We start from the raw sequence: 144,179 nt of genomic DNA on the forward strand, positions 1-144,179 counted from the left end.
TTAACAAAATTCAATCTTTCAAAATCATCAATCTCAACTATCTATCATTTTGCTAAAATCTCTTTTGTCATCACCATGTGGCCATTTCATATCATAGTTACCAAATTATCATTTTTGCCATAATGGTCACTAACAAACTCGAATCAACATATTCATGTAGCACTATGTTCATATATTAAGATGTATTTAGAATTTGGGAAAATAATAACAAAACTATCTTGCAACCCAAAAATCCCCAATCAGGTCCCATGAACCCTAATTCTTAATAAAAATCAAAACTAGGTTATGAGAGCTTTACCTTAAGGAAATGGAAGAATAAAAGTAAAGATTCAAGTCACAATTTCTTCCCCTTCTTCTTCCTAATTTTCAGCCACCACCACTACAATCAAACCCTCACTTTTCAATTTCTTAGATGATGGGGATTATTATCATGATTAATCTTTGAAGAATTTCTTGAATTGTCTAAAGAATTAGATATTAGTTAGATTGGAGTGAAGAAACTTGAAGAAGATTTAAGAAAGAATAAGAAGTAGTAGTGGAAGAATGACTAAGGGGAAAAATAGGAGGCCGGCACTCTCCTGTGTAACGCCCATATCAGCTTTTGTTGGTAAATTTTACCCGCTATCCGCTAAAGTTCCAACTAAATTAACCCCATATCAAAAAATAAAATACTAGGAAATTAATTTAATGTCAAAACTACAAAAGAGGTTAATTTATTTATCTTAAAAAATCTTGGGGTGTTACACAATATACCAAAGTATATTGTTCACAGGATAGTTGTAGAAGGGGGGTGAATACAACTTTTCTTGAACTTTACAAACTTTTATACTAAACGTTTTAAGACTCAGATAATGTATTTAAACAAGTAAAGAGCAAGAATCAATAAAACAGTAAAGCAGAAAAATAAGCATTCTTGAACACAGATTGTGGTTTTCAAATGTAATCCTTTATTAAGAAATAATCTTTACAAAGAATTTCAGGGTTGTTGCGGAATGAAGATAGCCTACAGATATCTAAACAACCTTATGAAATGACAAACAACAATCAATAAGTTCTAGCTTAAGAGAATCAGCCCAAGTTGATTTCGTACAGACTAAGCTGTTTGTAAGAGCAGAAAAACTTGTATGAAGAATAATTCTCAGGAATGTCACACATATGCATACAAGGAGTGTAGCTTTTATAGGCAAAAGCTCCTTCTTCTCTTGGTATCCAATTCAGCCATGTATTCTTCTATTGTTGGACGATCAAGGAATAGTCAATCGTGCCTTCATCGTACTTGTTGTTCCCCACGTACAGCTGCACATTCTTCATCATCCAATAAGAATATGGACACGCATATGCATATCTAACCACCAACCTGCATCCTAGGATTCTTCCTGGTCACGTCATTTATCCTTATCTTCAATCCAGGTTGTTATCTTCACTTGATTGTCAGACACAGATTGGGCTATTTGTCAAAGCACCAATCTGCCTAAGTGTTTCCAAGCTGACTGCTAATCTCAAGCTGCCTTCCACTGCCAGCTTGGTCTTCTATCTTCATCCTCCTCTTCGACCTGGATTGAATGCAATAAACTTGTTGATGCAGCTTGAATAACACGAGCTTCCATAATATATTGCATTACAAAGTATGAATCATGATTTGGGTCGATTATAGATCTCAAGCTGTGTCAGCTTAGTCTGACCCAGATCAGATTACAAGAACCAAAAGATTTCTAAGTGTTTATAGGTCAGATTTGTCATCATTGAATTTACATTCATCAATGGGACTCAACAGATTTCTTTCTTAAGATAATGATCTTAAATAAGGTCGGATAACTACTATTTTTTCATAGAATATCTTCTTATCTAATTATGTTCTTTCAAGTTTATGGCCTTCGCTACTATTCTTTGTAAAAAACATCATTCGTATGATCATTCGCAGCGGTATATCATCAGAAAAACAGATTAGCGATCTTTTTTATCATTTTGGTTGGGTGAGACATGGCTTGCAATATCAATTATGTAACTTGGTAATCTGCAATTGACTGGAGTGGTGACTGAGTTTGGATAGATTCTATGTATGGGTGTAAATTTTAGCTAGCTAATATGAGATGCTTAAATTCAAGTTTGTTAACAAAAAAGGGGTTTAATGGTCATGATATAAAATTTATATGATGAAATGGGTAAACATGTGTGTTTAAAAGAAAATGATGAGTGTATTTGTTATTTAAGTTTTTAGTTGGAGATATATGTAACTCATAATAATAAAAACAACAACAACAAATATACTCATTATAATAATGATATTTAAATTAAGTTTTAAGTAAATTTTAATGTAATTTTGTATGGATACCTGACATGTAACACCCAGCTATTTTATCTTAATTTTAAACATGTTGACATCATTTACGTCATACTTTTCATTTTAATAAAACACAATTTTTTTAAGGAAAAAGGATTAACTTCTTTTAATTCCAAAATTATATTACTTTATAAAACAAATGTATAATCATTTATTTTTAAGGAAACGAATGGGCGTCGATATCAAATCAAACGTCTAAGAAATACTTGTACCTCTAATCAAAACCTATAAAACCTATAACTGATACAAGTTTCATTCTCTTCAGGCATGTAAACATCTCAAGCATCTTTGCTCATATTTTACCTACAAAATGGTAAATAACAATGGGGTAAGCTTTACACTTAGTGAGTATATAAACTAGTATTATATAGTTGAAACAAATATAAATCGTTTATTTCTATTCCCATGATACAAATATTTTATCAAACTTTTATACTAATCAACACATAATCGTCTCATTATTGATCATATAAAAGTTGACATAGTAATTTAACCACTAATGTGAACATTAACCTCACCATGGGCCCACGTCTAACTTATCTTGTCATATGACAACGGCTTTTACGGTAGCCCAATCGCTTTCAATAGCTTTCACAATAGCCCAATCGCTTTCAATGGCTAGCCAATCATCACAACGGCTTTAACGATAGTTCAATCGTCACAACGGCTTTAACTAGCAATATCAATCTACTTAATAACTAATAGGTCGATTATGCCATAATTCAAAATATTCATTTTTAATACAATTATATTCTCAACTTGTCGCGTAGATCATATATGACAACTATCAACAAACTATCACTTAAAAGAAATATCCAACATATATTTATTTCACATATATAATAATAGTTCGTATACTCACATTGACCACGACACGTCAATCATGTGTATTTCTACTTCATCGATCCCAACACCCCTCAATTTTAAAAGCAACTCATAGCTTGAGAATTAACATCACTATCTAGACCTCTTGTTTATTTGAATTATAACACCATCTTTAGTTGATGATCGAGTATGGATTTCTTCTTGCTTTTTATCCATTCACTGCCGCTAGCTGCTCTTCCTTTTGTTGACTTAATTGCTTTGTTTTATTTCAAGTTCTTTCTTTTTGATATAGTATATATGCACTAACATATCTATTTGATAATAATAGAATGAAGATGTAATTTATATTTTTATGAATATAATTTAGATAGTAGTATGATAAGTGTAGGCATGTCGCCTATTTCTTTCCGGCTAAAACGATTGAGGTTCTATATCTACATACATACATGCTATAATTAACGTATGATATAGATAGATAGATCGTACGTGTAAGTTTATTTTGTATACATATCTTATAGGTAGTAGACTTACTAATGTAATGAATATTTTAGATTAATGCCACGTACGGAGTAAGTAACATTGGTTTTATATCCATTTTAACTATGTAAGATTTTGTTACATTTATCATTTTATTTATTTTTTTCTAATAATAATGATACAAATAATAATCACTAATACTACTATTACTTATTTAATACTAACAATAACTCCATTAGTGTTTTTTTTTTTTCATTATTATTTATTTATTAAATACTTAGGGTTGTTACATGAAAACACCTTAATATCAATGACAATAACTCGCAAGTTTCACCAATCTGATAACTGAGTGAGACGATCCAAATTTCAGTTGAACAAATAAAATAAAGATAAATGCAAGAAAATTAAATGACTGAAATATATAATGCTAAATAAAGTATCAAATATTAATTTATCTATTAGATTAATTTTGAAAATAAAAAATAAGTATTCACTGTATTATTATTATTATTATTTATTAATTAATTAATTAAAATTATAACATTGCTACTTTTGTGAATTCATTTAAATTTCATTTTTAATTCTGTGAATTAAAAATGAAACTGACACGTCAGCAGGTTACCAGGTCAAATGTTACTTTTTCTGCTAATAAACAAAAGATGCTTTCAAAAAGTAAAGCTTTCAAAGAATATTGTTAATTTCGTAAAATCGATTGTAAAATTTATTTATATTTTATGCAGTTATCCATTTGCATTATCAGTTAATACATCAAGACCAGCCGTGAAGCGTGGAGAAAAAAAGTAGTTTGCATATTAATAAATGAGGAATCACATAATCCATAAATGCTTTATTTGGATGAGAAAAAAGGAACATTATTCATCAACATCATATCATAAAACAAGTAGTTTTCACTCTTTCACGTAATCACATATGATATGTTGGAGGCCCGTGACATAAGCAGACAATCATAAATTGTATGGAAGTTCCACGCGTCACATTTGTAGGAAGAAATAAGTATGTCTTATGATATGAATTGATAATCACATGTTCCAAGATAACTCACGGGTTCAACTAACAAAACTAACCCCACAATACCTCCCAAACCTAACTTCGTTCGACTAAAATTCTTTCAAAACACATTTCACAAAAATTTCTCAATCATTTAAGACCTAAGCTCGAGTCTTATTAAGATGGTAAAGTTTTATCTTAATTAAATATAATGCGTTTAGACAGTTTAGTTGGGGATTTTTCCTCATACAAGGTATTAAGAGTGAGAGATTCTCTGGCGCGGACTCAGCTAGGACAACGTAAGCTAAATCACATTTTTGGTCCTTAAACTTGACACATTTTGTACTTTTAGTTATCAAATTCAAAAAATTAAAATAATATACTAAATTTGCAATTTTTTTCATTTTGGTCACTGATGATATACCCTATACGGACCTTTAACTCCGTACCCAAAGCAGATACGAAGACACCTTCGTACAGGTAAAATTACTTATCTATAAACCCAGAACAAAGCTCAATCTCTGTTCCACATAATCATTCTGGAACTCCTAAGGTAACAAATACCCAATTCCGAGAAAATATATCAAAGATATCGGATATAGATCTTTTCCATGATTATCCGAATAAATTAAACACTTAAGGTTTGAATACCTCGGACACGATCTAGCAAAGAGATCACCATAGATCTTCTAAAAAGATAAAAGATATCCTCAAAAGAGTAAGGGATTTACCCTAATTCTATTACCCTTCTCTCCAAGTTTTCTACCCTCTATATAAATAGAGGAGGAAGCCATACGACACATCATCATATACAATTCTCCCTGAATACATAGCTTATATTCGACCTCCGAATTCACACACAAAACCCTAAACTATCCGAAAAACCTCAAGTCGCACGAAAAGACTTAGGATCAACAAACAATAGGCGTAAAGCGGTCTTCGACCCTTTAACCGGAAGGAAATCGCCAACAAGACACCTCCAAACCCACTCACACCTTTAGTTGAGTCATAGTGTGATTATTTGATCAAACAAATTGGCGCCATCTGTGGGACCTTTGCTCTAAAGTTCGAACTCAGCTACAATCGAAAAAAGCATTATGTCAAACCCCGACTCTCTTCCAGGACGGCACGGGTCGAGCACCATTTGGTGATCAAGATAAAAGCGACAGCGGGATTCTCTCACCGAAGAAACCCGGATCTTCAGAATCACAGGAGAATCATCAACACTCAGAGGACCGGTTGGCAGGCCAATCAACTAGCCAGACAACGATATTAAGCGGAGAAGCAAGTCTAGACATAAAAGGAGGCAACCACATTCAAGCAGAAGGAGGCAATCTCGTGACAAAAAATGAGACCAACCTACACCCATCTGCAAAAGACCTTGGTAAAAAGAAGAAAACCAAGGGCGAGCAAGAAGACGCCACCAGTACATTAAAAAATCCAACGTTAGCCTACCCAATACACCAACCTAACAGAGACCTCTAGCAAGAATGGAAGCAACGGATATTGTACCAACGGCGACATACCAGCATTTATATCCGCCGTTTTATTACGGGGGATACTTTTACCCATACGGAGCCGCGCAAACCCAGTACATGGGAACACCACCGTTCCGAGGGAGTCACCCAGGGAACGTGCAAGTTGCGTTGTATTATCCGTACGACATATTAAACCCACAGTATTTTCAAGCAAGTCCTGTGACCGGAGAAGAAAAAGACAAGGGTAGATATAAAGGATCGGAGCCTAGATACAAGGGTCATGCATACAGTTTATAAGGGACCTTCGCAAGCACAAATACCTGTAAAAATACTAGAGATGCAAGAACTCCCCTGGTATGACGGACCCTTTGATGTTGACATCTTCCTCAGAAAAGTTGACAATTCGGCTCAAACCGAGGTATGGAGCAGCCCAGCGGTTTGCCACGTCATCCTTTATCTCCTGCATAGGAAGAACAGGGAGTGGCTTGAGAGTCTACCCGAAGAAAGCATATATAGTGCTGAAAACTTTAAATCTTAATTGAAAGAAGAATCCGGCTCCCATCTATGGGCGCATGACATAAAACAAGAAGAAGACGAAGGAGCAGAAGATTTTCTGAAATGATACAGAGACAACACTCGAATTCAGGTGCGTATGTCCGAAGAAAGAATATTTGGAGCCATACATGGGCTCCATTCAAAATAATTGATACGACATTTATGCCTCGGTAAGCCAAACAGTCACTCAGTCGTGGTTGAAAATTTCCACATATGGAAAAGTGCAGAAGAAATAGAAGAAAAGGCAATGTCCAAATGAAAAACTATAGTGAAAAAGAAAGGGAAACGAACTAAAACAATGGAGGACGTAATAACAGAAGAGTCCTCCCCCGTATACAGAATCAACAGCTACATAAGAACAATTGCCAACCTACGAAAGAACCCATCGGAAATCTTGTCATCAGAAGAGATAGCCAAAACGTTCGTCAAGCCAGCACCGCTATCCGGAAAAGGAACCAGAAATCTGGATATATTCTGTTGTTTCCACAACGGATACGGTCATAGCACAGATTACTGTAGAAAACTATTAAAACAAATAGATGATGCAGCAAAAGAGAACAAGCTAACACACCTGGTAAAAAGAAGCAGACCTAACTTTGATGAAGCAGAACCAGAAGAGCACTGAAGGAGGATACTGTTGAATACCCTGATCAAGAAAGGACTTCAACATTACCACTTCGGTGGATTGGATGATCAAGGTTCGATGGACCCGGTGCTAATAAAGGTAAAGGTAGTGTGTACCGACGAAACACACAAGTGGACACGGGAAGCGGAAGAGACATCATATATGAGAAAAGTTTCCTCCGATTGCCAAAGAAACTACGAAAAACACTCACACCATTGGACACATAAGTGGTAGGGTTTGCCAGCGAACATGTCCGCCCATTAGGAGAAATATGGCTGGACGCCACTATTGGAGGATTCCCCTGGCGCATAACTTCCAAAATCTTGGCAGTCGTGATAAGAGCAAACTCGCCCTATGACATGCTCCTGGGCAGAGAAGGAATGAGCAAATTCCATATGATAGTGTCCACGATACACGGTTATGTCCAGTATAAATCTCACGGACGAATGCAAACACTGCTCTCTTCATTCACCGCAGATGCAAAGGGAGAGAGCTTCGTACTGCCGTACAAACGCAACAAGAGAATAACTCAAAAAGGGCCCAGAGGAAAGCTGGGAACCACATCAGAAGGATCCTTCGAAGAGGAAATCGCAGAAAGCTCCGGACAAGCGGATGACGCAGAAGTCAGCACAACAAAGACTCCAAAAGGCATTAAGACCGGTTGGAGTATAATTTTCCCTCGGGGTAAGCCAAACTAACGGAGCAAACAGGGTAGCATAAAAGTAGCAGCTAGGAAAAGTACAAAATTTTGTAACTTCCTCCTGCCATGTACTTACAAGCTCCCAAATAAATAAAACGATCGTAATAACATTAATGCGCATAGAAATTCTTAAATATTTGAATTGTTAAGGGGACGCCCATAAGACTTTTCAAAACAATCATGAGGTAAAAAACCTCCATGAGTCTAATGCATAAGTCACTCCCTCTTTATGATTTTAGTACATAAGCATTAGTGCATAAGACATTCTTTTAAGAAAAACATGTTAAATGCCATCACTAGTCATCGCTTCATCATTAGGTCCCCCGATTGGCTCGTTGTGTATTCATCCACCAAGCACTGACGAGGTGGAGCATACCCTTAAACAAACAAAAAGAAAAATGAAGCTTAAACTACCATTCATTCACCAATAATGTGCTCACCATTTTTTAAATATTTCTTTAACCACTTCATTCATTCACCATTTTTTCAATATTGCTTTCATCATTTCGTTCATTCACCTTTTCATTTCCACACTTAAGAAATGTCGAATTTGAACCATGATTCAGGTTTTCAAAACAATATGCTTGCCTTTACGAATGTTTTCAACCCATAATCCTCCAAACCTTTGTCAATCTTATAGATAATGAAGAATCGAAGCTGAAAGATCAACGGGCCAATAATATCAAGAAGTAACATACCTATAAAGTATGTCAGAGCTACAACCGTTTGCACAACTAATTTACCTAGACGGTTTCAAATGCCGGAGGAACGTTTATCCATATCATCAAAGGTATGCATTCTTTTAGAGCTACATGGTTTGTAGGGTGTGCTCAGAAAACCATTAATTGTATGCATTGGTCTATTTGAGAAACAGCGCGGTAGTATGACATGGGTGGTATACACGAGGCGACAAAGCGCATCCCATGATCATGTTTAAAGCAGTTGCTGTAGAAATTGTGTGAACTTTTGTAGACCCAACTAACCGTATGTCTTCGGATCTTTGATCCCGTAGGGTCATACACAATAGAACATCTATAATGTTTAACCATAAAGCTACAAAATGATATTTGATCATTTACACATTTAATTAAATAGTCTTTAATTAAATTATCCGTTTATAAATTAATGCGAGTTAATTAAGGATAAACGGATAAACCGAAAACCATTATTTATAGTAGTCGATTAAAGTTAGTTTTAATTGATTGATAAGTAACTTATCAATTTAAAGTAGTTTAACTCATTAAATGAGTTGACGGGTTGGATAATTAATTAATTAATTAATGATCTAAATTATTTAATACATGGAAAGTTCAGTCCATTCCCCCTAAGGCCTCATGGCCGAAATTCCAGAAGGAAAGGGAGGGAGGGGATCAAAATCACACAGAGAATTGTAAGGGTTTAAGTTTTCAAATCTAATTAGGAAACTATGCCTATATAAACCCCTAGAACTCTCATTAATTTATAGACATTCTTGAAAACCCTAAAAACACACACAAAGGAATTCTCTCCTTTGTGTGGTTCAACATTCACATCCCAAAAGAAACCAAAACCCCAAATTGTTTTAGGTTTAAATTATTTAGGGTTTCAGTTAAACCCTAAATTAGTTTCAATAAAAGGTTTTTCACCTTTTGTGTTTTGGTGAGCTTCGAATTCGACATCCCTAAGAAGGGAATTTGAATTCAACTTTCTACATAGTAGAGAAGTTGAATTCGACCTTAGGGGTAATTGCAAGGGTTTTGTTTAGTTGTGGTCGTAAGCTTAAAGGTGTCTAGTAGATCCTTGGTTGAGGCATTGTTCATGTACCCACTTACGGACGGTTTCTACACTTGGGAATCTCGTTCCAGAATCTTCCACATTATGAAGGATCTTGTCTACCGCAACGAGGTTAGTTTGTATTTATTTAAAGTTACTTATATTACATTGCATGGTGATCCTGGTCTAGGATATTAGAACTATTAAATGTTTCCTAAAATGATACCACATGCTTTTAGTAGTTGCTAATAGTTCGTTAACACAATTCCGTTGCGCGGCATGTTTGAATTTGATTTTTTGTATACCATTTTTAAATATGTCAGTCCCATGCCTTTCTTGGTCAGACCAAACAAAACTACCGGGTCAGTGACCCGACCCATTGAGTGTTAAACAGTTAATGAAATCCTAACAGTTACCTCATATGATTTGTAGTTTCGGCACGCTTACTTTGGTCCTACAGGTTCGAACAACGACATCAACATCCTCAACAAATCAAATTTGTGTGACAAGTTGCTCGAAAATAGGGCTCCTCATGTTCCACTTACGGCTAACGAGCAACAACTTACAAAATCTTGTACATGTCTTATGGATCCCACGACGACGAAGTTCAAGCAATATTAAGATGCAACAATAAAGGATGTCGAACGAGCATTCAGAGTGTTTCGAGGTTGTTGGTCCATCATCTAACAACATGCACGACCATACAAGATAAACAGAATTAATCATATGATGTTGTTAAGTCGAAAACGACCAAGTATAATTTGACTAAGAATAATTTCAGTCTGAGAATGTTCACTGAGCTTCACTTCAGTTCATATCAGCCGCAACTGAAAGCATTCATCCGAAGTCAAAGACTGAAGAAAGAGAACTAGCTTTGATGTGTAGCTCGAAAGATGAATCTACCTGATCAAAGACTAGAGCATCTCAGTCTAAAGTACTTACAACACTTTACACTGATTACAAGGAAGCATTTTTTACTTTACCAACCTTTACCCAGATAATACCATATTGTCTGGAAAAGTACAAGGTTGAGTATTTAAAGGTTGAGAATAAAGGTGAACTGTCACATCAAAGTGACTTTCACATCCATACTTTTCAATTCCTTAAATGCTCTCAACCATAATATGTACGACTAAGTGCACGTCATCATGGATTTTGCCTATAAATAGAAGGCATCTCATCATTTGCAAACTGCTCAAAACTTTGGCATTGCAACTTGTGAGTTATACTCTAAGTAATTCTAACGAGTATTTCCAAGTTTATTAGGTCACTTGTATTTCATGGTTGTATAAATATTACACTTTGGTGTTTATCTTTGTTTCACAACTACCTTTGTATTTTGTTTAACACAGTTAATAAAATACGTTGAAAAGTACATCGTGTTCCTTTGTCACATACTATATATATTACCAATAAACTAAAACAGGATTGTAGCCTTCTTTTTACAACACGTGTAATTATATTTAAGCAACAAGTGTCCTTTTAATCATATTCATTAAAAGAAAAAACTTATTTAATAAATTATGTATTATTATTATAATCTAACCTATCCATATTTAAACTAGGATATCTATAACTTTCTTGAATATGTGTAAAACATTACGATATTTATCAATTGGAATTAGTATAGGATTGCAATTAGTTTATCAATCTATTTAAATTTAATTCTAAATATATATATATATATATATAGGAGAGAGATCAAATAAGAAGGTGCCTTAAGGAGAGAAAGGAGAGAAGGTCTTATGAACCAATCAAAACGTGACATGTGGATTTAAAAAAAACACGGTGGCATTTTTGTAAATAAATCAAACTTTTGACAGTCTGGTTCTGGGTCAGCTTGGGTCTAGGTCAGCTTCGGTTATGATCAGCTTGGTCTGTCAGCTTGGTTGGGTCAGCTTGGTCAGCCTGGGTCAGCTTGGTCAGCCTGGAATCTGGGTCAGCTTGGAATCTACATTTGTGTAGATTATGTGTAGTTTTGTGTCAAGCTGACCCAACCCAAGATAACCAAGCTGACCCAACCTGACCCAGACCCCAAGCAGACCCAACCCAACCCCAAGCTGACCCAAAACCCATAATCTACATTTGTGTTGATTGTGTCAAGCTGACCCAACTCAAGCTAACCAAGCTGACCCAACCTGAACCAGACCCTAAGCTGACCCAACCCAACCCCAAGTTGACCCAACCTGACCAAAACCCATAATCTACATTTGTGTAGATTGTGTCAAGCTGGCCCAACCCAACCTGAACCAGACCCCAACCTGACCCAACCTGACCCCAAGCTGACCCAAAACCCATAATCTACATTTGTGTAGATTGTGTCAAGCTGACCCAACCCAAGCTAACCAAGCTGACCCAACCTGACCCAGACCCCAAGCTGACCCAACCCAACCCCAAGCTGACTCAACTTGACCCCAAGCTGACCCAACCCCAATCTAACCGAACCTGACCCAACTTTTCCAGTTTCTCTCAGAGATGATGATTCATTACATATTGTGGATCGACGTGTTCCCGAGAAAAGAGTAAATGATTGGATAGTACATAGGGAAACGTGGAAACCGAATTTGTATTGGACTCATATCTCAGATAAAGATGCTGCAAAGTACAAGACAATCATCTGGAGTTGGTTTTATGATGATGAATTGAAGTTGTTTGTGCTTAAAAGACCAGAAGGTTGTCAGTACTTAGCATGGTGTGAGAGACATTTCAGAAGTTTGTGTGAAGAAGATTTACATGAGCTTGGAAATAACTGGATTATCAATCCAAGTGATGATGGCTTAGCTGACGTTGTTGGTAAGAATCTTAGAAAAGATTTTTGGTTAAGGAAGAACATGAAAAATTCTAATAAACCACAATTTAAGATTGAGCCAAGATCGAAGAAAAGAGTGGTTAAACCAGATAAAACAGCTGAGTTTGTTCAACATGATATTAAATGCATGATCAAGGTTCCTGCCAAGAAATGGGCACAAGATGTCTTGGACAAGATGGATAATTGGGAAATTGATCGAAATTCTGGTGAAGCCAAAATGTATGCAGATTCAAAGAAGCAGATTTTGTTGAGAAGAGTTTATGATCCGATGCAGCTGGTGAACTTCTCAAGAAATGATCTGAGGAAGTTATACGATACGGAGTGCTCGTTTTTGCCATTTTGGAAGCATGAAGAAAGTAGATATCGTAAGATACTTCAGCTCTGCTTACATGAAGATATTCATGCAAATAGCAAAAGATTGTTGTTTGATGAATGATCAGATTTTGAAGACTAAGAAATTGAAGGTGCTGCTGTCAAGGGGGAGTTTGTTGATGCACGTTGATGTGACAACAGCAACTTAGATTTAATATGTTGTTTAGATTGAGACATTATGTTAATTTATGTCGTATCTATGTATGTAATTGATAGATTATGGACTTTATGTTTTGGTAATGATCGATTACATGTTTTGGAGTTGTATATATATATATATGTGTTATGTATGATGTTTGTTGTGTGATATACAAGTACAAACATAATATGTGTTAGGATTCCTTAAGATGAAACACATAGGAATATAACCAAGTATTACATCTAACGAAGATAAGGTATATCTTCGTTAGAGGCAAACGAAGATAAACTTCGTTTGGTACAAACGAAGATTAACTTCGTTAGATGGGCTGGCAGCTAAGTTCGTAAGAACAAAGCCCAGCAAGCCCAGTTCGACCTGAAACATATATATACGAACGAATACCCTAAGATGATATACACGTTCGACATACAAGTACTCCAGACACCTAAGTTCGTTCTATAGCTTATAGAAACGAAGATAGCACAATACGGCTGATTATTTACTTGATAATTAGCGATATACCAGTTTACTAATCAAACTAGTTATCTCGTGAGGATTCCGCACTCACGACATAATCATAGACGATCTCGAGAGCGATCTATAGCTATCGAGGGACTCACATTTGTTAAATAGCAATTATATACATACACAAAATAAAGCTTAAAAAACCCTTTTTTATAGAATTACTAATGTGATTAGATTATATTACCATTCATCCTAAATACATACAAATGGAATCAATAACAAATGAATTTGTAATCGTACGTACAATTCTAACAAATATAAGGATTTAGTAATATAGAATTTGTAATCATACGTACTAAGTGACGATTTTATTGAAAATAACTAAATAAATAAATAAATAAATAATAATAATATTAATATTAATAATAATAATAATAATAATAACAACAATAATAATAAAGGGTATGTAAGAATTTGTGGATTTGTAATATTTTTGCCAAATTAATGTTGATCAATCTCATAAATATATTGTTTTTCATATACGATATATCCAATTTTATAGTTTTTATATTCTAATTTATACTATATTTTCTATAAAACAGATTGATAACTTTGATTTAGGGAGGATGGCTTAAAAGGCTAGGATTCTTACTATTTTAATATTTATATAGATACCTCTACATCATTATGATTTTTAGTACACCAACATTGGGTTCTTTAATCGACATTCCTTAATAACGAATTGCCATTCGAAATTATAACCAATTGCCATTCAAAACATTAACAGGTGATATACATTTCTTAATTAAATCTACGTGTTCTGTTTATTATTTTAATTATGTGAAAATTTGATTTCCTATAAGTTATTATATTTATATTTATACTTATGATTATGATTTTTATATTTGGACTAACAATTGTTCAATTTTGTGCATGGTAGTTATAATAATGGTATCATACACTAAGCTGTGTTAGACTGTTAGTATGTATTTGTCGTTTATCTATCTATGTTATGTATTCAAACTATTTACCAATAAACTAAAACAAGATTAAAATGTTCTTAAAACAACACGTGACACGTGACGTAATCATTAATCGACAAGTGTCCTTTTAATTTATTTATTTTATTAAATTAGATTTTTTTAATAATATATAGATTCAATTTACTTATTAGACTTAAAATTAAACTCTAATTCTTAACTTATATACAAAACACATTATAAACTTATTTCATTGATCTTCTCATTAATAAATGGCTCTTTTTTCCTTTTCAATTCTTCAATACCTATTACTTATAATAAGTTAATAACATGAAAACTTAAAAGAAATTGAGTTTACGATCCAAAATCACAAGATTATTTGTCGTCATCCTCTATGCTTACAAGTATCGATTTTGATGTGATTTTAAAAATTTATGGTAAATCCAAACTTTAACTACACATATATTATATTTATCCTGTTTATTATAACTTAGTTTCAATCATCGATTTACTTTAACCATAATTTATTTTATACTAGGCATACGCGAATTTTTTTATGATATAATCTATATAGCTACCGTACATCGTACGGGTATTAAAACTAGTATATATATATATATTGTATTTGTATAGTTTCAGTCATTTAGTTTCTTACATTTACTTTCATTATATATATATATATATATTGTATTTGTATAGTTTCAGTCATTTAGTTTCTTACATTTACTTTCATTACTTGTCTAATCCATATCTGAATCATCATATCTGAACTGGTTACTTTACCATGCAATTAGTCATCTTGATGAAGAGTTGTTAGCTACTATTAGTCTCTCACCATTCTTGAGATGAAAGAGTTTCAACACAATTACGGATGGAGGAATTACGGGATAGAGCAACGCACCGTCGATTTTACAATGTATTTGTTTTATTTTAAATTAATGTAATGTTTGTTTCTTTGTATTAATTTTTTTTATTATGAAATGTATTTGGTTTTTTTTTGTTTTTTTTGATTTAATGTAATGCTTAGCCTTATTTTAGTTATGAGTTGCATTTTTTTAAGTTAATGTAACGTTTATGCTATAATAAAATAAAAGTAATAGTTTTTTTTTATAATTTTGTGTCAAAATAAAATGAAATAATAAAAAAGTATAAGATGGGTTTAGGTATAGGTTACAAAAAGGTGTTTTTAGATATGTCTTAGAAAAAAAAAACTGATGTGACAGATAAAAAGTGTTTATGATAGAAAGAGGCCTAACGACCATAAAGTTTAGTTGATGGAGAAACTGTTTTTAAAACATTTTTTCTTTCAAAAAATATTGTGTACTTTCAATTTTTAAGGTTAGCCTAATTTAAACTAGATTATTTTCTCGCGTAATATACGAGCTAGACATATTAAATATTTTATAATTACATAATTAGTAGTTATAAATAGGACATATTGAAACATGATAATATTATTATTCAAGAAAAGTTATATATCAAAGTTATTTAATAAAATATACATGTTCAGTGCTAATGTAATTAATTTAATACACTGATAACAAACAATTTAAAATACTATTTAACTTAAAGTTGAGTCATGTTTACTTATCCAGGTCAAAGTTGAATAGCAAAATTAAAAGTGAAAGTTAGGTGTGGAACCGGTGTATGAAATAATCAAGTGTATATATAATGTATTATTATTTTTAAATTAGTATATTATGAAATAATCTATATCTATACTTTTATATCTATATCTATATCTATCTATATATTTATATCTATACTATATTAATAAACAAACTACCCTCTTCTTTTTTCAACTCTCTACCTTTAAAATACCTAAAATACCCTTAATTTTCAACACATTCCTAACTCACACACTAAATTTACCCAATATATCTCTAAAATATTTCACACTCATATTTATTCAAACTATCTATCTCCTTTATTACATAATTTAAATATTTCAACCTAATATCTATATAATATTCTTAATAAAGTTATTTACAAAATATACATCTTTTAACCATAAAATGACTACACTATCATTTACGTCAATTACTTTTAAATTGATAACCACATCGTTACCACTACCGCACCAGCACCACCCATTATCGTCACTGCCGCCGTATTGCGTGGGTACCCATCTCGTAATAATAATATCCCCAGTTATAGTCATCCATTAATATAGATATAATTTTTATTATTATAATTTAATAGGTATATGACGGTTTCCTAATCACATCCAAATTGCGAAGCACATGTTGAGACTCTTTTAAAACTATTTTTTAAATTTAACTATATTTATTACTCTAGTTTCAATTATATGACTAAAATGTTGTATATCTCTAAATATATATAAAAGAAAAAGCTTAATTAATAATTGAAGAAATATGAACTGTTAAATAAAATTTAACTTTTAGTTAGAGTCATTGGATCATATGATAATTTCATATACTTTATTTAACTTTTTCAGATTTAATTTATTTTAATAAATTTAAATTAATGTTATTTCCTTATTTAAGTTTGTAGACAATTAAAAATTAATTTTTTTAATGATATAATTGTGGAAACTAATATTTTTATATTTTACATCATTTTTTATCTTTAAAATTAATTTTAAATTTTTGTACAAGAAAATTTTCTTTTTTAATATAGGATTTTTTTCATATACGAATAAAATTTGGTTAAAAAGATTTTTGTGTAGAATTTGTATCATGTAACATTTTTATGAAATCAATGTTTTGAAATCCGGACCGGATGTTAATAGATTAGATCTTGAATATTCTTTTGTGTATTATATAATAACTAAATAAAATTTATATAACCAAAAAATACATTTAAAGCCCAACGCATCCATATATTTTACATCAATATATATATATATATATATATAATAGTTAAATTCAATTTTAAAAAGGAAAATCTTTAATAAAATAAAAAGTGGACAAAATATTTGTTTTTTTTACCGAAAAGTGTGACTCATTTGCGAAGATTGAGAGGTCTAGCATATTTGTTTAACCTAGAATACCCTCTTTGAATAAGATTTTGGTTTAAACTTTCACAAAAAAAAACTCAACCTTATCAAAATTCGAATTTGAGACCTGGAGAATAAAACTCTCTAGTAACCCACCTTAAAACATATCCCCCGTCCCATTTCAAATGTCCTAGTTTGACTCTCAGAGTTTTTTTTTCTTTCGACATTAACTCTAAATATTTTTGTTTATATTATTTAATCATTGATGCAAATTATGTCAATAAAAAAAATAAATATAAAACTCAATTTATATTCATATAAATCATATCATGTATTATATAACAAAAATAAAATTATTTACTATTGGAGTTATTAAAAAAACTCCTAAAAATAAAAATATTTAAATTGAAACAGAAAAAATGTATTTGTTTTAGAACGGCGTGTTAGTTGGTTAGTGATTCGAACTCTAGCAGTGACATCCAAGCGGGCAATATGCTAGCGGTTGGAACCCCAAGACACCCCTGGAGACCAAGGGTAACATGACTTGTAAGCGTCTGAAAAAAAAACTGAAAAATGCCAAATGTACATGTACCCCACGCCACACATGGTTGTTCATGACTATTTTAGGCTGTTAGGACTCAATCAGTGAAAGTCGCATCTTCTCGAAGTTCACATTCTTTATTACAACAATATATATACTCTTCACTTGTGCCTCACCAATCACTGCCTCGGAATCCATCCTTATTCTCCAATGCCACTAAAAATGACACAATCATATTTACTTCTCCTATCCATAATCCTCTTCGCTTCCCTTACACTTTCCCTCTCCTCGACACCAAGCCTACCTTTCCACAAAAAGCCCGACAACGAAACCGTCTACAAAGCCTCCAAACAACTTTGTATCGGGTGTACATGGGAATCACTACAATTCTTGTTTGCCCAGAACATGGTTCGGGCAGCCAAGTGGGAACTCCCATTAGGTTGGGATTTCCAACTCCAGAGATACGCCCAATGGTGGGCAGGGCAAAGACAAGGAGATTGTGAGTTGATGCATTCCTTTCCCGAGGACGATTTTAAGTTAGGAGAGAATATATATTGGGGAAGTGGTTCATCATGGTCTCCTGTTGATGCCGTGAATACATGGGCCGGGGAAGAGAAATATTATAGATATGGAAGTAATACTTGTGCGACTGGGCAACAATGTGGGCACTATACACAAATCGTGTGGAAGACCACGCGACGTGTTGGTTGTGCTAGAGTTGTTTGTGACACTGGTGATGTGTTTATGACTTGCAACTATGACCCCGTTGGAAATGTGATCGGCGAACGACCATACTGACTAGCTGATGTAGTATAAGTATTTTGTCAATTTAGACTGGATTAGTAAAAGATATGATCAGTCGCCTTTATGATGTCTGTTACATTGTAGTAGTAATTGTAGCATGTAAAAATTACATATTACTACATAATGAAATAGAATTGAGCCTAGGAATAATTCTATTCTAATACTATATTTCTGTTACATGTTGACTTCTAATTATTTATTTATTTATTTATTTATCTTGAAACTAGAAAGACCAAAACAAAAGAGTGTTATTGTGTTTCGATACTTCTCAAAGAATTTAAAAAGAATCATTCAGTTGAAACAAAGAAAGTAAGTACATCAGACGGGAAGGTGATATTTACATCGAATAATTTGGTTTACATTTTGGCTTTTTCGGTTTGGGTCAAATGAGAAAAAGCAGAATAACATGTGAGCGCAAAAGGCTGCATAATATCGGTATATCGCGTGATTAAGCTGCATAAATAGGTGTTTAAAAGTATACTTTTAAATCTGGACAAAATTGTCATCATATTAATTGTTAAACCATCATGTTCTATATAACTTGAGCTAAGTGAATCTGACCAGGGTAATCCCTTTTACCCAATAAAAAAAGTCAGCAAGCAAGAGATCCTTACATACAGGCATACAACCATATTAATATCCCCAAAATGGTACATTACATACCTTGAGAAGTTCAGGAATTGAACCAAGATGTCAGACTTCCATCTTCTCTTTCACTTGCTAGCTTCTGAATGATAGTTAATCTTGCCCTGTGTTGGAATCAGGTCTAGCAACATCATAAAAGTAGCATAATCAGGCATAAAACCTCGGTTGATTATTTCATCAAGATATACCTCTGCCTCTCCACATTCCTTATTCTTCAAGAATCCTCTTACAATAACAAACCTTCTGGCAAAAAGCCATTCTTATCCATCTTTCTAAACAAATTTTTTAGCTTTATGAAATTAACTTTCTAGGCAAAGCACACGTATCAGCACTGTATGTCTTCTTTTCTAGCTTCAATCCTATTCTCAAGAGTTCAATAAAAACGTCTATTGCCGGATTAGGCTTCCCACATTTGCCAAAACCATCGATCAAAATAGTAATCACTGCATCTTTCATCACTTCCTTGTTTTCAGGCATACCGAAGAAAACAGCTGCATCTGATACATAGATATCTTGGCACATTCCATGGAATAGGATCCTATAAGTAACTATGTATGGAGTCAGACCCTTGATTTGTAACTCATTGAAGAGTACTCTAGCGACTGTGGATCCCCTGATTAAAAAAAAAAAGACCTTGTATTAGCCTATTGTAAGTAACAACATTTGGATTCAAACCCTTATCTTGGATTTCCTGAAAATAAATCATTGCCTCATCGATTTTCTTCTTCTTGCGGTATCCATTTATCAGGCTGTTACAGGTAATTACGTTGGGCAAAAGATCCTTCTCCACCATTCGGTCAAGCACTTTTTTTGCTTCACACGACAACAATATCCGACAAGTAATACCATTATAAGTGATTACATCAGATGTAGACCTCTGCATCTTTTACGGATCCTTTCTTGCAATACGGAATTACTAGAGTTGTAAAGTTATGAACCGTGGAAGAACTCCACTCTCCTCCCTTTCAATCAACATTCTAGCAGCCTCTATCTCTCGACTAAAGTTGCATAGACCATGAATTAAAGAGTTGTAAGTGATAACATCACCAGACACTCCTTATTCCAGTCATATTGGTAAAAAGTCATAATGCATCATCAACCATTTTGTCTTTGCAGAGGCTATCGGTAACTGCATTGTACTGTTCTACCCACGGCTTACACGACGAGCCTTTTTTCACTAAGCTGAGCAATTCACTGGCATAAAAAACCGTATCGTTTAGGACAAGACCATTAATGAGGATGTTATAGGTGGCCAAACTATTGTTTGTTTTTTTTTTGAACGGCATTTTATCCTACTCTTACTCCTAAATTACACGTACGCCTGGAAACCAGGACTCTCGAAAAACCCTATTAATCCACCCCACAATTGTGGGAAGTGGGAAACGAACCCATGTGATCCTCCCAAGGTCAAAGACCTTACCAATGGGCCACCAGCCCCATTGGTGGCTGATAAGGCAAATCCATAACTCAGTTTATTAGTTCATCTGAGATGTTGATTGTATAGATATTAGGACCAATATCCAGCAAATGTATTTGTCTAGAGAGTGAAAGGGCAGTGGAATAATGTTCCTTTCATTTTAACAGCCAAGGAAATTTTAGCTGAGTAAATTGGATGATAGAAGGAAGAGGTCGTCTTTGAAGTATTTCATCAAACAGTTGGAGGGCGTCATCGAGTTTAGCGAGTTTATGAGCACGACAAGAAGAAATGAAATATCTCCTAGCAGACAAGAATCGTTGGGTCGTACTACTGTCGAAGCAGGTCTTGCATAGAGTGATGTTTTGAGTTTTGGTTAACTGAAATCATTAAGATTTAAGAATCCTTTTGGACGGTCTTACACGAGTCGTGTGGTGACCATTGCGACCGGTCTAAAGGGTACATACATGTGACAAAATACTCCAAGTACGAGTAGCGAAAATCTTTGAGAGCTACGGTGAACAAGATTCTAAAAGTTGTAAAACAGATTTACTAGCGTACGATAAAAATTAAGTGATCGGGTCATAAGCCCGATATGTTTAATCAACTCAAATTTAATAGATGAATTTCATCATTTATTTTATTTTTTTTCCGTATTAGTAACATGTAATCTTGTCATATGTTTTGAACTTTTTTTTCTTTGACATGTTTATACTTATAAGTTATATTCGCATCTTTTAGTTTTTAAATCAGATATATTCCTCAACAAAAATGAAATTAAAAATATATTATTCGGTTTATTAGCGACATGAAGATATAAATTGACGTCATCATGGGTGATTTTAAACTTTTTAGTCAATTAAACTCAATCGATCTTGTTTATATTTCTGGCACCCTAGGTAAAACCCAACGTGACGATGTGTCAAACCACACACTACCATCTCAAAAAGTTGTTGTATGAACAATAAAACTATTACGGAAATAATCATACTAAAAACAAGAACATTTTCATAGTCGAACTACCATCCCATGTAATACCAATAACAATGAAGAATAACAAAAAAAAAGGGGTCGAACTATTACGGACCACTTAGCAACCATCTCGTTGTCATAGTCGGGCACTTCAGTGGCGGATGTGAATCATGTGACGTGAGAACACATGCAATTGGGTTGCTCCCAATGATGATCTCGTCACTTACTCATAAGTTTTACCACATCATCACGTCATGTCAGCATTTTAAATTGACACACTTCTGTCAACAATACCTTATTATTTTCTCATCAAATTATTTTTTTTATTTCTTGAATTGTCCAGTGTCGTCTCTCACTCGTCAGTCAACCAACACACAAAACTTCACTAAGCAATCACCGATGAACCAACGCGACCATTCAAACGAGCCTTAGCTTAACCATTAGAAAGGCTCTTGGGGTCTTGGTTTGGTGCAACCATATCTTGAAAAAACAACCACGACCACAACATAGTGACATTCCCATCTCTCATGACTCACCCTTTCGAAACTTGAAACAATTCTTGCCTGCAACAACACAACACAACACAAAACACAACCTGTCAGTGGGAATTATCATCAGCATCGTGGGTCCCATTGCTGCTAATCAAATCTTTTGTTTACTCCCACTTTCATCATCTTTTCTTCCTTAATCATAATCATAATCATAATCATTAACATTTGACAACTCATAAATAATAACGATATTAAGGAAGGTATATATGTTTGGCGTATCATCTACAAAACCACCCCAAATTGTTTTCCCCTTTATTAATTTCAACAACAATAACAATAATATTAATAAAGGGTTTGGATTTAATTCAGGAATGGATTTAATTCCAAAACTCAATAAATGGTTTTTTCTTAGCCAACAACAAAATAATAATAATAATAATAAAGTAATTGATTCAGATATTCTTGTTAATAATAATGGTTTTGATGCTGTATCAGCTGCTAATAAAACTCAGGCTGATCATCTTGTTATTATGGTCAATGGCATCATTGGCAGGTACCATCTTTATATATATATATGTATATATATATGTGTGTGTGTGTGTGTGTGTTAGAATCTTTACTTTGATGATTTGAACTTTGACTTCAGAGTTAATTCTGTGTTATTATTGTTATCTGACTGATTTAGATTAAGAGGGTGTTCCGATTTATAGCTTATTTTCGGCTTTTTTAAAATTTCAAATGACCACATTGCTTTTGGGCTATGAATTCCAGCTTATTGGCTTAAATAATCAATAAAGTCAACTTGATAAGCAGAAAGCAATGTGCTTTTTTGAAATATTGATAACCCCAAAAAATAAGCTAATGCGAACAACCGGTAAGATATGGGTGCTTCTAAGAGATTACTTTAACATCGTAGTTAGTTAATTAGTTAGTTGTGGTTTGTGTGCAGTGCTACAGATTGGGAATATGCTGCTAAGCAATTTGTCAATAAGCTCCCTGATAAAGTTATCGTTCATTGTGAGTTCCGCCCCAAATTTGCTTCCATCTGTTGCATTTCTGCCTTTGTGAATTTCGTATGACAATAACAGCAATGTTCCTTTTTTCTTTAACAAATAAGTAAACGATGAATATGCATTTCCGGTAGTTCTAGTTTATAATGGATGTTGTTCATTTCTTTTTTTAAGTTGATGTACACCTAGTAACAACGTTCGGTTGGACCAATAATTGTATTATATTATATATTTGTAGGGGTTTTTTTCTAATTTTTCGTTCTTATATCTTGAGCAGGCAGTGAGTCCAATTCAGCAACCTTAACTTTTGATGGGGTTGACCGTATGGGTGAAAGGTTGGCCGAAGAGGTAATCTTGTTTCTTTCTTTTATTATCAGCTTTTTTTCCAGCCGGCTGGTAATTTTAATAAATAAATAAGTAAATCATAACATCTGGCAAGGTGCTAGCTGTTGATAGGAGTTAGCATTACAGGTACAATTATAGGACCTCCACTATGGAAACACCATCTACAAAAGTATGAGCACCCTAATAGAAGTACAAAATTCACATGAATTTTGACTCGGGGTTAAAACGCCGTCCATCCCAATTGAATTGTCTGCTTTTAATTTCACACCTATTTCTATTTGACACCTAAAGAAATGAAAGAGAATTCTACTTATGGATCTGGTTCAAAACCAAGTGCTTGTGGGAGAACTATTGATTGTTTCTTGCCTTCTATGTCACCCACTTTACTAGCTTGAAAACTGCATCCAAGGCCTATTTTTGATACAAATTTGCTGCTGTTAAAGCTGCCATGGATTTCAAGCTTTCTATGTCTTGAATCTGCCCACTATCCTAACTCCACCATGCCATAGCTTCTGCCTATGACTCCTAGATACAACATGATCCAAACTTTCTAAACATCCCAATAAATCTAGTTCAACTTCTTTTGTGACAAAAGTTAATTTCGGTGGAAAGAGGATTCAAAAGCAATCTCCATAAAAGTATACTTGACTTCTTTGTGGGATCAATCTGTTTCATTGAGCAGTGAATTAATTAATTGTGGAACATATTCATACATGTCAAAATCTGTGGTTTTATACTGTGTTTATCTTGCTTCTTATTAAATAAATTCTCTTCATAACACAAGTTATTTGGTGCATGGTTCAGGTGGTGGCAGTTACTAAACGTTGGCCTGAGGTGTCCAAGATCTCATTTGTAGCACATTCATTGGGTGGCCTAGTTGCACGATATGCTATTGGGAAACTGTATGAAAACTCTTCTAGTGAAGCTAAAATTGCTGGTTTGCAACCAGTTAATTTCATTACAGTTGCAACTCCACATCTTGGTTCTAGAGGACCTGGGCAGGCAAGCTTAAGTTATGGAGTTAGATTAAAAGTTTTCTACAGTGATTTCCTTTTATGTATATCTCAACTGGTTGTCTTGGATTCTGCAGCTTCCGTTACTTTGTGGTCTTTCTTTTCTTGAAAGAAGTGCATTACAAACTGCACATTGGGTAGCAGGGAGGTCAGGGAAGCATCTTTTTCTGACTGACAATGATGACGGGGAACTTCCGCTACTAATTCGAATGGTTAGCGACTCCAAGGACATTAAGTTCATGTTAGTGAGATGTCTTTTTCTGTGTTTCTCTCTTATTTGCTTGTGTGTTATCTACCTTTTCACTGCTCTGATAATTATCATGTCTGCATATTTGGCTGCAGCTCTGCTTTAGGATCTTTCAAGCGTCGAGTTGCATACGCTAACGCAAACTACGATCGTATCTTTTTTTTTAGTTTTTTTCCTGAGCATCATGTCATTTTCAATTGCTAAAGTAGGTTTATATTATTGGGATATTGCATAATAAGGTAACCAACTATTGTCAAATTTTCAATTTAAGTAATCATTTTTCCCTACATAAAAAAATCAAGTTTCAAAAGTTTAATTTAAGGTAAAGTTAACTGTTACAATAGTAAAAGTTATTACAATTCAGCTGCAATCTCGTCATTACAAGCAACTTCACAGATAAATCGGAATTGTTTTTGAGATATTGAGGTTTTATATCAAGTAATTTGAAGGTTGATGTGTTTTTCTCTTGTCAATAGTTGTTTAAGTGTATTTGCAATCTGCCCCTTTTTTGTTGTCAATTTCGTACCTCTGTTTGACCTTGATTAACTGTCAAGACATGGTTGGATGGGAAACATCTTCTATTCGCCGTCAACATGAACTTCCAAATGTCAGTTTGCTCTCTTTCTGATTATTTTTACTCAAATTAATATACTTTATCTATTATGAATTTGATTACCTTGCATAACCATTCCCCTTTTGTTTCCCTTTTCTAGTCAAATCTTCTTTCAGAGGATAAGAAGTATCCACATATTGTCTATGTACAGCAAGATCAACCAATAGCTGCTGAAGCAGTTCAAAATGAGACGCCTTCTGCAATTTCACCAGAGGAATTTGATGGTATGCAGAAAATTACATATGGCCAGAAATCAATATTTTATAATACATGAGATTCATGTTGATTAAAAGTTATTGTACGTTATTCTGGTTCTGATGGGTATTTTATTCTTTCATCATCTTCATATCTACTACTCATTAGATTGTGTTGTATATTCAGAGGAAATGATCAGAGGTCTTACTCAAAAACCTTGGGAACGTGTGGATGTTAGCTTCCAAAAAAGTACACAACGATACATTGCACATAGTACCATTCAGGCAGGTTTTATACTAATATAAAATAGAAGATCGATCAAAGGGTTATTAGTAAATGGTTACTAATTGCGTTCTACTCTGTTGTAAAACCAGGTGAAGAGCTATTGGTTAAATTCTGATGGCGCGGATGTGGTTCTCCATATGATAGATAACTTCAGTCTATAGCATACTGCAAAAGGTATCCTCTAGTTGGGAAGTCTTAAATTCTTTGTTTCGGAAGTGCTCTTCAATTGTACATTGATCTAGTTTCTTAAATTATGTCACCCTTGGAGTTGGGGATGGCCACAAGTTGTTCCTTTCTCACAACGTAAATAATTTTTGTTTATAAACTGGATATTTATGCTGCTTCGAAACTAATGTATTCAGTCATCGTAAATGATTAATTGAAAATATTTTTGTTGTTTTATTGAGCTTCTGAATTATATGTTTAAGATTTTCAATAATGATGTGCATATAGATAATGAATATATGATCATAAGTTCATCAAGATGAAGATAATTGAATTCTATGACATGTTGCCAATAGCTTGTCACGCCAGTATGTTTTCACCCGTAATATTTTGATGCATTCCATTAATAACATTTTGGAAAAACACGTTTGTTTATTGTTTAATGTTATAAGCTTCGTCTACTTGTCTTCTGATTCTTGGTCATTAAAGTCTTTGTATTCCATTATCTTAAATTCTTATGTTTTCTCTGCAAGAGTTTCCAGCATTCCTTTACCATCACTTCACAATTATCTTCGGTGCAGAAGTAGCCAAATGGTTGGATCAAACATGTTTTTTCATGTCAATAGGGAGTTAATTTGCTGATTGAGGCTGCGATGATGTTTTTTCATGGATCTATACTTCCAAACGAAACTATACTCTATCGTACTTTACAAAGAATATATGTCCTGTATCAAGGCCAGGAGCTAACCACCTAGCTTCTGGCGCAGTGGCCAGCCGGGGTACCTTTTGAGTATTTTGGCGAGAGGGGATGTTGGCTTGGAGGTCATAGGATCGAATCTTGTATTACCTCGGGCATTTACCTCTTTAGCGTAAAATAGACTCCCTTTGGAGGTACCAGCGGTATAAGGCGCCTCAAACCCTGAGCATACTGTCCGTTTGGTGTTTGGATGTCACTGTTCAGCTCGATGGAACGACCTTCCCACCCACCGTTAAAAAAAAAAAAGACCAGGAGCTTGCTGGTGTGCATATATGTGGACTGTACAAACTAATTAAAATTCGGTTAGCCAATAATCTTCCCCACCAAAATCTTCGACAAATTGACGAAATTACTCAAATTTTAACGTTCGACAATTCAAAAGAATTTGATGGAAAGGATTTTTTATTTTCTTCCTTGTCATGTTAGATTAACATAGAAATTCAATTTTCCTTTCCTCTAAATTCCAAGTTTATATACCCTTATTTGGTTAGTTTATATACCCTTATATGGTTTTGCAAGTTCAGTCTCCTAATATGTAGCATATGCTACATTTATTCTTCCTTTTTGTGTCCGCCTATTTGTAACTACACAACACTTTCTTTAGTTAAGGGGATGTATTATTTCTCTTTGTTTAATTGAGAAGTAATGAAATATTTTGGTAGAAAAAGGTAACACAAAAATCTAATTTTGAAAAAAGAAAGTAAATGGCATGTATTAAACGTGACTAAAGATGCATCTTGTGTAGAAAGGGGATGAAACATGAAAATATCAACAGATACAAGAACATGTCTAGGAAAGGCAGTTCACAAAAAAACAAAAAATGTCTAGGAAAGATACAAAAACTCGTGAAAATATCAACTAATTAAGATGCTTAAAAGAAAATGTCTAGGAAAGGCCGTTCTTAAAGAAAAAAACAAAAAATGTCTAGGAAAGATACAAAAACTCGTGAAAATATCAACTAATTAAGATGCTTAAATTCTTGCATCAGAAGTTGGTTAGATATTTCATCACCCATATGGCCATATGGAGTTCGTCTACCTTAACTATTTGTATCTTGCATCGCTGTTTAAGGTCTGTTGCATAGTCTTCAAGGAGCAGCTTTTGAAAAGAGTTTGCATTAATCAATGCACAACTAGGAACCAGATTTTGGGATTTTAAGTCTTAGCAGAAACAATGAAAAAGACATGGCAGCTAAACAGAGGGACAGGACTAAACACTTGACCGCAAGCTTAAGGTTCTTTTTAAAAACACATAAGGCTAAAATAACATTATACCTTCCACCACATAAAAACGTCACACATACAAATACCAACCTACTATAGTTATTAAAGTTCATAAAAGATGAGAGAGCAAACCTAACAAGTCAAAATTTTCAAAAATGGGTTCTTACATCTCTCAGGAAACTTAATAATAAACCAAACATTTAAAGCATAAGAAATTTGGAAACCTGCTGCTGATGAAGAAAACCTGCCCTGGAATACTAATCAGGCAATCATGCCTAGATCAGATCTACCTCACCGTGACAATATCATCAATCTTCAAAATCATACGAACACACTCTGTAGCTAACGTAATGGCACTTGTGCTCACAAGCAACGGTTGCACAACATTCTCTTCCAAAATGTTAGTAATCTGCCCCTTCCTCACATTAATTCCAGCATTAATTTCACCTTGAGCATGCCTGTTACGTAGCTCGGTCACTATAGCAATCGGGTTCAGACCTGCATTCTCAGCCAAAGTATAAGGAATAACTTCAAGAGCCTCAGCAAATGACTTCACACAATAACTCTCCATCCCATGCAACACTTTAGACCATGCACCCAGTTGTCTTGACAGCTCGATCTCTGGTGCACCACCACCGGCAACCAGAAACTTTTTGCTCACAAGGCACCTCACCACACATAAAGCATCATGCAAACTCCTTTCTGCCTCGTCAAGAACCAGCTGGTTAGACCCACGAACAAGAACTGTAGTAGTCCTGCCCATATCTTTGATACCCGAAATCTTAACAATCTTTCCATCTCCAAGTGAAACCTCTTCAACCATATTTGCAAACCCTAGTTTTTCCGCACGAAAATGCTCAACATTAGCAATGGGCAAGCAATTCAACGTCTTGGTAATGAACTCGATATCATCACGTTCCACGTCCTTGACCACTAATATCTTAGCCTTGGCAAGATAATGCAGAGACAAATCAGTAACAGCGTCCCTCAAAATGCTTTTCTGGATTAATAACACGTTACAACCTGTAGCTTTAATCTTTTTTATGATACCCAATATGTAATTCCTCTCCTCCTTCAAAATCCTGTCCATTTGGGTATAATCTGATACGACAATGGACTGCTCAATATCAGTTTTTGGAGGTGATATCTGGAACTGAATAACACCGATTTTTGCATTCTCAACACGAGTAGGCCCACCAGCAGCGTGACTAACCTTCTTATCGAATACCAAACCTTTCACCAACTCTGTATCATCAACAGTTCCTCCTAATTTCTTGACAATCTTAACATCCCTAAGATCCACTATATCCGGTTTGGCTGAATCCACTACGGACAATACAGCGTCGACAGCTAAAGGAGCTAAAAGACTGGAGTACTGTGACACTACCTTGCTGTTAAGAGAAGTGGAAGCAGATTTAATCAAACTCTCACGATCAGAAAGCTCAACAGGAACTGCCATAGCAGTTAGCACATCAATAGATTTAACTTGAACCTTGTGCAAAGAATCCGATACAACAGTAGGGTGAATACCTGCATAATGTATAGATCTGCATGAGTATTGTATCATAAATATACAGTTCACCACAGCAACAAAGATCTGGAAACAGCTCAAGTCTGGCACTTCTCATAAACATATAAGAGTTGACTACAACTTTTTTACCATTTCTGAAATCCCTTTGTTTATCATTTAGTCTAAATTTTCAATTTACCTTTGCCATTTGATGTAAACTCAAATCTTTTACCATTCAATGCAAACTTTCAGTTTCTTTTTTCCCATTTGATGTAACTTCGTGTGTTTGTTTTTTTCTTTGATAAAACATTTTGTATTTCTTCCTTATTAACTTTTCACTCATTTTTACAACTTGATAGACAAATGTTACAAAAAAGCACCTATGTGTTACATACAATGGTAGACAGTAAGATGAATTGTACACAATGTAAAAGATTATGCAAATATGTAACATTTAGGTGGATGGGTGCACTTTAAGGGTAAACTTTTGTTGTGTTTTAGAGCAAACAATTTTTCCTTAGTGGTATTATGTATCTAGTTTTATTTAATACATAAAGCAACTAGTTTTCAACATGATTCCAATTCAACATCTCATTTCTATTCTCCAGAAATGTTAGGAAGCATTAAGTACTGATGGCCTTAAATGTGTCTTCAAAATATATACATGACGTGCGTAAACATTACCTAAATAGCTAAACGGTGACAATCCCTATTGGCATGTGGCAATATTGGGCCGACATAGAGATAATTTAAATTCTAACACAACTCAATTCTAGCACTTCACTATAAAAAACCGAGTTACTGACACCAAAAAGGCACAACATACTTTTAATTACGTTCTAGTTGCACCAAAAAGCAACAAACTTTAGCAAATTTTACGTAGGATGCAAAAAAAAAGTGACATTCAGTTGCCAAAAACGTAAGATATATAATAAAAACATAACAATGTATACAATAGAAAAGAATGAAAATATTGTACGATGAAAACAAGTTTAAAACTTTAAATACATTACATTTCGAAAAACAATTTCCAAGGTAGTAGGATGTAAGTGAACAAACAAACTACACATCTACAATCAACCGTTAAAGAATATATTTTATGTATACTGCATTAGCATCTTCAATTGTATGGATCAAGTGAATTCTAGTATTCTACATGCCTACATCAGAAATAAAACCGTGAATTCACCAGTTATAGGTCAAAAGAAATAATATACACAACATACAATAGCAATAATGTGTAACATCTTTCACCAAAATGTATTCTATGCAATACATATCACACGTCAGAAATTTCTTTTTAAACTTCCATAACTTCACCACCTATTGGTTAATCAGGTCACATGATACATAGATAAGAAAGTTCAGCACTTTAACAAGAAAGCTTTCAAGTCAAATACATACAACAGTAACACTCATAGTTAGATGCATCTTGATATAGTATGACATAAATTAAGATAACTAGCAATCAGCTTCCATCGAAATCAAGCTCTCATATCAAAGTGTTTTTAATTGTAACGAAATAAATATTGTATGTATAATGCGTTAACATCTTCAATTACATGTATCATAATAAGTCGCGAAGTCACCAGTTAAAAGTCTAAAACAAAGTAAATTACATACAATGGCAATGATGTGTACCATCTTTCATAGGTTAAGTGAGTTTTTCAAATGTATCTAAATAAATATACCAGAAAATATATCTATACTATATTATAAAGCAGATTCTCACTCTCTAACATTTTAAGTTTCGACATTTACTTCCCCAAAATGCCCCTTCTATCAATTCTATATTATCAAACACCATTTCTCTCTCCTCAAATCTCAATCAATCATCTTTTTTTCTCTCTCCTCCATAAATCATTTATTATTCCAATACATTCAAAATCTTTTATCTCACAAACCGTACATCGATAAATTATAAAAATTATATGGGTGTTCTTAAAATTTCATGCTCTTTCATTAGAGATGTCATTCGATATACTTTCGACGAATTTTTAAATCCGAGGGCAGAACCCGTACGATTAAGGCATTTGGCTATCGCACTTTATAACCTATCACCCCACCATCTCACCGCCGCAACGCGGGGTACTTACTCTCGTCTACTTTAACACCAATTTACGACAAAAGCATACAATAAAAATAAACAAAAACAATAGCTTCTTTAAAAAATATATATAATAATATAAACTACTTTAACATTTTCAATTATATGTATCCAATCATATTCAACCATATAAGTTGTAACATCATTCTTAGGTTAAGTGTTTTCTATCCGATTTACGACATATATATATATATATAACAGCAATAACCGAAAACAATAGCTTAGTATAGATATACATATACATATAGATATAGATATACTGATCGAAAAAGGAGATACCAGCATGAAGCAAAGGAACGCATTGTTTCAAAAAGGCGCCAGCAATAACAACGACAGTAGTAGTACCATCACCGGCGACGATATCTTGCGATTTCGAGAGTTCGACAAGCATCTTAGCAGCAGGCTGCATGACATCCATTTTGTTAAGAATGGTGGCGCCGTCATTAGTGATAATAACCTCACCAGAAGCAGTGGAAATCATCTTGTCCATTCCTTTAGGACCTAAAGATGTACGGACGGCGTTAGCTACAGATCGGGCGGCGTTTATGTTTGCCATACGGATATCGTCTTTCCGTTTGTTGTCGACGTAGCTTTCGGTTTTTGAGGATGATGATGATGGTAAAGGTGCGGCTGCTGCGGCCATTTTTTTGTTGATTTTTTAAATTTTTGGATTTTCTGATTTGATTTGGGATGGAATGGAATGGAAGGAAATGAAACCCTAATTTGGAGAGGCGAGTGTGATATTTTGATTCTAGAGAGTATGAGTGTGAGACGAGTTTAATATTGTATATTAAGTTTTTACTAAAACGGTCCCTTAACTATACATATATACAATTGTGTATGCGGTTGAAGTCATAGTTGTCAATTCATGCCTTTTAAGTTTTAACTCTTACAAAAAAAAATGAATTTTTTGAGTCGTGACTCAACTCGTAAAAATTATGATGGTAATCTTTTTCTTTTCTAAGAACAACATTTTATTCTATTCCTACTCTAAATTATAGGAAACTATGACTCTCGAAAAATCCTTATTAATCCACTCTCACAAATGTGAGAAATGGGACTCAAACCCAGCTGGATCCTCCCAAGTTCAAAGACCTTACCAATGGGAGTCATGATAGTTTTAAATATTACATAATATTGTATAATTATATATGTGACGTTTTAAAATACAAAATATATGTTGATTATCTATATTTACAAAAAAAGATTACAAATTCGAAAACTTTGAGTCATAAATTTAGAGTTTATCTCCGAAATCAAAATAAAAATAAAAAAAAAAAGTCACCTAACGAGTCGCCTCGATTTTTTATAAATTAACTCAACTAGTAAGATCCAACTCATGACTCGTAATAGTCTAACAATTATGGTTCAAATAACCAAACATGTTTTGTGATTTATTAGTTTTGAATTTTAAGTTTCACCTTATTAGGCTACAGTTAATCAATCCGAGTGATTATCTAAAATAAGTAAGACAATACAAAATTAGAAGAAAAAAAACATATAAGAATAACAAGGTAAAAGGTTAAGTTTGATATAGCATATATCCGCTGTTATTAAAAGATGATAGTTAGAAACAAGCCACAATGAAATACAGGGTTTGACAAACGAAAACACATAGTTCGATATCAAAAAAAGGTACAACACAAACGAAAATACAACACACATAGTTCGATTCCCAAAAACAAAGTACATCATAATGAAATTGGTTACATAATTTGATAACCACAAGACCAATCTATATATATATCTAAAAGTTCTATCATGAGAGTGGGAAATTTTGCCGATTTCTATCGTTTCATTGATGGTACTTATTAGGGTACTTAATGAGGGTTAATTATTTGATAATACCAAATAATTAGTTCATGGTGTTGTATACTTAATAAGGGTTAATTATTTGATATGGTTTTCTTTATTTCATAATTCGTTGATTGTGTTGTTAAAGGCTCAAAGCCCATTCATTTACGTGTTAGTCGTGCCTAACCCAAACAGGCTGCCGATTTTTTTATAAAAAAACCAAAAATCCCTTGATTAAAATTACAAAAAACCCTTTCCTTTTCTCTTTCCTTCATTAAAACAGGCTGCCGATTTGTTAAAAAACAAAATTTGTTTATGGTTTTATTATAAAACTCAATCATCTTAATATAATAATTATAACTTTTGGGTGTTCATAGTCCAGCCGGTTTAGAATGGAAGCCCAAGGGACGTTTGAAGGACAAAGGAGATGTGTTAAGATGTAACATTAAGTAAGGTAATAATGTAATATGAATTTAATGATTTTCTTGTTGAACGCCATCTTCTTATAGTTTTCTTATCACACTCTCTTCTGTTTTTGCATTCGTATTTCACTAACTAGATAGTTTCATATTTGTAAACATAATTTTGTGTAGTGTTGATTTATATTAGTTTAATGAGTTTTTTTTAATGATTAGTTTTACAATTGGGTTGATGTTAATTGTAGGTGAATCTTCATATCGTTATTGATCAGGATTTGTTTACATCATTTTCATGCCACTGTATCATGAATGTATGTATGTATTTTCTTTATCTTCGATCTTATGCTTATCTTTGTAGTTTTAATTTGTGATATTTTTTTCTTTATATCTATTGTTGATTTATTGAGGTAATCTTCGTTTTCTCTTGCCGACTGATTTTGACATATGGTTTCAAGGATAATGAATAAAGGGTATTATGATGGAAGTAGAAGTAACTGCTCAGTGCCGCCTTCCGCGGATTTTGAGCCCCAATACCTCGACGGTGTATGGGGGAGGTTAAGATGTAGGCAGACCTTACCCCTACCAAGGTAGAGAGGTTGCTTCCAGTTTCTACCTAAATGATAGAAAAGGACCTCCGACCTTTGCGTGGGATGAGTTGAACCCTTGACCTCTGTCTCCAGGGGTCAGGGTGTTTACCACTGATCCAAACCACGCTGCTTAAAGGGTATTATGATGGATCAAATAGAAATACAAATCGTCCTCTGTATCTATTTGATATCTAACATTTTCTTTTTTATTTCTCTCGATTATTTTCAGTTTCTCTTAATTACTCTCCTTTCATTCGTTGATTCGTCATCTTTTAATTCACTTTTTTGGAATTTTTGTTGCAGGACATAAAGATTGAATTTATCATAAATCTGAATATCTAAAAACAATATTAAGGTTAGGTTTTTATTAGAATTTTCAAACACACCTTGGTTACCAATTTATCATTTAGTTTCCTGATTCCTATTATTGTTTGTCTTCAGGCTCTTTAAGATGATTATATGGCAATCATGATATAACTTAAAATGTCTAATAAGATTCTAATATCATTAATTAGTCGCACACTCCATTGATTTAGTTTGATGCAATTATTGTTTCTGATTCCGGATAATTGTTCCTTTAGACTAATCGATTTAGAGTTTGAAAATCATTAAGAAAGAGAATTGAACATGTAGGGCGAGCTAGCTATCATATTCGATTAGTTGCTTTGGAGGTTGTGGGTCCCAAGACGTGTTGCAGTTGCTTTACCGGCTTTCAAAGAAAGGCTGGTTTGGTTTGCACCCCAATTGCAGGGCATAATCGACATGATTATCAGGTTTGTCGTGCAATATCGAGCTTTCTTGAAGTGAGGTTGATAGATTTGGTGAAATATGTTCTTTTGTTTCAAATGGCGAAAATGCTTTCCTTCTTGCTCGATGTTCTTTTGTTGCTTGATGGTAATTAATGATTAGCTAAATATCCAACTTTTGGTGGGCTTAATTCACTTCTTCAATTTGCAGCTCCTAAAGCCATAATGATGTGTATATATATATAGTTTTATCTTTTTTCAATATATGTATATATCTGATAATTAAATTACACTATTTTATATTTTACATAGCTTTTTTTTTGTCATAAAGTTCAATGATTTATGGGTTGTGGGTAATTTGTAGGTTGGTGCATTGTTGCTTGATAATGGAGCTAATGTAAATCTAGGAATTATTTTGGTCAGGTAATAATCTTTAATCTTGATGTGGGTTTTTTTTAGGTTAAGCATTGGTTAAATTTTAGCGTTGTTAGTGTAGTTGATATTAGAGCTAAGAAGAATGATTAAGTTGACATTTCTATTGAATCCTTTGTAGTTAACGCGACGCAGAATAAAGTTTAAAATGGTCTAATTTGGTGATATGATGATCAAAATGATTTATTGGGCATCTGGAAAGAATAGTTACATTTGGTTTAGTCATGCTTCAAGTAGGGTGCTAAGTAAGCTTGATTATGAAGCTTGCTGCCTATAAAGTTTTGTCTTACAAACACAAAACGAGTATGTGATGTGTGTTTTGTGCAACTTGAGGCTGGCCAACCATATATAATGGATCGAGTATGCTATGCTTCACAGTTACCATCTCATGACCTTGCTGATTAAAGCACTTAATCATGGCTGAATTTTCATTGGGAGCAGATCTACAAAGCTACCAAGTCAATTCCAGAATATAGCAAGGTATAGTCAAGGTTGATTAATAATTATTTCTAATTTGTTGATTTATGAATGACGAGCTCAGTGTATTGTAATCTATTGGTAGCAATTCGTAAGCTTGAGGTATGATTTGTGTTAGCTTTTTCGTTTTTAATGTTTATCTTTCATGTTACCTTATATGTATTTTTTTTTTTTGGAACAACATATGTATTGCAATATATTAGTACTAAGAAATCCATGATACTCAATGTAATCTAATCAAGTATGCCAAACAATCCCCTTTAGTGTGACACATTTCAGTTTTCATCCCAAATGTTTCAACATATTTTACTGTTTCTTTAAGACTTGCTTTGGTTTTTTGTTATCGGTAGGGAAGTAAGTTTTACTTTGGTCAGTTGTTGTCACAATAATAAGTTTTTGGTGGCTAAAAGTTATACAAGTCTTGATCCTTTTGACCTCCAACAACCGGTGAGTGCAAAAACAGAGCGTTCACCGGACCAACCGTCCAAAAGTTTGAAAACAAAATCATTAATTTCCACTACTATTATCATCAACAACCGTCTCTGAACCCGAAACAACCTCTTCTTCTACCTTTGCCTTCTCAGCTGCATCAACTACCAGACACAGTAATTTTATCTTCCTTTAAGACAACAACTCTTTCCTGAATATACGTACAAAAGCCCTAAAAAAACTACTAGAATAGAGATTATCCGGTACAACTTGCACTAACTCTTCCATCCATTCAATATTATCCGACAATACCACTTCCTCCACATTATGCTCAGACTTCTTACCATCTGTCCATCCAACACACATACGCTCTAAACTCTCTATAATGAACCACCACAAAATACCAACTTTCGGACCCATTAATCAAATATACTTCCCCACTTAACCTTACAAACAACTTTTTAGGTTAACTTGACATTTTTGAAGAATCTGTTTACGAAAAAAAAACCAACCCAACTCAGTACTTATAGGAATACAAACTTAGAGTTAATGCTAACCTTTCACATTCTAAACCGTCATATACTAATGGTGATCATTCAACAATTAATAACATCCAAACGTAGAGTAAATGCTAACCTTTTACATTCTAAACCGTCATATACTAATGGTGATCGCACAGACATTAAACTCGAACTAAACAATAAAAAACCTCAAAATAAGACAATCTTACAAACGTACAAAACAACCCGTGAAGCCCAGCCATGCAACGCACGGGCCTTCACTCTAGTAACATAGATGAGGCTAAAAGTATCTCTTTTCACGTCATTCATTTCTAATTTTTAATGGACGAGAAAAAGTGAATGCATTACATTCACGTCAAGAAATGTGTCTATAACTAGCTTGAATACCTTCATTGGTTTGTGATTATTTTGTGACCTTGATCTAAAACAACTCATATAAGTCTCAACTCAAGAGATAGTACTAACCGAAAAACACCTATATGTTAATGGTGAGATTTCTTTGCAATATAAACACTGAACTGGAGACAACCAGTTAGAGTGAATGTATACCAAGTCCTTGGTTAGATTACTTAACTGGTGACAATAAGTAAATGACAATGCAATAAGTAAATACAATAAAGTAAATATGGTGAGACCAAGTTGTAATTTTCAAATGTATTTTATTTATTGATGTTAAATAAAATACAAGGTTGTTGCGGAACCAAGATAATACATAAATGTAAATATCTTAACAACCTATGAAATACAAAAGATCTATACTTAGAATTCTCTTTCACAATCGAAACACTTAAAGTTGTGAAGTGTTCCCTTTTACGATTGAGAGAATATTGCACAAGTTCACCAAGAATATTGCAAAAGTCTGAATATGCAAAGTTGTATTCTTGTTGTGCAAAGACCTCTATTATAGACAAAGTTGGTATTGGGATTCCAACTTTGTCGTATAGATATGGTTGACAACATTTAAAGAAACTAGTTGAATTTTGAAATGCTTGATAAGGTAAGTCAAGATGTTACTTTATCCAACCTGCTTTATGCACTTTTGCACTTTAATCATAGACAAATGATATTGTCTACTTAAAGTTGCATAAAGCAAAAAGGTCTTCCTTGTAATCAGTGTAAAGCATTGTAAAGGCTTTAAACTGATGCTCTCCAGTTTCTATCTGAATAGAATGTCAACTGGGCTTCGCTGCCATTGTCATTCTCTATATTCCATTTGTTGTCTTCGACTTCAATTGGAACGTCTTCAGGTTTGATCAGATCTTAAATGAAGGAAGTCTTCAGTTGCATTAACTGTACATAGCAACTGGACTTCAATATATTTCTAGACAAATCTTCTGGTCTCCAGATGCGACTGGAGACTGGCCAGTTTCAGTCTAAACTAGTCCTAACAACCCAACTTCCCAAAACTGCAAGATCTTTGGGGTTTTTTGTTTTGTCAAAAGTAGAGGATGACATGTTGCTACGTGTAAGTTTTTTTTTAAAGGAAATTTTTTATTAGGATATTTTTTTATTAGGGTTATAAAGATACTAATTGATTAAATATAGATGGCTCCTTGATTCGCGGTTGGCGGGAACACTATCCCATCCATATGCAAGGTGGGTAAAAGATGGAAATGTTGGGTCATATCAGAAAGGAAGACATATTTTAAGTTTTGACTTTATTTATACTATATTATAAAGCAGATTCCCCATGTCTAATATTTTAAGTTTCAACATTACTTCCCCAAAATGCCCCTTTTATTAATTCTATATTACTAAACACCCTTTCTTTCTTCTCAAATTTCAACCAATCATCTTTTTTTCTCTCTCCTTCATAAATCATTTATTCATCCAATTCATTCAAAATCTTTTATCTCACAAACCGTACATCAATAAATTATAAAAATTATATGGGTTTTCTTAAAATTTCATGCTCTTTCATTAGAGATGTCATTCGATATACTTTCGAAGAATTTTTAAATATGAAGGCGGAACCCGTACGGTTAAGGCATTTGGCTATCACACTTTATGACCTATCACCCCACCATCTCGCCGCCGCAACACGCGGGTACTTACTCTCGTTTTAATTAAAGGGTCAAAAATCTACTCAACTTTATATGTAAAGTTGTCCCTAGCTATAAAAAAATCTCTATCTTATTGAAAGATGATGAAATTATTAAGTAGGAACTATGTACACATAAAAATTTAAGAAACGTGATTGTATTTATTTCATTATTGTACCTTTTCTTAATACTAATATAGTAAATTAGGGTAGAGATTTAAAGAAAAGGTTTTTAAAGAGAGAAGAGAGAAAGTTCATTTTTGTTTTTTTTTTTCTTTTTAACTTGTTTATTTGTTTTTTTTTTCTTCACTTTTTACATTCTTTTCTTTAATTAACTCCATAAAAATTTTTTAAAAAAAGATTAGAAAGGAAAAAATCTTTTAACCGACGTTAGTGAGCTATACATATACGGATACGATACAGGCTTCACTCTTAAGGATATTAATAAGGGGCGGCTAGTATGAGTGATAGATCATAGAGGGTGATAGAGTGATGGGGTGAGCTACCTAACGGACTTCCTTAACCGTCATGGCTCATACTTAAACCGAAAGGCTTTGTCTATAACTTACGAGCTACGCTCTTTAAAAAATATATATTTTTTAAATTTTTTTCAGGGAATTAGTTAATTAAAAAGAGGATGAAAAAAGTGAAAAAAACGAAAACTTAATCTAAAAAACAAACTAAAAAAAATAAAAAAATGAACCTTCTATCTATTTGCTGCTCAAGGTACCTTCTCATGTGATATTTATCCTAATAATTATATATATAAGATATTATGGGAAGGGAGTGATATATCTTCATCTCTCCATCTCCCTCAAGGCCTCATTTTACCAATCAAATTACTACATCTCATTTCAATTCTTTAACCTTCTTTCCAATTTTTTTTAGTGACAAGCATCACTCACAACCTTTTTCAATCTCCATCAACTCTCCCATTTGAAATTTCCATCTCCCTCGACCTTTTTTTTTTCTTCAACCTCTTTCCATCTCTCTGCGAGTTAGGAGCTCCCTACCCAACATTTCCTTCCCATCTTCCTTAAGTGGCGGCTGATCCGCCTTCCATCTCCCCATCTCCCTCCTCAACCCTGTCCACACTCCCTCCTCCTTATGCGAAAAGCATGATAGGTTCTGATAGGTATTGTTATACGGATGATTATCCCTAAATATAGTGAATTGTGTAGGATTATGTGCTAGTATTGCCAATAAAAAATTAGAACCAAGTTGAATGAATGCTAGTATTCAACATTAAAATTACTTGTTAAAGTTCGATTAACTATGTTCAAAGACTTTTATGCAAACATTAAACGTTTTTACTTTTTACTTCAAAAAAGTTATTATCTTGAAACTAGAACTACAACACTAAGGCCCTGTTTGGTTGGTATAGGAATCTTACGAAATTTATAGGAATTGGAATGTTGAATTCCATCGTGAATGTGTTTGGTTGGGAAAATGAAGGAATTGGAATTCAAAACTTTCCAATGAATTCCTTAAAACAAAGAATTTACAAATCGTTCAATAAATCAATGGAAAGTTTACAATTCCTATGGAATTCAATCAATTTGACAAAAAAGCCTCAGTGACAACATATACAAACCTATTTCTTCTTTAGCTTTGTATTGTAATTCTTGGGACGTCCATTGCTGCGCGCCGCCAACCACCTCCAGTTCTCCATGGCAGGCCACCGTCAGCGATTAAAACCGGTCATTACCTCAACTGTCGTTGGACTAGACACAACACCCAAGACACCCACTGTTCGATTACGCCACCAACCGCCACCACCAACTATTCAATTGTGTCACAACCACCGCCACCACCTGTTGGACTATGCCATCAACCCTCACCGTTAACTGTTTGACTACGCCAACAACCACCCGATCCAGTACCGTTGTAAAAGAGATGCTTCAGAAAAATAAATGAAATAAATGGAAAATTATACTTGGTTAGTTGATTTGTTTATGTGTGTGAGAGAATGATTCAGAGAAAGAGATAAAGAAAGAGACGTGAGGACTGAGTGAAAAGAAATGATGACAGGAGATGCTTTTTTCTTGGAATAATTAATAAATGATAAAGTATATTAAAAGGGTAATATGGTGATTTTAACTGATCCACTTTCCAATTTCTTTAACAAAATTCCATTAAATTCGGTCAACCAAACACACTCCATTTTTTCAAACTTTCCAATTCTAATTTCTTTCACAAATTCCAATTTTTTTAAAAACATTCTGCGAACCAAACAGCCCTAAAAGATTTTCTATAACCTATAACCATTTGTAGTCCGTTTTTACTAATCCATTTTTACTAAAGAAGTCATGAAGTAATGATAATGATTGGGATATCTATAGCCATTTCTAATCCGTTTTATCATTAATGTAAAAGGTTCGATCATGAGATGTTTTTTGTTTGTTGGGCCCCTTGGCAGTCTATCGTTTCATATGTTTATCATCATTTATCAATTTATTTATCTTTCAAAAAAAATAAATAAATAAATAAAAAATTATCAATTTAGTTTATCGTACCAACTCGTTGTCCATTTTACGAGTATCATTTTTCTTTTGATTGTAGTTTATTTTTTCAAGCAACCACCACATCACTCGTGAGTCTGCATACTTATCTCAAAAAACATTTATCATAGAATTTGATCAATAATAAATGCATAAAAAGCCAATAAACTTGATCATCTTCTAAACATTACTTATCCAAATTATGCTCTGCTAAATTAAATATAGATATTAAAGTCTAATTATTCAAAACCTTCACACTAATTTCCAAAATCTTTTTATCTGTAAGTCTCCTCTTTTTTCGTTAAGATTGTTAGCATTTTGAATTTCAGTCTATTTTCAAGACTGCATTTAAATACTTAAGGATTTTTCTTTGTCAGTAAATTCTTTTTCAGCTTAACTATGAATTTGGGTATGTGAGATTTTGAGCAGATTGTTAGTGTGATCAGTTTTTAATTTGTTTATTCTAATAATGATAAAACATATTGATTTTTTTTCTTAAAATTTTTTGATCAAAAAGTTGTTATTTTCTTAGATTGAAATATGGGGCTAACCCCAATGGTTGCATTCATCAATCAATTTATTGAAAAGAAAAAAATATGGTGAATATACATATATATTATTCTTTTAGTAGCCTTTTATTTTATATTATATAATTTTGTAAAAAGTTGAAACTTTTTAGTTTTATCTCATTATTTAGCAGGTCTGAATGAGATGATAAATATGAAAGCTGGGAAGTTGTTACTGTTTCTTTTTTGTTTCATTGTGATCTGTAATATTGTGGTGAGGACTTAATATTATATATTTATACTTACAATTACTGTATTTGATTGTATGATCACCTTTTATGCTTCACTATATTCCCTTTACTGAATTTTTAATAATGCTTTAATTTTTTTTTAATAGAAATGTGAACCTCCACCTACTTGTCCTGCTGATGATCTTGGTAGTGATTGTGGTTCGGATTCCGGTGAATGGGAAGGTGAATTTTTCCCTGGTATACCCAAAATTAAATATGAGGTAAAACACTAAAAGTATTAATTGACCTTGTGATTTATAAAGTTTAAGTATTGAGATAAATTAATGCTAATATAATGGTTAATGTTGTTGTATGATCGTGCAGGGACCGACGAGCAAGAATCATCTTGCATACAAATGGTACAATGCCAATGAGGAGATTCTCGGCAAGAGAATGAAGGTTTTTTTGTCGAAAGATTGTATATTTAGGGAACTTTTAAGATCATATGAATGGTTATGTAGCGTTTATTGTTTGTTCATATTAGGATTGGATGCGATTTAGTGTTGCTTTTTGGCACACGTTCCGTGGTACAGGAGGTGACCCTTTTGGTGCGGCTACTAAAATGTGGCCATGGGAAGATGGTACTAATTCATTAGCCATGGCTAAACGAAGAAGTAAGATCAGTTGGATTTTGACCGATAATCAGTACTTATTGTTGGTTAATTGCTTAGGTGAATTGTACTTATTATATTTATTGCAGTGAGGGCGAATTTTGAGTTCCTAGAAAAGCTTGGAGTTGATAGGTGGTGTTTTCACGATAGAGACATCGCTCCGGATGGTAAAACGTTGGAGGTAACTGGACCTATATTACTATATTTGTTGCTTGATTCTCACATGTTTTTAGTTTTATCAAGGTTTTAAATAGTAGTGGTATCTATGATGGATGGTGCAATATCATCACACTCATTGAATACTCTATTATGCTTACAGGAAACTAATGCAAATCTTGATGAAGTTGTAGCTCTTGCGAAAGAACTCCAGGTAATTTCTCATGATAAAATAAAAAAATCACACCCTGTATTTCACTTTATCATTCTGTAGAACTAGCAATTTTGACCATTTAGTTATAAATCGGACAATGCAGTTTATGTTCAATTCCTAACTGGCTGGAAGCATAATATCAAAAGCATTAGATTAGGAAGGAAACACATCATATATGTTTAACGGGTCCCAAGTCGTCCAAAATGCATTATGCCCTCTAGTTCATTTCGATACAATAATTAGTTTTATAGACAAAGGTATTCCTGGTCAACTTGGCCCATTTTGATCTATACCAAGAACTAAACATGTGACTTGCTACCTAACCCGGACGATCCACCCATTTTACTACCTCTGGCATTTATTAATTATTCACTTGCTCTTGGCAGAATGTTTATATCATTTAGTAAAACATCGATTCATTCAAATGCTTCTTATGAACAATTGTTTGTGATTCCGTACTTTTACAATTTATCAGGGAACCAAAATCCGCCCTTTATGGGGTACGGCTCAGCTGTTCCTGCATCCCCGCTATATGCACGGTGGTGCCACCAGGTATAATAACATGTTCCAATGAATCGATGTTTCAACATATAAACTTCATTATAGCTACACATACATTTATATTCACTTGATGTATGATCACAGCCCTGAAATTGGAGTCTATGCATATGCTGCGGCTCAGGTTAAGAAAGCAATAGAGGTTGGTCATAAAATTTTTGAATAAATATATGCAAATGTTCTTTTATAATATGAGCTTTAACATGCTAATTTATACTTAAAAACAGGTTACGCATTATCTCGGGGGTGAAAATTATGTCTTTTGGGGTGGTCGTGAGGGTTATCAGACTCTTCTAAACACTGATATGGAGAGAGAACTTGATCACATGGTAAGATTCCGACAAAAGCAACTTTTTCCAATCTCTATCTTAGTAATGACCTTTAATCATTTAAGCATAAAATAGATATATGAAGTTCAAATGCAATGAGATTCGTAGCATTTTATAGAGGATTTAACATTTCTTATTTGAATTATCATACAATTCTGTTGTTTCACAGGCGCGGTTTTTTGAAGCTGCTGTAGCTTATAAAAAGAAGATTGGATTCCCTGGTAATTTTTTTCTTCATTATTATATCTATGCGGAATATAAGCTACCACTGGTTTTATATGCGAATTACTTGTTTATCTTATCTTATTTACTAGGAACACTTCTTATCGAGCCTAAGCCTCAAGAACCCACAAAACATCAGTAAGATATTACAGTATCTTTTTTTCTTAACAAAGGGACTAGTCCATTTCGTTTTAGTATTCCTTATGAATTCACATATCAATGTTCTCAGGTATGATTGGGATGCTGCCACAGCAGCCAATTTCTTACGGAAGTATGGACTTATAGGTAATCTTTTCTATTAATATAATTATATACACCATCAGAGAAAGTGAAATTTGAAAATGTAAAAATGCTCTGAATGACTTGAAAAGGTTTCAAAGAGTGTGACTAGAATTTTGGCTTAATTAGTGGAAATGTCAAATGTATATAGCAACTCTAGATTACCAAGAAAATCAATTGCAATATCGTTGGTAAATTAGACCCGTTTTAATCGTTTCTTCCTCACTGCAGATGAATTCAAACTGAATATTGAATGCAACCATGCTACTCTATCTGGTCACAGGTGTGTGACATTCTGGTTTTCTTGAAGAACTTTTTTAATGATGATATGTGTTGCATGTTGTTCAAGATTTGTTTTCGTTTATTGTAAATTTACCTTTTTAAAAGAAGTGCAAACAGAATTTTAAAGCATTTTTGGGAAACCTTTTACGTTTTACCAATGGAAAAACCACAATGTTTACTTTACTGACCTCTAAAGTATTTTTATTATACAGTTGTCACCATGAGCTTGAAACTGCTAGAATCAATGGTTTACTGGGTAATATTGATGCCAACACTGGTGACCCTCAAGTAGGTATGATGTTGATATACATGGACCTACTTTGCTTTGGGTATTGCTATGTTTTTATAGTTACTCAAACTTTGACTTTTTTATTGTGATCTATAACAGGTTGGGATACAGATCAGTTTTTGATGGATGTCAATGAGGCTACATTGGTTATGCTCAGTGTCATCAGAAATGTAAGTTAAACTGCATCTGCTCTAGTGAAGAGAGATTAATCCTGCCGTCCAACAAAGTTGAAAAGTGTGGCCTACAAATTATCTAAAAAACTTGTTTGACTTTCGGTGAAATATCTTTATTGATATTCAATAACTGTGGAGGAATTTTTTGCATCTTAATTGATATTCAGTACTACCAATGTAGTTTTACTAATGACAATGAGTAGATAGGTAATGTTAACGTGAAAACATTACTCAAAAGAAGTTTTCACATCCATGACTTCTTTTTTTCTTACAGGGTGGACTTTCACCTGGCGGGTTCAATTTTGATGCCAAATTGTAAGTTGCTTTTCATTGTATAATTTGTTTCTTCCTATTCTCCTGTTTAAATTATATATCCAAACAAAAATTGATGTTATTATGTGATATACAGACGAAGGGAGAGTACTGATGTTGAGGACTTGTTCATCGCTCATATTGCTGGTATGGATACCCTAGCACGTGGTCTCCGTAATGCTGCAAAGTTAATTGAGGTATCTTTTACCCTCTATATTATTGTCGTGTTCTTTTGGTTTTTTCTTTTATCATGGTCGAGTTACGAATATTTTACTTTTGTTGAAGGATGGTTCTTTGGATGAGCTTGTTCGCAAGAGATATCACAGCTTTGATTCAGAACTCGGTGCCCAAATCGAGGTACTCGCTCAATTCCCGTCTGCAATGAATTTTGGTACCATTGTTTGGTTTATTGATTTGGGTTGTTCATGATGTTTTAGGCTGGAAAGGCTGATTTTGAGTTGCTAGAAAAGAAAGCTATGGAATGGGGAGAACCCCATGTTCCGTCTGGCAAACAGGTAAAAATATCATGTTTCTTTAGTGGGTTAAACCATTTTTTAATTAATTTAATATATTTTTGCACTTAACATAGCAATACTATTTGATTTCTACAACGATTTGTAAAAGTTTGTGGTTGGGAACAAGCAACGTTGAATGTTTTGGAATTGTTAACTAGGATGGAGTACTATTTTAAAAAGAAATAAAGAGTGACCATTTATTAATAGCTCACGTTTACCAACTCTTTCCATTTGTGCAGGAACTTGCCGAAATGATTTTCCAATCTGCAATGTAAGTCGAGAGTTTTAAGGTAGAAAGACGTAGTTTTGGTTAGGTCAAGATATGAAGTATTGAAAATAAAGCAGCAGCAGCATGATCGGCTTTCTGTGCAAGATGTCTGTATCTAGTGTCTTTAATGTTGCAAAAGACGTATGCACTGAAGATAGTAATGGTTAATTTGAGATATGTACGTTAGCCTTACGAGTTGTGCAATTGGTATTAATCAACTGTCTAAGTTATCTAATATGTTAATAGACGAGCTGGATTACCAGCCCGTGAGCGGTTGGTTTTTCCGGACTGTATCCAAGAATAAAAGAGCTAATATGGGCATGGTAATAGTTAAGTCACTCTTTTATGGTAGTAACAAATATGACTTTATATCTTTGTTTAAAGTGTAGTAGAAAATGTTACTACCAAATATATGACTTTATCTCTAGTCCCTTATAAAGTAGGGGGAATTGCATATATCCCCAAATATGCATCAATAATTACAAATTTCCTCAATTAAAACTTAAATAGCATATTTACCCACTATTTTCTTTTAAACCATATAATTACCCATTTACATGTATTTCATTAAACTAGCACGGTACCCGCGCTATGCGGCGGTGGTCGTGGCGGCGATGGTGTGATGGTTGGACGACTGTTGGTGGTGGAGTGGCGGTGAGTTGTGTATATAATTGATGTAAAAGGTTAATGGACATATTTTAAATGATAAAGGACTGACAGTGTAATTTAAGAAGATAGTGTATATGAAAGTATTTTAAGGGGTGTTAAGTGAAAATATTCAACATTACCAAAAATAAAAAGGGCTATTCTTTTTATAATATAATATAGATAGATTTTATATCATGACCCTTATGTCCTTTTTTATTTCACACTTTATTTCAAGTATTGCCCAGTTAAACTCTCGTACATTGCTAAACTTCAAATTTATCAAAAACAAAATACCAATAATAACGTGAGGAATCAAATGATAGAAAAATCCATCAATACACCAATAAATAGCTTGACAATAATGTAAATAATAAACCATCACTCATGAACCAAATGATCAAAAAATCCACCAATAAACAATTCTGAAACCAAATGTTCACCAGAATATCCAATTTACCAAAAGACAAAACGATATTAGCAAACCTATTCACTTAATTTTAGATGATTTAGCTCTTAAAATTTACTCCGGAAGCCTCAACATTCTTATTTCTTCTCCTGAAAAATCAAAGAAAATTAGGATTCTAAAACTATAAAGATTTTTATAACTATATTAAATTTGGCTAACCTTTTATTGGTGGATGAGCGACTTTGATCAGAACTTTGAGATGCAGAATTCTTGCATTTTTTGGCATGATGTCCATACTCATTACACCTGTGACATCTATGTCTTTTTTTTGGCTGATCATGTAGTACAATTTGGTTCTTTCTTGGTCGTCCAGGCGGACGTTTGATACTAGGTGGGTATATCATCTCTTGTGCTTCTATATGCACCCACCGATCTTTTGTAGGAATCGTAACAATTTCGAGTGCATATGCTTTCTTATAACTTTAAACTGTAAAATATGGGTCAACATATTTGTCCCAATTACTATCTCGTATGGAAGTAATGAAAGCTGCTACATGAAACACACGGAAGACCTTTAACTTGCCAAACTCGACAAGAACATTTTTTCTCATCTAGTATAACATTCCATCGTTTCCCTTTGTATGTCACTTCAGCTCGATTGTCACTGCTTCTACTGACTGCATATTCACCTAAGTTCTACAATAAAAATGAAAACAAGTTACTGTTACATATTTGCATATGAGATTGGAGGTTAAATTAGATATGAAAGCTTTAATTTGCTCCTATTACCTTGGTGATAGTTCTGACATAGTTCTTCGCCATAGGAACTAATAAGCCTTTCCACTTTTTTTACATTTCTCATTTTCTTATCAAAGCGTTTCATAAGCTTTTCCCGAATTGCATCAAGGAGATCAAGAACCGGGCGATAGCGCAAATCACCTACCCAAGAATTAAATGATTCAGAGATATTATTAGTTATGTAATCACATTTAGACGTTGTGCCAAACTTGCATCGACTCCATATCTTATTATGGTTATCAATGAGATATGTGATCGCCTCTTTACGTACAACAACAATTTCGTCGAGTAATTTGTCATGGTCATTAACACAGTAAGCTATTGCAGCACCCCATAGCTTAAAGTAGAAGAAGTCGTCACGAAAATGCCTCTTAAAGTTGCTATATAAGTGCCTTATACATTCTCTATGCTCAATGTTAGAATAAACTTGTGTAATGGCTACTTCTAAACCTTTTTGCATGTCGGATGAAATAACAAGACCATTTGGCATCCCAATTGCTCTTTTCAGTAACTCAAGAAACCATGTCCAAGATTTTGTATTCTCTGATTCAAGTACACCATAGGCTACCGGAAAAATAGAGTTGTTACTATCTATAGTTGTTGCAGCGGCTAAGACACCATTGAACTTCCCTTTCAAATGGCAAGCATCAAGGCTAATGTAACGACGACAACCAACAAGAAAGCCCGTCAAGCAAGATGCAAATGATATAAAAAACGTAGAAAACGTTTCTTGTCACCATCTTTTTCAAATTCAATGTCAACAACACTTCTCGGGTCCCTAGCACGTAGTTCCTCCTTGAAATCATCTATCATTACGAATGAGTCCTCCCATTTCCTATATATATATATATATATATCAGTGTAAGCTTGTTCTTTCCTTCTAAAGACTTTATGGTATGGTAGCTCTACATTGTATGTTTTCGAAATCCACTTCATAAGATAGATTTCTGAAACCCAAAGCAGTATCTTTTCTTTTGTGAGTTCTTGGCTAATCGAAAGTAGCCTCCATATTTTAACTTTAGCTTGTATTTTGATGCTACTGGTTTGAAAATAAAGCTCCTCAAACCAATTAGTTTATACGAAACAAATATAAGTACATAAGAAAATAATGACATATCATACTCGAGTGTCGGCGATTCAGCCATATTCTCCCATTTTGGTTTTGAAGAGTCATGAAGATCAAAATCTAACGAATCATCCATCTAAAATGGCTCTGGGCAAGAAATAAGGCTACTATATCAAGTGCTAATAAACTTCTCAATCATGAACATAATGATAAAAAAGATCACTTGTCGCTAAAAATCACTGATCACTAAAAAAAATCACACTAGATGAGAAAAAAAAATGTTGATCTTTGCTTAACTAAATATATCGAGTACTAATAAAGATGATATATTTATATGAACTTGATCATCTTATAACTAAAAAAACACATCGTCAATCTATTATAATAAGATTAGAATCATTCTTCAAACTTTTCATAGAAAGTTTGATCACTTAATTAACACATGAATCAACCTTTCGATAGAAAAATATAACATAAAGATATGAGAAATAATAATAGAATAATAATTTGTGAAAGAGGAAAATGAAAACTTACAATGAGGATGTAGGTCGGTGATTAAGAGCACTATGTGATAATAATTAGAAACAATGATAAATTGTAGGGAGAAGTTAGAGAACCCAGTCCATTAATCGGCGGGATTTCTTTGTTTTGGCGCCCAATTAGTAAAAGGGTATTACTGTCAAATCCGTACCTAAAAATAAGCCTGGGTAAATATGCTATTTAAGTTTTTAATTGGGGAAATTTGTAATTATGGGTGCATATTTGGGGATATATGCAATTCCCCCTATAAAGTAAAATGTTTCTGTTTATTTTTAGTAATCAGAATTACCCTTAACATTTTATATTATCTATACTCTTTTATAAAATTTATCACACCCGTTATTTTTAGAAATAGTTATACAATAGTTACATACGGAATTACTTTATTACCCTTAATAAAATATCATTATGGAAAAAGTTTTTATAAAATACCATATTTTCTCTTAATGAATTAATTTACACTTTAAACCCTTATTTTAATAATTCACTTTACGCTCTTATCTTCTAAAAATTTCTACTATCACAATTACATCAGCGTACACCACTTGACACCGCCACCACCACCAATAGTACCATCACTGACACCACTAAACCGCCTTCCCCACCATCACCGCTGCAGGCACCATACTCGTATATTGTTTAAAATGTATGGAAAAAACTTTTAACACGTAAATATGTACACGGTGTTTTGTTGGGAAGTCCAATGGAAAAATTAGACAATTCATTAGCTTGTTATCTAGTACGAATTAGTGAAATGACGGAATCTATTAAAAATCATTCAATAGGCCCTCGAAGGATTCTGGCCTTCCGGAAGGGTCTATGCATCTACCAATAAACTATAACAGAATTGACATATTCTTGAAACGACACGTGGCGTAATCCTTGATCGACACGTGTCCTTTTAATTTATTTATTTTTGTTAAATTAGTTTTCTTAGTTGTATATAAATTCAATTTCCTTATTAGATTTTTCTTAGATTTAAAATTAAACTTTAACTCTTAACTTAATTAATACAAAAGACATTATAACCTTATTTAATTAATCGTTTTTTCATTAATAAATTGTCCCTTTTTCTTTTTCAATTCTTCAACTTTTATTACTTATTTTTGAAGACTTCAAAAATTCAAGTTTACGATCCGAAATCATAAGGCTATTGTCATCATCCACTATGCTTATAAGTTTCGATTTTGATGTACTTCTAAAAATTTAAGATTAATACAAAATTTTAACAAAACATATATTATATTTATCAAAACTGTATATTATAATTTAGCTTCGATCATCAATTACCTTAACAAATATTTCTTTTATACCCACGAATCATGTATGAGACATATTCAAATTTTCTTTATGATACAATCTGTATAGGTATCGTACATCGTATGAGTTTTAGGAATACTAACTTCTATACAAGATAGTTGTGCATAGTTTTACTTATCTCCTATTAACTATAAAAAACATCTTATATTCTTTTTTGTAAAAATCATAACTCAAAAATAAAAATAAGATTGAATTATAATTTTTAGATTGTTTTGCTAACATCTTTTTATTTTTTATAGACTTTTACTTAATTACTAAATGATGTACTTAATTAATTATACAATTATTAACTTACGTTTCTTAACTTTTCTTTTTAAAAAATTATATATGATAAGCTATATTTAATTGTTTGATCATTAAGTTTTATTTTGGTTTTGTTTTTATTCATATGTTTTCAGATTTTAAATGGTTTAAATATGTTTTATCTTAAATTCTTTTTCTTTATTTATAGTTGGTTAACTTTTATTTAATTTGAGATGCATGTATTACTTCATGAAAAATTGTTAATATTAGTTGAAAAATTGATAATGATATTCGATACTAAGATGTAGGGATGCTAATCAGTTGTTTATATGGGTTTTGGGTTATTCGGTTTCTGATTAATAATAGGTTAACATGTAACCTAAACCGAATAAATTTGAGTTATTCGGTTAGTGTTGGGTTTGATGAGTTTGGGTCAGGTGATGGGTTTTCTGGTCAAATGATCAGTATGCATACAAAAGTTTTGTAAAGAATTAAATGAACAGAATAAGATAGTGGAGGGTAAATATTTGTAAAATATCCCCCCCTTTGATGTTGTTGGACTATCATTCCACATCTCCCAATTACAGATCCTAAATCACCAATATATCCTTAAAATAATCAAAATCAAAATCAAGTAAAAAACATATAGACGAACATCAATTACTACATTTGTATTGACAAAAATCTCACCTTTTTTCGCCCATATTCTCTGATTTAAAGGTACGCTTTATTCAATTAATTCCCCAAGAATTCCCTTTTTTTAACATCTTAAATTAATCACATTTATTTATTATTTTGTTAATTTTCCTTGCAAATTCCAATCATTATGCGATTTTGAATTGCTGCAGAAAGATCTGATCTGGGAAGATAGGGCAATAGTGACTTAAAATTACATGATATAATAACTATATTTATATATATATATTGATATAGATATAGATACATACATTCATAGAGATAGATAGAAAGGTAGTTAGATGGGGATAGTGTTTACGAAGTTGTTTTCGTCGCTTTTCGGTAACAAAGAAGCTCGGATTCTTGTTCTTGGTCTTGACAATGCTGGCAAAACAACTATTCTTTGTATGATCCCTCTTCTTCTTTTCATTATATATATATATATATATTTATTATCATTGGTTCTAATTATATGCTATTGTTAATTGGTGTGTTTGATTTCGTGTTTAGATCGGCTGCAGATGGGTGAAGTGGTCTCTACTATACCAAGTTCGTTCTCGGTTTTTGGTTTTTACTTATTCTTTTTACTAATTTTTAAGTAGGGTGTTGTGGCATTGTTACTTATTTAGGCTTTTTTTTAAATAGCGATTGGATTTAATGTGGAGACGGTGCAATATAACAATATAAAGTTTCAAGTCTGGGATCTTGGTATGTTTCCTACTTGTTCTTGATTTGCCTTTTTATTTATTGCATTAGTTATAATAAGAATTTTAGTGCAGTGAACTTTAGTTATTATTATGCCTAAATGATACATATAAAGTTTCGTTAACCATTTAAGCATCGTATGTGTTAAAGGTTTAGACTTTGGAAGTTTAGAGGAACTTAACGTAATCTCCAATGTTGACATACATTTTTATTTAGAGATTGAATTGTGTAGTCCTTAGCAAGTCAACCTATACTTCTAGAGACAAGGGGTTGTTTCTGTCATTCTGATATCAATATTTTGATTTCATATTGTTAAATTAGAAAAGAACTAAAGAAGAGGCCAACATTGAGATAGAGGGCTATGGTAATTTTTATTAGATACGTCAATATAGACATTGCTGACATATTGTGCTAAAACGACTTAAAAGATGCAATGAGGGATGTAATGGTAGTTTCCCATAAGTTGCATAAGTAGTATATAAAATATGATAATTTCAAAGAATGACATGTTTCACATTTTATGGAATATATTCTTTCGGTATACATTATTCGTTTGTAATGAATATTAACATACTGTAAGAATTCATGTGGGTGGATGAAAGAAAAGCACAGATAAAGACAGGGAGTCTAATATCTGTGGAACAAGATTTGTACACGTGTTTAGGAAAATATAAGGGAAACCACAAGGGTCTTGGTCTAGTGATAAAGGCTTGGTCTTTAAGGGTGGAAATACCTAGAGGTCCTAAGTTCGAATCCTAGGAGCAAACAATATACCCTCTTGTGACCACGGAGGTTCACCCACGACGATTCTGGAAATACTTAGGCTAACCTCCATGTATATATTATATATAAGGCTTAGAAGAATATTGTATATGCAGAGTGAATGGACAAACTTTTGTACACACATGTGTATATACTTTGGTCCAGGCTTCCCAACGGGTCAGATTTGATTGGATTGTCTCATAACATCATCTGTGACTGTGTGACATGACTCAACTTAATGGATATTTTCCGACCATGATCCTACTCATTTAACTAGACGGATCATGCCCCAAATCAACCGGTATTTATATCAGTAAACTTTACTCCACCTCATTATCAATCACCCGTGGATTCAACCCCACACCCCTAGTCCCATTTTCATCTTCAACCTCACCATCATCCCCCTTAGTGTCACTCATGTATTTTCTCAGTGTCATTGAGTTTTTTGGTAATATGAATGCTCATGCTATGAGAACTTATCTTTTTAATAACAGTGATTAGATACTTAAAAGTTGATATTATGAAACCAGTCACAACTTTTATTAAGATAAGTCTTTCATATCTCATTATATTAAAATTGAAAATTAAATAAATCATGTTTTAAATGGTATTTCGTTTATACTAATATTAATATGTTATATTATATATTTTATTGCCAAAATATGCAATTTGAGATTAGACATATTTACTATGATTAAGGACTCATCTGTTGTAAATACATAAGTGAAACTACTCGCATCTAATGACAAACGTTTGGATACAAAAATGCCCATGCTTGATAATTATGTACTTTTAAAGTGTTAAAATTTCAAAATTATAAAAAATGTTCAGTACATATGAGAATCTTAGAGGAGAGTGGGAAAGTTATGGTGGAGTGTAGTGGGTTGGGGGAAGGAGGGAGGGATGGCGATGTGTGGGGTGTTAAATAGTAATCAGGTGTTTAATATGAGAATAAAGAAGTTGGCAAGTAAAAGTTATTGTAAATAGGTTCAAGTAGATGGATTATGGATAGACATAAGTATTTATCTCATTTAATGTGTTGATCTATTAGATGGTTTATTGAAGCGATTTATTTGGTTGTGGATAAGAAAAGAACTAGTTGGTCTTTGGAGTTCTTTCTGTTGTTCGGAGTCGCAGACAGTAGTGAAGATGAGAATTTGAGTGATATGAGCTATCAAAAAGGATTTAAGGCTTAGAGCATAGTACATTAAGAGTGGAAAAAGACTAAAATAAATGAAAATGATTTCTTAGTAGCCCGTAGTCGAACAAGGCACATTTCTAGTTACATAATGGTATTAGTATCTAATATGTAAGCTGGAAAAATAAATAGTTTAAAAGGATTGCTTTTCATCAGAGAAAGGTTGCTAGTTTAGTTGGTATATTACTTGTACATGACATAAGTTGCCTGTGTGTTTTTATTATGTTCTCCAGCTTTAACTTAATTTTAATCTCCTAAAAAGCCAAAATCTATTGCTGAATGTCAGATGCATGAGTATATTTGAAACTTGGAGTATGAAAGATATGAAGTATATAAACATATACTAAAGTACGTCCTTGTAGAAATAAGATTATAGATCGAAAATATGTAGAAGTAAATTAAAGATGAGTATTGCGGGTTCGCTGTTTTTTTTATTTTTTTTATGGCACACCAAAGTTAGTTTAATCAGGTATCACGGGTGTGTCAGTCTAGTTTACGTGTGATAGTTACTGCATACCCTTCACCTATCTGTCATCTACCCATCACCTGTGATTAGTTTTTTCTCCCCACACCTGGGTGACACTTCTTCACTTCACCCCACCATGATGAGCGGGTATTTTCGGGCCGTGGTACAAAGGGTCTTATTTGAATCTTTTTGACTATATGCCTTATTTAGTTTCACATAATGATATTCCTTTTATTTTAATTAAATGATATTCATTCTTTTTCTCATTTTTCGTCTCCTGTTTTTTTTTTTGTTGCTAATGCTAGTCTTTTTATTTTTATTTTTATGATGCAGGTGGGCAAACTAGCATCAGGTACCCTTTAATTGATTATCTTACATCACTTCCTAATTTCTGTCCCAAATGGCCAATACAGGAAAAAGTAGTGGGTACATTAGGGTGAATTGTATTTTTGATAGTGCTAGTTTCTATTCCTTACTGAAGCTACATTAATTTGCCATTGGATCAACAAATATGTATTTTGGACAACTCTTGGCATGCTAGAATGCTTGAATTATTCTCGAATTGGATTTTATTACATTTTTTATTTCAAGCATTAGCTAATTAGTACTTTCAGGCCATACTGGAGATGCTATTTTCCAAATACGCAAGCCATAATATATGTGGTCGATTCCAGTGACACAGAAAGACTAGTAATTGCAAAAGAGGAGTTTCATGCAATTTTAGAGGTATTACTCTTTTCTGATGATAGTTTTTGCATAAAAGTTATACTTTTTTAACACCATACATATCTCATGTGTCTTAAACATAGGAGGAAGAATTAAAAGGCGCCGTTGTTCTCATATTCGCCAACAAGCAGGTTGAATAATTTGTCGTGCAAGCAAATAAGCTATGTGATGTTAATGAAGCAGTTACCATCCGTAAATAATCAGTGTTAACTCTTTTTTGACATTTGGGTGGATAGGATCTTCCTGGTGCCCTTGATGATGCTGCTGTGACAGAGTCACTGGAGTTGCACAAAATAAAAAACCGTCAATGGTCAATATTTAAAACTTCTGCAATCAAAGGAGAAGGTCTCTTTGAGGGCTTAGACTGGTAAGCTCAACTCTGATTATATTTTGTGTTCAATTATGTTTTGAACTCCTCTAGACAGTCTATTTGATGCGCGCTTTGAGATGATGAAATATGTTTTTCAAGCTAAATAAGTACATGTGGTAAATATTAGACATGGCAAACATAGAATATTAGAAAAAGTAGGTGGTTATTTTTTGACAATTGAATTCCATGTCAGCATCAGTTTTTTTTGGTTGGTCAATTATGCGGATTCTACCTTTGTTCACTAATTTGGCTGGTTTTTGTGATTTTTAACAATAAGTAATACGAGTAGTTTTTTCTTGATCTTATTGCCACTATACTTATATTATAACAACAAATTTGTTTAGTACATATAATGTGACTATATGTCACATTCAAAAAATATATGGCATACCATAAAACACGCTATTTTGCTTAACAAGGGAACAATACAACTGGGCAACTGGCTAGCAATAAGAGTCACTAGTTGTAACTTGTAAGAATCAACACCTCAATGGTGTAATTTTAAGATTCCACGAGCCTCACTTGCGAATTACTTGTATATTCTGTTCGGGAATTCTCCACCTCTCCAGAAGCTGTCTATTGTTCGATGTAGCTTTAAACTTGAGGGATAAGAGCCTTAGACGAACGCTGCTCACAATCACCTCAGTCATTTGGGTCGCCGAACGTGAGTCTGTTGAAAATAAACGTGAATTGCGCTCTTGCCATATGAGCTATGATGCATTATCACTCCAAACTGAAGTAGTTAATCCATTTCCAATCTTCTTCTAGATAGAGGCCTAAGAGTATCACGCAACTGAATCAGTTTCCGCCAACTCCAGTTCATAGAGCCTTGAGGTGCGACATCCCAAAAGCTTGTACCTTTCAATTTGTACCCATAGTGATTTCCAGTCTGTCAGAATGCTCCATACATGAGAAGTCTTGAGCTCCTTGTTCACATCATTAATCTGTTTTACCTCTAGCCCGCCTTCATACTTTGGTAAGCATACTGAATTCCATGAAACTTTATCCTTGCCTTTGACCATAGATCCCTTCCCCCAAAGGAAGTTCCTCATCTTTTGTTCCAAGTCTTTAGTGATTAGAGCAGTAAGGATAAACACAGATGGCCAATTGATGCTAAGACCGAATTTATTGCCACTATACTTATCATCATGCTTGTTTGGTTTTATGCTTTTTTTTACTGCCCTAGCCAGAATGCTTCATGCCCTTCTCTTTTTATTCCTTTTTCTTCTTTTCCCAAAAAAGTTTGTGAACTTGGCATGTCAACTTTAAAGGTGGAGTATCAAATCGTTTCAAGTTTCCCAAGTGACCAACACCTATGTAGACATGTAGTTAAGGACTGAAATTTGTAGGTTTCGGTCAAGGAACGATATTTGAAATATCGGTTATTTCGTTGAAATTTTGGCGAGATTTCTGTAATTTTAATATACTAATAATAATTACATAAAATAGTTTATTCGTGTCAACTATCAAATATACGAGTGATAAAGATTATATATTTATATAATCACTTGATCAGTGATTTTAAGCATATACAGATTTTAAGCTGAAATACCAAAGTCGTGTACCTTGGGTGCTGCTGTTGAAAAGAAAGAAAGCAGATCATTCATTAGGTTTGTGTTTATTATGTTTGTTCAAGTTTGGTTTGGCTTATTGCCACTATACTTATTATCGTGGTTGTTTGTTTTTACGATTTTTTTTAACTGCCCTAGCTTGAATGCTTCATGCCTTTTTCTTTTAATTTTAATTTTTTTCTTTTCCCATGTTTTCATGTCTTTTGTTATTCTTTCTCCAAAACAAGTTTTTTTGAATTTATGTAGAATGGTGATTTGTTTTGTTTTTTAGTCGTTTTTTGTGGGTTTCAGATGGTCCTATCTGCAAAGTTAGTTATAAGTGGCCTAGTAATGTGAATGTCAGAATACGATAAGCGAATGATTTATATAATTGTTTAGATTCTTTATAAGATGTTTCTAACGAATATCTGTTAACTTTTCAAAGATCTTACGTAAGATGCATCTATAACCAAAATATCTGTCTGTGTTTTACTTTTGGAAGTATATAGACAACAAGTTGGCAAGAAAACACAGATATATCTAAGTCGTATATGTTTCTGTCGTTCCTTATAGGTTATAGTAGGTTTTTAAAGTGTTTAGTTTTGATCACTGGTTTCATATAACATGTTCCATTGTCGATAGGTCAATGTTTGATAATGATATGATCCCACATTGGCCAAGTATGGGATTGGTTGGTGGTTTATAAGCCTAGGTGTCCCCTCCTCCTTTGAGCTAGCTTTTGAGAGTGAGTTCTACACCTAGCTTATGGCATGATACGAGCCTATTATGGGATGGGTTCGTATCAATTGGTATCAGAGCTAGCCCTACCTTTCGAGGTTCTAACGCTTGGAGTGGTGGCCTATGGAGTGGTGGCTTGGACCCAAGGAGAAGGGTGCCAACCGTGACCAACATAGCCGTGACCAACGAGGACGTTGGCTCTTCAAAGGGTGGGGTATTAATATGATCCCACATCGGCCAAGTATGAGATTGGTTGGTGGTTTATAAGCCTAGGTGTCCCCTCCTCTTTTGAGCTAGCTTTTGGGAGTGAGTTCTACACCTAGCTTATGACATGATACGAGCCTATTATGGATGGGTTCGTACCAGATAAGTTGAGATTTTTATATTGTGATAGATTTTATCAATATTTGTGGTTCCCATTTGTTCAGTTCGGTGTGTTCATCTTTTTATGCATAGAAAGATGGAGCAATAAAGTATGCATATACAGTTTGGTGATTCTATACAGTTGTACCTGAAAAATTTACACCGAAACAAAATTACGCATTTTCTCGACGTATCTATTTGTAAAAATCTAATTTCTTAGTTACAAGATACAAGAAAGTGGATTAAACATGTGGATATTTCGGCGCAACCTGACACAATTTGATTTGGCTCGTACTTTAAACTACCCATTTGACCCTATACCTAACCCACTCGTTTTAGCTCCTTTAGAGTCAAGAAGTGTTTATCATATTCTGGAATTTTTCAGCCAACATCCCACTTAGATCTCATAAAGATTTCTTTATGAGCTGTTCTTTTTGCTTCATAAGATCTTTTTTGCTTCATAAGTGTTTATCATATTCTGGAATTTTTTCAATTGCTTCATAATCTCTTCTTGTAGTGAAAAGACCTTATTTACAATTAAGGTGATCATTATAATCAGTTCGCCACTATCTTCTTTTTTTTTTTTTTTTTTTTTTTTTCTTTCTATAGTATACTTTAGAAAGACAAATATCAACATCCCACATAATAATCAACATTTTTGTCCACTACAGGACTTGAAGTCTTGAGCCCACAAACTTTTAATTGTACGGAATTTTGTTTTTGTTTGTGTAGTTTAATTTACTATATACCAGTCAAACGTATAAAAATATGCTCATATATGTTCATAAATGTTTTTGGCAGGTTGAGCAACACACTCAAGTCTGGCGGTGGCTAAACCTTATTTATTGTGTGCTCCCCACGCACAACTTTGTGACTGTCTAGTATCGTTGATATGGTCTTTTACCTATTGAGCTTTTAACGTCTTTCAGAGGCCAAATGCTGATGATGTGTTACCGGAACATCTAAATTGTAGCCTCATACCCTCATTTTTCCTGTTTGATACATTCTTCGTCTTCGTAGTTAACTTTTTATATTAATATTACATTTCTTTTTGTACTTTTTGAAGAATTCCCTCCATGAAAATGAACATTATGTATGATTCTGTCTTTTTGTGTTTGGTGTGGCAGATTTTTGTGTTTATTGTTATTGAAGTTGGAAATGGAAATAGGTTTTGAATATTCGGTAGGATATTTTCCTTTTAACTAAAATATGCTTTTCATTAAATTGTGTATCAACAAAAATACCTATAATGATAATCGCCCAGAATGCTTCACGCAATTCTCCTTTTTTCCTTTTCTTTCTATAAAACAAATTTGATTAAAATTTTGTTTTTATTTATGTAGAACTGGGGTTCGTGGTGATTTTTAGTCCCATATTATGGATTTCAGATGGTATTGTTTGATAGTGGCTGGTGATGTTAGAGGGAAAGGGATTGTGTCGCGGATGATATTTGCAAACAATTAAGCAGCCTCATAATGAGAATCTTGAAATTTACGATTGGTAAATGATTTTTATAATCATATAGGATTTAAAAAAAATGTTTATCCTCAAAAGGCATTAGCCGCAAGCCCGCAAGATGAATCTATAACCAAAAAAGATTGTTGCCAGCTTTTGTCTGAGATTTACTTTGATAAATATATTACTCTAACAAAAAAGTTGGCAATAAAACACAGATATTTCTATGTCGTATATGCTCGTTTTGGATTATTATTATTATTATTATTATTATTATTATTATTATTATTATTAAAAATCAACCTAAAATTATAAGAACTTGACATGTGAATTCTACTAATTCTCTTTTATTTTTTCATATGTCATCATTATTTTTTCATATGTCATCATCTTATGATTAAATTGATTATTAGGCATAATTTAGATTTATCATTATATTAATTATTATTTGTCGTTTCTTAAAGATTACATGGAGTAGTAGGTTTTTCAAGTGTATAGTTTTGAACCACTAGTTTCATATAACATGTTCCGATGTCGATAAATATTTGTGGTTCCCATTTGTTCAGTTGGGTGTGTTTATTTTTTATGCATATAAAGATGGAGCAATAAAGTATGCATATAGGCGACACTTTGGTGTTTTACATGGTTTCTTTTATGCTAGAAATCATATTTTGCTTAACAAAGTCAATGTATTTATATAATTTAGGTAATTCTATTTTCAATTATTTATTAAAGGAAAATATAACTACAAAATTTCACGAAATCAAGTTAGTATATATCCCGACAACCACCAAAGTACCATAGAGATCATAAGTGGTCATGATATCCTTTTCTATTTTTCCTTTTTATGCGTATAATGTTTTTGGGCCATCCACACAATTATATATCTGCTAATCCGATGTCCACCCCGCCTCATATTGTACTGGGATGGTCTATCTTATTGATACAAAAGCTACGAGGGTCAAACCTCTATCGGTAAAAATCTTGAGGAAAAAAGTTCCGAAATGGTACGAGGAATCTTCCGGTTAGGCCAAATCAGAATCAAATACTCGAATTCTCTGTATAACCCAAACTATGAAAACCTCTTCTGTTTATTAGTTAAATCGATTTACTAACTTAACAAGGATTTTCATGCGAAGAAAACATATGGACTTTTACCTAAATTAACAAATTAGGATATTATGTGCCATAACGTACTTTTACCTAAGAATCCAAAAATAACTATTGTCAATGAACTATTTTTTGTTTCTTTTCAATCAAATATCAGTTCTTTTTGTCTCTCTAATTTCCAGCCACTAATTTTATTTCTTCAGTGTTTTTTTTTAATATATATATATATATATATATATTTTATTTCTTTATATCCTCTTATTTGCTTAACGAACATATCCCAAAATTTGAGTAATTGCAATAATGCACCATCTAAGAGAATAGAAATTTAAGAACCAATAGTGCTTATTGGATAGTTGCATTAAACAAACGAGTACGATCCGTGTTAATTTTACTTCCATAACTACATAAATGATCCCAGTAAATTTGTATGTCAATTTACAAATTATGCTACAAAATTTGATAAAAACTCAATTAGTTTGACCCCTCCAAATAAAGATCTTGTCATTTAGCTCCTCTGCCGCCAATATTGTTTCTTCGGTCTCAACTGCATCAAAAAATAAAAATTAAGCTTAGCGAAAAATAAGCCTATAATATAAAATTTATTTTGAGGAAGGTTATATACTTGGTTGCTGTGGCACTTCCTGCAGTTGGTTGCACTTGGGGAGAGACGAGCATAACACCTAATAAAAAAAACTCATCAGCTCTTTTTTCTGTCAAGAAAGTGGTAATACATGGTATATAATACGAGTAACTATATATGCACATACACATATATACAAGCAAATACACCATTGAAAATATATATATACGAGAGTGAAAAGAAGAATCTCTTTACTTGCGGCAAACTTTCTTGTTTTCGCGATACTTCCGAGCCAAAGCAAACAAGTTAGGTTCAATCCGGTTATACCAACCACCCCTGAATCCTCCCCTAAGTCTCAACACCAAATGGAGAGTCGATTCTAGACAAAACATCGATCGATCGACAAGTCAAACCAATGGAAAGAAAAAAAAAAAAAAACTAAATAAAATATCTGAATAAATCAATTAAAACATTCCAACAAATCATAAAATCTAACATATATGCATTCTCTTTAGAATCACGGTTATTTAATATATAAAGTATGTCATATATTAGTATGCATTATGATTCATAGCCTTAAGGGCTACCAATGACAAAATTCTAAATAAATATTTGTATATAAGCTTTCTAAAGCATCATTTAGTTACAAAGTAAATGAAATTAAACCTTTTTGGATATTGTAATCAGCAAGAGTGCGACCATCTTCAAGCTGTTTTCCGGCAAAAATCAAACGTTGCTGGTCTGGTGGGATACCTATATACACATATATATACATTACATTATAATCATGGATATAATAAACTTAAGCATAAATATTTAAATAATATAATACAGTAGTAAATAGATATGGATGCATGAAAAACACACTACTATATAGAAAGCATAATATAGGATTTTATCCCCATAATCAAACTTTCCATATTCGGTGACTCTATTTTTTTTTCAAGGGCGTACTAAAACTCTACTCCCTACCAATTAACTTCAAAGAGAGCTGAATTTGCATAAAAATTTTTCAATTGCCAAATCCATGTTAATAATTCATCTTATTTATCGGATTATGATGTATAGATAGAGTTATTATTTCTCATTTAGCTCAGATGATATCCATTGTTGGAAATCGCTCGCAAATTTGATGAACAAATATTCTGCAATCTATTTGAATACGTATATTCATCTATTACTATTGTTTTTTCATCAAATTCGCAGGCTCGAATCAAACATGTCTATGAACAAAATTAATACACACAAACTCACACACTATGTATATAATGAATTTTGTTCATAGACATGTTTGATTCGAGCCCGAGATATGATCTGGATGGGCCAACAATATCCGCCCCCACTATTGTCTCTAAAATAACAATATAATTGAAGTGTTCTATATATAATCTTTTCACTCAATCTGCAACAGTTTTTGATTTTACAAATTTGGAAGTGTTCTAAGTATCTGTGATCAGTTACATACAAAGGTCATATGGTGCTGCCTGCTGTAACTAAAACCGATGGTAAATTTTGCGAACAAACTTATATTAACATCTAATGCAACAGTAGTTCGTTACATGTGTTATATTTATAATACTTCTTACACGTCAAAAAACCATAACAATTATTGCATAAAAGAAAGAAAGAAACTGCTCAGTGCTGCCTTCTGTGGACGTTTTGAGCCCCAATATCTCGACGGTGTATGGAGAGGTTAAGATGTAGGCAGACCTTACCCCTACCTAAGTAAAGATGTTGCTTCCAGTTTCTACCTAAATGGTAGAAAATGTTGGAACCACGTTAGTGTGACCGTCACTGATCATGTATCATTCCTGATATGATAATTGACGATAATGAAATCCCTATGTCTAGGTAAATATATGATGAGCGTATTTACTCTTAGAGATGTAGAATAGGGTTTCTCATTAGGTGATTGTAAATAAGAGGACTAATGGTATACACATTAAACACCAAAGGGGTTAAATGTGTAATTACTAAAGGGTGGTAAGTGTAATTATTCTCATTATAAATAGAGGGTAATTAACCCTAAGTTAAGGTTAATCACACACACATAATCCCACACAAATTCTTGTGTTTACTCCTCTCAAATTCGTGCATAACATCATAGCCGAATTACCCATCTCATCCTAACTCAATCACCTTGTTTTGGGAACCCGAAATCAATGGCAAACATGTTTAATGCCTTTACAGGTTCCACAGGATCATCTGGTGAGTATTTTCCCTTGAATCAAACCATGTTTATTCCAACATGTGGTATCAAAGACGCGTTACGAAGTCCTGTTATGTTTTTGGTTCGTTTCGAGTGTTTTACGCGAACTTAGAAGCTGCAGAATGAAGAAACTTGTGCTGACATCATCACGAACTCAAAACTACTTCGTGCTGACGTCATCACAGTTTCTGCACCACCTTCGCGCTCATGTCTTCACACGAAGTTAGCTATCTTCGCACGAACTCAGCTATCTTCACACGAACTCATTACTACTTCGTGCTGACGTCATTACACGAACCAGATTGTCTTCACGCTGACGTCATCACGAACTTCGTGTAGACTTATGACTTCTTCGTGCTGACGTCATCACACGAACATCGTGTTGACTTATGCTACCTTCGTGCTTACATAATCACGAACTTATGGTCTACTTCGTGCTTACTTATTCACGAGTTATAACTTAAGTTTGTATTAAACTAAAGATGATTTTAGCCGATGAATGAACTCGTGCTTACTAATTTTACCTTATAATTTTGTGGCTAAATTTGTCTCTTATTTTCGAAAATTATTTTTTCTGAGACATTTTTACCATAGCACTTTAAGGGTAAAAATTTTTGGTCACGCTGACCTGAGCTCGATCCCAGCCAGGGACTCTGCCCCTTGGACCCCGCTAGGGGCTGCCGCCCCTTGGAACCCGCTCCCAAGGGCGCTGCCCCGGACCCCCGTAATGTGTGGGGGCTTCGCACTAATGTACATGGTTTCATCATTTGTGCCCAAAGGTCAAATATGATTCTCATGGTGCGTTTTTTCCTTTTGGATAATGAACACTAAGTATATTGATTCTGCCCAAAGGTGATTTAATACACTTTGTGTGCTAAAAGGAATATTTTTCATGCATAAGATACACGATTCTTAATTTTGTGCCCAAAGGTCAAAAGATAAGCGTTGTGCCGCATGACCTTAATGCTCATGTGTACTTAGATATTAGTTACTTCTGCCCAAAGGTGATGTAAATCTAAGTAGAGCCTTATGTCAACTTATTGTTTTGGTGTTTAGAATAGGTTACCTATCACTGGCTTCATTAGTATAATGGTCTTAGTTTCATTACTTTTAGGAACATTACATTAGCCTCTTACGTATTTAGGCAGCACGTTAGTTCCATTACTTAACAAGCCTTGGATATCTAATTATGTTATTATAAGGAACATTATTATTAGCCCTTAGTTAAGTTTAGGCATTACTTTAGTTCCATTAGTTTTATAGATATTGCTTAGCCTGCTTTAGATAGCTAATTATGTCACTATAATCTAATTGCCCTTAGTTTTAGGCATTACTTTATTAATCTTCTATTACTTGTATCCTAAATCTATATCCTCCTTATTCCACTGTAGCACCTACTCTCGGCGCATTCAGCAACTTAACGGTGCAAACTATGCTTCATGGAAAGATCAGTTAGATCTTACTCTGGGGTACTATGACCTGGACTACGCCATTCGTCATGATGAACCCGCTGCTATTACTGCGAACTCTACTGCAGAACAGAAAGCAGCATTTGAGAAGTGGGATAAGGCGAATCGGTTATCACTTATGACGGTCAAGAACTCTATTCCCCTTGGTCTTCAAGGAGCTATCCCCGAGTCTGACAAAGTCAAAGATTACCTCAAATCTGTTGAGGATTACTTCAAGGGATCGTCTAAAGCGCATTCAAGCAGCTTAATGCTAAAGATGCTTACTTTGAAATATGATGGAAGAAGCGGTGTCCGTGAACACATATTGAAAATGAGTGACATGGCGAACAAGCTTAAGACTCTCGAAATGGAAGTTTCTGATAACTTTCTTATGCATTTCATAATGACATCATTGCCTGCTCAATTTGATGCCTTTAAGATTAACTATAATGCTCAGAAGGACAAATGGAAGATGAGTGAACTGATTGCAATGTGTCAACAAGAAGAGGATCGCCTTAAGCTCGAGCAACCTGAAGCTGTTCACTTTACTACCACTGCTAATTCCAAGAAGAGGAAGGGTAACAACGGTAAGAAGACTGGAAATAAAGCTTTAAAGGTCAGTCCTGGTGCAGTTGCCTCTAGCTCTAATGTCTTGAACATCAAGTGTAAGTTCTTTCGTGCTCAAGGGCACATTCAGAAAGACTGTCCTAAGTTCAAGGAATGGCTAGCTAAGAAAGGTAACGTACTTTATGTAATATTTGATTCTTTTACTACTGATGTTCCTGTTAATACATGGTGGGGTGACTCTGGTTCTATGGTTCATGTGACTAACTCAATGCAGGGATTCCATACAATCTAGAAGCTACGAAAGGGCCAAAGAAAACTTAGAGTTGGAAGTGGTGATCTTTTAGATGTCGAAGCCATGGGAACTTATATTTTACATATGAGTATTGGAAAATGTATTAGACTATTAGATACCTTATATGTACCGAGAATTACTTGAAACCTCGTATCTATTTCTAGACTAGACATTGAAGGTTTTGTAATAATTCATGGTTTCGGCAAGATTACTATTACTCTTAATAATGAATTGCTTGGTCGTGGTTTCTTGGATGGATTGTTGTATAAATTAGAACTAGATCATAATTTCTCACAATCTTTGTTATTTTTTGATGTTGATGATATAACTAAAACAAGGACAAAATCACTTAAGCGACAAGAGAATTCCTCCATGTTGTGGCATAAACGTCTTGGTCACATCTCACGAGATCGCATGACACGACTTGTAAAGGATGGAATCTTACCATCTCTTGACTTCAGTGATTTTGAAACATGTATTCAATGCCTCAAAGGCAAAATGGCTAAAGGGAATAAGAAAGGAACCACCAGAAGTTCCAACTTGTTGGAAATAATTCATACTGATATAAGTGGCCCCTATCCCGCTTCCATTACAGGACATACTTCATTTATTACATTTATTGATGATTATTCACGTTATATGCACCTTTATTTGATTAAGGAAAAGTCTGAATCCTTGCAAACTTTTATTGATTTTAAAACTTTGGTTGAAAACCAACTTGAACGTAAAATAAAAGTTGTAAGATCAGATAGAGGAGGTGAGTATTATGGTAGACATACTGACGTTGGTCAAGCCGCTGGTCCTTTCCATGACTTTTGTAAGGATCATGACATAATTAACCAATACATCATGCCTGGTTCTCCTCAACAAAATGGTGTTGCTGAAAGAAGAATTAGAACCCTAATGCTAACTTACCTATTTTCCTTTGGACTGAGGCCTTAAAAACAACCGTTCATATACTCAATAGAGTTCCTTCTAAATCTGTCCCTAAAACTCCTCATGAGATTTGGATAGGGAAGAAACCGAGTCTTAGATATATTAAAGTATGGGGCTGTCCTGCCAAAGCTAAATTCTATAACCCTAACTTAAAGAAACTTGATCCTAAGACTATTACATGTTTCTTTGTCGGTTATCCGGATAACTCAAAAGGTTATCGGTTTTACTGTCCTTCCCACACTACTCGCATCAGTGATACACAACATGCCACGTTCCTAGAGAACTCAGAGATCAGTGGGAGCATGACAAATCATAACTTCGATTTGCAAGAAGTACAAGAAGCGGGGGGAAACGATTCGTCGGTTATTATTACTCCTCCGATAATTCCTCTTGTACAGAACGCTGCTCCGAATGTCACTGATCCAACTCCTCCTAATGTTAATCATGAGACCACTAATGCTGAAGGATCTTCCGAAAATCCCGAAAATCAACTCAGGAGATCATCGAGGTCACGTAGGGCCACTAATTTTGAGACTTCATTACTTATCTCACTGAAGTTGAGGATGTTGGAAAGCTTATTGATCCTACCTCCTATAAAGAAGCCATTAATAGTGATCAGGCCACTCAGTGGAATGAAGCCATGATTGAAGAGCTTAATTCCATGCAGCATAATGACGTTTGGAAATTGGTTGAACTTCCTGAAGGATCCAAAACTGTTGGTTGCAAATGGGTCTTCAAAACCAAATTAGACCCGAAAGGAAACGTCGAACGCTATAAGGCCAGATTGGTTGCGAAAGGCTATACTCAGAAGGCTGGAGTCGATTATCAAGAGACATTTTCTCCCGTGTCTCGTAAAGACTCTTTAAGGATCGTTATGGCACTAGTAGCTCACTTTGATTTTGAGTTACATCAGATGGATGGCAAAACAACTTTCTTAAATGGAGACTTGGAAGAAGACGTATACATGTGGCAACCTGAAGAATTCATTCCAAAAGGTAAAGAGCACATGGTCTGCAAGTTAAAGAAATCCATATATGGGTTGAAGCAAGCATCGAGACAGTGGTACCTTAAATTTGATGAAGTTATTAAAGAACAAGACTTCATAAAGAATCAAGTGGATCAATGCACCTATCTCAAGATCAGTGGGAGTAACTTTATAATCCTTGTTTTGTATGTAGACGATATTCTACTAGCAAGTAATAACTTGGATATGTTGCATGAGTCGAAGCGGATGCTTTCGCAGAAATTCGACATGAAAGATCTCGGTGATGCCTCTTATGTTATAGGTATCGAAATACATCGGGATAGGCATAATGGTATTTTAGGTCTTTCTCAAAGGGCCTATATTGAGCGGATTTTAGAACGCTATAACATGCAACATTGCGCACCCACTGTAGCTCCAGTAGTTAAAGGAGATGTATTCGGTACTTTCCAAAGTCCGAGCACTAAGATTGAAAAGGAGCAAATGAGGATGATACCTTACTCATCAGTAGTTGGGAGCATTATGTATGCTCAGGTCTGTACTCGTCCAGATATTGCTTATATTGCCGGTATGCTAGGGCGTTACTTATCTAATCCTGGATTAGCACACTGGAAAGTGGCTAAGAAAGTTCTACGATATCTGCAAGGGACCAAAGACTACAAACTAACGTATAAAAGAAGTGACAATCTAGAAGTAGTAGGCTATTCCGATTCCGACTTTGCCAAAAGCAAGGAAGATAAGAAATCTACTTCTGGGTATATTTTCATGTTAGCTGGCGGACCTATCTCTTGGCGGAGTCATAAGCAGAAACTGACTGCAACGTCCACCATGATGGCTGAATACATTGCCGTTTATAATGCTACTTGCCATGGGATGTTAATTAGGAATCTGGTAAGTGGACTCAAAGTCGTCAACTCCATTTCTAGACCATTGAAGCTTTACTGTGATAACTCAGCTGCCATAACTTTCTCGAACAGTAACAGTTCAACTGGCGCTGGGCTGTATCTCGATACAAAGTATCTGTTTGTATGCGAATGGGTCGAGGAAAATGTTCTTTGTATTGAGTACATAAGTACAAATGACATGCTAGCGGATCCGATGACCAAAGGTCTTCCTCCTAATGTCTTCGTAGGACACGTGTTGAAGACGGGACTTACTAAAGACTTAGTTTAATTTAATAGGATATTGTACTTATTTGGTCATTAGTATTATTGTTTAAAAATTTTCCTCCTTATTTAGATTTTTTTTGTCTATTAATTACACTTTGAGTACTCATATTGGTGTATTGACATTATTGTGACAAAATTTGTCTTAGTCAATTGATCATTGCTTTTTGGTTTTAAATTTGAGTCATAGTTTGACTAGTGGGGGTCCTGAGTTGATGTTCTTCTCTACGATTGTACTTATTGGCTATGATTTCGGTTTAAAACAAAATGAGTATTATTCCGGAACTTATTTAAATACTCATAGATAAATGATCGCTGGGTCCAGGGGGAGAATGTTGGAACCACGTTAGTGTGACCGTCACTGATCATGTATCATTCCTGATATGATAATTGACGATAATGAAATCCCTATGTCTAGGTAAATATATGATGAGCGTATTTACTCTTAGAGACGTAGAATAGGGTTTCCCATTAGGTGATTGTAAATAAGAGGACTAATGGTATACACTTTAAACACCAAAGGGGTTGAATGTGTAATTACTAAAGGGTGGTAAGTGTAATTACTCTCATTATAAATAGAGGGTAATTAACCCTAAGTTAAGGTTAATCACACACACATAATCCCACACAAATTCGTGTGTTTACTCCTCTCAAATTCGTGCATAACATCACAGCCGAATTACCCATCTCATCCTAACTCAATCACCTTGTTTTGGGAACCCAAAATCAATGGCAAACATGTTTAATGCCTTTACAGGTTCCACAGGATCATCTGGTGAGTATTTTCCCTTGAATCAAACCATGTTTATTCCAACAGAAAATGCCCTCCAACCTTTGCATGAGATGGGGATCGAATAGCACAAATCAAAGTCGCGCAACGAGCGGCATGATCTACCTACTACTGTATAAAGATAAACATATGAATATATTTAGAGAATGAATTAAGAATAATACCTTCTTTGTCCTGAATTTTGGTCTTGACGTAGTCAATAGTGTCTCTGCTTTCAACATCAAGGGCTATGGTTTTCCCTGTTAGGGTTTTCACGAATATCTGCATTCAATCTTCTTTTCTTGGCTAATTGAATTGAACTTCAAAGTTTATGTTATACTCGTATAGTAATTGAGTATTTATATATGATGTTTTGTTTTTTTTACGTTCAGGGTTTTCGCTTTTTATAGCCCATTAACAATGTCTCGTTTCTATAATTTTTTGTGCCTAAAAGTTATAATTCTTAGTTTTTTTGGCATGTTGTTTTCTATTTATTTTTATAGGTGAGTGTATTATTATTATTGTTTTTAGTATTATTATTATTCATCTAAGCTCAACAAAACTTTTAGTGTCTATTGAATATTATTTTGACAATCTTCTTTCGTTAAGTAGTTAATGGATGTAGTATTCTCCAACATTAGGAGGGTGGCGACGCCTAACGGCATGACAGGGCAACATCCTATGATGTAGCGGCACTCCGACACCATCCTTTAGGCATGGGTGCGGCATGAATGGCTATGATAATAATTTCTGTTGAGGCATTGTGAGAGAGATGGAGAGAAGGAGTTGGCATATATATGAGACACACAGATCAATATATATATATATATATATCCCTTTTGCCGTACCCTCCCCCCTATCTGGTATTAGCAGAGTCCTAACGTCGCTCCTGGTATCCCTTTCTAAGGTTGGTATAGTATGCTTTGCATCTGCAGCCTTAGTTGCTGATCCCTTGCATCATAAAAACAATCTTACAAGGGTTATATCAGACTGGTCCGATACGATGGATTCTTATTGAGTCGGTAGAAAGCTTGTTGTGTGCGCAGTGAGGCAGGTGGCCGTGGTAAGTCGCGATTTGGTACGAGCTTGGAAATCTCAATAAGTGTTGCAGCAAGTATCTAAACCCAGTTATGAACCCAGATAACCGCCTATCCCGCTCATCTTCTTTTTCTAGTTTCCGCCGCTCCTTTTCTCCCAGAATTAATCAGTCGTATGATGTCTCATACTTAGCTGATGATTCAAGAATTCCAATCACAAAAGTCCCAGTAGTTAATCCTTACGCCGTTTTCTCTAAACCACATAATAACTTTACAAAAAGAGTTAAAAACATCATTAGCCCATCGGTAACAGGGAGATTATTCACACATCTAACTTCTGTTCACACCAACTCCCTGCAACAACCTCCGAACACCTTGTAACCATAGAACTACCCTCAGATCTACCAAGAATCAGTCTTAACCATGGTTACACCCACATCCACTTCGGTATAGTAAAACTTGCACTCACCTTTCACGGTAGAAAAGGACTACCAGCATTCTCCCGCATAGCTTTGCTTGATACTAGATTCAAAGAATACCAACACGCATGTATTGGTACAATCCAAACAACCTTAAATGCTGGGACAGTCTTCGTGACCTTTTACCCCAACTTCAATATGCCACTTACTTAATGACCCATCATTGATGACAACCTTAAAAAGCTCAATTTCAAATTGGTGGAACCCCACAAGTTAATACCTTTCAAGCCACGTTTCATTATCAGATGGCATACAGAGTCCAAAACCACTGTTTGGATATCATGGTACGTGGCCAAGACAACTCTGGTGATGCATTGCTCATATATGTGGATTCCAACGCCACACCAACATGCACGTATGTTCCTAAGAAGTTATCCAGGGAAGAGCTCATAAAGCTACTCCCAGAAAAATGGATCACTAATTATGAACAGACCCATCAAGCAACACCGATCCAAACTACAAATACTCCAGATTTTGTCCGACATAATGACGGTCTGGTTGAAGTTAAGTTTGCAACTCAAGATCGACAGGATGTATTTCCCTCGATAAATATGATCCAACTGGTTGAAATGCCCAGTAATGATACACACTTCTCTTATGATGTGTGTAACTGCAAGGTATGCTTAGATGAGGCAGATCAAGTAAAATACGATGAAGACATTCCCAAGAGAAAGAAGATCACAAACATCTCTAAAAAAGAGGTATGAAGTTGGAGACCCTACTATTGGTCTTCTTGGTGAACCGTCTGGAAAATTTGACTTTTTTTTGTCTCATATGAAGACTCACCACCTAAACCTTCATCACCCACAAAACCCGAGATCCAACCGGATTATAATTGGAAAGAATGCTTGGTCATTACCCCATCCCCAACATCCTCAGAATACCAAACAGAATTCCCCCCGTTGTCCACCTTTGAAAATCCCCAACAAAAAACCAAACACAGCTGGAAAGTCCAAACACCAAATGTTGTTGGTCCTAATGGTGTCACTAATACCATCTCTCCTACTGAAGCCACATTAACTGGCAAAGTGAAAACGTTGTTGCTGATGATCCATGGAGAGTGTCTACTACCTCATTTGTTAGACCAGCTTTTGATCCACAACTGTTGTCAACATCACTGTTTGCAACACCGTCTCCATCAATGAAACTATGGTCAAAATAGCAAACCCGGATCAAACAGAGAGCCAGAAAGGCTTCCCCAACACAAAACCCTCCCAGCTATTTCAACCAGCCATCATCATCAAGTAACATACTTCCCCAACACAAAACCCTCCCAGCTATTTCAACCAGCCATCATCATCAAGTAACATAACAGAGCAAGTGGTTGATGACAACATGATGATAGCCTCTTCCAAGGCTCCAGTTTCTTTACCTAAAGAAAAAGAGAACCCCATCTTATTTTTCCTTTATAACTTATGCCAGGAAGACCAAAAACCACTGAAAACGGTGGCTCCTGTCATTGTTCCAGAAACTGATGATGAAACAAACTCCTGCTCTGATGATGGCTCTTATGAAGACTTACCACCAACAACTACTTTCGAACATTGGTTCATGGCAGAACCAGAAGAAGCCACAGAAAATAACGCTTTTTACTCTGAGGTTGATGATGCTATGTCTGGAGCAACTCAAAATGAAAACACTGAAAACATACACAGGCATCCGAGCAACGATTCAAAAATACTGTTCACTTTTGATGACATCCCGCCATCAAAATGGAGAGAAAGATGTATTGAAATGTTGACTTGGTTTACAGCTGAACTCCAGTATTACAACATAGACATAGTCATTAAAAGATTTCTAACCAGATGCCAAGGTAGGCTCAGAGACTGGTATATGAGTCTTGGTGATTATAGAGCCCATCAGTTGCTTTCTGCACAATCAGCAGAAGTTTTTATGAACTTTATTATATTAGAGTTCATTGGGGACCCAACACAACACACTGTCCGCGCCAGAGAAGAATTTCTAAAAATGAAGTGTTGTTCGTTCCAACTAAAAGACTTGGAGAAACATTACAATAAGATGTCAGAAAGGTTCTACTGCTTAAACGGCATAGATGATGTGAACCTGAAACAAGTTTTTCTAAACTCCTTCCCAGAATCTCTTGCAAATGAAGCGTATAGAGCATTGGAAAACAAAAACAAGACAGTCGCCAATGTCACCCTGAGCGAACTCTTCCAACTCATAAAGAATGCTTTATCTAAGCTGTGTAACCAAAAGAAATTTTTGGTTGAATTTGAGAAAACTGGAAAGAGTCTTGGATCTGCTTGTGATGAAAGGCATTTAAAAATCAAATGCAAAGATGAATCATCATGTAGCTGCTCCCGTCCTTAAAAAAGGTCCCCTATAATAAAAAAGTTCAGTAATTACTACTCATCTGAGAGGAAGAATAAAAAAGACAAAAGGGATTGGAAATTCCTTAGCAAAAAAGAATACAGAGGAAGAAACACTGATCAATGCTATGTCTGTAATAAAAAAGGGCATTTTGCTAGAGATTGCAAAGAAAAGAAGAAGACCCAAGCATTGATTGAAGCAATCAACAAGATTGAGCCAGTTGATTTTTCAGATCAAGAGTCCTTGTATTCCTTGGATGATAACCCTAGAGAAAAGACGATCTGCTCAATCCGCTACAACAAAAACGAGTCAGACACAGACGAGTCAGATACGGACGAGTCAACTGACTCAGAAATAGGTCCCAGGCCTATCTACATGGCACAATTGGAGCTCCTTGAACAAGAAGATCGCCCGCCCTTATCTTTTCCCCAAGAGACATCACTGTACCTTGACAAGAAGAACGCTAACAGACAAATAAGGGACCCCCCAAACAAGTGGAGAGAATCTGTTAGACGACAACTCACAAATGAGGTTCTACGAGTCATTGATAATAGACCCCAAGGCATGATTGCACCTGCAAAGATTCCCAATGATGAAAACAGGATAATGCTCAGACAAAATGCCCACACTCTCAACATTCCCTTGATTAGACAAAAGATGCCACCCTTCTCAAAGAACCAATGGACATTTACTGTTCAACACAGGTGCATGAATAATCCTAAAAATGATAGTTATAAAAGGAAGTACAAAGGCATGAAGCTCCAGCCACAAACTACAATGAGTACTTCTAACCCAAACAAGCCACTTCATCAACAACTAAAAGAAAATGGCGTCCCAAAAGAAATTATAGAAGCGGTCAAGAAAAACAACATAAATGACCCATCTCTCTTATCCTGGAAAACATTTCTCACCATCACCAGAAAAACATGTGGCAGACCTCTATATGGCCTTCATTTCCACCCAGACCACCCATACTTAAGTACTCTACGTATCAAAAGAATGGATGCTTTGCCAGATGAAGCTTTAAGTTTCCTTTGGTACCTCACTGAAGAGTTCTGCACAACTTTCGCCTTTAACTCCCAGAAACTTGTAACCTACCTGGTGCGTTGCAAATTAGGTGAATTGACCAAAAGTGAACTCAACACCTACCGTCTTCTACAGTGGTTTCTCCCGATGGATGAATGGATTTATGCATTACAAAGAGCCCCTAGGAAACATTGTATCCTTACTCTTTACAAGCCTAAATTCCATAAAACCACCCAACGATGCAGCCTAGGAGTTCCTTCAAGGTTGGATGGATATGACTCCACCAGATTCATTTTACAAACAAAATCACTATGAATCGTGGATAAGAACTCGCATGGTGTTGGCAGAAGCAAACAAGTTTGATGTTGCCGAGAAAGACCCAGAGATTCTAAATGGGACAAAAGATATTCATAATCATCCGCAAGTGTGTGAATGGGATCAAGCTTATATAGATTATCTCAATAAGCTTCCAATATTCACCAAAGTGCACTTTTTCCAAGTCCCAGCTACAACAAGTGATGCAGTTTAAGGGTCAACAATGGTGGTTCGACGTCAAGATACTTAATCCGCAGAAAGAAGTTTAGTATTGTGTGTCGTTTTGTTAATATTGTCTAAATAATGTCTTAAGTGTGTCTTAAGTGTTAAGTGCGTATTAAGTGTGTTTAATAATTAAATAAGGTCTTAATCACTCTTAAAGTGATTAATGCATATCCTAGGAATATTCCATCTAGATAAGTATATCTAGATTTTTATTTTATTATTATGTTGTCATGGAGTCCTTTCCTTTGCCTATAAAAGGAAGCCTCCCCCATCATTTGTAAAACATCCAAGAAAAGAAATAAAAACTTCTTTCTATACTTCTCTCTTGGTTCCTAAGAGCTCCTTTGAGCCTTAGCCTTGCATAGTTCCTTTCGAGCTACTAAGAACTCCTTCTGAGTCTTAGTGTTTCATAGCTCCCTCTGAGCTAGTGAGCTCCTTCCGAGCTCCTAAGTGCTCCACGTGAGCCTTAGTGTAGAAGTTTCGTCTGGGTTAAGATCCTTCGAGATCTTCTAACTCAAAAGAGCTTCGAGTTCTCTTACTGGTCTTATATAGATCAGTCGTACCCTCCCCCTATCTGGTATCAGATATATATATATATAAAAGAGAATATAAGGCTATCTGACACCTAAGCTTAGGCATGGAACCCCTCACACACTAATATTTTATTATTTCTTGTTTAATAAATAAATGCATGGCCCCCATGATTTTTTGTGACATCTGTCACCAAAATCGATAATTTATTATAGTCTCTAACTTGAATTCTTAATTTCTCGACTAGTAAATGTGCTTACAGAGTATAACAAACATAGAAATGTTGTGATGAAGCCAGTATGTGATTCCTCTTACTTAAATTTCAATAGTTTAAGGTTTAGTCACTTTATCTTCCTAAATTTAGACGGTTATAATTATTCCCGTTAATATTTAGACATATATATACCTATCAATCGTATTCATTTCTAGACATTTATAAAAATCTTTATACATTACTTAGTGGTGGGTTAAAGTTAATAATAATCAAAGTAAATTACAATAATTTTAATTTTAATTATATGTAATACATCACAAATGTGAAGAATATCTCTACTGGATAGTAAAGATCGGCCAAAAAGGGATTACCATCCCATCTTAATTTACTTTATGATAATGGAAATAGTAACTTCATTATAAACTATTAAAATTAGTATTTAATAAACACATTCTTTTAACAATTGTATGTAAGTCAAGTTACGGTCAAGAGTTTCAATCCCATTAGAATTCTTTGATCATAATAATTTATTTATCTCTACAACCATGGGATAAAAGCATGATTAGTTATCATTAAAAAAAAATAATAATCTAAAACACAATTTCCCTTTTGTTACCTTACCTGCCGTTGACAAAACACCACCCCAAACCAAAGTATTATAATCCATATTATGGAAAGCTTAATCCTAAAGATCTCTTGGAATTTCGGTAAGCTTATATAATTTATACTATGTTTTAAAAATGTTTTCATCATATAAATTATATGGTAGAATTCTCATTAATTATATTTAATTTGTAAAGGTACTTTAAGGAGTGATAATCAACCTTGGTGGTAAATTCTTATTCCTTATCTTTATATATAAGTATTAAAAGTTCATATGTAATCTATTTGAAGAGTACATGCATATGGCCAAGTTTCAGAAAATGAAATATGGTTTTTATAAATTACAAGTATAGTCAATAACATTATAAATTCTAGTACAATTGGAGCACAATTATGAATCGTGAGATTATACATATAAATAGTAGGTTATATATATAATCATAAAAAAAAACAATTTGGAAGATTCATGTAAATATAAATATAAGTATATAACTAATTTATATAAGTTTTATTAAAGCGTGAAAGTCTATATAATTATTTGTGTCATGGAAGCCTTCAAAAGTGTGTTTGGAATTATTTCAGATCTGGACAGATTCAGTTAGTTAACTTTGAAGAGTTGTATGTTGGTCATGGAAGATGGTTAAGTCACGATTTTGGTGTCTAAAATTAAGTTCGGGAAGTGTACTTTCTGTTGGAAGTGGTTTCGTGTCAAAATATGAAGTTTAAGTTTGTCAAGCGAATTTTATAACAAAACTGCTCAAAGCTGAGTTTTTAGAACAGATTTAGGTCGACTTCAAATAGTCATATCTTGGTCAATTTTAAGAACAGGAAGTTGTTGCTTCTCCAGATACATGTTTAAGGTGTTGAAAGTTGATAGCAAAAAGAATGGATTTTTTTGAAGCTTGGAAGGTTATTAACTTTTATAAAACTTTTCTGTGCCCAAACAATGACTTTTCTAACTAGTCTGTAATTATGGAATTTTTAAAAATATTTAACGTGCGAAATAAATTAAGTAAAAATTCATGTAAGTTTATAACACTCTAAGGTTACGGTAGTTAAGACTAGAAAACTTGAATTGTTCGTTTCATCCTAATAAAAAATAGATAAAGTTACCAAAAATTTCAGTGAATATGAACTTGTAGAAACCAATGGTGCATCATTAAAACAAATACACTATATTAAGTTATGTGACTTGTAACTTAATAATACATGACAAAATCAGTTGTGAATATTTTGAAAGTATCCATATATGTATATCATCAAATAGGGGTTACAATGGATGGTTATTGACCATGTTCATAATTGTAACTTGTTCATATATATATGTTGTGTAGATTCTAGTGATCTTTTTGGACTTTGCACAACTACTTGTTTGTTGAGGTGAGTTTCGTGGCCCCCTTTTATGTTATTTCTTTTGGGGGAAAATGATGCTCAAAACATTTTTATTTCTTTACCAGCTGTGCGAAAACTAGTTTGCTTTATTGGACATATACGTGTACTTATGAAATGTGTATGTTAGCTTGTTTGCGTTGATTTCATGATGCAATAGATGTCTGTCGATATCTATTGAAGATAATTTATGGCAATGGATAACAATGATAACAAATAACCAACTTTATACTCCAGCTGGTAGTTTGTTGGTATAACAATGTGTGATTGAGTTGTTGGCAAGTGATGTGATTGAGTTGTTGGCAAGTAGTGGTGAGTTTATGTTGTTGGATAACTATGATGGCAACGATCAGTATTTGGTATGCATACATGCTATTACATGTTTATATTTACACTATTGTCCAAACCTCATATATCATGCACAACAAATTCATTTGAATTCCTTTAAACCTACGAACTCACCAACATTTTGTTGACATTTTCGAGCATTCATTTTCAGGTAATAACAATGCTTAAGGAGAGTGAACATATGGACGTTAGGAAGACAAATAAAGAGATCCTTCATGGACTCCTAGATTGCATTTGAACATTGAATACTATTTGCTATTTGAGGCGTGTTGCCTAGACTTATCCTGCTTGTGGGAATCACATTTATTTGGATTTCATTTAGTATGACTCTATTATAAAGTCCATGTGCTTTTGCTATATCTTTTCTTCATATCCTCGATTCCACCTAAGGTGGGGTGTGACATTTTTATGGATTAAAAAAATAATATATGAGTATTCCACACATAAGCTTAGATAGCCGACAAATTCCCATCCCCATATATATATGTGAGTCCACCTACACAAGATGTTAATCAAGTACAAGATATAATACGAATATGATAATAATGACAGTTATATCAAGTAACCCGACTGGCAAGTGATTCTTATCTAGATAAAGACTAGTTAAGAATCACGATCCAGATGATGGATATGAACAAGTAAGATAATTAAGAACAATTGCTTGAAACTATATAAATACTAAATATAGTCAAGTATTATGGCAATGAGTCAAGATGTATTTTTCCAAGTATTTTATTTATTTATATAAACAAAATACAAAGGTTGTTGCAGAACAAAGATAATCACACTTGTGAAAATATCTAAACAACCTAGAAATACAAATGATCTATCAACGAGGATTTACTCGTAAGAATACTTAGAGTAAATAACACACGTTGCAAATGCCAAAGTTCCAAGCACTTTTACAAGTGTGAGAAGTCTTATATTTATAGGCAAACATGTCTTGATGACATGGCAAATGCCGTACAAATATGGTTGGGTGCATTTATGGATTTGTTGGACAAATCCATAACATGTTTGTTTAAGGTAAAGTATGTAAGTTTCTTTGATGTGACTTGACATACTTTATTCCCAACCTTTTGCTAAAACTATCCCAATCTCAGGTATAAAGGTATTAACCGGGTAAAGGTAGTTTGAAGCCTGCAAAAAGACTTCCCCATAATCAGTGTAAAAGTGTTGTAAATACTTTTACACTGAGCCTCTTCAGTTTTGTCTTCCGATAAGATCTTTTCTGAGCTCTGCTTCTGAAATGATCTTCTTCTTCAGTCTGAACGTCTTCAGTGTTAGTTGATTCTGAAACTGAAGTGAAGCTTCAGTGAGCTTTATTCTGAATGACTTCAGAATCCTAAGCAAGCTTCATTCACTGAACTTCAACTATTTTGAACAAATCATACTTAGTCGATTTTTGACCTAACAATATATATATATATAGGTGGGTTACTTATAGTACATGCATTAAAAAAAGTACAAAAAACACATGTGTAAGTTAACTTACTTTCTTCTTTTATGTACTTACACATGTACTTTTTGTAATGCGTGTAAGTTAACTAAAACATATACTTTTTGTACTTTTTTTTAATACATGTACTATAATTATCTTTCCCATATATATATAAGGTAGAGATCATGGAAGAAGGTGTCTTAAGGAAAAAAGGGATATAAGGTCGTATAGGCCAATCAGAACGCGACATGTGACAAAATGAAAAAAAATGCGCAGTGGCATTTTGGCAAATAAATCAAACTTTTCTGAAGCTTGGTCAGCCTGGGTTTTGATCAGCTTGGGTCTGGGTCAATTTGGGTTCTGATCAGCTTGGTAAGTCAACTTGGTTGGGTCAGCTTAGGTTCTGGATTAGCTTGGTTGGTCAGGCTGGTTTCTGGGTCAACTTGGTTGGTCAGCATGATCAGTTTGGTCAGCTTAGGGTCTGGGTCAGATTAGGTCAGCTTGGGGATAGGTTGGATCAAGTTGGGTTAGCTTGGGGTTGAGTCAGCTTAGGGTCAGGCTGGGTCAGCTTCGGGTCAGGTAAGGTCAGGTTGGGGTTTGGGTCAGGTTGGGCTAGCTTGGTTAGCTTGGGTTAGGTCAACTTGACACAATCTACACAAATGTAGATTATGGGTTTTAGGTCAGCTTGGGGTTGGGTTGGGTCAGCTTGGGGTTGGGTCAGGTTGGGTCAGCTTGGTTAGCTTGGGTTGGGTCAGCTTGACCCAATTAACACATAATCTACACAAATGTAGATTATGGGTTTTGAGTCAGCTTGGGGTTGGGTTGGGTCAGCTTGACACAATCTGCTGCACAAATGTAGATTAATCTACACAAATGTAGATTATGGGTTTTGGGTCATCTTGGGGTTGGGTTGGGTCAGCTTGGGGTCTAGGTCAGGTTGGGTCAGCTTGACCTAGCTAATCAACTAAGCTGATCAGAACCCAAGCTGACCCAGATTCCAGGCTGACTAAGCTGACCCAGAACCCAGGCTCACCAAGCTGACCTAACCAAGTTAACCAACCAAGCTGATCAGACCCCAAGCTGACCCAAACCTAAGCTAATCAGAACCCAGGCTGACCAAGCTTGACAAAAGTTTGAGTTAATTACAAAAATGCCACTGCATTTTTTTTAAAAGCCACATGTCATGTTCTGATTGGTTCATAGGACCTTCTCTCCTTAAGACACCTTCTCATTTGATCTCTCTTATATATATATATATATATATAGGGGGATGAGAATATAAGGCTGTTATGTACTTAAGCTTAGATGTCAAACACTCACATATTAATTTTTTAAACCATGAAAATCATGGGGGCCCAGACATTTATTCATTAAACAATAAATAATAAAATATTAGTATGTAAGGGGTTCCACACCTAAGGTTAGGTGCCGGACAGCCTTATATTCTCTTTTACCATATATATATATATAATATGTTTTAGGTAAAATAAAACAACTATTAAAGTAAAACAAATATAACAATAGGTTTTTCTTTAGTGATAATTATTGTGCATCAAGATTTTGTCTCATTTGTTTTACTTTAATACTTGTTTTACAATACCCAATCCATATATATATATATATCCAAATGAATGCACAAAACAAAAAAGTAATTTTTTTGATTTAGACGAATTAATGTGTTGTTAAATACTTTAATAATGATAATTAGTTTTACAATATATTAGTTTCATGGATTTTTTATGCATCAAAATGTACGTGTTCTCATTCTAAGGATATTCTCACTAGAAAACCACCATATATAGGGGGCCAATCAAATGAGAATACCCTTAAAATGAGAACACGGTGATAACACTTAAAAGTTTCATTTTTATTTATTAAAAGTCCATAAAATTAGCATAGTGTATAACTAATTATCATTATTTAAGTGTTTAACAACACATTAATCTATGAAAATCGAGAAAATCATGTTTTTTTATTTTGTGCATCCATCTTGGATGCATATTCATCAAAATGAATGCACTAAACAAAAAACGTGATTTTTTTTTATTTTCACGAATCAATGTTTTGTTAAATACTTTAATAATGATAATTAGTTATAAACTATGGTAGTTTCATGGACTTTTAATGCATCAAAATATTTCTTTTACGTGTTCTCATTTTAAAGGTGTTCTCACTGGAAAACCATCCTATATACTCTCTGTTTTTTTTTTCCAAGCATTTTCGAGCTTGTTTTGTTAAGTGAGTGTTTTTCAGTGGACAAAGTCTCATTTTTCTATTGAAAAACTTTCATTTCCTCTAATAAAGCTTCAAATTCCTGGTCTCGTTTCCTCTAAGAATTAGAAATAGATTTAGTTCTTTATTCAAATTCAAACATCTTTTGATTGGCAGTTTTCAACAACTATATAAGATAAGAGAAGTAAAAAATGTTCAAAAGGGACTAATAATAAAAAGTTTAAAATATGTACCAAAATAGCTCCATCAATGGCCTGATGTGCGTTTGTTTTAAGAGTCTTTAAATTTATAGTGTTGTACAAGTAACTAACTTAAACAAAACCACACATACGGGCAGCAAACCCGGTTGATGTAGTATAGTCTAGTGATAACCTACAGGATCGTTCGCAGGGACGCGTTGCACTACCTAATCTAAGCCTATGTGTAATTCTATGGTTGGGGGTTTGTCACGATCTGGTGTGCGGGACGGGTCGGGGAGCGGCGCTGGAGGGTGGGTAGCGGCGTTAGCTGTGCCCAGTAGCGGCACTGGGTGAGTGGGAGAGGCGCTGGATTGCACAGGTGCAGGTCCAGCGGCGCTGGTCTTCTAGGAACGGCGCTTGTGATCCCTGTACGTGTTCTGATGTCTGATTTCTTCAGCGATTTGATGCTTGAACTCCCCTACACTTAGCTTTTGGCTAAATGCATGGTTTCCTTAATTGCAATTTGTCACATATTCCTAAAAATGAAAATAAAAATAAAAATACGGCTTGGGTTGCCTCCCAAAAAGCGCTAAGTTTAACGAGTTTTCAGCAGGACTCGGCCTAGGAACTAGGGTGAGGAGTGTGGATTAGGCCTAGGACCGGTACCCGTGGGGTTGTATCGAATAAAAATGTCGGACTTATCCTCCAAAAATGACTCGATATTCACCCTTTCTCCTTGTCCTTGGCAAAGTTTATGCTCATAGTCAAAACCATAAGGATTATCCTCACTTATGTCCTTCTTACTAAACTTCAGTATGTTTATCCCTGACTGTAGAAATAACTCTCCTAATTCTACATTAATGTCAACACATGCGGTTTTTAGAAAAGGTTGACCTAAAATCACATTACTCTTAGTTATCTTATTCTCTTTAACCATGAAGAACTCGGTTGAGAATTTCAGTCCACCTATACTAATTACCACATCTTTCACAAATCCACAAATTCTAATCCTGACATCCTTGAAAATGTAGATCATCTTATCCTCCCATTCTACTTTTCCTAATTCATTACTGGCATATCTGGCATGATAATCTAAGGGATGTATGTTTACCTTAGCTCTAGCATCCATAAACGGTCCAAATCCTAGGTTTCGTCGAATCACTCCACGAACTTTAAAAATGGTAGGGTCCCCTAGGGCAGAAGTGGACAGATAAGGGTTAAACTTGGTTAAAGCTTGTTCCTTGATATCATTCCAGCTTAAATTGTTTAAGAACTTCTTATTCTTAGCCAGTCTCGGTCTCCTCTAAAATACTTTCTAATTTCTCACCCCTAGTCTCCCTATGTAACTCACTAAACCCTTTCTCACATCGGACTTTCATGTTCATAGCTTTGTTATACCAACTATGTCCTGAGTGTGTAACAACCCTCATTTTCCGACTAGGACAACTTACTTACATTCATCTAGGTATTTATCCCTAGAGGTTTAACAAGAGAATTAACCTCCTAGACATTTAGGGCATGGTGATATTTTCCATTTTAGTTCAATAGAATGCCAAAAAGAATTGAGTTGCCTTAGAAATGCCATAAACAAACAAACAAAAAAAAACTATAGTCATCTAAGAAAATCTCATACTATAATTAGTTCTAATTGAACTTCATGAAATGTCAACGAACCAAAAAAAAAAAAAAATTTCAAGGAGTTAAATCATAAAAATAACACATGATTAGATAACAACCAAAAAAATTCTATTGAATATCCAACAATTCAAACACCAAGTTAATTAAAGTACATTTGAACATAAAATACAATGACCATCTTATAAATATATTTATAAAACTATGATGTACATAAAAGTGCTTGAACAATAATAAGTATATCTATATAAATAAAAAATATATACAAGTTTATAAACTAAGAACTAAATAACAAATTGAAACACAAAAGTTATGTATATACATATGGGTTTTGATCATTTGAAAACTAAAATTTTCGTGAAAACTAGAAAACTGCCAAAACACACTGTAATCTGAATCTAACACAATGTGTTTTTAATAACATATTAAAAACACATTGTGTTAAGTTCATATCACAGTGTGTTTAAACAATTTTCCGATTTACAACGCTATCAAAAACACACCGTGATTTAAAACTTAACACAATGTATTTTAGGTTACACAATAAAAACACATTGTGTTTTATAAATATATATTGTGTTAAATTTAGATCACAGTGTGTTTTGGTCAGTTTTCTAGTTTTCACAAAAAAAATTTGTTTTCCAATGAATATTTCACATATACATATACACATACGCGGTTACATATACATACATATGTATGCAATTATGCCTTAAAAATACTAAATAACTAGTAATAAACCTTCATGGATAAACCTACACTAGATATGGATACACATACACTTAATATACAACAAAATTTGAAAATCCTCTTCCTTTTTCCCTTACAAAAACCGGCTTCCCCTTCCCGATAAGCCTTTACCCAATCAAAAATTAGTTGCATGAATTATTCTTACACTTTCAAGGCATTTCATACCCAAAGTTACACTCTAAATCTTTCTTCACACAACTTAATCACTCTAACCCTTCCCAACACACACACAAAGACATTTCTCTCTCATTTTTCTCTCAAAAATCTGCACATTATCATCTTCCTCTCTTCATCATTTTTGGTTCAAAGAAAGCAACAAAAAGGCAAGAAAAATCAATCTAAAGTTATAGTAATAATAAGGGTTTTTTAAAGGATTAAGCAAGAGTTGATTCAAGTAAGGCTTAAGGGTTATTTTAAGCTTGGATTAAAGGTTATTAGGAGCATAAAGGTCACAAAATTTTCTGCATATTTTCGTCTCCAAAACCGAGTTCATCAAGCGTATAAATCTTCACCTCTTTGTTAGATTAATCTTGTTTATATTTATATTCAAAGATCTTTATCAAAAGTTTATGTTTTCTTCTTGTTTCTTTGAAAAACACACTTGATGAAGGCAAGTTGATAAAATCTTCTTCATCATGCTCATGCATGTCGAAATCTAGAAGAAGATTCAAGGATTCAACCTTGGTAAGACCCGAAAGTGTTGATTTAGTGTAAAAGCTTGGAAAGTTGTGATATGGGTACTCATAGGTCCGATTTTTACAATTTATTTAGCTATGTTTTCTGTGATATTTCAGCAAGAATGATATTTTCAAAAGTTGGATTAAAGTTTATATGTTGATCTTGTTTAAAAGTGTTAGATCTTAACATGCATGCTTAGAATTGCACTGGTTTGAGTTGTTTTTGATATGGATTGGAGATGAATCTTTTGAATAATGATTTTGTACTCATTTGAATGTTAAAATATGCAATAATAATCTGGATTTTATAGTTACATTTCAAGAAGTATGGATTTTATAAGAACCAAGGCAAAACTATGCACAAAAATCACTAACCGAAATCACAAGAACACAAATATAAATTCATCACTTTCATCAAATGATTTGTCCATAAGATATGAAATAAAATCTGGAGAAAACAATAATAAAAGATTAAGAGTTGAATTAGGATGAATGAAATGTATTGGTTTTACCAAAATAAGTGTTGGGTGAAGTCATAAAGTAAAGGCATGCATTAGGTAAACAAAGTAAGTTGACAAAATCAATCTTCTGTCTTGAAACGGGTAAACTAGACATGTGACGGCTGTTTCAAGCAAAACTTTTGAAATAAACGTTGTAGAGAAATGCGTTATGTTTAACCTCCAACTAGAATTACTCAAAAATACTTTACCAAACGAAAGATACGATTTTTCTACTAAAACTGGTCAAGGCTGCATTTTTGTCAGAATATTTTATCAAATTTAATAATTTTTATCTCCTAATCCATAAGGTTCTAGAAGGTCAAACTTGGTGGAAAGTGATTTCAATGTGTCCATAACATAAAATAAATTTTTGGGATTTTTCTGAAAGTCATATCCCTAAGAACTTATATAAAATATTTCAAGTCGCCAGATTTGTAGCCTTTTTGACCACATTAGTTTACGTAATTTTTATGCACAGTAAACCTTATCTAAAAATTCACCAAAAATTCACGAAAATACTATATACATATACGTCACTGTGTAAAAATCATCAAGGTCCAAATAATTCAGCTTGACTCCAAAACAGTAGCCAACATTTCATAAAAATGTGAAGTAAAAACAGAAAATTATGAAGTGAACTTATAATTAGTGTAATGGGCTAAGGAATGGACTAAAGACCACAATGGGCTAGGCCGGCCCAGATAATGAACCCATTGAGTAATAAATCAATAGGCCCACCTGGACCAATAACATAAATAGCCAAATAACCAATATAACCCATTAAGCACATAATCCGAATAAGGTTATGCCCAATAACTAAATTAAGCCCAAGTTACTTAAAAGCCCATAACACTTAGGCCCAATTGGTAATGGGCCATAACACTTAAATGAATTTCATAAACCCAAGTAATCATACGGCATATCGAGAAAAATGTGAGTTAAAGGATAAGCGTAAACAAAGTAACGCAAAATATAACTAAGCGGAATGAACATAAGTAATTACGTTAACCAATCTATAAATTGATATCTCAAATGCTAATTCGTCCTAAAATCGGTTACACATCAAATGATGAATAAGGTTAATATAACTTAATATGACATTAGCATATGATAACCTAAGATGCCAAACGAAACCACAAATGAAGACAAGTTACCGAAATTCTAACAATTTATAACTACATGTATATTGGAAGTGACCTTTTACACCATGAATCTCTATGATTAAAAAGATGGGAATATTAGCAATACACTTGGATTCCATAATTGATGACAACTTAATGAAAGTGGCATTTCTAAGTAATGGCTTAAGATAGGTACTTACGTATGATAGTCCTATTGTAGGGATAGTCTTGGCTTTGAAATGTGGATGAGGACCATGATGGAATATATGATCAAGGAAGCAATAGATGGGAAGTACCCATTTTGGATAAGTTTATATAATGCTCTGCATATGAAGGTGAGTCATAGCCCCCTTTCAAACTCTTTTATGTGTTTTACTTTCGGAGTGAAAAACATGATAAATAAAATTGCTTCTTTATGAAATGATATTTGGAAGAATGATTATGGTATGGGAATTATGTTGTATGTTCAATGTGATATATGTTATATGATGAGCTTAAATGCTGTCAAACTGTTTCACCTCGATACACTACTATTAACTCTGAAAGGGGAGACCTGTAGTTAGAGGGTTGCACAACTAGGATTCATCCTCTCACCCACTAAATAGGTAACGGTGGAATGTTAGTTACCTTCTGGACAACTTTCATTTCCAGTCTGACCCGAACGGTGCTCTAATCTACTTTAATATTTAATGGTCGTCTCCATGGCACGACCCAATTATGGTTAAAGCACTTGATTGACAGCTTGTGCTATAAAATGAAATATTATGTTGGTTGGGACATGAAATGGTCTTAGTAGTGGCTCAAGCATTTACTCATCAAATTATGCCTTGGCTAAATGGGAAATTTATGTTATTCATTGATGGATATTATGTTTTGAACATACGGTTTGGGTATTGGACCCTATATGGAATCTTGAAAGTTATTGAAATTGGTGATATCGAAATATTGAAAACCGAATGATTTTGGTATGATATATGATTAATCGATATATATACTTTTTCTCTCGTGATGATTTGACAAATGAGAACTTTGTAAGTTATCATAGATTTTTCCAAGTCTTAAAATGACATTATGGTATTTGGAAAACTTGATATTTGGAGATGAGAGTTTTGCCGGGCATATGGTTTGGGTATGTTAATATCTAATAACATGTGTTGAGTCTTGGATTTGCTGATTAGACTTACTCGCTGACATGTATAGTCAGCAAGTCTTCAGCGAGTCTAGTGACTCTCTTCAGCGGGATGTATGCTGACCAAATGTTCGTCATGGCGGGAAGTATTCAAACCATATGAAGACAAGAGTCACATGGTGGTTCTTCCAACTGTAACATGCCAGACTTGGTAAAGGTATAGTTTGGGACCAAAACTTGGGTCTTCTCTCTCATACCCATTTTGGTAAAGAAGACAAAGGCTCTTGCTTGGAAGTACAAAGAGCCAATGGAATGTCACCAACCACCATCTATCACCATCAAAGGAAGGCTGTGTTGCCCTAATTCTTCCCCTATATAAAGCAACACAGCCGCATTGTATCAAGTGTGTTTGTCACCTTGAAAGTGTGTGTCACTTGTAATTGTTCAAGTTTTTAGTGTGTCTAGATTTAGTAATTACCTTTGTTCTTTTGTATTCTTGTAAGTCAAGTGTGTAAGATCAACCATGTATTCATCGTTTAATCAATGATACATATGATTATCCTTGCATTGATCTATTACAATTGAACTTGTTATTGTTTTTGTTATTTATCTTCTTATTTGCTTTCTTGTCTAATTTAAATATAACATAAGTTGTGCATTCGTGGACCATCAAGTGGTATCGGAGTCACCGTTCCTAAATCATTGGAACAAGATCTGTTTGCCTCTTTGTATTTACATCTAAAATTTATGTTCTTCAATCTTTCTTGAAACCCTTTTTCTAAAACAAGAACATGTCTTCTGTTCCCAGCCTAGTGAACACACGTGACTTTGGCTACGTGTCAACACCTCCTAAATTCGAGCCCAAGGATTTTGGGTCTTGGAAGGAGATGATGCTTCTTCACATCTCTGGTGTGGAACCCTATTTAATGACCATATTAACTGAGGGTCCATACGTACCGATGTATGTCCAAAGGACTCCAGGAGCTACACCTGAAGCTCCTGAGATAGTCACTGACCTGGTTAAACCAGAGGTTCAATGGACAGATGAAGAAAGAGAGCTGGTAAATCTTGATGCTAGGTTGAAAAACATGATTATCGTCACTCATCCCACTGAAATCATGAAGCTAGTCATCAAGTATCCCTCTTCAAAGGAAGTATGGGATAGACTGGTCATCACCTATGAAGGATCTGCTGACCTCATCAAAATCAAGAAAATTGATTTGAAACGAGCTTATGAAAACTTCTTCTCTCTTCCTGATGAAAGTCTTGAGAGCACCTATACTCGCTTTAAAGGGTTGCTCAATGATATGACAAATGTTGGCATTACTCATGATAATTTTGAAGTATGTCATAAATTCATCGACTCTCTTCCTCTTAAGTGGCAAAACTTAAGACAAACTCTTCGTATAACGAAGAAAATCCAAGATTTTGATCTTGAAGAACTTTTTGGCACTCTTCAATTTGAAGAGAGAGCATTGGCTCAAAACATTCGAGCCTCTGTTGATGCCAAAAGACATGCTGGCCCCTCTTCTTCTTCTTCCTCTGTCAGCATCTCCTCCCATCCTATTTTTGACCCTATAGCTCTTGTTTCTACTGAGCCCATTGATCTCTATGATGGTGCCAGTCAAATCTTCCAGCACCTATTCAGACTCTCATTGATGAGCTGGATGATGAAGATAAACAAGATTTGTTTAATGACTTTATGGGCTTTGCCCTTGTTGCTGGTAGAAAATACTCCAGAAGGTGGAACAATCGCAAAACGGTTGCTCCCCTCAAACCTCCTGTTAATAAATCACAGGAAGAGTGTTGGAGGTGTGGCAGAGAAGGTCACTACCAGAAGGAGTGCAGAGTCTCTATTCCCACTCCTGCAGCTCCTAAACCTAACCCTTATAAATCTGCTGATGAATACAGGAACAAATACTATCAGCTAAAGGCTAAGGTGGTTGAAACAAAGGATGCTAAAGTTCCTGCAAAAGGACTTGTTGCTGAAGAACATGATTAGGCTGACTCAGATGATTCTTATGACGATTATGTTGATGCCATGTGCCTTATGGCACTTGCTGACAGTGATGCTCTGACAAAGGATCAAGTCTCCTCGAGTCAGTGGGTAAACGTCACTGTTAAAAAGGTACACTCTCTTCTTTCTTCCTTTTCTGATCATGACAAGACCAAAATTATTGAGTCTTTGTCTTGTGATCTTCAGTTCGTAGAAAGTCTACGTGCTGAACTTCAATCTAAACTTAACTCTACTGGAGTAGAGTTAAGTGAAAAATCTAAAAAACTTATGAAATTGAAAAATGTTCATATTGAACTTCAATCTCATGAGTTAATGACTTAGAAACTCCAACTTGAGAATGAAACTCTCAAGGCTGAAGTTTCTAATCTGAAGAAGATTGCGACCTCCTGGTCAAAGGCTTCCAAATTTCATCATCAATGCTTGAGTGAGCAAGTCCCTGCTCAAGTACAAGCAGTGATTGGTGGCAATTTTGATGTTGCTGCCTCAATTGCTGACTCATTTAATGATGATGTAAAGCCTGAAATCTTTATTCCTCCACCTTCTTCATCTACCATCTCTCCTAAAGAGATGAAAAAGTAGTATTTTGTCAAGGGACAAAATGACTACCATGCTGAGATGGATTTTAAGGCTACATCTTCCACCAGTGTGCCCTCTTCTTCTAATGTTAAAAGTACCAGTTCCTCAACCAGTACTTTTGACATGTTTTCTCATCTTCCCATTGTTGGCATGATGCCCCATGAAGGGAGAATTCAACATTCTCCACCCAGAACCTTTAAAGGGATAATTCAAGTAATGGATATGTACCCATTGCTCCTCAGTTACTATCTGTAAAAGGAGCTAAGCCCTTTAAAAGAAGCACTATTGCTGCTCCCTATGACTATGGTACTCCTCAGCGAGTTAATCAGGTCGTTCAGCAACACTATGGGTGAGCTGACCTTCTTCCTTGGTCTACAAATTCGCCAACTTCCTGATGGCATTTTTATAAATCAAGAAAAATACATAAGAGACATGCTGGCTAAATTTGATATGTCTAATATCACTACTAAGCCTACTCCCATGTCTCCTCCAAACAATCTCCATGCTGACCTTGATGGTAAGCATGTGAACCCCACTTTCTATCGTGGGATGATAGGCTCGCTGATGTATCTCACAGTGAGTCATCCAGACATTATGTTTGCTACTTGTCTTTGTGCAAGATATCAAGCATCTCCCAGGGAGTCTCACCTTCTCACTGTTAAGCGTATCTTCAAATATCTCAAAGGGACTTCCTCTCTAGGTCTTTGGTATCCCAAATATTCTAACTGACTTAATTGCATACTCTGATTCTGACTATGATGGATGCATGTTAGATAGGAAAAGTACCAATGGTGGATGTCAACTGTTGGGGGGGAAGGCTGACTAGTTGGTCTAGTAAGAAACAGCATACAGTCTCCATCTCCACTGCTGAAGCAGAGTATGTGTCAGCAGCAAGTTGTTGTGCACAAGTCCTTTGGATGAAAAACCAACTTGCTAACTATGACTTAGATTTCTCTAAAATCCCAATTATGTGTGATAACACTAGTGCTATTGCCATCACACATAACCCTGTTCAGCATTCCAAAACTAAGCATATTGACATTAGGTATCACTTCATTCGTGATCATGTCATGAAGGGGGATGTTGAAATCTACTTCATCCCCACTGATGATCAACTTGCTGACATCTTCACCAAACCTTTAGATGAAAAGAGATTTAAGGATCTCGTCATCAGGTTGGGAATGCTGAATGGTGAGTCTGCTACTTAACCTACATATCTTTTGCAAGTTAAAATCTCTTGAATTATATCAAGATCCTTAGCAAGTTCAAGTGTGTCTTATTTGCTACAAAACAAGGCAATGAAGAGCCCTAAAGTCTTCATCTAGTCCAGCAGCAAACGGCTGCTGGTAAAGACATCTAAAATCCGTTGATCCCTGATGCTTTGGGAAAAAGCATAATAAAAGTAATAGGGTGCTGAAAGTCCCTATCTAGTCCAGCAGCAAACGGCTACTGGTAAAGACTTCTAAAATCTGTTGATGGCTGACAATTTGCCAAAAATTGTTTAATGCTCATCAACATCCACCCTTTCTTTCTTTGTGGTGCTGATTAAAACTTGGTGACCATCCCTTTTAATAAAATAAATTCGTCAGTGGATACCTCAATTTATCTGAGTGTATTCCACTACGTATTTTGTTAATATTTTATTATATATATCTCAAACGGTTACCTCGATTTTCTCCCAAATGGGCAACTTGTACACTGTATGCGCCGTATGAACTCGAGTACAGTTGAAATCGTGGTTCATATAGTCACATCATACTTCTCTCATACATACATATATACAGTGTCCTATAATTTAAAAATAATATTTTTATGCCACGTATGAAAGAGAGTACATGTGACGACTCACTTTTTGCAGTCATGGGACCCATATCCATGCCATATATATGCAAATCTCTTCCTCTTCACCGTCTTTTACGTTCATTTCTTTCTCTCTAAACTTCCAAAATCTCTCATATTCTCTCAAATTTCAAAATTTCTCTCAAATCTTTCAGATTCTCTTAAAACATTTATCCTCTAATCCTTTTTTCATCTCCACTCTCATCTAAAATGGCTTCTTCATCTATTCCTGAACAACAAAATCTCTCTTATCTCAACTCTAAAGTATATGATAATGAAGGCATTAATCCTTCTAATCAAGTATCTTTCCAAGCCTCTAAATTGGTCATCAAGGCCAACAACATCTGGGATCTAAAGAGATCCCATCTAAAACCAAAGGATACTTCTCTATGCTTGACTTCATCATGGGATGTCCTGCCAGAAAGGCTATCTACTCTGATCCCAAAGAAATTTGTGTCCACCTCTTAAGGGAGTTTTGGTGAACATGTGATTATAAGGTTGCCCGTAGCACCATCACTGGAACCGTTATGAAAGGAGAACACACTATCTCTATCTCCGTAGACTCATTGAGAGATGCTCTTCATCTTCCTAAACAATCAGAAGAGCATCTATGTGTGGAGTTGGTCCCTATTGGAGTATGGAAGGAATGGTTGTTAACCATTGGGTATGGAACCAGCACAACCTGTGTACAGCAACCCTCAGAAGAAATATCTACCAGGAGTATGGAGGCTGCTGTTCACCCACGTAATCCATTGTCTGGGTGGCAACAGTGGCTCTTTGGATCAAGCCACTGCTGCACAAATGCAAATGATATATGCGCTGGCAAATGGTCGCAACATTGACTTTGCCAGCGTAATTTTTGAAGACCTGAAAAGGAAGGTCACAATAAAGAATAGATCAAGCTCAGCGCCCTTTGCACGTTTTCTCTCTTTGATCTTCAGAAGGAAGCTGAAAGACAAGTATCTCCCTGAAGGTGCTCAATTTATTCTCTCTCCAAGGGTTGCAAGCTCTGTTTATAAAATTTCTGCTTGCGACCCAGAACAATTCGATTCAAAGTATGTTGTGCTCACTCCAGTGATGAAGCAGGTACTTTACTCTGTATATCCTGAAATTTATAAACCTAACCCTGCTCGAGCTGGTATGCTGATAATACCCCCAGCAACCTCCAAAGCTCCCAAGAGAGCCAAAACACTTTCATCTTCCTCCACTTTACCTCCTGCTGTTGTCCCAAAATAGCAGCAGCGAGTACCAAAGGGCAAAACTACTAAGGTTAAGAAGTCCTCACTGCCCAAGGATAATAGAGACCCAGTCAGCTCATCAGCAGTCTCAAAAAAGGCTGTTGACGAGAAAAAGGGTAACCAAAAGCAGCCACCTCAAACTTCTGTAGGCGAGGTTGGTGAAGATCAAGGGCCACCCCAGCCCATTAGAATTGAGTCCACCGAACAAACTATTCCCTTTGCTTCTTCTCAACCCTCTGAGTCGTTGTCAGCAGCCATATCACAAGTGATGCTAGAGACAACAAAGTCTACGGCTAATGATGCTTTGGTGGTACAACACACTGAAGCTGAGGCACCCAGTTCCCCTACCCCTTTAAATTTTTCTGTGGAAGAAAGGATAGGTGCTGGTGTTGAAAATCTTGAAGGTGATGGTAGTTTTGAAGGTAATGATGATGATGAGGAAAGCGATTTTGAGTTGGGTGAGTTTGCTGTTGATGAATTCCAGTTGGATTCCTCCAACCAGGCTGATGAAATTGAAGCAAGTGATATGGAGGTTGATGAAGAGGCTGCTGCTGATGTAAATGCAGCAGCCATCAATGAAAGAGCTGAAGAAGCTGCTGCTGATGATAATGCAACAACTAATGATAAAGAAACTGAGGTGCTGACTTTCTCTGTCAGACCTCTAACTCCAGCCATGCAACCAGTGAACACCATGCTCTCCCTTGGCATGCCCTCTTCCTTTCAAGGTGTTCCTGGCTGTTCTTCTGCTGCCAAGCCTATCATTTCTCATACTGCCAAAGAGTTGGGTATCTCTTACTCTACTAATTCTTCTGACAGGTGGGCAGGGTGAAACACCAATTAAATGATCTCACCAAGGCTACCAGACTCGCTGTTCAACTTAAAAGTCATGAAGATGACACATTGGTGAAGATCTTGGAGAGCTGGTACAACAAGCAAAATGAAAACACTGCCAGCATCGAGACACTAAAGGAAAAATCTGTTTCTATGGCTGCTGATCAAGAGAAGCTGCGAACTTATACAAATTTTTCAAAAAGGATCAACAGGCCATTCGAGGGTTCTCGCGATCGCTGTGCAAGATTGGAACTGCCGTACGGTTCTCAGCAAAGAAAGCATCCAGCAGCAGCAAATCTGCTGCTGCTAAAGCAAAGAGGGTTGCTGACCTGGTTTCTCCTCTTCTCTCCCAGGTTGAATGCAACACCAAGGCCATAAATGCCTTGGAGACTCAAGTGGCCAGTCTTCCTCCTCAAGTCTCTTTCACTAAGGAAGATTGTAAGCGCCAAATGTACTTAGAGCAAGAAGTTGGGGACATTAAGAAGATGTTGTCCCAACTTCTTCAGCAGCAGGCAGCTCCGACAGCAACTGTGGAGGTAGTTATTAATGACACTACCTCCAAGGGTGAGAAAGTTGATGCTGCCGTGATGGCACTTGTCAGAGAAGCTGTTAACAAAGCAGTAAACGATATATATGAAGCTTCTGCTGACAAGGTTGCATGTGAATAAAACACTGCTGCAGCCACTGAAAAACAAGATGAACTGGCAATAGTGGCTGTTAGTGAGGACAAGGTAAACCCTCCCCCTGCTGATGTTGAGGGGGAGACAAGAATTGATGCTGAAGCTCCCCTTGCTGGTGCTGAAGGGAAGATCACTGATGCTCCCCTAGCTGGTGTTGAGGGGGAGACAGTTGAAGGTGCAAGTGCTGAGGGGGAGCAACAATTGATAGTTGCTGAAGCTCCCCGAAATGAAGAAGAAGAGGAAATGAGTCCTCGTGCAGTCAGAGCAGCTTGGGAAGCCGGATTTGCACAAGAAATGGCTAGGGACAGATCCAAGGAAGTACTTAATATTTTCCATCCTCGCTTCCTTGGAAATGCTGAAGTCTCTAAGATAATAGTAGTACAAAGAAAACAGTTGATTGATGCTGGCTTTTTCAAGAGACCCTCGCCTCTGGCTGCTCAAAATGTATCCATCACTTCCCCAGCAGGTAATCAATTCCAAGTCATCGACATCTTATCAATTACTGCTAAGGGAAAAACTCAAGAAGAGGCCCTGGAGGAGCTGGATAGGCTGAAAGCAAATAAAGAAATTGAAAAGAAAAATCTGGAATATATCAAACAGCTGGCCCTATTGGAGAAAGATGAGATGGATGGAGAGCAAAGAATGTTGCTGACCACTGGTGGGCCTGAAGCTCTCTACAGACAAAAGCAGGCTGATGTAGAGCAACTACTGAAGGAAAAGAAAGAGAAATTTGAAGTAGAGAAGTCCAAGTGGTTGAAGATCATGGAAGATAGGAAGAGGCCTGAGAGGATAACAGCAGTTGAAGCTCATAAAGCTGCCATGGGAACAAAAACCAATATGAAGTTCCTAGGGGAAGGACATAGTGCTCCAACCAAAATTGAAGATGTAAAGCTGACCAACTTGGGGGCTTCAAAATGGTATGAAGTTTATATGATTATCAAAGACAAAAAGCCTGCCAGCTATGAACAACTTCAGGGGATGCTGAAAAACTACTTTGAAAAGGCACTGAAGTTCGAAACTAAGTTCAAGGCAGACCTACCCATGCTAAGGGCAGTCTTTGGATCTCCAGCAGCTGTTTCTTCTTCAGCAGGCAAGCGTATCCTGAAAAGAAAGCGAACCATGCAACCCTTGCCTGCTGACCTTCCACCTATCTCAAGTGATGCTGGACTAAATTTGAGGCTTCCTCCTAGGTGTTCTTTTGAAGAAGGAAAACTACTTGAGAACCCTGCTGGCATATTCTTCCAAAATTTCAGAAATGATCAACTCTTCTTTAGAACGACAGAAATTGAACAAGCATCTATTGGTTTCCTGATCAGCATCAGAAGAAGATTTGCAAAGGTGATTAGTGCTAGATCAGTAATCAGCAAGATTGATGAAGAACTGATGAAGCCAGCAAGAAGAGAAGATCCAGTGCTGAGAATTGCCAAGCAGGAAGACGCTTGGGAGATAGAAGCTGCCAATCTTTAGATGTCTTAATTTGTAAAAGCTTTATGCTTCAGCTTGTAATTCTCTTTGATGATATAAAAGACATCTTTCCTTCATATTACATTCTTCTTACTTACTCAGCAAGTCTCTTCAGCGAATAGGGGGAGATTGTTGAGTCTTGGATTCGCTGATTAGACTTACTCGCTGACATGTATAGTCAGCAAGTCTTCAGCGAGTCTAGTGACTCTCTTCAGCAGGATGTATGCTAACCAAATGTTCTTCATGGCGGGAAGTATTCAAACCATATGAAGACAAGATTCACATGGTGGTTCTTCCAACTGTAACATGCCTTACTTGGTAAAGGTACAGTTTGGGACCAAAACTTGGGTCTTCTCTCTCATACCCATTTTGGTAAAGAATACAAAGGCTCTTGCTTGGAAGTACAAGGAGCCAATGGAATGTCGACAACCACCATCTATCACCATCAAAGGAAGGCTGTGTTGCCCTAATTCTTCCCCTATATAAAGCAACACAGCCGCATTGTGTCAAGTGTGTTTGTCACCTTGAAAGTGTGTGTCACTTGTAATTGTTCAAGTTTTTAGTGTGTCTAGACTTAGAAATTACCTTTGGTCTTTTGTATTCTTGTAAGTCAAGTGTGTAAGATCAACCATGTATTCATCGTTTAGTCAATGATACATATGATTATCCTTGCATTGATCTATTACAATTGAACTTGTTATTGTTCTTGTTATTTATCTTCTTATTTGCTTTCTTGTCTAATTTAAATATAACATAAGTTCTTGTTATTTATCTTGTTATTTGCTTTCTTGTTATTTATCTTGTTATTTGCTTTCTTATTTGCTTTACTAGGGCCAGCGGCGTAGGTGGTGTACCAGCGGCGCTGGTGCTTCTTGCTAGCGGCGTTGGCTTGTAGCCAGCGGTGCTAGTGTCTCCTGCTGCACCTCTGGCATCTTCGTTTAGCTCCGAATCACTTCCTTGTGTCTTGTAATCTTCATAGGCTTCCTTCTTGAGTCACTTGATGCCATTTACCCTCTCTCGCATCTTCCATGAACCTGCATAAACATACATTTCATTAAGTACCAATAGTTCCGAAATATTGACTCATTTAGGCATAGAAATGAAGCCTTTCACTAGGGTTTTTATCACAAACTAGACGCTCATCATGGCCACATTGGCTGGCATATCAGGAGAAACTTGAGTAATTGGTGTAATGCAAGTTGTAGCAGGAGTGTGATAAACGCCTAAAATGCATAATCTTAATGAATAAAAATGACACTTGTTGTGCTTGTTAATAGAAAAATAGGGCGTTTTTATGTTTGTTGAGTGATTTCATGCTATAGATATCAAATGGAACTAATGTGAATCAAGAAACGAGTCAAAAGAGCCATGGATGAAATTCTGGAAATCTTAAGTTACAAAGGGCGTACCTTACGCCAGGTTTGGGCGTAGATTACGCCACACAAAAGTTGAAGGGGCGTAGGTTACACCCAGGAGGGCCGTATCTTACGCCAGTTGCTAGACCTAAATTCTGAATTTTATGGTTTTAATTCAAGTTCAGTTTGTATCTTTCAAGGGACGACTTTTGAAAGTTACAACTCATATTTTCTCAAACCAAGCGCAGTTCCTAACATTCCCAAGACCTCAATTCCATCATCATATCACAATTCCATGGAGATCATAGCCTTAATTGAAGAATCATTGATGAAGATGATAGGCTAGGTTTTCTTTTGATCATTCTCATGTGAACAATTATGTAAGCCATTTATGTTCAATTTTTCTCATACTCATGTTGGATTAGATGTTTAGTTCTTCATTAATCTTTTAAATCTAATGTTGTTTGGATTGTTTGAATGATTATTTGTTTATGACTTGAATGAAATTCATCTATCATTTGGTTTTGTTTGGATTGTTTGAATGATTATTTGTTTATGACTTGAATGAAATTCATGTATCATTTGGTTTTAACTTGTTAAGTAATCATTGATTATTGAATGAATCTCTCATGAACTTGTAGTTTTACTTCAATGAATTAGAAGTCTAGTTGTGTCAATTACCCAGCTTTCATTATCGTGAATCATCACAACCGATTAATCTAATTCTTGAGTTCATTCAATCCAGACATTATAACGAATCATGTCTATGTGATTTCCAACGAGTATAAGTTAGGTTACATATTTGAAAGCATAATTGGAAGCATGAGAATGGTCTACTTTTGTTAATTGAATTATTTTGTTAATTCATAATCAACTTTAGTTTTTAATCAAACAATCAATCAATCGGTTTTACTTTTATGCCTAGTTTAATTAACTTGTCAACTTGTTTAACACTTTCCCATAATTCCCTGTGGAAATGATACTCGAGTTACCCTTGCTAATTGGTGGTATTTAGTTTATATTTTTGATCGGTCTAACGACATCAATGAGAGTGGCTTTGAAATCAACAGTAGTATCCAAGTTCACATAACTAGTGGTGTTAGGACGTTTGGCAGCAGAACGATGAGGGAGATAACGTTTGGAGGAAGTGCTAATTTTTTTTTAGATTAGGATTGGATATCATATTTTCAACCTCATTTATAGTGAATGTTCCTGAGTCTAATTACGTAAGAAATTAGGAGAATCAAGACTTACTAAGGTAATTTCCACACATAAGATACCATTACAATTACTAGTTTATCATATGGACAAGAAATACCAATGTTCCGGAGGATCTTGTTTACCCTAAATAATCTTTTTACAGAAATAGAAATCGATTTTAGGCTCTCTGGACTCTCATTAGCTTTTTTCTAAAGATATTTTAGTGCTCGTTACTTTATTTTGAAAACCCTACTAAGAAAGAAATATTAGCCTTCGGTGTGACGTAAGGTGATTCTCCCTTAAACGGCAAATTTATCTTTTAGGAGTCAAGGTACTCTTCCTCAGGATTCATATCTCCTAACTTCTTGAGTGTCTCAGGGTAAGAATCCGTTAATTACTTATATACTTAATCATAAGCCTAAAAAATTGTTCATAAAACATACGAAAAGGGAATGAGAGTTTTAGGGTTTCAAAAGGAAACTCAGAAAACATAACCAGGAATTATATTCAAGATCGGCAGTGACACAAGGATTATAAGCCCTAGACTTAGTATCAAGAGGAAAATATGTTTAATCCTATCAATATCTTCATCGGTGAAAGAACACTTAGTAGGTTTTATGGTAATGTTTGTAGCGATAATTAAAATGAGTATCTTGTTTTCATTTATATCGATATATATGATGATGAGAGAGACATAATAAGGCTACAAAAATGTTCAGGGAATATAACAGAAGATTATAAAGATAGAAAACTAACCTTACGGTTTTGGTTCCAGAGAAGTTAAATCAGAAATGCGGAAAAGGGGCGCGAAAAAATAGTTAGTAAGGTGTAAGTGAGTAGTTGTAAAAGTCTTGTCAACAAAAATTCAACCCCTCAAGTTTAACTCAACTGTCATCCTTGACTACTATTTAACCGACTTATTATCCTAAAGGAAAACTTCTACTTATAAGTTTCACCATTAGGATCTTGAGTTAATAATCATGTTAGAGCTGCATAATCATGTTATGCTTGGCCCAAATACAAAAAGTATTTTTCAATCGATTGTTTTGATTGCTTGTCGAAGATTATGGAAATCAAGAAATGAAAGGTTTCTTTATGGGAACTTCGGCTACGGCCAGAGAGATTGTTGAGGACATTCATTCTTTGGGTTTCTTATGGATTAAGAATCGGGTCCCAAGGTTGATTCTCAGGTGGGAGAAATTAAAGACTTTTTGCTTCGTGTAGATATACAACTCATATATTTGTTCCAATGTAATCATGTAGAAACGTTTACTTTCTCCCCGGGTCTTTTACCCAAGATTTCATAACAAAATGAAGAGTTTTTATCCGTCAACAAATCTTGGTATCATTTACTTTGTAGTATCTTATTTTTTTTATATTCATCAAGATCACTATAATCGATCTTTGTTTTTTACATAATCTTTCATAAAATGTATTTATAAGATCTTTTAAATAGCTTTCTCTTCAAATTTATTTATTTTAATTTGTTTTGCATGAATGTTATTGATTTTAAGATCTTAAAGCTGGTGTCCGCACTTACAAATCTTTGTACATGAAATTATCTCAAGTTTTTGTATACAATTATCTTCAGTAATTTTTGTCCAAAATAGTAATAACATCAAGTGGTATATGTAACTGATGTAAATAAAATAAAGAAGATATTTTAAAATTAAAAGATTTTAGTATAAGTTAAATCCTTATTTTCTTAATAATAGAATACTAACTTCAATTATTTTAAAAATATTGATAAAGGTTAAAAAAATAATCTTAAAGTATTGGTATTGTAGTGATTGAGAATAGAGGTGTTCAAATCGGATGTCCGAAGTTTCACATCCGAAATTTCGGATAGTGGGTTTTAATATCCGAACACATATCCGAAATTTTGGATATCTGAGATTTTCGGACTATCCAAGATATTCGAACTTTTAAAAATATATATAATTTTCAGATTCATTCGGACATTCACTATAGATTTCTTGGATATTTTCAGATACTTTAATTTTGGATATTTTCGAATAACTTCAGATATTTTTAGATATTAAAAAATAAAATATTGAAATATTTATAAAAAAAAAGGTTTTCGGATATCCGAAATATTCAAAAATCACTATAAGAATCCGAAACCAAAATTTCGGATACAGGTCATCCGAAATTTCGGATATCTAATTTTTCAGATAAAATCGAATTGAACAAATTTTTGGATAATAAATTCAGATAGTTTTAAACACCCCTAATTTGCGAATACGTTTTCCGTTTTTAGTACATACGTACATTCGACGTTTGACCCAATAATATTCGTAATTTTTATATACTGTCATTGGGACCCTACGTCGGCAATTGGACATTTGACCGCAGCTGAACTTCGGTATGATATCTTTTTATTGGCTAGCATCTCCCCACGTGTCATTGTTTACACCCACTAGTTACATTCCTAACTCATCTAATAACGTTTAGATATTTGGATAGAAAAAATACATGTATCTTCTAGTCTCATATAACAATTCAAACCACACATTAAAAAACACCCAAAAGTCAGAAGTTTCTAGAGTCTCACAAACATTTAAAATTCAAACAACCATACAATGGTGGATACAGGTGGTGTCAGAGGCAAGTGTTTTACGGCGGGTAGAAACGCTATAGCAAAACCTTGCGATCTTTGCAAAGATGCTATAGCTTTGCTGTTCTGCCGTAAACATAGCAACTTTTTGTGTATGTCATGCGACTCCAAGTTACATGACAACACAAAACACGAACGTGAGTGGTTGTGCGAAGTATGTGAGCAAGCGCCGGCCAGTGTCAGCTGTAAAGCTGACATGGCCGCGCTGTGTATCACATGCGATAAAGACATACACTCGGTGAACCCGCTAGCTAGCCGTCACGAGCGGATTCCCGTGGTCCCGTTTTATGATTCCGCTGAATCCGTTGTGAATTGTACTACCTCGCTTGCTAGCTTGATAGACCCGGTTTCTTGTTATGGAACAAGTGAATTAACTTCATACGAATTAGCCGAAGTAGTGAAGCCTATAGATTTGTACACTGCGGATATACCTTTTTTTGATTTCGGTTTTGCGATTCCATCAGATGTCGTCACAACACTTGATACTCATTTACATGATCATTCTGTTAGTGATTGTATGGTTCCGATCGAAGCCACGACGACACAAGTCGTGCAACATAAATCGCCATACGAATTCAATCTCACCAAATCAGTTAGTTCCAATTCTTACAACAAAAGTGGGTCTCAATCGCATAGCCATAGTGTAAGCATCTTAATTTATATTTATAACCTCTAAATTTTGATGTTATTTATTTGCGATGGGGATCATGATCCCATTAATATATATACATACAACCAAAAGACATATCTAGCTGTATTTTACATGAGACAAAGTGCATGAGTACGTATTTATGCACTAATAGAAGGATGTATTTGACCAGTTTTGAAAAAAGTATGAGGCATGTGTGGTTTGGTTGAAATATTTTTGATCATCAATATACTTTTTGCGTCAAAAGTTTTTACTTTAGCATGGAGTAAAGCTTTATTTATTTTTATATATATTTTTAATATTTTTACAATAATTGTATTTGAAAATGAGTCAAACGAGATGGTTGGATATTTTTTCCCGTGAGAGATCAATGGATCGGGATCCTGATACATATATGTGAAAGAATGGTCCACCCAGAGCAATAATCTCCAGAAACATTTAGAAAATTTCGTTTCTGAATGAATCTATGTGATAAAACGGTATTAGATATTTTTGGAGAATGTTTAATGATTTTAGTTATATTTATGTCTTTTTAGAAGTAAAAATACTTCAATAATTAGATTAACAAATAAAATTGTAAAAATTCTTAAGCTATAAATAACATGTATTGTATTTTCCGTAACTTATAATTTCGGATAAAGATTATTAATCATTAAAGTTTTATAGTAGTCGTTAACTTATTAAAATTTAATTTTCATAAGAATGAATTACGTTAGCAATTTAATAAGACAATTATATAAATGCGAAAGTTAGTAATTTTACAAAAATTGTGAATACAAGATTCAATTCGAAAGATATATCATATTATTCTTGATTTTTATACTAGACTAGAGGTCTCATACATTTCACGAAATTTCAGGTTTGTACATCTTCAATAGAACCCGGAGTTATACCCGAAGAGAATTCGATGTTAGAGATATCAGCACAACCATTAATTATACCGGTAAATGTTGGGGGAACAAATATTGTGCCAAAAGCAAGGCAGTTATGTGCAGTTGATAGGGAGGCAAGGGTTTTAAGGTATAGAGAGAAGAGGAAGAATAGAAAGTTTGAGAAGAAAATTCGATATGCTTCACGAAAGGCGTATGCTGAGAAACGACCAAGGATCAAAGGCCGGTTTGTTAAGCGATCCGAGTTAAGGATGGAGTTAGATGTTGATAGGTGGTTGTTCAATCCGGAGGCTAATATTAGTAGTTATGGTCCAGGGGTTGATCAATATGGTGTGGTTCCTTCATTTTGAAGCTGAAGGATGTTTGTGTTATTTGTATATGTAATTAAGTATATAACAACTTTACAGTCGGTTGGTCATTAGAAGAAGATAATTAAATTTGTTTCAATATTTATATGTTGACGTATATTTTATACTTTGACATTAATTGTTTTAACTTCATGAAACATATGAATTACGAAGACAGTTTATATTTACTTTTTACTCATCTATTATGTTTGTTAATTTAATAGCGAAAATGTTTTACTTTATAAAGATATCATATTCTTATCTAACCTTTTGGGTTGTATTTAATATATAAAAAAGCATATAGCTAAAAGTATTTAAGTCTTTATATTATATACTTTTTATTTGTCCTTATCCCTGTGTAACGTTTCAACCCAAATTAAAGCGTAATTATTGAAAACCAATACTTTAGACTTTATACTTAGAAAAATACGGCCATTTTTCGCGAAAAATCAAAATGTTGCAATTCAAGAAAAGACACTTGTAGTGTTCTTAAATTGATGTAATTAGACTACTATATAAGTTTCAGGACCCAAAAAGGTCAAACGAAGGCTCGAAAAAAAAACAAGGTTCGAGGTCAGTGGAGCACGGCCTTTGCACAGGGCAAGAGCCGTGCTCTGCGACACAGAGGCCGTGCTCACTGTTGTACACCAAAAACACTCTTTTTGACGATTTTCAGCATTTCGACTCAAAATCAAACTTTTCCTTATCATTCCCAGATACAAATAAATCATAAACACATCAAATGTACCAAAACTAAGTTTACCAAAGTGACAAGTTACCGAAATGACTTGTATCAAGAGCCATTAAGTACAATAGGGATATTCTACCCCAAGTTACCCATGTGCCAACCTTTGAGATGGCAAGAACCTTCAACTTGATCTTCACTCTAACGCTTCTTTACCCTTGCTACTACCAACTCCTATAAAGATTTAAACAACTAAAACATAAGTTACGCTTGGTGAATGTATACACATATAATCATAATCATGTCATTTCAACTTTGTGCATCAAGCACCATATAAGCCTAGCAAGCTAGCCTTTTCATACAAATCAAACAACATACATCATTTTCAACATGGCCATGGACATTTTGGCTAGTAGGAACTCTTGCATACAATATGAATAGTAGGAACTTAACCACCTACTAGCTCTCAAAATAAATCAACAAATGGGTCATAGGAATTTACCTACCTATGACCTCTAATAACAAGAACATGATTACATGCATATACACTCACTTCATTTGGCTAGCTGACACAATAAGGGTACATGATCAACAACTCACTTTTCCACACCTATACATGAATCAACACACAACATTTATGAGTTCTACAAAACTCACTCTCTGGCAAGTATCTACTTGCATTCATAAATCCCATCACTATGGTGATTGGCTACTCAATAATTTCAACAAATTCCAAATTCTCCTCATAAAACTTTGTTTCATAAATTACTAGTCAAACACCATAAAGTATGAGATTCTTACTATGAGGGATTTTCATTACCAACAAATTCTTTAAATCAAACTAACTATTTCTCAATCAAATTTTATTAGGGTTTTACTTGAAATTCCCAAATAACAAAAACCCCCAAATTCTAAGATTAAGAACCCTAAATTTTAATAACAAATAGAATTAGGGTTATGGAAATCATTACCTCAAGAATGAGAGACAAAGAATTAGGGTTATCAAATCACAATTCTTCCCCCTTTTTCTTCCTAGAATTTTCGGTCATCACCACCTCCAAGAAAGCCCCAAATTTCAATTTCTAACACAATAGGAGATGATTGTTGATATAGTTTTAGGATTGAAATTATTTAATTTATGATTTAATGATTCAATTGCATGAACTTTGGAAGCATTTGTGAGATGAGTTAGTTAGACGTGAAGTGAAATTTGAAGTGGAAAAACATGAGTCACAAAGACTATGTGGCTGGCTTTCTTCTTAGATGGCCATGTCCCATACTAATTTTAGTGGGTTTAATACCCGCTAGCCACTAAAGTTCCGACTAAATTAACCCCTTAACTCAAAACAAAGTACTAGTAAATTAATTTAGTGTCAAAACTATAAAAACGGTAAATTTTCTATTACCTTAAAATATTGGGGTGTGACAAATCTCCCCCCCCCCCTCAGAATCGATCACATCCCCGTGATCTATGCCATGTGCAAAGACGGATAGTACACCAACATGTCATCTCCGTTTCCCACGTATACTCGGAGTTCTTATGGTGCTTCAATAGTACCTTGAAAGTTCGTACCGTCTTATTGTTTATCTTTCTCAATTCTTTTTCTACAATAGCAACCGGTTCCTCAACGTAAGTTAACTTCTTGTCTAGTTCAATTTCATTCAATGGAACACACGTTGCATCATCGACAAGACATTTTCGGAGTTGTGATACATGAAAAGTGTTATGAATACGAGATAACTCTTCAGGTAACTCCAATTGGTAAGCCACTTTGCCAACTCGTGCTAAAATCCGAAACGGGCCAATGAACCGTGGACTCAACTTTCCACGTTTGCGAAATCGTAGCAAACCCTTCCATGGAGATACCTTTAACATAACTCGATCACCAACCTCAAACTCAATGGGCCTTCTTCTAATATCGGCATACGACTTTTGTCTATCTTGAGCCGCCTTAAGTCTTTCACGAATCTCGTCTATCTTTTGCGTAGTTTCAAGAACGACATCGGTTCCTCCTAATTCCCGTTGGCCCACTTCTCACCAACAAATGGGAGTTCGGCATCTTCTACCAAAAAGCATTTCGTACGGTGGCATCTTAATGCTAGAATGGTAGCTATTATTGTACAAAAATTCCGCCAAGGGTAAATATGTATCCCATGGTCCTCCAAAATCAATGATGCATGCTCGTAACATGTCTTCCAATGTTTGGATGGTTCTTTCGCTTTGACCGTCCGTTTGCGGGTGGTATACGGTACTAAAACGTAACTTAGTACCCATGTCTTCATGAAACTTCCTCCAAAAATAGGATGTAAATCGAGTATCTCTATCCGAAACAATAGATACGGGAATACCATGTCGAGCTACAACTTCCTTCACATATATATCGGCTAGAACTTCGGAAGATGATGACTCCCGGATGGGCAAAAACAAGGAACTTTTAGTTAATCGATCTACAATCACCCAAATGGAATCAAATTGATGTTTGGGCGTCTTGGGGAGTTTGGTAATAAAGTCCATAGTCAAGTGCTCCCATTTCCATTGTGGTATATCAAATGGTTGAAGCTTCCCATAAGGCTTTTAATGCTCCGCCTTAACTTGTAAACAAGTCAAACACTTTTCCACGTACTTGACAATGTCACGTTTCATACCCGATCACCAATAATCGACCTTCAAGTCGTGATACATTTTCGTTGCACTGGGGTGGATAGAATACTTGGACTTATTTGCTTCATCGAGAAGAGTTTCCTTCAACGTACACGAAAATGGAATCCAAATTCTTCCATAACGAACCATGAGGTCACGAGAGTCCTTGGAGAAATGTTGAAATTCCCTGTAATTCTCTCTTGTTTGGGGTCACGTTTTAAGGCTTCTTCTTGGCTTCCCTTATTCGTTCAAAGAAGTCGTTTGAAAGCATTACCCAAAGAGGTGCAACACGGATTGTAAAATGAGAGCTTTTTCTACTCAAGGCGTCGGCTACCACATTTGCCTTCCCGGGGTGATACAAAATTTCACAATCATAATCTTTCAACAAGTCTAACCATCTCCGTTGACGATTATTAAGATCACTTTGCTCAAAGAAATACTTAAAGCTTTTATGATCGGAATAAATGGAGAATTTAACGCCATACAAGTAATGGCGCCAAATCTTCAATGCAAAAACAACCGCCGCAAGTTCCAAATCATGGACGGGATAGGACTTCTCATGAGTTTTTAATTGTCTTGATGCATAAGCGATAACCCGCCCCTTTTGCATAAGGACACAACCAAGACCATTGAACGAGGCATTACAATACACCGAGAAATCTTCAACTCCATCCGGCAAAGTTAGAATAGGCGCTTGGCTCAACTTTTCTTTTAGAGTTTGAAATGCACCTTTTTGTTCACTTTTCCAATCAAACTTCTCGTTCTTTTGAGTCAATTTTGTAAGAGGTGAGGCTAACTTAGAAAAATCTTGTATGAATCGGCGGTAGTAACCCGCCAAGCCAAGAAAACTACGAATTTCCGTTGGGGACTTAGGAGATTCCCACTTCATGATTGCACTTATTTTCGCCGGATCAACTTTAATTCCATTTTGATTAACAACATGACCGAGAAATTGCACTTCCCGTAACCAAAATTCACATTTCGAAAATTTAGCATATAACTTCTCTCGGTGAAGGGTTTCAAGGACTTCACGAAGATGTTTCTCATGATCGGATGGACACTTCGAAAAGATCAAAATATCGTCAATGAAAACGATGACGTATTTATCAAGAAAACGACGACATACACGGTTCATAAGATCCATGAAGGCCGCTGGAGCATTTGTCAATCCAAAAGGCATGACCATGAATTCATAATGGCCATATCGAGTCCTAAAAGCGGTCTTTGGGATGTCTTCTTTACAAATTTTAAGTTGATGGTACCCCTATCGCAGACCAATCTTTGAAAAATAAGAAGCTCCTTGAAGTTGATCAAAAAGATCATCAATACGTGGCAAAGGATACTTGTTTTTGATAGTAACCTTATTGAGTTCACGATAATCAATGCACATCCATAAACTACCATTTTTCTTCTTAACAAACAAGATGGGAGCACCCCATGGTGAACTACTTGGACGAATAAAACCCTTATCAAGTAGTTCTTGGAGTTGATCCATCATTTCTCGCATTTCGGTTGGAGCGAGACGATAAGGAACCTTGGTAATAGGTGTAGCACGCGGAATGAGGTCGATTTTTAAATCAATTTGCCTATCGGGAGGAAGACGCGGTAGATCATCGGGGAAAACATCTACAAACTCGTTCACAATAGGAATTTCAGACATCGATTTAGATTCCTTATTGGAATCAACAACATGAGCTAGAAAAGCTTTGCACCCTCGAGAGATAAGTCGATGGGCTCGAGCAAAAGTGCATAAAGGCATTGAGTCTTGATTTCTTTCACCGTAAATGACCATATCCCTACCGTTAGGAGCTTTGAGGTGAAATCTTTTATCGGTACAACAAATATTTGCCTTATGTTGGCCAAGCCAATCCATACCCAAAATTACATCAAATTCTCCCAAACCCATCGGAATAAGATTAGCTTTGAAATTTTCGAGATTGATGGTTAAACTACAACCTAGATACACATTTTTAATCATGTAGGTTTGATCACCCGCTACTTCAACCAACAAAGGGGGTTCAAGAAAAGACAATTGTAAAGGAATGCATTTAGTGAACTGGGTAGCAACAAAGGAATGATTTGCTCCGGAATCAAAAAAAATCTTAGCGGGTTTGTCATGAACTAAAAAGGTACCTGACACGACATCAGTGGACTCTTTAGCTTGAGCTACCGAGATTTGAAACAATCTTCCCCTCGGATTCCCTACTTGTTTTGCCAACTTTTTTTCATTAGCCTTTCTTGTTTCGGCTTGCCTTTCCTCCTCCGTCAACAATGGGCAAGCACTCTTCATGTGTCCTTCGTTGAAGCATTTTAAACACACGGTAGGCTTGCTTGGAGAGAACTTACAATCTCGACTAATGTGACCCGGTTGGCCACAATTGAAACATCCTTTCTTAGATGGTAATAAACAAACTCCGGGATGATGTTTCCCACAATTATTGCAAGTGGGATTTTTTTTTTATTAGAGCTACCCCCCAAACTTCCACTAGGCCAGAACTTCTTGTTTGGAGAGTTGCTTTGTTCCACCTTCCTTGTCGAGGATTCATCATCCGGCATGCCTAGTTCCACCTCATGCCACCTAGCCACATCACCCAATTGAGTGAAAGATTCAATTTGAAGTAGGGTAATCTTCTCCCAAATATTTTTGCGGAGCTTTCGATAAAAATGCTCCTTCAACAACCGGTCATCCTTCAAATATTCCGGACAAAATTGAGCTTTGTCCAGAAATTGTACCCGAAACTCATTAACATTCAAAGTACCTTGCGAGTCATTCATAAACTCGCTCCTAAGCCTAGTCACATCGGCTTCTGATCGAAACTCTTTAAAGAAGGCTACTTTGAAATCAGCCCATTCCATGCCCACTGTTGCGTTCTCACCCTTCTTGACAATTTCACCATCCCACCACAACTTAGCCCTATCACATAACAAGCTTGACCCATACAAGGTCTTGTCTTCAGTTGGAGTCTTTGTGATGCGAAAGGCTCCCTCAACCTCGTTTACCCACCTTGTGAGGGTTAGCAATGGTGAAACTCTTAAGGTCATAAGGCTTCTCATTCTTCGGCTTCGGCCGTTCATCGACATCTTGTGCTTCCGGTACTTTTTCCTTTGGAAACCGTTTATCAAATTCCTCTTGTACAGCGGAGGCAACTTCTTCTCTTATCTTAGTAGCGATAGTTTCACTCATCGCTCCTTCCAGTGTCTCATTTAACTTTTTAACGATAAATAGAGAGAAATTCTCCAAAGCCTTCTTGATTTGCTCACTAATGTAATCATGACTTAGATCCTCAAACGACACACTTTTGTTCTTGCCGTGACTCGATCCGTCTTCATCTTGAGATGAAGCCATACTACACAATTCGAGAAGCTTATCAATAACACACTTCATTCACTATTTGGTCTGTAGTACCCCCCAAACCTCCGTGTCCGATCATTTCCGTATTTAGTAAGTTTAATTTAAAACATAATAGCTTATGACCGATAATTGGCCGGCTCTATTATTATTATAAACTATTTCATTTTAAACCAATCTTACGAAACACTTCAACTCTCAAACATAAATCATCCAGACCTAAGGTCAAAGTCAAATTTTCCTATGGTTCAAGTCTAGGCATCTTAACTAAAAGATCGAAACCTAAATACCTTGAACCATGACTCTGATACAAAAAATGTAACGTCTCAACCCAAATGAAAGCGTAATTATTGAAAACCAAAACTTTAGACTTTATACTTAGAAAAATACGGCCATTTTTCGTGAAAAATCAAAATATTGCAATTCAAGAGAAAACACTTCTAGTGTTCTTAAAATGATGTAAATAGACTACTATATAAGTTTCGGGACCCAAAAAGGTCAAACGAAGACTCGAAAAAAAAATAAGGTTCAAGGTCAGTGGAGCACGACCTTTGCACAGGGCATGACCCGTGCTCTGCGACACAGAGGCCGTGCTCTATGACACAGAGGTCGTGCTCACTGTTGTACACCAAAAACACTGTTTTTGCCGTTTTTCAGCTTTTCGACTCACAATCAAACTTTTCCTTATCATTCCCAGATACAAATAAATCATAAACAAATCAAATGTACCAAAACCAAGTTTACCAAAGTGACAAGTTACCGAAAGGACTTGTATCAAGAGCCATTAAGTACAATAGGGATATTCTACCCAAGTTACCCATGTGCCAACCTTTGAGATGGCAGGAACCTTCAACTTGATCTTCACTCTAACGCTTCTTTACCCTTGCTACTGCCAACTCCTATAAAAGATTTAAACAACTAAAACGTAAGCTACGTTTAGTGAATGCATACACATATAATCATAATCATGTCATTTCAACTTTATGCATCGAGCACCATATAAGCCTAGCAAGCTAGCCTTTTCATACAAATCAAACAAAATACATTCATTTTCAACATGGCCATGGACAATTTGGCTAGTAGGAATTTACCCACCTACTAGCTCTTGCATACAATATGACTAGTAGGAACTTAACCACCTACTAGCTCTCAAAATAAATCAACAAATGGGTCATAGGAATTTACCCACCTATGACCTCTAATAACAAGGACATGATTATATGCATATACACTCACTTCAAACTTGGCTAGTTGACACAATAAGACTACAAGATCAACAACTCACTCTTCCACACCTATACATGAATCAACACATAACATCTATGAGTTCTACAAAACTCATTCTCTTGCAAGTATCTACTTGCATTCATAAATCCCATCACTATGGTGTTTGGCTACTCAATAATTCCAACAAATTACAAATTCTCCTCATAAAACTTTGTTTCATAAATTACTAGTCAAACACCATAAAGTATGAGATTCTTACTATGAGGGATTTTCATTACCAACAAACTCTTTAAATCAAACTAACTATTTCTCAATCAAATTTTATTAGGGTTTTACTTGAAATTCTCAAATAACAAAAACCCCCAAATTCTAAGATTAAGAACCCTAAATTTTAATAACAAATAGAATTAGGGTTATTGAAATCATTACCTCAAGAATGAGAGACAAAGAATTAGGGTTATCAAATCACAATTCTTCCCCCTTTTTCTTCCTAGAATTTTCGGTCACCACCACCTCCAAGAAAGCCCTAAATTTCAATTTCTAACACAATAGGAGATGATTGTTGATATAGTTTTAGGATTGAAATTCTTTAATTTATGATTTGATGATTCAATTGCATGAACTTTGGAAAAATTTAAGAGATGAGTTAGTTAGAAGTGAAGTGGAATTTGAAGTGGAAAAACATGAGTCACAAACACTATGTGGCTGGCTTTCTTCTTAGATAGCCACGTCCCATACTAATTTTAGTGGGTTTAATACCCGCTAGCCACTAAAGTTCCAACTAAATTAACCCCTTAACTCAAAACAAAATATTAGGAAATTAATTTAGTGTCAAAACTATAAAAAAGGCAAATTTTCTATTACCTTAAAATATTGGGGTGTGACACCCTGCCCTGTAATTGACAAGTTTAGATGATGGTTGTTCCATATATACAGTTCTAATCTTGACATATCGAGCTCAGCCGTATGAGGCGGAAGCTCCACGTACGGTGCCGTCTCTGAAAATGTAAAAAGAATTAATGACCCGGCTCAAACATAAAAGATGGGCCCCTAAAATAATAAGTCAAAAAAATAAAATAAAAACATAATACGAGTAAAACGATAACAAATGTCATCCTAGTCAAAACAAAGTTTGATTCATAATATCGAACATCAAATTGAAAAAATCAAAGTAATTGAAAAAAATGCTAAACTACATATTCAAGATTACTCTGAAGTTGGTTAAATCATTTTATTAGAGGTTCAACTTGTAACTCTGCATAAGTATAAGGGGTTATTGTGACAATTGACTATAAAAATAAAAAGAATACACAAGGCTTCATCTTATTTATTTGAAAGAATAGATACCTTCATTAAAGCTTTAATTTAGACCTGCATATTTTTTGTTTTCGATTTTTCTAGTGGGCCCTCTAAGGAAATGGGTCCGACTCGGTTGCACCCTCTGCACCCCTTTAGAGCCGGCCCTGATCGAGCTTATATTAACTGAGTATAAATTGAAAATTCAATCATTTATATAATTATGTTTCGGATGTTGAGCTTGAGCATGGAGACAATAAGGGTTAGGTTGATCACTTACGTATGGCTCATTAACAAATACGCGTATTTAAAGGATTGGAGCGTACCATATATGTAAGACCATCTTTAACCCACCACACTGAAACTTAGTTTATTGATGCCACATTAGCAATACACTGACTCACCACACTGAACCAGTTTTAACATTAACCTCCACACTGAATTTTCAGTTTATTAGTACCACATCATAATTTATATTATTATTATTAAAACACATTATACTACTTGGTCCCATTCTAGCATATTTTAAAATCTTGTTAGTATTGTTTTGTTGTTTTGAGGCTGCTATGCATGAGAGGAAGTTGTATAAGGTTGCTGTGTCTTTGTGTTATGTTTTAGTTGCATATGGCGTTGTCTTAGTATGAGTTTTGGGCATGTCCAATTTTCTTTTGATGCTATTGTACATATTTGATGAGCAATACAATTCACAGTTCTAATTAAAAAAAAAAAAATTAAAACACATTATATTAAATAAAAAACATATTTTAATAAACTAAAAAACACATTTCACTAATTATAATAAAAGATTATACTAAAACACAAAAACATTAAAATTAAAAATTAAAACACAAAATAAATAAATAAAAGACATAGATACAACAATAATTCTGGGAGCAAAATAAAAACTGGATTAAATATACACTTAAGTTTCAAGTTTCAATGTTTGACTTTTCCTTTCAATCGTCTTCTTCATCACTTCGTCCAACACCTGCAACACCTAAATATATATACTTTATATGTATCTACTATCTATATATACACCTACAAACAATATTTAGATAGTAGCAATAAACAAAAGAAATATATTAAAAACCCAATACGCCTAACCTTACGAGTGTGTTGGCCAATGCGCCGGATGAATACGCTGGTGACAACACTGGAGCCTTTAACGCAATACGCCGAAACGTCCTCAAATACGCTGGGAAAACGCCGTGCGTTAAAGATGGTCTAAGGTTCAATTCACACTAGAAAGTGACACGGATATATGCATGTTTAGCTAAACGCTCTTTTGTTAATCTCACGTATTTTGATTATATCATTTTGGGTTCTCATTGTGGTAATGAAGTTCATGAATTCGTTACATACGCTATTCAGCGTATACACATGCGTGACACAAGTATACTAAGAAGCCAAGAACGTTGGAAATTTTAAACTATTTGCAAAGGCAAATAATATATCCGAGAAAGTTTGATATGAGCATTAATTTTTTATATTCATTTACAATACATAAATGAGATTGAGATGTTTTAGAAGCTTTTTTTTTATTAACGGTAAATATTCATACTTCACTTCAGGAAGTCTAGAACTGACCAAGACTTCTGACTATACCTCAAATGTCCGTGTGTCTGAACACAAAATCTATAAGATTAAGCAAAATATTTAAATATATCTAACAAATGTTTGGGAGCCCATTAACCAGAGAAAAGGCTTCCAAAAGGGCCCAAACTCTAGCAAGCCAATTTCATATAAAAATAAAAAAGGCTCGCTCTTATTGCTACATATGGGTCATCTCAAGATTAAATCCTAAAAGGCCCAATAGTAGTTTGTTTAGTTATGGACTTTGCTGTGATGAACTCGTAAATTCATAGCAAAGTTTTGTACATGTTGCTAAGTATATGAAGTTGGGAAACTTGAGGGTGTTGAATCCCTTCCCAAACTATATTAGGATTTCTATATTCTATTAACTAGATTATTATTTACGTAATACGCACGAATATATATATATATATATATATTTAATGAAATTTTAAAGTTTTATAATATTATAAGTTAACAAATATTTAATCAGGTAAGAATTAACCACTAAAAAACATGAAGTTACATTAGCGTTTGTTTAGATTCCGGTTTACAGTGAACAGACAGTTGAAAAATGGATACATCATCTATTAGAATTCTTGGTAAGTAAGGTTTTTGTTTCTTTGAATGTCTTTCATTTATCCGAATATGTCTGCATTGTCATATTACTTGTATTTTAACGTTTTGATCGAATAATTTAGTTATACACTAAAATTACAAAGCAACGTAATTATCAATCTATATATCGCATGTTGTATTAATCTAAGTTAAATTTATGCATAATATCATTGCAAATTTCATACAATTATTTTTCTGATATATAAATGTGATAACTTACTATAGACTCTATATTTGTTTTTTAGTCCAAAACATTGATTTAAAAATAATGTTACTCGTATATAATAAAAATCTTATACAAAAATCCTTATAAAAAAACTTTATTAGTTATATGATAAAAATACTATATAAAAATATAATTTAATAAAAACATTTACATTAAAAAATAACGTTTTATTGTAAATAAAATTAAAAAATCAATTTTAAGGATAAAAAATGATGTAAAATATAAAAAGGGCTTAGCTTGGATGCAGTTAACTACATCATTTTTTGATGAAGTTACCATGAAAATCAAGGGGACATTTTTGTAATATATGAATCATTTATGTGATATATGTGTGTGACTACATCTATGAACTTTGCAGTCAACTGCATATTCGATTTTCCCTTATAAAAACATTAGTTTGTATAATTATATCATTAAAGAGAATAATTATTAATTTCTACAAATTTAAATAAGAAAATTTAAATAATTTAAATTTATTAAAATAAAATTAAATCTAAAAAAGTTAAAAATAAGGTTATGATATCATTATTTGAGCTAATGGCTCTAATTAAAAGTTGGGCTTCATCTAAAGGTCTATATTTCTCCAATTATGAATTAATGTTTCTCTTTTATATATATTTAGAGATACTAGTTAGTGATTGTTATGTATTATCTCTGCATGTAACTAAGAGAAGATAGTTCTTTTCCTAGGTGACACTTCTTTTTTCGTGACACTGCTTTTTGCTTAGGTGACATTTTCTGATAATTTTAATGTTTTTTTTTAAAAAATATGTTGACATTTAAACCTAAAGATTTTAGTGCTCATATGACACTTCATCATTTGTTTACGTCGACATTTGGTTTTTTCCTTTTTATCAATTTTAAATAGCAAATAAAAAAGCTAAATACAAGCTTAGAAGGCATGAAATCTAACTTTTAATATTATGTATAACTTAATATTTGTTTAATATTTTTGCCGTTTGAGTTGATGTGGGATGCAAGTGACTATGTTGTTGGAGCCGTGCTTGGGCAAAGGGTTGATAAACATTTCAAGCCTATTTACTATGCTAGTAAAACCTTGAACCCCGCCCAGCAGAATTACACTACTACAGAGAAGGAGTTGCTTGCAGTAGTATTTGCATTTGATAAGTTTAGGTCATATTTGGTATTAAATAAGACTGTTGTTTTTATCGACCATTCTGCTTTGAAGTATTTGTTTTCTAAGCAAGATGCAAAGCCTAGACTTATCCGTTGAATTTTGTTGCTACAAGAGTTTGATATAGAAATCAAGGACAAAAGGGTGTAGAAAACTTAGTAGCTGACCATTTGAGCCGATTGGGAGACCCAAACCGAGAGGAGTTTCAAGATGGGGAGATTAAGGATAACTTCCCCGATGAATATATAAATGTTATTTTTAACTCTGATGAAGGTCCTTGGTTTGCTGATATTGCTAATTATTTGGTTTCAGGTGAAATACCGGATGATTTCTCGGGTCAACAAAAGAAGAAACTCATATCGGATGCTAAGCACTACTTTTGGGATAATCCATATTTGTTTCGCTCTTGTGCAGATGGTGTGGTGAGAAGATGTGTAGCTGGGGCTAATACTTGGGAGATTCTTGATGCTTGTCACTACGGGCCAACTGGAGGTCAATATGGTCCTTTAGTTACAGGTAAAAAGGTTTTTGATGCAGGTTTCTACTGGCCTACAATCTTCAAGGAGGCTCAAACGTTGGGGCATGTAACATTTGTAAAAGACAAGAGAGCATCATTAGATGGGATGAAATGCCACAGCAAGGAATTCAGGTATGCGAAGTATTTGATATTTGGGGCATAGACTTCATGGGACCATTCCCACCATCTAATAAGTTTCAGTATATTTTGGCTGCTGTTGACTACGTGTCTAAGTGGACTGAAGCCAAGGCTTTGCCTATAAACGACGCGAGAGTAGTCATAGATTTTTTAAAACAATTGTTTAGTCGTTTTGGTTGCCCTAGAGCCTTGATTAGTGATCGTGGTACACATTTTGCAAATCATCAATTGACTAAGGTTCTTAAAAGATATGGTGTTTATCATTACTTTTCTACCTCTTATCACCCACAGACCAGTGGTCAAGAGGAGAACACCAACCGGGCATTAAAAAGAATTTTGGAAAAAACACTCGGGGATAACCCCAAGGTTTGGTCAAAGAAGCTAGATGACGGCCTTTAAGACACCGATTGGCACCACGCCATACCGATTGCTCTATGGTAAGACTTGTCATTTACCGGTTGAACTAGAGCATAAGGCTTATTGGGCGTTGAGAAACTTGAACCTAGATATGATGGAGGCCGGTGAACTTAGGATGTTGCAACTTCATAAGCTCGATGAGCTTAGGTTGGGTGCATATGAGAACTCTAGGATTTATAAAGAGAAAACTAAAGTTTACCATGACAAAAGGATTCGTAGGAAAGAATTTAAGGTTGGGGAAAAAGTTTTGTTGTTCTTGTCAAAGTTTAAAATTAAACAGCCTAAGTTAACTTCTAGGTGGATAGGACCTTTTGTGATAAAGCATGTTTATCCGTCCGGCTATGTTGAGCTGTTTAAAAGAAATGGAGACGGTTCGTTCATTGTTAATGGCCATAGGTTGAAGTTGTATTTGGAAGAAGATCAAGAGGAGGGGATGGTTGAAGAAATCCCCATTTTTGAATCCGAAACTTGAAAGATGGTCAAGTCTAGCTAATGACTCGTAAATAAATTAAGCGCTTCTCGGGAGGCAACCCGTGTTTAACTTTTATTTTCTTATCATTAGTTAGATATGACTTTGTTTTGTTAAGTGCGGGTTCAGATTTGATATGAAGCGAATTGAGGTAAGTTCATATAAAAATGAAAAATTTTTTTTTTCTAGAAAAGTCCCCCACTGCGCCGCAGTGGGGGTGGATGTGGTGACTGCGCTGCATTAAAAAATATCGGCATGGAATTGACAAAAACCCCATTGCGCCACAGTGGGGTGTGACCATGAGACTGCGCCGCAATCCAAACTCTCGGCATCCAGATGCATATTGACCCACTGCGCCGTAGTGGGTGAGACCAAAGCCCACTGCGCCGCAGTGGGTGGTTTGACCTGTCAATTGGGGGAGCGAGTATGAGCCATTCAAAATAGGAAAGTGAGTATCTTATCCTCATAATAAAAAAAAACCTCTTTGTCTCCTTTACTTAAAAAAACCGAATGGCTCATTCAAATACACCCTCAAGGCTCCGATTTTGTCCTTTAATCCGCCATCAATCTTGCACTTTTCTTCTTCTTCTTCTTAGATTAACATCTATCATTCATCATCATGGGAAGAGGAGTAAGTATTCTTGACTTTTTTCTTTTTAATTTCTTCAATTTTGATTTTTTGATTTTTAGGTTTTAATTACCGAATTGGTTGATGGGTTTTGTGGGTAATGTGTTAATTATGCTAATGAGGTGGTTAATTTCACGATTCAAACAATTGTTCATCCGGATTTGAGTTGAAATCAAACCTAGGGTTTTGAAAAATTAGGGCTTTTTGATAAACAAATGTGGGGGGGAATTAAAGTGTGATTAAGTAGTAATTGTTGCTTAATATACCTGTTGGAATGATTAATTACCCCTGTGAGTTTGATTTAACTCATGAAGTAATCTTATGAACTTGCCCAGAAATTTATGCCACTGCGCCGCAATGGTGGTGGGTGTAACCCACTACGCCTCAGTCGGCTTGCTCCTGACCTGCACATGATTTGAACCTCACTGCGCCGCAGTGAGGGGTTGTTGAGTTCCACTGCGCCGTAGTGGGAAATCTCATCCGAATTTGTCCTATGCCTCACTGCGCCGCAGTGAGGTGGTTCTTAAGCCCACTACGCCGCAGTGGGATGACTTTCCTGCTCAATTTTATTTGTTTATCTTGCATGATTAAGTTTGTATTCCTTATTTATAGTGTTTGTTTGTTTATGTTTTGTGATTGTAGGATGTTGCCGGTGTTGATAAAAGAAAGAACCCCGAAGTGAGTCAATCAAGTGGGACTGCAGAGGTTCCCGCTAAAGCTGCGAGACAACAACCGGAACCACCAACTCTTAAGTTTGGTCGGGACAACCCAATGAAAACAATGCTTGGCTCGAGTTCAAGGGGTCAAGCAACCACATAAGAACACTTATCTTAATAAGCTGTTCGCCATCCATAAACACGTGGTTTGCCCACCCAGGTATCTCCACCCTACTGCTGCTCAACATTTTGGTATTCAGGGTGATATAAATAGATGGTTTCGGGTTGAGGCTCAAGTGGGAGACCGGGTTGTTACTAGTAGTTTGTGGCAAAATGTGTTTAGTAACCGGGAACCGGTGTATAGGGAGTTGTGTTTAGAGTTCTTTTCGACTCTGAAATTGTCGAAGGAACTGCATAAGGTGAAGGACATTTTTGAAGAGAGATGTGTTGCATTCTACTGTGGGGGAACTCAAAGAAAAATTTCTATCGCACAGTTCGGGTATTACTGTGGAATGTATTCAAGGGAGAAGTTAGCTAATCCGGAGTTTAGGGCACTGTTGAGGAAAGGGTTATATGTTAAGCAGGATATTGGTGCTGGTGAGTCCATAGCACAGTATTGGACTCGTATTTCTGGGGGAGAAGCCTGGCCGTCTGGTGGTACGGTTAGTGTTTCTAAGATTAAGAATGTACGGTTGAGGTTGTTGCACCGCCTGATTGTTACGTTTTTGGTACAAAGGTCCACTCACTGGGACAAAGCGTACCAAACAGATTTATGGCTTATTAAACTGTTTTTTGAGCGGGCACCGAGCAGGTTTGCACTAGCCCCTATGGTTGTTTTGGACAGGATGTGAAATCATAGTGATTCTATGTTGGTGTTGGGACATTTTATTACCCGAATCTATAGGAGGATGGGTATTTTTTAGTCTGAGGACTATCAAACTGATCTTTCCCCACCCATTCATCAGGAGAGTTTAGAGGAGAAAGAATTGGTTAAGGCTAAGATTTTGAGGAAGGCGCAGGGGGGTCAACCTGCGAGATTGTTGGATGATGAGGGAGTGATTGCTGCACCGCCTCCAATTGTGGAGGCAACTGAGGATGTAGAGATGGGGGATGCTCTACAGGAGCCGCCGAGGAGGAGAGGTCAGGCAGGTATTGATTTGACCCCGTTGGGAGCCCAGCTTCAGCAGATATTTGAGGGACAGCAGGCTAGCTGCCAGGCTTTTGATGCTTACCAGCAGCTGATGGACCAGGAGATCACTTGGTTAGGGTCCCAACAGGGGTACACTAACTACACTCATGATTACTATAGGCCGATGTGGCGGGCCCAGTTCGCGGGGAGGAGTTTGTCAGACCCGACTGTTAGAACTAAAAATTGTGTTAAAATGTAAATGTTTTAGAGGTTGAAGGGGCATTAGTGAAACTTAGATTTATGATAGAAATAGCCCCTTTCCACACATTAATTGTAAGCCTTTTCCCATTTTACACATTAATCGATCCATTTCACTCTAATTATTCTCTCTCCATCTCCATCTTCAACCTCCATACACACAAAAACACCTTTTGACACACTAACCTTAATTTCACCATTAGAGCACAAATCGAGCTTAAATTTCTATTTTACATTTGGCATCAGAGCATAACAACTATATGTTGGCAGATCCATATCTCGATTTTGTGCATTTCTCATCAAATTTTCGAGTTTATATTTCGAAAACCGTTTTTGATCAAACTGTGGGATTTTTCTACAGTTGATTTTACCTCAAAATTTGTACACCAGTCGATTTGTCTTCTCGATACGATTCCATTGATATAAAATTCATCAAAATCCGTTGAGAAACGAAGGAGATATCATTGATTTACTTTTTGAAAATTCAAAAACATTTGCTCGAAATTTGGGTTTTGAATTTGTTGTGTTTTGTGTAGAATTTTGTTCGTAGATGTGTAGTTGAGGTGAAAACGAGCAGTTTGCAAGTGATTTCACGTTCTAACTCCTAGTAATTCAAAAGTTATCGAAGTTTTTAAAGTCGTTAATGGAGTTTTTTTGTATAAAACTGCTTGGCTGGTGAAAAAGAAGATCTCAGGAAGATTTTGATAGGATGATCTTGTTTTAGCTCCCAGAACAATCTTGAGATAGTCGTATTACATTTTGCACTTAGGACGATCTTAGTAAGATCGTTTCACTTCTTGTCCCTAAGACGATCTTGACAAAATTGTCTCACCCAGGACGATCTTGTTTACTTTATTTGGATATGTGTAATTGAGTTTGTGGCTGTGTGGTTTAGTGTTTTGGTTGGGAACCATACACTCTGGCTAACTAATCCAAACGGATTGGTTTTGGTCAAAAATATTTTTCCTTCCAAGTCTAAACGAAACTCTGCCCAAAATTTTCCAAAATTTCTATACTTAGAAATTTTTCACACAAAAATTTCCAAGACGATCTTCCTCAAGATCGTATCATTTTTCTTCCAATACGATCTCCTCAAGATCGTCTCACTCTCAAACATTTAACTTAGCCAAATTTTCAACCATTTTCTAGGACGATCTCATCAAGATCGTCTCACCCTCTGAGCTTATATTTCAAAACGATCTCACCAAGATCGTTTCATTTTCAAATATTTCTTAGGACGATCTTCACAAGATCGTTCCAATTCTAAAAATCCTAAAATAATAATAAAAAAAAGTCTTTTGGCGGGAAAAATAATTTTTGTCCAGGGTCTTAAAAAGGGATAATTCATGAAGATTTAAAATTTGATAGCATTAAAAAAATTTTAGGCCAATTTTCATCCGTTATCGACGCAGTTTTGGCGAAAAGTTTTAGAAATGATCAAATTTTTCCTATGATCATGATATCCAAAGTTTACATGAAATTTCAAGTTTCTTGAGAACATATTTCGGCGGCAAAAATTTGAAGGGAAACCTGAAGTACAAAATTTCCAAATTTCAATTTTAATTCTTTCACTTCAATTTCAATCACAATTACCTTTCATTTCATTCCACCTTTGCTCAACAAAATGTCAAGTCCAAGTATCTCAAATTCGGTCAAAAATGATTTCATCTTCAATTTGTGGTTAACTTCCTCACCCAAGAAACCTACTTCATCCGAAGTGAAACTTCATAAAGATGGATTGTGTTCATGTTGTTCGTCGAAGCCTTATCCAAATCCTTGTCAAGTGATGAAGTTATTGATACATACGACCGCAACGGAAAATGTCAAGTTTCAAGAGGAAGTAGTTAGATTACAAGCCGAGAATGTATAACTGAAAGAACAAATGACCTACTTTCAAGCTGGGAATGTGAGGCTTAGAAATGAGATGAAAGAACTTCAAGTTGAAATTGGAAAGAAGAATGATGAGTTGATGTCACAAGTTTCATCATTGGAAGCTCGTCTCTTGAAGGAAACAACTCTTGTTTCTCAAATAAAGTCTGAAGTGTCATCAATTTCCTTGTCTGATTTGAGTTCTTCGATTGAAAAACAACTTGAGAAGATTCAAAGTCGAATTGCATCTTTCAAGTCGAAGTCTCTTGACACAAAAGTTGAAGCTATTCTGAAACGATCGAGTAGTTCTCCTGTTTCCAAGATTGATGATGTTCCAAAAACCCCCAACCGTAAAGTGTCTTAATTTACCAACTATGCCTTGGAAAAGGATAGAAGGTACTCTCAGAAGACAAATATTGATGGAACAAAGACTCTCATTTCATTCTTATCATTTAAAGAAAATACCAAGTTCATCTCTCAAGCAAAATCTCAGTTGAAGAAGCTGAAATGTCAACAAGTATACAAACCAAAGACAACTGAGTCAAAGTCATTCAATTATTCTCTTTCGAAGCTGTTTGACCTTGCACCTTCTCCAGTGCAAAAAGTGAATGAATTTGCTTCTCCACTGCTTCCACGGAAAATTCACTTTTCCTCAACCCAAGTTTTCATCCTCCGTGGAGTGCAGATTCTATTAGTCGAATCGATGACACTTTCCTTTGGAATGTCAAGACGAAAACCATTGGGCCTACACTCAAATGGGTCCCAAAGGTTGTTCGTAAGTGATTCGATGAATATGGCTTATACACATGTCAGTGTATAACCCAGGCTAAAGATGTTGTTTATTGGACTACTACTTCATAATGGTTGATTCCCCAGTTTCAACTTCAAAGAGACATGATGAACATGTGGCCACACATTCATCATGAGGGGAAGAAAGAAAACAATGAAGTCGAACAAGTGTGTGTGCTTTCTTGAAATTTGATGGGGAGAAAGAAGAATTCATCAGTTGAGGGGAAGAAAGATAAATTGTTGACTAAAGTGATCCCCAAATTATTCTTTGAAGATAGTTATCGCCAACGTGCTAGGTACGCCGCGGGTACACCCTATAGATAAGCGTTGGTGGTACGCAAATATGATTGTTTGATCGAGGGGAAGTTTGCGATGAAAATGATGTTTGTCCAAATGCTTCAAGAGAAAGATTCATTAATTAAGGGGAAGTGTAACAAAGTTAAGATTGTCAAGAAGAGGCTTTCATGTTCAAACCTAAAGAGCCAAGATCAAGTTTCCACAATGCTTATACTCTGAGAAGATTCAATACTTAAAGATACATCTTTAAGATAAGTGTGAAGATTAAAGACGTAAAGCCAAGTTTGATGGAAGATCTTGAAGACAATGAGAAAGCTTCAAAGACATTCATCAACAAATTCGTATTTAAAGATGATGTCATGCATGTATTACATTTCAACACTAAGAGGAAGAATGTTAGAACTAAAAATGGTGTTAAAATGTAAATGTTTTAGAGGTGGAAGGGGCATTAGTGAAACTTAGATTTATGATATAAATAGCCCCCTTTCACACATTAATTGTAAGCCTTTTCCCATTTTACACATTAATCATTCCATTTCACTCTAATTATTCTCTCTCCATCTCCATCTTCAACCTCCATACACACAAAAACACCTTTTCACACACTAACCTTAATTTCACCATTAGAACACAAATCGAGCTTAAATTTCTATTTTACACCGATTCCTGAATTTAATCCACCACCTATCCTTGTTCCACCATATAGACAGGACGACGATTCTTTCTTCTCTACGCCCGCCCAGATGGACATGTTTTCACAGCCCCATGACTTAGGAGAATCTCCTAGAGGGCCGGTCCAGTTTGGTCGATACACGGGTGGTGATGCTGGTGTTTCATCTTCTATGCCTAGTTTTACTGCAGGTACTGGTTCTGGATTTGCCGATATTGCTAGCGGCTCAGGAGGATTTGCTGCTGGTGGGTCTGGATATGCAAGAGATCAAGCAGGAGGTGGTTATGGTGGCTCTGGCTCAGCACATGAGGAGGACCGTAACTGGGTGACCGATCTTTTTGCTCCACCCAATTTTTCGTGGATACCCTGGACAGCATGAGTGATGATAGTGATGATGATGACTCCCATCCGGTTCCGTGGGATGGAGTCGTATGTTGATTAATTGTTATTCATATCGGTATCTGGATGACTGTACCTTATACATTGTTTCTTATTTTCTGTCTTTAATGCTGTTGGTATCCACCCTACGGGGTGATGAGACATTTTCATTTGTATTTTCATTTTCTTTTCTTCTCTTTAGGTTTTATTTGTTGCATGAAACAGTTATTACTTTGATAATCTTGGAAATTTGCTTTAATTTTGATGCAAGTGAAACAGGTTCTTACATTTGATGGCTATAGCGCAACACAAGTGTGGGGGGAACCCCTTGGATTCTCTTCTCATCTATTTTCTATGGCATGAATGTGTTGATTGTGTGATGGTGTGCGTATGCTGGCAGTAAGTTCAACGCTTTATTGTTGCTTGTATGTTTGATGCACACACAACTCTCGCACTTTCTGTTTTGGTACAAGGTGTTTCTCCCGCCAACCAGAGTGTTCTTCCTATTTTGGAAGCGCAATTTGTAACACGGGGTCGACTAACTTGTTTCGAAATGGAATGTGTCCTTATTCCGGTATGTGCTCTTATTTTTCTATGTCGCTTACCCCTATGTACTCTTGTTTGACCAAAGATGGACATTGGGGGCATTGTCCACCTTAAGTGTGGGGGGTGGGGGTGGCAAATAGGTTTAAGCTGCCGGGTTTATCGCTTTTGTTGATTTGCCATTGAGATTTCTACCGATTTTGTTGATGTGTCCCTCTCATAGGCCTTTGGATTCTATCTAAGGGTAGGATTCTCCATTTCAAGCTCTTCACTGTGATGTGCATGTTTAAAACTGGTGCTTTCAATTTGGCGGGATAATAGAAGTTGATATGATTTTTAAACTTGAGTTGAACTTGTCCTTGTGGTAAATTTCTTGTCACTTAATTTTTAACTTAATGAGCAATTTTACTACAAATTTTTCCTTGACAAAAAATTTTAATTGGCGAAGTGTGTTCTGAACGGTTATTTGGCTAGTCCTTCGGGATTGATAACATTACTTGCATACTCATATATATCCAAAACACCCAATTGTCAGATTTCATCATTTCATATATAGTTGTTGTAAGTCCCAACTATTACTAGATGGGTGCTGAAGACACCTCTATGTCGATGGTGAGTGAACTATGCAACACAATCAATTAATCTGGATATGACCAATTTAGATTGATTGTGTATCAGGTTAACTGGAGTAAATGTATTAAGGTGACAGAATACGTAAACTAATACAATGCAATAATATAAATGTCAAGTATATAAATTGGTGAGACAATATGTAATTTTCAAGTGTATTTTATTTATTGGTTGTTTAAATAAAATACAAGGTTGTTGCGGAACCAAGATAATACATGAATGTAAATATCCTAACAACCCATGAATTACAAGTGATCTAAACTTGGAAATTCTCCTAAACAATCGAAACACTTAAAGTTGTGAAATGTTCCTTTTTGCGATTGAGAGAATGTTTCACAAGTTCACCAATATTGCAGAATATATGTATTTGCAAAGTTGTTGAAAATGCTTGTGCAAAGACCTCTATTTATAGTCGAAGATTGAGCATGGGGATCTCAACTTCGACGTACAAATATGGTTGACAGCACACAAAAGTATTGTTTAAATAATCCTTTGTGTGTGCTAAATAAAGTAAGACAAAAGGTTACTTTATTCAACCACTCTACATCTTTGCACCTTTATCGAGGAACAATATCATTGTCCGGTTAAAAGGATGTAGAGTAAAAAGGTCCTCCTCGTAATCAGTGTAAAACTTTGTAAGAGCATTTACACTGGAGGATTCTCCAGTTGATTGATCTGGTAGATTGTCAACTGGGCTTCGCTGCCATTGCCAATCTCTGTCTTCCATTTGTTGTCTTTGACTTCAACTGGAAGGTCTTCAGATTTTAGTCTTCAGATCTCAACTGGAGGAAGTCATCAGTTGCTAAACCTGTACAATGCAACTGGACTTTTAATATTTCGGACAATTCTGCATGCTCTCTAGATGTCGCTGGAGAGCTCCAGTTTACAGTTTAAACTGGACCTAACAAATTCCCCTAATTGTCCTGAAATATTGCCAAGTATTTTCAAACTTGTTTCTATACAAGTTTAAGTTTGAAATACTTGAGTTTGATAAAACCTATTAAGTTTCCAAGACATTTTTATAGATCATCAAATGTCTTGGATTTAGTTTTAATTGTTTGTAGATCTTATCAGATATCTTACTTGTGAGTTACAACCTGGCAATTTGTATATACACAACATTTACAAAGAAGTTCCAAGAAAGTAAACAAAATTACAAGCAGATAGTTAGAAGGATAACTTAAACAGATGGCCCTTCGCCAGTTTTCCTTCTTTTTACAACTGATGAAATTGGTTGTGTGTCCTCAAGATGAAGGCCTAATCTTTCTTCAATGTTTTCCTTGAACTTGATCAGATTTTGCAGTACATATTCCCAGCCCTTTTCAACCTTGTTCTTCCTCTGCCTCCCTTCCAGCAGCCTCAACATCTCTACATGCTCAGAATGACCATATTGATGGACATCCGGGTTCTCAGTCGTTCTCTTAGGTCCACCAAAGTATTGTACCTCAACAACAAAATGCTTAGCACCAGGCTTGATCGAAACTTTAATGTCAGTAATCTTACCTCTATTGTACCTTCGACGCTGTACATCAGACAAATATGTGCGAGCCTCAGATTCATTTGTCAGTTTAATCTTGCTCGTGCTCAGCTTTTGAGTAGCAGCTCGAATATCATCAGTTGTGGGTTCAGATGGTTCTACCCAAGTCCTTAGATTTGCATCCCTTGGCAAAGCCTTTTGTTTTCTTCCTTTAGACTTGGTTGGATTCAACATTTTGGTGACCGCCTTCTTTACCTGCTCAGTTCTCTTGAGAATCCCTTCAGACCTAATCTCTCTGGCCTTTTCCACCGACACATTCAAACACTTGGCATCCAGTTCAGCCTCATCATCCTGATAGTGTTTGTCCAGTTCAACTTCAAGAATCTCCTTTTGTGCATTGACTATCCTTGGATCTTCTTTGATTTTCTTGTATTCAACAAGTGTCAAGCTAAGGAGTTGAGCATCAGTGACATCAACAAGAGGGGTTGGAAGATTTTTTCTTGATTCGAATTGGTTTACCTTCATCTGTTTCTTCCTTTCCTTGACCAGGTATCCCACTCTTGTTAACTTCTGACTCTCACTTTCAGTAACTGGAGGCAACAAATCAACATTGCCAGTTTCCAACATTGGTGCATCGGTCGCCGGTTCCATAGATTCATCAGCAATGGCCTTTCCCTTATCAACACTCCCCTTCACCACATCATCAAACACTTCAAACACCTGCTCACCAGCCTCAGTACTGGTAGCAACCACCATCTCCTTCCCTGCACCTGAAGTCTCCACAAGAGTGCGAGGGGCATGAACAGAGTTGGTTGGAGGATTCCACTAACTCGTTCAGTTTGCCAAACACCAAGTCCTCATTGGCAGAGAACTTGTTGATCCCCAGGTCAACCACTTTAACATTTTGCATATGATCCTTTTGGTACCTGGAGAGGGACTTGGTGTTTTTATCAAGTGTCTTTTGAATCTCTTCCACCCTCGTGAGAAGGTTCGAGAGATCGGCTTGGAAAGACACAAATTGGCTTTCCAGTGACGGAGGAGAAGGAGTCACTGGACCAGCCCTGAAAGCTACAGGTGCAACTGGACGAGGTATGACAATATCTGGTTCTCCAGTTGCAGTAGCGTCAGTTGATAGAAGAGGAGGGGTTGTAGAAATGAAGGGAAGAGATTCAATTTGTCGTTCATGCTGAGAATGCTCAGGTGTGAACGACGGCAACGGTGGTGTTAGGATGTGTCTATTTCTAGGCACACCCATAGAAGAAAGTAGTTGGCGAGAGGCGAATATAGGAGGTATATCTAAGCTTTGTACAGTAGTTGGGGAAACTGAAACATGTGGTTCTTGGTGTTGACCAAGGAGAGAAGGGAGCTGATCAAGTACAGTTGCATCAGCCATCTCCTGGTCAGATTCAGTCTCAGATGAGTTCGAAGACTCAAGCTGAAACTCACCCTCATTTATGCCAAGATCCATAAATGTTGGGGGTGGCTGAACAAGTTGTTCAGACTCCTGATGACCAGTTTGAGTAGCCTCAATGGTTTCATCAGTTATGGGATCCGTTGCCAAGGCATCTTCTCCCTGGACAGAGGTAACTGGTGCCTCAACTACAACTGCTCTATCCTCAGTTGCAATATCACTGGCTGCGGCTTCAGATACCACAGTCACAGGCTGTGACTGGTCAGATGTAGCAAGTCCTGATCTGGATCTCCTTCTGCTTTTGGAAGATCTCCTTGCTTTAGGAACCGCCTAGACTCCAGCTTCTGCCACAGTCACAACACCGGCAGACGAACTGGTGGGTCCCTCATTATTTTGAGGCCCGCCCAGTTGCCTTTCTGACTCACCAGATGGTGGTGCATCAGTTCGAGAGAATGCAAAAATTATTCTCGGGGAAATCTGGACTTCATCAGAAGTAGACACCAGATTGTCCAGATTCCTTAAAAGTTCTGGCATAGAGAACAAGGATTGTGTATTGTTGTACTCTTCTCTGCCCAGAACATGAATGAAACAGAGGGATAAAAATCTTGAGAAGGGGATACAAGGACCCCTGTTGCCTTTCAACTTAAAAACTAGGCTTCTGAACAGGATACCAGCAAAATCCACCCTCAGTCCATTCCAAAGGCATTAAGCCATCTCTGCCTGGAAGGAGTTTATCTGGTCCAATCCACCAGAACTCCCTCCCAAACTTTCCACCAAGTGGACCATAAAGAACTTCCAGGATGGTGAAAGCCCTCTCATAGTAATGGACCCCTTGGTCTTCAAAACATCCCCCTCCACCATCTCCTTATTCCCCATGTCAAGGAAGACCTGACGAATATTTATATTGGAGGGAATCACCACTGGACTTTCATCATGTCTCTAATAGTTGAGGTTAAGGGCTTCCCTCATCGTTTCAACGGTGATGGTACACGGGACTGACCCATCCTTTAAAGAAAAGGAGATGGATGAGCAGTCCTCTGAAAGAGAAGCAGTGTACCAGAACTCGCACAAGTAGTCGTGAACCAGCTTGTTTGGGTTCAAAGAGAAGGCATCGCTGAGGGGAGAAATCCGAAGAAAGGATTGGATTTTCCCTATAAGAGAGTCAGCGGCCTGGTGCCCTTGAAGAGATGCCATTGGATTATTTGGATTTAATTTGATAAGTTTAGAACTAATGGGAGCACCAGTGGCACGAGTAACATTTTGTGATGGAGTATACTCAGCAGTGAGTAGATTCACATCACGAGAACGAGATGAAGAAGAAGATGATTTAGGAGCCATTTGTGATATTGAATTTAGGGTTTTGGACTTAAAGAAGAAAGAGAGAAAGGGATCTCGAATTGTGAATGATTGGAAGAGTAAATGAAAGGAATTTTGAGTGAAGTAAATGAGAAGGATATTTGGTGGGGGTATATATATAGGCAGTAAAATATTGCCAAGATATATACGAAAAGATATTTTTAGTCCCCAAATTTTGAAATAATTTGTGAAAAATTGATTTTCTGAAATTTTGACAATTCAGAAATAGTTAATACCTCCCATCAACCATTTAATGCTACGACGGCTGGTATTCCCACTCACCCACTAGCTTCATCAATACCCATAAAAAGTGCAGTACATTTCAGCAAAAAAAGTCTTGACACGTAAGACATGTCAGGTGACGTTTGTGAGTGCGAGGTGAGCACTCGAGTAACATCACGTGTCACAAGTATCCACCAAGTAAAACATAATGTTATGAAAACTGGCTGACCACCATTTTGAGACAAGACCAAACTAGCAAGCTGGAGAAATTTTTTCAGATGCCAGTTTCAACTGATGACTTTCAGTTGCATTTTTCAATAAAAACAAATTTTATTTTGAAAAAATATTTTGAGTCTTTTCCCCCTAAAAATGTGATCCATTTGATCAATGACTAGTCTTTGAGTACATCAAGGCGTTCAATCTCCAACCAATCAAGGATCACCTGGACCATCCTCAACTGAAGGGCCTCTCCAGTTTAATGAGGATTTAACATACCAGTTCACTAATGAGATGTTTAAAAGTTTTCTCATCAAGAGGTTTTGTAAAAACATCAGCTAACTGTTTATCAGTGGGGATGAAATGTATTTCAATGTCTCCTTTCATAACATGATCACGAATGAAGTGATACCTGATATCAATATGCTTTGTCTTTGAGTGCATTATTGGGTTGTGAGATATAGCAATTGCACTGGTGTTGTCACAAAAGATTGGGGTTCTTGTGAATTTCATACCATAATCAAGTAACTGGTTTTGATCCAGAGAATCTGGGCACAGCAACTGGCCGCAGAAATGTATTCTGCCTCAGCAGTAGATATTGAGACCGAAGTCTGCTTCTTACTGGTCCAAATCACCAGTTTTCCCCCTAGGAAGTGACATCCACCAGTTGTGGATTTTCTATCAATCTTACAACCTGCATGATCTGAATCTGAATAACCCATTAGATCTAACCCTGAGCCTTTGGGATACCAAAGACCAAGGCTAGGGCACCCTTTCAGGTACCTGAAAATGCGTTTAACAGCATGCAAGTGTGATTCTTTTGGATTTGCCTGAAATCTGGCACATAAACATGTTGCAAAGATTATATCTGGTCGACTGGCAGTTAAATACATCAGTGAACCAACCATACCACAATATTCTTTTTGGTCCACTGGTTTGCCATTTGGGTCAGAGTCCAAATTTAATGGAGCTGAAATAGGTGTGGTTTTAGATGGGATAGAATCATATTTGTATTTTCTTAACAAATCTCTGACATATTTTTCTTGGTTAATAAAAATACCATCCATGGTTTGTTTGATTTGTAAACCTAAGAAAAATGTTAATTCACCCATTAAACTCATCTCATATTCTTGAGACATAATTTTCGAAAACCTTTTACACATTCCATCATCAGTTGACCCGAATATAATGTCATCAACATAAATTTGTACCAGCAAGATATTACCTTTTTCTTTCAAGATAAACAAGGTATTATCTATTGCACCTCTTTGAAAACCATTTTTGAGAAGATGTTTAGTTAGAGTGTCATACCAGGCTTTTGGGGCTTGTCGAAGACCATACAAAGCTTTGTTCAGTCTATAAACCCAATGAGGATGCTTTTCATTTATGAAGCCTGGAGTCTGCGTAACATACACTTCTTCTTCCAACGTGCCATTCAGAAACGCAATTTTTACATCCATCTGGAAGACCTTGAATTGCAAGTGAGCAGCATAAGCCAAGAAAATTCTGATGGCTTCAAGTCTTGCAACTGGAGCAAAAGTTTCATCGAAATCAACACCTTCTGCTTGACAATAACCCTTGGCAACCAATCTTGCTTTGTTCCTTATAACGTTGCCATCTTCATCCATCTTGTTCCGGTAGACCCACCTCATTCCAATGGGTTCTTTTTTTAACCCTGGAGGACAAGGAACAAGCTCCCAAACATTGTTCCTTTCGAACTGGTTGAGTTCTTCTTGCATAGCTTCAACCCAGCTTGGATCTGCCATAGCCTCGTCAATCTTCTTCGGTTCAATCAGTGATAAGAAGGTGACGTTCAAGCATTGATCACTTGTGGCTCTTCTAGTCTGAACCCCACTATCTGGGTTGCCAATAATCTGCTCGATGGGATGAGCAGCAGTCCATTTAGTGTATTGACTAGGTTGATATACTACAACATCAGTGCAAGACACCTGACGATCTCCAACAGATGTAGCAACTGGAGGAGGATCAGTCCAAACTACTTCAACTTCATCATCAGTGTCAACTGAAGAGTTAACATGATTTTCTTGAAGAACTGGAGAAGCTTGAACTGGTTCTGATGTTGTTGTGGCACGTACATCAGATCCAATTACCAGTTTTTCAGGTAGGTTAAAACTGATAGAAGGATAAAATGAGGTGTCACTGGAGTTCTTCTTTTCCTTAACTGGTTCCAAGACTTGATGTCTGGAAACATTTTCTGGTGTAGTAACTGATTGATGAACCTGATCAGATACACCAAAATCAACTGGGACAACTGAAGATAAATCAAGGGTTGGTCTTTTGTTGATTGCTTCATTTGATTCATCGAATGTGACATGAATTGTCTCATGTACCTTTTGGAGTCTATAATTATAAACTCTATAGGCTTTTCTAATATCTGAATACCCCACAAAGACACCTTCGTCAGCTTTTGCATCAAATTTTCCCAACTGACTGGAATCGTTTAGGATGTAAACTGGACAACCAAATACATGAAAGTATCCAATATTTGGTTTACGATTCCTGAGGACTTCATAGGCAGTCTTCCTGTGTCTCTTGACATAAACTGACCGGTTTTGGGTGTGACAAGCAGTTGCGACAGCTTCAGCCCAAAAACAGGTGGGAAGACCAGATTCAGATAACATACTTCTGGCAGCTTCAATCAATGTGCGATTCTTCCTTTCGACCACACCATTTTGTTCTGGAGAACGAGCTGACGAAAAGTTTTGAGAAACGCCAGTGTCATTGCAAAATGTCTCCAATTCTTTATTAATGAATTCTGTACAATTATCACTTCGCAACTGACACACTTTCTTGGTATACTTGAGTTCAATTCTCTTGATGAGAGAGATAATTTCACCAGGTGCATCACTCTTTGATCTGATAAATATCACCCAACAAAATCTGGTGTATTCATCAACCACAACTAAATTGTATCTCTTACCAGCTTTAGTTTGAACATTCACTGGACCAAAAAGATCCATATGAAGCATGTGAAGAGGTTCAGTGATACTGAAATTTTGCCTGGTCTTGAAACTGGCTCTTTTCTTTTTGCCCATTTCACACCCTGGACATGGCTTCTCCTTTTTAAAGGAAACCAAAGGTATCCCATCAACCAGTTGCTTCCTTGACAACTTGTTGATATTTTTGAAATTAAGGTGGGATAACCGTTTATGCCACAACCAGTTGGTGTTCTCATCAGCCTTAACATAGAAACAATGCTCTTTTGGAGCAGGCTCCATGTCCATGATGTACACATTCCCTTTTCTTGGTGCAATCATGACTACCTTCCAATCCTTGTTAAAAACAGTGCCTCAGGTTATATTTCAAACCATTGACAAACGCAACTTTTGTGAACTGGATCTGCCCATTGTCAACAACACCATATCCTTCAGTTTTCCCACTTCCATCATTACCAAATGTCACTGCTGGTCCATCGCAGACAGTGAACTCTTCCAGCAGGGGCTTACATCCGGTCATAGTCCGGCCAGCTGCGCTGTCCAGATACCAAATATTCTTCTTTCGATCGCCTTGCACACCCAAATAAGTGATTAGTTATTTTTGTGAACCCATCTTTTCTTGATGGGTCCACTGGACTTCTTCTGAGAAGTCCCAGGAGCTTGACTTGGTGTAGAACTGGATGAAGAAACTGGAGGGTTCTCTCCAGCTTCTGGAGTAAAAACAATTGGTTTTAGTGGAATATTAACCTCCTTTTTCTTTTCGATGTTTGCTCCTTTCTGAGCAGATTGTTTTATCATTTGTTTTTGAGGAGGAGTTTTGACATTTTGTTTTTCAACTGAAGAAGATGCAGCTCCTTCCAAATTTTTAATTCTGGCAGTGCAACTTTGTACCTGCCTTGACAAACTTTGGAGTTGACTCTCCATTTTTAACAAAATGTTATTTTCATCAGGCTGCTGGCCTATGGACTTGGGCTCACCGGGGGTTTTAGTCTTTTGAGTTGAGGACTCATTTGACTTGTGAGGTAAAGGATTGTCACCAGATTCCTTTTTAACTGAAGCTGTAGCCTTCTTTGCTCTAGTTTTGACCTCAACAGGGTTGGTCTTAGTGGATTCAGATTTGACAGTGTCAGAGGAATCATAAGGAGTTTCAACTCTAACAGATTCTGGCAATTGGTGAATTGTGGGTAAAACAGCTGCCATCTGAAGATCACCAGATTTCCAGGCAGTTTTTTGAGCATCAATGGTTTTAGAAAAAGCGTCATAATTTTTACCAGATGCTTGTACCCAAGAATTGATAACCATGTGTTCCTTTTCAAGATCAAATTTTAGTTTTTGGTTATCTTTTTCCAATGCCTCATTTTTCAAATCTGACTCTTTAAGAGCCAACTGGACATTTTGCAAATCATTTATTTGACCTTTCATGTTGTTAAATTCAACCAAAACTGTTTCTAAGTATCTTTCACAGTCAGTTCTCATGGTTTCAACAAATAACAAGTCATCATTCAATGATTCAGCAATATCCAGTTTCAATTCTGAATCTATCTCGACATCATAATCCCTTACTTTCTTTAAAATGATGTCAGCCCGTCTTCCTGACACAACATCATCTTTCACCACTGGTTGTTGATTCTCCAATGCCATGAAACACACATCTCTAATCTCTTCTTCATCATCAGATGAATCATCAGAGAGTTCCCATTTCCCTTCAGTTTGAGCCATCATGCACTTGTTCTTTTCTTTCTCCTTTTCTTGTTCAAGTGACATGAGAGTGATCTGGGCCTTAAGTTTCTTGTATTTGGCCTTATAATCATCAGTTTTAACAAAGTTTGGGACAATGGTACCAGTTTGGTTGTTCATCTGACTAGATCTGCATTCCTTCATGAAATGGCCTTTCTTACCACATTTGTAGCAGGTAAGATTAGCCTTATCCATAGAAATTGAACTAGAAGCAATATTGGACCCATTAAATCGATTAGATTTATGCTTAAACCTATTAAAGGTTTTAGCAATCATGGCTACCAGATCATCATTGTCAGTTTCCTCACAACCATCACTAAGATTTGTGGTTAGGCCAGAGTTCAGTAAGTTGTTTAACATTTCCTTCATAGAATGTGACTGGACATTCTCAGTAGACATTAAAGCAGCACAAGGTTGCCCAGAAAAGTTGGCAGCCTTGGAACTCTGAGCATGGTTTAAAGCATCTTGCTCAGCCAATAATCTTGCAGCATCGTTATCTTCAGTGAATCTGAAGGCTTTATAAAGGGAAGCAAGAGTATGACTATGCAAGGTCTTTCCTTGTCTTAAGACAAGCACCATGTGTGCCCATTTGGATGGCAAAACATCACAGAATTTTTCAAGAAGAATATCCTTATCCTTCTCCACTCCCAAGCCTCTAAGTTGATTAATTAGGCCAGTAAATCTGGTATAAGTACCAGTTAAACTTTCATTGGGAAGAGCAAAGAAGGATTCATACTTCTTGTTAAGTGCAACCTTTCTGGTGACAATGGTGTCATTTCCTCCTTCAAACTGGAGAACTAATTCATCCCACATAGATTTTGCACTAGGAAATAGCACAAGGGTAGGAATTAGTTCCTCAGGTATAGCAGAAAGGATCATGTTTTTCAGTTTGGTATCAAGATCAACCAATCTGCGATCCTCATCTGACCAATGTTCCTCAGATTTCTCCCTGGTGCCTCTTCTCCCAGTAGGGTCGAGAAGAGGGCTAACACCACTGGATATGGGTATATATGGTCCATCCTTAAGGATTTTCAACATATACCTCTTTATCCCACCAAAATGCAAGAGCATTCTAGCCTTCCATGTACCAAATGTCTCACCATTCCCATCGAATTTGGGAATAGGAGAGTTGGAGTAATGTACATGAACGTGGTTAGCTCCAGGAGTAGGAGGAGGAGGGTTAGTATTTAAAGGAGTAGCAATATTAGGATTAGATCCATTTGGACCAGAACCATTCTCACCTTCAGCAGCCATCGAGGCAGACCTAGGTTATAGAATTGAAACAATTCAACCTGCCTGCTCTGATACCACTTGTAAGTCCCAACTATTACTAGATGGGTGCTGAAGACACCTCTATGTCGATGGTGAGTGAACTATGCAACACAATCAATTAATCTGGATATGACCAGTTTAGATTGATTGTGTATCAGGTTAACTGGAGTAAATGTATTAAGGTGACAGAATACGTAAACTAATACAATGCAATAATATAAATGTCAAGTATATAAATTGGTGAGACAATGTGTAATTTTCAAGTGTATTTTATTTATTGGTTGTTTAAATAAAATACAAGGTTGTTGCGGAACCAAGATAATACATGAATGTAAATATCCTAACAACCCATGAATTACAATTGATCTAAACTTGGAAATTCTCCTAAACAATCGAAACACTTAAAGTTGTGAAATGTTCCTTTTTGCGATTGAGAGAATGTTTCACAAGTTCACCAATATTGCAGAATATATGTATTTGCAAAGTTGTTGAAAATGCTTGTGCAAAGACCTCTATTTATAGTCGAAGATTGAGCATGGGGATCTCAACTTCGACGTACAAATATGGTTGACAGCACACAAAAGTATTGTTTAAATAATCCTTTGTGTGTGCTAAATAAAGTAAGACAAAAGGTTACTTTATTCAACCACTCTACATCTTTGCACCTTTATCCAGGAACAATATCATTGTCCGGTTAAAAGGATGTAGAGTAAAAAGGTCCTCCTCGTAATCAGTGTAAAGCTTTGTAAGAGCATTTACACTGGAGGATTCTCCAGTTGATTGATCTGGTAGATTGTCAACTGGGCTTCACTGCCATTGCCAATCTCTGTCTTCCATTTGTTGTCTTTGACTTCAACTGGAAGGTCTTCAGATTCTAGTCTTCAGATCTCAACTGGAGGAAGTCATCAGTTGCTAAACCTGTACAATGCAACTGGACTTCTAATATTTCGGACAATTCTGCATGCTCTCTAGATGTCGCTGGAGAGCTCCAGTTTACAGCTTAAACTGGACCTAACAGATGTGTCAGGTGATGGTTATGGTTTGACTGCCTCGAAAATACGTCCCTCTCTTAGGCTCTTGGATTTATTCGGGAGTAAGGGTTTTCATTTTGATGCCCTGCACTAGGATGTGCGTGTTTGAGGTATTTCTAAGCCATTTCCGGGTTCTTTTCTTGATAAAGAGTATACCGGTGATGTGTTGATTCTAGAACTTGACCTGGTGACCGTGACGAGTACATTGGATGACGAATTGACATTTAGGTTTGACCATACTTTTTCTCTCTTTCTTTTCATTTCTCTTTTGTATATCCATATCCCCACTATACAACCTTATACATATACTTGTATATACATACATTTTTCATTTTCACTTTTCTTTTCTATACTTTAGCAAATTATACACACATATATATATATATATCCCTTTTAACTTAGCCATTTCCATTGTATAAATCCACATATTCATGTAAACTTCACATAATTATACCTAACTATACCGATAGTCTAATCTGGGGGGCCATTGATTGTCATTGGTTTGTTTGGATGGTTTGGGAGAGCTTCAGTGGATTGATTGGTGGAATATTTTTGTCTATGAGAATACGTCAATGGGTTAAGTTATTGAGGATTGTTGATGTGCAAAATCGAGCTTTAAATTTATAAACTAGAATCACCTACAAACTCACTACTACGCACTCACGAGCAGTGGACCCGATCGGTTGTAATATAGTTATGAGGTAAGACCGTGTTCGTTCGCAGGGATTCGAAAGACTAGTTGTTTGAAGAAATGGTTTGTAAAACGGGTGTTATTTCGAAAATCCTTTTTGACAATAAAATTGAAATTGATTTGCAAGGCAAATTGCATAAAGTTAAAAAGAACTTCAATCAATGTAATTAAAAGTCATCCACCTTGACTTCACTCGACTTCAAATGTGATTGCATTTGATTAAGACCAAATTCTTTAGAGTTTAAAGATAATCGTGACAAGATGAAGATGCTCATGTGGTACCACCAACTGTGAACAAATTACAGAATCACCTAATTGCTAGTTGAATTACCCAAGCTGGTACCACCAAAGCAAAGACAACTTTTTCCAACAATTAGTTTTATTGACTATCGAATTATCAATTGCACCTATGTGACAATAACGTGGTACAACTAACCACTAAAATCACGTTGACAAGATTAATCTTTTCTTAAAATGATATCCACTATCATACCATGAACTAGTGATAATTACTAATAGACAAGTAACCATTTTAAAATTACATATACATTCAACTGGTACCACCAACGAAGAATCATATGCAACCAATATCATATTTAATTATTAAAAAGAATTAAAATCATCAAGATCACAGAACAACGATAATTAAATAAACTCTTTTGAATTAAAAATATTGCAATCACATTATTCGTCTCGTTTAATCAAGGTGGATGATAAACAGTTTAGCCACTCATGATTAAGTAACAATAATAATCAAATAAAGAGAAGAACATATTGTACCAATCGTTTGAGTAAAAGAGAAAATTGCAAGACAGTGAATTAATACGATCTAGATGGGTGCTCGTGAATCTTCAGTGGATCCACCTAAGAAATTATCTTGCTTGGACACCTGATAGTAAACCTTGTAGAGCAGCTCCTAGAAAGAAACCTTGATAACTGGAAAGATTAGGTTTAGGTTTATATTTATACCCCCCTAAAATCTGATGCTAAAGTCTGTCAAAAATCTCTACAGATTCGACAAGCCACTGCGGTGCAGTATGTTGCCTCCCACTACGTCGCAGCCTAAATTCACTGAGCTGGGCACACGATTTTTATTCCCCATGCTCCTCCTTGATTGCGGCGCAGTCCCTATTAACTGAGCATTTTCCCCCTTTTTGAAGACCACTGCGGCGCAGTGTAATACTACTGATCCGAGAACCCTCATTCAATCATGAAATCTTGGAAACTTCTTCATTCTTTCTTCACTTTACTAACTCTCGATCTTTCAAAACATCTTCTAGGCCAATAAATCTACCGAAAGTGTGCCAAATGAACACGTAACCTGTAAAGCGCCTGAAAACACTAACAAACACCATAAACGCGCCAAATGCACATAAAATCAACTTAAAATACTTAATAAAATGGCCAATAATGATGTGGGCGATGGGTATAAATTGGTCACATCAATTGTCTTGGATTGTTCAAACAAAGGAAGTAAAGTGTTATAGACATGTTTATAATTGTAAAATGGTATCTACTAGTAGAGTAAAAATGGTTCGAAAAGAATAAAATAATGAAAAACAGAAAAATATAAAAAAAAAAAAAGCGAAAGAACTTGGGCTACTAGTGGGTATTTCTCATTTTCAAATGTCTAGAAAGTTGTTGTATGTCATAACACGATTTCTGTACTGAATCCATGTCATTAATGGCGGATTTGTAGTGTGTGTGTTCTTGGTGTGAGTGTGTGTTTTGAGAGAGAAAGTGTGAGCGAAAGGAAAATGGCTGATTGGAATTAATGTGTAAAAATGTTGTGTAAGGTTAAAGGCTTAAAAGCTTAAAAACTTCAAAGCTTCAAAGCTTATGATCTCTAAGGTGTGAGGGGGTATTTATAGGCTAAGTACACACATATGTTAATTATCACATTTAGCCCCTCAACCTTAGTGATCATTTATCTATGACTTAACTACAAGTAAGTCCACTAATCTAAATGAAGTACGTGTTATGTTGTCTTGTAGAAATGAATTTGATGAGCCCGGTGGTGAAGACAATTGATGTGATGAAACAAGTCTTCAAAGCTTTCTCTTTTGTCTTTGGAGAACTTGATTCAGTCTTGGTCCTGGACTTCTTGAAGTTAAATCATGTGGTGATTCTCAATGTTCTTTTTGAGCAGAGAATAATGAGTGTGTGTGTGTCTTGAATCTTTGAGGATTGTTGAATCATGAATCAGAGTTGTCTTTTGAGATGCAGAAGGTATGAACTTGGCTTTGATTCTTCAATCTTTGATTCTTGAGTGAAATTCAACTTCTTAGAATGAAGTTTCATGAATATGTACTCCCCCCTTTGATTTATGCATTGGAGCTTCTTGAAAAAGTGTTCTTGTATGACTTGAATATCTTGAATGAGGTATGTTAATGAAGACCCTTTTGAAGCTTTACTTCTTTGACTTGAATCTTCTAACCAATCTTTCAACTTTTTGAAGCTTCGATCTTTGTCACATCGACTTGAACACTTTGGAGAGTAAGCATTTGAATGAAGTTTGGATAAGTCTCTTATGAAGTAATCATGCTCCCCCTCAATTCATGAGTATAAACATTTTTGGAGCATCTTTGAACTTTTGTACCATCTTGAGTGAATATCCTTTCATCTTCGGTCTCATTCTTATCTTTGAAATCAATTCATATTTTCTTTATCAAGCCAAGATCTCAATCAACTAAGATCAAGTGAAAATCTGAGCTCAACTAAGATAAACCTTTTGAAACAACCAAATACAACTTTTCTCCTTGATGTCCTTATCAATCATTCTTATTTCTTCCCCAATCAATCATAATATTTTCTCCCCCTCATAATGACAAAGTTGGGAACCAATGTCATTATGCAGACATTGATTGATAAAATGTCAAAAGAAATAACACGATCCAAAACTAGATTTAGTGCACATGGAGAAATGTCGACCATCGAAACATCAACCCAAACCATTAGCCCAACCAAAAGAATCCTAGAAGTGACTAAAATTTAAGGTTGAAGTTTTTGGTACAAACGTTATAGCATGGTGTTAGTGTTTTTTGTGTTTGTGAGATGAGAAATGAAACCGGATAAGAATGATCCGTTAGCATGTTCAAAAATCGAAAGGATTAGTGAAATGACCGATAGAAATGTATAACATTTTCCGGATTTCCTATGTATCATTGAGATATACACAAAGCAATACTCTAACATAGTTCGGTATGCGGCTTTTCAACCACGAGATTGCTTTAAAGAATATAAATCATGGTTAGTACAGCCGAAGCGTTCGATAACCACAATCTATTATCCTTAAAGACTTTTATGAAATAACTGAGGTCACATTTAGACTTCTTGTTAACTCAATAGCCACATAAATGTAATTATGAGACCTACTTACAACGTTGGAAAAGATGTTAGCATTGGTAGGATTTCCATTTGATCATCGTGGAATATCAATTAAGATATCACTACAAATGTTCCGGCTATATCACAAAGATAAGTAATAATATCACAAAGATATGACTCGAATGTGTCCTAAAGAAATGAATAATGATCAAGTTAATGAGCAATCAAGATAGCTCTAGACACAATGTGATCAAATGAAGTCGGGGACTGGAGCAGAGTGTCGCCCTTTTTCAATATCAACATCTTCCAAATGAAGAGTCAATAGAAATGTGAAAATCTCCGTGAGAATTGAAACAAGTGTTTGTTAAGAAACACTTGAGTGGTTAGGTAAAGATGTGCATCGCTTCACTGGGTCCATGAGACGCATTCATTTCACATTCTTTAACCAACATTTGTTCTTTATAGTTTTGAAATTCTTGTTTCATAACATCATACCCAAAAAGAAGTTTAGAATTTTCTTCAAGAAGTTTTGTGTATTCCCTTTTTGAAAATACAACGCTATTTTTCAATTTCTTGTTTTTGTTGGCTAAAGAAGTGTAATGATTCGTCAAGTTTGATAAGGCAATTCTACAAGACTCTTTATCCTTAATTGATGAAAAAGTAGAGTTGAGATTTACCTCATCATCGGGATATTCCTCGTCAGTATTTTCAGCCTCCAACAATTTGTCTTTGCTCAACCTTGCCATGAAACATACATTGGCAGACAGATCTTCATCTTCATCATCAGTAAGCAAGAGCCACTTGTCATCTTCAGCAATCAAGGCTTGACCGGCTTCAACTTGCTTTGCCAGAAGCATCTTCTGCTTGTAGTATGCATAATCCTTCTTGTGAGGCAGCTTGCAATCCACAGCAAAATGACCAGGAATTCCACAGTTGTAACACTTTTTGTCAGATGTCTTTTCTTTCTCCATGATTTGTTTCTCATTTTTTGCTTTCTTGTCCCTTTTCTTGGAACCAGTTGTTTCACCTTGGTCAAAACTCTTGTGATGATATTGTTCCTTCTTTGGAAATGCACTTGTTCATGAAGTTCGAAGATTGTTGTTAGTTGGCCTCGCTTTGAAATATTTTTTCTTGAAATGCTTAGTAACAGCGACAAGAGCTTGGTAGAATTCATCAGGAACACCATCTTTTGGAGCCAAGTAATCTTCTCCCTCCTCATCAGACGAAGAAACAATAGTCATTTGTCTTTTAAGAGCCTCAGAAACCTTTCTTTCAACAACCAATGCCAATGGATCAGTAAATACAACTTCTGGCACTTTGTTGAATGAATTTTTGCTTAGGACTTTGCTCTCATTCAACTTGAAAGATTCATAAAGAGTATGAATGGTGAATTTGGTCAGATCTTGATGTTGCTTGATTTGAGTTCCATATTCTTCCCATTCGGGACCAAGTGCTTTGATAAACTTGATATTCAGCTCAATCTCATCTTTCTTGACCTTGTTCTTTCTCAGTTCATTGATCACATTGCAAAATCTGTAGTAGACGGACTCAAGAGATTCATTTGGAGATTTCTGAAAATTGTCAAACTCAGTTAAGACATTTGTCAGTCGAAT

General features: G+C 35.4%; 11 protein-coding genes across 14 annotated transcripts; 6 read left to right on the forward strand and 5 right to left on the reverse strand.

The window, feature by feature from the left end:
* The first annotated feature begins 18,161 nt into the window (after window positions 1-18,161).
* Window positions 18,162-18,991, forward strand: LOC122593803 (pathogenesis-related protein PR-1-like). Its single transcript, XM_043766255.1, has one exon. The coding sequence runs from the start codon at window positions 18,237-18,239 to the stop codon at window positions 18,822-18,824; it is 588 nt and encodes a 195-aa protein (XP_043622190.1). The 5' UTR covers window positions 18,162-18,236; the 3' UTR covers window positions 18,825-18,991.
* A 775-nt stretch (window positions 18,992-19,766) lies between these two features.
* Window positions 19,767-20,358, reverse strand: LOC122591454 (protein Rf1, mitochondrial-like). Its single transcript, XM_043763722.1, has 2 exons — window positions 20,109-20,358; window positions 19,767-19,972 (listed from the first exon to the last, which is right to left on the reverse strand). The coding sequence occupies exons 1-2, from the start codon at window positions 20,356-20,358 to the stop codon at window positions 19,767-19,769; spliced, it is 456 nt and encodes a 151-aa protein (XP_043619657.1).
* Window positions 20,359-22,379: 2,021 nt separating this feature from the next.
* On the forward strand, window positions 22,380-26,462 carry LOC122592706. Its single transcript, XM_043764998.1, has 10 exons — window positions 22,380-22,905; window positions 23,302-23,369; window positions 23,640-23,710; window positions 24,512-24,709; window positions 24,798-24,961; window positions 25,063-25,118; window positions 25,522-25,574; window positions 25,681-25,804; window positions 25,962-26,059; window positions 26,150-26,462. The coding sequence occupies exons 1-10, from the start codon at window positions 22,619-22,621 to the stop codon at window positions 26,219-26,221; spliced, it is 1,191 nt and encodes a 396-aa protein (XP_043620933.1). The 5' UTR covers window positions 22,380-22,618; the 3' UTR covers window positions 26,222-26,462.
* Window positions 26,463-28,240: 1,778 nt separating this feature from the next.
* Window positions 28,241-32,559, reverse strand: LOC122592696 (T-complex protein 1 subunit delta). The gene is made up of 2 exons (XM_043764986.1): window positions 32,102-32,559; window positions 28,241-29,735 (listed from the first exon to the last, which is right to left on the reverse strand). The coding sequence occupies exons 1-2, from the start codon at window positions 32,463-32,465 to the stop codon at window positions 28,492-28,494; spliced, it is 1,608 nt and encodes a 535-aa protein (XP_043620921.1). The 5' UTR covers window positions 32,466-32,559; the 3' UTR covers window positions 28,241-28,491.
* Window positions 32,560-41,799: 9,240 nt separating this feature from the next.
* LOC122592510 (xylose isomerase) lies at window positions 41,800-47,132 on the forward strand. Of its 4 annotated transcripts, none has more exons than XM_043764754.1 (21): window positions 41,800-41,861; window positions 42,470-42,549; window positions 42,673-42,786; window positions 42,890-42,964; window positions 43,050-43,179; window positions 43,266-43,357; window positions 43,496-43,546; window positions 44,022-44,098; window positions 44,192-44,246; window positions 44,332-44,433; window positions 44,603-44,654; window positions 44,748-44,793; window positions 44,885-44,940; window positions 45,166-45,217; window positions 45,429-45,508; window positions 45,605-45,675; window positions 45,953-45,993; window positions 46,088-46,187; window positions 46,276-46,347; window positions 46,428-46,505; window positions 46,745-47,132. In XM_043764754.1, exons 2-21 carry the CDS (start codon window positions 42,481-42,483, stop codon window positions 46,778-46,780), a joined length of 1,449 nt encoding a protein of 482 aa, XP_043620689.1. In that variant the 5' UTR covers window positions 41,800-41,861; window positions 42,470-42,480; the 3' UTR covers window positions 46,781-47,132. The 4 variants fall into 4 exon arrangements, with proteins under 4 accessions (XP_043620689.1, XP_043620690.1, XP_043620688.1 ...); XM_043764755.1 differs by having other exon boundaries at window positions 41,844-41,861; window positions 42,467-42,549; XM_043764753.1 differs by lacking the exon at window positions 41,800-41,861 and adding an exon at window positions 41,932-42,050 and having other exon boundaries at window positions 42,467-42,549.
* A 795-nt stretch (window positions 47,133-47,927) lies between these two features.
* On the reverse strand, window positions 47,928-49,438 carry LOC122591455. The gene is made up of 5 exons (XM_043763723.1): window positions 49,363-49,438; window positions 48,681-49,255; window positions 48,411-48,523; window positions 48,047-48,307; window positions 47,928-47,976 (listed from the first exon to the last, which is right to left on the reverse strand). The coding sequence occupies exons 1-5, from the start codon at window positions 49,436-49,438 to the stop codon at window positions 47,928-47,930; spliced, it is 1,074 nt and encodes a 357-aa protein (XP_043619658.1).
* Window positions 49,439-52,378: 2,940 nt separating this feature from the next.
* Window positions 52,379-60,443, forward strand: LOC122594568 (ADP-ribosylation factor 1). Its single transcript, XM_043767006.1, has 9 exons — window positions 52,379-52,514; window positions 52,643-52,874; window positions 52,980-53,018; window positions 53,115-53,177; window positions 55,934-55,952; window positions 56,215-56,326; window positions 56,410-56,457; window positions 56,563-56,693; window positions 60,149-60,443. The coding sequence occupies exons 2-9, from the start codon at window positions 52,772-52,774 to the stop codon at window positions 60,180-60,182; spliced, it is 549 nt and encodes a 182-aa protein (XP_043622941.1). The 5' UTR covers window positions 52,379-52,514; window positions 52,643-52,771; the 3' UTR covers window positions 60,183-60,443.
* A 1,977-nt stretch (window positions 60,444-62,420) lies between these two features.
* On the reverse strand, window positions 62,421-71,165 carry LOC122594570 (ubiquitin-like). Its single transcript, XM_043767007.1, has 5 exons — window positions 71,050-71,165; window positions 63,162-63,248; window positions 62,751-62,874; window positions 62,538-62,595; window positions 62,421-62,459 (listed from the first exon to the last, which is right to left on the reverse strand). Exons 1-5 carry the CDS (start codon window positions 71,150-71,152, stop codon window positions 62,421-62,423), a joined length of 411 nt encoding a protein of 136 aa, XP_043622942.1. The 5' UTR covers window positions 71,153-71,165.
* A 31,561-nt stretch (window positions 71,166-102,726) lies between these two features.
* LOC122592717 (zinc finger protein CONSTANS-LIKE 5-like) lies at window positions 102,727-104,831 on the forward strand. Its single transcript, XM_043765007.1, has 2 exons — window positions 102,727-103,486; window positions 104,352-104,831. Exons 1-2 carry the CDS (start codon window positions 102,809-102,811, stop codon window positions 104,730-104,732), a joined length of 1,059 nt encoding a protein of 352 aa, XP_043620942.1. The 5' UTR covers window positions 102,727-102,808; the 3' UTR covers window positions 104,733-104,831.
* A 2,027-nt stretch (window positions 104,832-106,858) lies between these two features.
* On the reverse strand, window positions 106,859-107,929 carry LOC122591457. The gene is made up of 2 exons (XM_043763724.1): window positions 107,686-107,929; window positions 106,859-107,445 (listed from the first exon to the last, which is right to left on the reverse strand). The coding sequence occupies exons 1-2, from the start codon at window positions 107,927-107,929 to the stop codon at window positions 106,859-106,861; spliced, it is 831 nt and encodes a 276-aa protein (XP_043619659.1).
* A 10,592-nt stretch (window positions 107,930-118,521) lies between these two features.
* On the forward strand, window positions 118,522-119,025 carry LOC122591458. Its single transcript, XM_043763726.1, has one exon. It carries the CDS (start codon window positions 118,522-118,524, stop codon window positions 119,023-119,025), a length of 504 nt encoding a protein of 167 aa, XP_043619661.1.
* The last annotated feature ends 25,154 nt before the right edge of the window (window positions 119,026-144,179 follow it).

This window comes from Erigeron canadensis, chromosome 3 (assembly GCF_010389155.1).
Source record: "Erigeron canadensis isolate Cc75 chromosome 3, C_canadensis_v1, whole genome shotgun sequence".
Taxonomy (NCBI): Eukaryota; Viridiplantae; Streptophyta; class Magnoliopsida; order Asterales; family Asteraceae; genus Erigeron; species Erigeron canadensis.

Bases quoted from the DNA above. Each gene is read 5' to 3' on its own strand.
- LOC122592717 (XM_043765007.1), top strand. From the start codon at position 102,809: ATGGTGGATACAGGTGGTGTCAGAGGCAAGTGTTTTACGGCGGGTAGA. The intron at 103,487-104,351 runs GTAAGCATCTTA...ACGAAATTTCAG, and splicing joins CTCAATCGCATAGCCATAGT to GTTTGTACATCTTCAATAGA.
- LOC122591458 (XM_043763726.1), top strand. From the start codon at position 118,522: ATGACGGCCTTTAAGACACCGATTGGCACCACGCCATACCGATTGCTC.
- LOC122591457 (XM_043763724.1), bottom strand. From the start codon at position 107,929: ATGGACTTTATTACCAAACTCCCCAAGACGCCCAAACATCAATTTGAT. The intron at 107,446-107,685 runs GTACTAAGTTAC...GTTGGTGAGAAG, and splicing joins GAAGTTTCATGAAGACATGG to TGGGCCAACGGGAATTAGGA.
- LOC122594568 (XM_043767006.1), top strand. From the start codon at position 52,772: ATGGGGATAGTGTTTACGAAGTTGTTTTCGTCGCTTTTCGGTAACAAA. The intron at 52,875-52,979 runs GTATGATCCCTC...TTTCGTGTTTAG, and splicing joins TGGCAAAACAACTATTCTTT to ATCGGCTGCAGATGGGTGAA. The intron at 56,458-56,562 runs GTTGAATAATTT...TTGGGTGGATAG, and splicing joins TCATATTCGCCAACAAGCAG to GATCTTCCTGGTGCCCTTGA.
- LOC122593803 (XM_043766255.1), top strand. From the start codon at position 18,237: ATGCCACTAAAAATGACACAATCATATTTACTTCTCCTATCCATAATC.
- LOC122591455 (XM_043763723.1), bottom strand. From the start codon at position 49,438: ATGATAGATGATTTCAAGGAGGAACTACGTGCTAGGGACCCGAGAAGT. The intron at 48,308-48,410 runs GCAAGTTAAAGG...TACAGTTTAAAG, and splicing joins AAATGTTCTTGTCGAGTTTG to TTATAAGAAAGCATATGCAC. The intron at 47,977-48,046 runs GTTAGCCAAATT...TTGATTTTTCAG, and splicing joins CGCTCATCCACCAATAAAAG to GAGAAGAAATAAGAATGTTG.
- LOC122591454 (XM_043763722.1), bottom strand. From the start codon at position 20,358: ATGCAGAGGTCTACATCTGATGTAATCACTTATAATGGTATTACTTGT. The intron at 19,973-20,108 runs GTCTTTTTTTTT...TCTATGTATCAG, and splicing joins TTACAATAGGCTAATACAAG to ATGCAGCTGTTTTCTTCGGT.
- LOC122594570 (XM_043767007.1), bottom strand. From the start codon at position 71,152: ATGCAGATATTCGTGAAAACCCTAACAGGGAAAACCATAGCCCTTGAT. The intron at 63,249-71,049 runs GTATTATTCTTA...ATGTGTATATAG, and splicing joins CAAAATTCAGGACAAAGAAG to GTATCCCACCAGACCAGCAA. The intron at 62,875-63,161 runs GTTTAATTTCAT...TGTTTTGTCTAG, and splicing joins TGATTACAATATCCAAAAAG to AATCGACTCTCCATTTGGTG.
- LOC122592510 (XM_043764754.1), top strand. From the start codon at position 42,481: ATGATAAATATGAAAGCTGGGAAGTTGTTACTGTTTCTTTTTTGTTTC. The intron at 43,180-43,265 runs GTAAGATCAGTT...TATTTATTGCAG, and splicing joins AGCCATGGCTAAACGAAGAA to TGAGGGCGAATTTTGAGTTC. The intron at 43,547-44,021 runs GTAATTTCTCAT...ACAATTTATCAG, and splicing joins CTCTTGCGAAAGAACTCCAG to GGAACCAAAATCCGCCCTTT.
- LOC122592706 (XM_043764998.1), top strand. From the start codon at position 22,619: ATGTTTGGCGTATCATCTACAAAACCACCCCAAATTGTTTTCCCCTTT. The intron at 25,119-25,521 runs GTATCTTTTTTT...TTAACTGTCAAG, and splicing joins CGCTAACGCAAACTACGATC to ACATGGTTGGATGGGAAACA. The intron at 25,805-25,961 runs GTATGCAGAAAA...TTGTATATTCAG, and splicing joins TTCACCAGAGGAATTTGATG to AGGAAATGATCAGAGGTCTT.
- LOC122592696 (XM_043764986.1), bottom strand. From the start codon at position 32,465: ATGGCCGCAGCAGCCGCACCTTTACCATCATCATCATCCTCAAAAACC. The intron at 29,736-32,101 runs GTATCTCCTTTT...TACATTATGCAG, and splicing joins CGTTCCTTTGCTTCATGCTG to GTATTCACCCTACTGTTGTA.